Source organism: Centruroides sculpturatus, unplaced genomic scaffold (assembly GCF_000671375.1).
Source record: "Centruroides sculpturatus isolate CEXI.00-Female unplaced genomic scaffold, Cexi_2.0 scaffold169, whole genome shotgun sequence".
Classification (NCBI taxonomy): domain Eukaryota; kingdom Metazoa; phylum Arthropoda; class Arachnida; order Scorpiones; family Buthidae; genus Centruroides; species Centruroides sculpturatus.
This window is the reverse complement of record NW_019384492.1, coordinates 722,318-852,144: the sequence shown is the minus strand read 5'-3', so window position 1 is coordinate 852,144 and position 129,827 is coordinate 722,318. Positions and strand designations below refer to the sequence as shown.

General features: G+C 29.3%; 5 protein-coding genes across 5 annotated transcripts in view; 1 reads left to right on the top strand and 4 right to left on the bottom strand.

The window, feature by feature from the left end:
• Positions 1–9,721: 9,721 nt before the first annotated feature.
• LOC111621814 (adenylate cyclase type 3-like) lies at positions 9,722–78,191 on the bottom strand. The gene is given in 28 exon segments (XM_023364061.1): positions 9,722–10,191; positions 10,279–10,403; positions 21,403–21,526; positions 21,612–21,710; positions 21,780–21,926; positions 22,018–22,195; positions 24,544–24,671; positions 24,757–24,855; positions 24,925–25,071; positions 25,163–25,304; positions 33,599–33,726; positions 33,812–33,910; positions 33,980–34,126; positions 34,218–34,376; positions 36,023–36,104; positions 36,181–36,431; positions 36,503–36,619; positions 38,754–38,841; positions 39,005–39,166; positions 39,278–39,369; positions 46,200–46,368; positions 46,538–46,696; positions 46,770–46,897; positions 46,968–47,079; positions 68,995–69,113; positions 70,154–70,303; positions 75,775–76,476; positions 77,878–78,191. Coding segments are annotated over 27 exon segments (4,218 nt in total). The 5' UTR covers positions 76,441–76,476; positions 77,878–78,191; the 3' UTR covers positions 9,722–9,990.
• Positions 24,514–25,399, bottom strand: LOC111621829 (adenylate cyclase type 3-like). The gene is made up of 4 exons (XM_023364090.1): positions 25,163–25,399; positions 24,925–25,071; positions 24,757–24,855; positions 24,514–24,671 (listed from the first exon to the last, which is right to left on the bottom strand). The coding sequence occupies exons 1-4, from the start codon at positions 25,247–25,249 to the stop codon at positions 24,537–24,539; spliced, it is 468 nt and encodes a 155-aa protein (XP_023219858.1). The 5' UTR covers positions 25,250–25,399; the 3' UTR covers positions 24,514–24,536.
• Positions 55,462–63,772, bottom strand: LOC111621828 (adenylate cyclase type 3-like). The gene is made up of 3 exons (XM_023364089.1): positions 63,437–63,772; positions 61,334–62,035; positions 55,462–55,864 (listed from the first exon to the last, which is right to left on the bottom strand). Exons 2-3 carry the CDS (start codon positions 61,997–61,999, stop codon positions 55,673–55,675), a joined length of 858 nt encoding a protein of 285 aa, XP_023219857.1. The 5' UTR covers positions 62,000–62,035; positions 63,437–63,772; the 3' UTR covers positions 55,462–55,672.
• Positions 78,192–97,860: 19,669 nt separating the features above from the next.
• Positions 97,861–104,648, top strand: LOC111621827 (bone morphogenetic protein 7-like). The gene is made up of 6 exons (XM_023364088.1): positions 97,861–98,386; positions 102,666–102,852; positions 103,226–103,377; positions 103,452–103,652; positions 104,184–104,248; positions 104,316–104,648. The coding sequence occupies exons 1-6, from the start codon at positions 98,005–98,007 to the stop codon at positions 104,574–104,576; spliced, it is 1,248 nt and encodes a 415-aa protein (XP_023219856.1). The 5' UTR covers positions 97,861–98,004; the 3' UTR covers positions 104,577–104,648.
• A 3,177-nt stretch (positions 104,649–107,825) lies between these two features.
• Positions 107,826–129,827, bottom strand: part of LOC111621813 (bone morphogenetic protein 7-like) — a 24,474-nt gene continuing 2,472 nt past the window's right edge. Inside the window, exons 2-6 of the mRNA XM_023364060.1 lie at positions 109,718–109,934; positions 109,191–109,342; positions 108,916–109,116; positions 108,320–108,384; positions 107,826–108,252 (exon numbers count right to left, since the gene is read on the bottom strand). Of these exons, the coding sequence (XP_023219828.1) occupies positions 107,992–108,252; positions 108,320–108,384; positions 108,916–109,116; positions 109,191–109,342; positions 109,718–109,934 (896 nt within the window). The 3' untranslated portion in view covers positions 107,826–107,991. The remainder of the gene's footprint in view (positions 108,253–108,319; positions 108,385–108,915; positions 109,117–109,190; positions 109,343–109,717; positions 109,935–129,827) is intronic.

Sequence of the window (129,827 nt, the reverse complement as noted above, 5' to 3'; positions counted from 1 at the left end):
TGTAATTTGAATATAAATTATTTATAAATACGTATGTCAAGTTATATTTTTATTACTACGTAAAATATATTTAAGAGTTTACGGCCACTGTGCCTGGTGAGACGTTGTTGAAACAAAAAAAGTTATGCATTCCATCACGTACATAAACAGTATCGTAATTCGCCAAGTGCAAATCAGCAAATTCGTAAAATTTTTGTTTATTTTTAACAATCCGGATAATCGAAAATCCGGATAATGGAGGTCCGGATAATCGAGGTTTTACTGTACTTTTACTGAATTTTTTACTTTATAGTTATGATAATTGACGACTAACATTATCTTCCGTAACTTTTTGCCATTTTGATAATTTTTTCACTAAGTGGCCAGTAATTTAAAAAAAAATAGAAGACAAGAAGAAATAAATACAAGACAAAAAACAATAACTACTACATATCAGAAAAGAAAACCGATCGATTCAAGACAATTAACTGATAGAATAAACTCCAGACATTCCTTGTTTTGGTATGTTACAAAATGGCGAATACAGTCATGACCATTCGTAACTCTATATCAAGGCTGCCCAAACGCAGGCCCGCCAACGCATTTGAATTTGCCCTCCCACAGTAGCGGTCGTGCTATTAATACTGTAATGTCAACCGCCATGTGATTGGTCGATTGGTCGAACGCGGAATGAACTATTCTCAATCACTTTTAATGAAATAATGGAATATCCAGCCAATACCCAGTTGGAAATTACAGAAATTCAAAATCACATTTCCTTGAAACAGATATTTACTGAAACTGTTTCATCACAATCACAGCAGCAGTCTTCAGAAAATTTAATAAAATTTTGGAAATTAGTACCAAGGAAAGACTTCCCTGCAATGTGTGATCTTGTTTTGCAGGTTTTAAGCAAATTTGGCTCAACATGTATTTGCGAAAAGGTTTCTTCTACTCTACACTATGTAAAAAATAAATACCGCAGTTCTTTAACGCGTCTCATATTTCAAATTTGATATTATTAACGACGTCAGGTTTGTCACCAAATATTAAAAAATTATTAGCTAATAAGCCCTTTCATAGGTCTCATTGATGTATTTTTTATTAGGTATTATTAAAACATGTGCAACTTAAAGCTTTGTTTGATTCAAATACCTATCCATTTATAGAAGAATCGTGAGTGTAAGCAAGTATGATTCACTAGATGGTCCGCCGGCATCACATCAAAGTACACTTTCATTGGACAAAAGGGCATTCTGGGGAAATAGGTAACGACAAAGCAGACTTTCTGGCGAAGAAAGCTATAAGTCATTTAAATGGTCCAACCTTCTCGCTTGTTCCCTATAACTGGGTAAAGAACCAGCTCAAAGAATTCACAATCAACAGGTGGCAAGAGAGGTGGGCCACGGAGACGACAGGCAGAGTGACCTTTAACTTTTTCCCGGACGTCAAAGGGAGGGATAAATTGAGCCACTTCAATCCTGATTTTCATATTACCCAGTACATTACTGGTTATGGTGACTTCAAACAATATCTGAACAGGTTCTTAAACAAAGGGACCAGTATTTGTGAATGCCAGGAAGAAGATGAAACTCCAGAACACATTTTGTTTACCTGTGTCAAACACGTCACTCATCGCAAGCAGCTCAAGCATGTAATGTATTCACAAGGGTTCCACTGGCCCTGTCGAAGTCAGGACTTCCTTACTAACAACATAACAACAACTGCCTTCAAGACATTCATTCTCAAAACAGGGAACACTTTCCCAACTTTACCTCAGGGACCACCGCAAGCCAAGATGGTCTCCCTTCTCCAGTGACAACAGACTAGCCGGCAAATATTTTACCTTTGTGTTTGTGCTCATCGCAACCTGCCTCAGCAATGCAACCAGCCTGGATAGCCTGCCAAGGTTGTACAGTTAACTTTCTTTCTTTTATACGCGCTAGCCTAGTGGTTCAGGCCACTTGTCCCTCTTTTGTTCCCCTGGACCAGTATAACTAATACTAGGTCTTCAAGGTCCCCCCAAGCCGGGGGTCATGTTATGTTACATTATGTTTTGTTCATTCTAAATTGTCATGTACATTTGTATTCATTAAGTTCGGTTGTTCGGTTAACTTTCTTTCTTTTATACGCGCAAGCCTAGTGGTTCAGGCTACTTGTCCCTCTTTTTACCCCTGGACCAGTATAACTAATACTAGGTTTTCAGGGTCCCCCCAAGCTGGGGTTTATGCTATGTTATGTTTTGTTCGTTCTAAACTGTCATGTACATTTGTATTCGCTAAGTCGCGAGTTGTCTACTATGATCTTTGTTTAATCTGCGGTCTGTTGTACTCTACAAATTGGAGCAGTTTCATTGTTTTTCTTCATTTTGTATTACGTTTATTTGGGTTCCAATAAACGGAGCAGGGTGCTGGATGCTCACAACTCTCTTCTTCACACTTTCCTATCATACTTACCCCATCTTCCCCTCCCCCTCTCTTATCCTCTTTTCACTTCTCTTCTAAGGCTAAGCCTCTGGTATGGCCTTCTTAACTTTTACAGAGATGGTCCGCCGGCTGACATGTAATTGAAATTATAGCCCGCCTCCAAAATGAATTGGGCAGCCCTGCTCTATATTTTACCATGGAGTAGGCTAAGCCATGTACTGTACTTTACTCTGACTATAGTCTGTAGCCACTAACAACCAAACAACCAATTTGCGAACGTCTTGGATAATATTAGCGATTAGTGACATCCATCATCACGATCATGCAAAAATAATTTCTGACTTTTTTTCTGTAATTAGCCAATACAGAAACGAAGTTTATTTTAAACCATGGCTCAGAATCTTAGATCACTCTGTATGCTTCCCAGTGACGTGCCGTCCTTGGAAGCGGTGGAAGCTCTTTTTCCCTTGTACAGTATTTTCTAAAATATAAATACATATTGCGCGATTATTTTCATATTTGAACGTACTTTGAATTAATTAAAATTAATATTTTATTATAACCGCATTATGTATCTTATTACAAATTTCTATGCTACATGTGAAAAAAAAAAACGATAAGATTGCTATTGTATATTCGAATATCAGTAGCAGAATGGAAGCGCTGTATTGTCGAAATCAGGTCAACTTCCAAGCAGTCAGATTATACGCATTTGCATATGCGCTTTACAAAACACCAACCTCAGGCGGTTTAGCTGGTGGAAGCTACACTTATAACGCTTCCAATGATTCTATCCAGGGACTGGTTTTGGGCCGTTAGCCGCCTGCGTACTAAATATTTGCCCCATTATGTGAATCACGAGTACAGTACAGTACTGTACAGTACTGTACTGTACAGTTAAAATTTTCAACGAATACTACGAGTACTGTACAGTTAAAATTTTCAACGAATTCATTGAAAAGATAATGTAAGAATCAGTAGCGTATTGTAGTGGGGGCGGCAGGGGCGGCCCGCCCTTGGCACTTTTTAGGGCGCGGCAAAATTTCACAATAAATAATAATAATATCTTGTAAAAATTTGAAACATCCTAATCTATACTTGCATCGCGCCTACGATAGTGCTATCGTCCGGACAGTCCGAGAATCGGTAATTTTTTCATTAGAGGAAATCCTGCGAAACCTGTTGACCTTTTTTTTGTTTTGTTTGCTTGTACGATTCATTCGCGTTCAAATACACTACTAATATCCAATAGAACTATTTTAAACAGGTCGTTGCATTACCACCGAATTTTTAATTACTTGTTCTGTGACAAAACTGAATTTTGGTCTTTTAAATTGAAATACCTAAATAAGTGGGGCCGAAATTTTCCTCCGCCTCGGGCGGCTGACACCCACGGTACACGGCGTTATCGAGTACAGAAAGTACTCGGTATCGACAGTATCGGGACGTTCCTAGATACACTTTGTAGCGTACGATAGTGAGCTGGTCGCTTTACTCCTTTGTTTATGCAGAAAGTTACAGCGAACGGACCGGATTATAGGGTACAGTAAAACTTTATTTCGTGAACTAAAATGATATTTCTCCAAAAAGCTATAAGATTCGGATTGTATGTTTAGGATTTAAATGATCACAAAAGCAATCGATTTGGATGAACTCATTGCCGATTTGAGAGATATTTTGAACATAAGATTTATGGATGGGCCTTGAGCAGTGTCATATTTATACATACGTTTCCCTAACATTCGTTTGACGAAACGTATACATTTTTTATCTGTAAATTTCTTAGTCAAAACAGTTCGGGACTTATTTAAATAATATGAATTTCACAAAACAGAATGATCGATGAAAAATATGAAAAATGAATGTAAAAGTTTCAAAATAAAGTAAGTATTCTTTTCCCTCGTGTGTTACGATTTATTGTAAGGTGTAAGGACTTTTTCTCTCAAAATTATCGCAGAATTAATAAATTTGGAATTGGAACATTTTCGTTGCAAACGTTAATATTTAATCATTTAAAAATTTAATTTACATAAAAGTTCCTTCCTTCAAGTGTCGCCAAAGGAAAAAGTCCAGTGGCATGAGATCGGCGGCCATTCAATGGGACCACACCTTCCAATATAGTGTTCTGAAACGGACATTTGCGCTGTCCTGTTGAAAATAAACCGGAAATGTACCTACCTCGTTTAATATTGATAGGAACAGTGTCTTGCAATATTTGTAGATAACGGTCTGCAGTTAATGTACCGTCAATAGACACTAGTTCAACAACACGGCCATCTCATATCCCACATTATACAACAACCTTCTGATCGTCCACCTATTCGAGACAGAAAAACCAATAAAATTTTAATAAAATAGCTTAAATATTGGTTATAGAATTAAAATATATAGTATTTATTAGTTACTATATCAACTAATATTCAACTTTGTTTAATCCGCGGTCTGTTGTACTCTACAAATTGGAGCAGTTTCATTGTTTTTCTTCATTTTGTATTACGTTTATTTGGGTTCCAATAAACGGAGCAGGGTGCTGGATGCTCACAACTCTCTTCTTCACACTTTCCTATCATACTTACCCCATCTTCCCCTCCCCCTNTTCAACAACACGGCCGTCTCATATCCCACATTATACAACAACCTTCTGATCGTCCACCTATTCGAGACAGAAAAACCAATAAAATTTTAATAAAATAGCTTAAATATTGGTTATAGAATTAAAATATATAGTATTTATTAGTTACTATATCAACTAATATTCAAAATTAAAACAAAAATCAAAAGTAGGAGAGCAAGATTCAAATAAAAAATTTTGTATATACAGTATCTTAAACGTTATATAAAGACAGAATTGTATTATAATCATACTTGTTAAAAAATAATTTTTTTCGTTTCATTAAAACAAAACTTTAATTTATAATTTAAAAATAAATTGGCACCTTTTCTAATTAAATTAAAATGTAGTAATTACTTTTACATAAACGTCCGAATGATTAGTTATTTATATATCAGAAATATTCATAAATAAATAATATAAATATTAATATTAATTTAAATTAATAGTATAAATCGATTTAATAAATATTAATTTATACTAATGCAGAATATTATATAATTATATTGTCAACTTTATTAATATATACTTCGTATTTTATTCATTAATTATCTATTTAAGGCAAATGAAAATAAAAAAAATGATCTTTATGTTAAAATTTTAAATATTACCTTTCTATATAATAAACGAAATATACTGGTTAATAGGTATAAAGTTTTCATAGTAAAATCTGTATCATTGCAAAGTAGAATCCATTAATTTTATAGGAAAATTGCTTTTCAGTTTTGTCACATCTCATTAAAACCATTGAAGTATGAAGTAATGCAAGAATGAAAAATGAAAGAATTACGCATGAATGTTATACAATAATTCAATTAACGCGTTACTAGCGTGTAATATTCTTTCTTTAACAACCATTTTAGTTGAATATTTAAAATATATGAAAATATATAATTTTTTTTGTAAAGAAATTAAAAGAATCGATCGTGATTATTTCAAAATAAATATTTTGTTATTTTTATAAAGCATATTATCTAGACTTTTCGAAAATAAGAATGGAATCAAAGAAAAATTGTTCCGTTTTCATTACGAAGTAAAACATAATATATCAATATTATATATGTTACCGGCCAAACCCGATTTCAGGTCAAACTAGTTTGTCCTACGCGTGTCAGGATATACTAGTTTAGCCTAGGACAATCTAGTTTGGCCTAAATACTTTAGGCTTAACTAGTTTGTCCTAGGCCGAACTGATTTAGAATTATTATTTAAGTCAGGCCTGGCCAACCTAAATTTTCTCGCGGGCCATTTTGATCACGCGTAACGTTGCAATGGGCCACAATTTAGGCAAACATGCTTTTAAAAAAGTAAAACAAATACAAAATGAATAAGATTTCATTGTTATACCAAGAGTTCGTACTCGCACTTGCACATTATAACAATGACACATGCAAATTTTCATTTATTTAATTGTTTTGGTATACACAAAACGGAAAACGAAAGTTTTAATAGATGTATAATATCGCTTAGCGGACCACACAATTTAATGTAACGGGCCGCATGCGGCCCGCGGATTGGCCAGGCCTGATTTAAGTATATTAATGGTTAAGATAAAATTAAAAGGCAATCAATTAGATGAACAATATTTACTCAAACATAGTCTACTTAATTATAAAAAACGGTATTGATTAGAAGTGGCACAACACTTGTACAAAACTATAAAATAAAAATAAGCTAATCAGTACTTATCAGTTTGTACTTTTTTTTTTTTTATTAAACTATGCACTTTTAAAGGTAATTAACAATCGAAAATATTTTCAAAAATTCAAACGAAATAATAAAAATAACTTTTAAAGTCAAACTAAAATTTAAAATGAACTTGTGTTTCTTAGTGTAACATATAAAATATTTAATCTTTTATTTATTTTTACAGGGTGGGTTAAGTGTACTTAGGTAACCTCAATGGCGGCACTTCGGACTGTTCGTGCTCCCGGCGGACTTCTCCCGAAGGGGAGCCGCCGGCAGGCCGCCCATTGTTTAACGTCACTAGTTATTGATTCACGGTAGTTCTTGAACAAAAGAAAAAAACAAGGAAACGTCTACTAAAAATGTAGTTAACCTAACCAAACCAGCCTAACGAAGCACCGCCATTGGGGTTACCTAGGTACACTTTAACCACTGGGTGTACTGTGGTGGCATTTCGAATTACACAAAATAATATTTTACACCGGCACCTATTTGTAGTACATAAATCAGTTCGGCCTAGGACAAACTAGTTAAGCCTAAAGTGTTTAGGCCAAACTAGATTGTCCTAAGCTAAACTAGTATATCCTGACACGCGTAGGATAAACTAGTTTGGCCTGAAATCGCGTTTGGCCTGTAGCATATGTTATATATATATATTTTACTTCTTATTGTATTACATAAGTGAGTGTGAAAATCGCGAATAACTTTAAATTTACTGTGCTGTAATTTTCAGATAAATTCACGAATTATAATGAACAAGCTGCAGCTTGTTCATTATTTGTTTTGCCCATTACGGCGGATGTGACACATAATGGATTAGAGGAGTCGCAATAAGGACAAGAGACGAGGAACAAAATAAGAAACTTAATTATACTTGAAAGTTATAAGGGATGCTATTGCATACGTATCTGGTTCCTTCTCTTTAATAGGAAAATCTATACGGAGTAGTTAAGATTTTCTTATCGTAGAAATTGATCAAGGCCGTCTTTTTGAAAAATAATCATTCTATCAATAATATTGTATTTTTTATCATCATCTTGAGTTTTTAAAACTTCGAAATTGTTATTTTTGTACTTTATATTTATTGGACTTTAAATAAAAATGAAATGAAGGAGGAACCAAGGAAGGAAAGCTATTACTATTAAGCTTTTATCATCATCATCAATTAAATTTTTTGTTAAATTATAATCAAACAGGGAAAACAATTATATAATATGTATGTATGTATGTATATTTAAAATTATGTTAAAATTTTCTGTTTTATTTTGCGGATATTTTTATTTATGAACCATATAATATCAATATATTTAATTTTATTTTTCTATTTACATTTGATTACATCTTTGCTAATCAGATAGATGCCTCCACCAGAACAGGTTTCGCTGTGTACAAGGGCTCAGAATCGATTTCTATCATAACTTTCCGATTTTCTACAATTCGAATTGATTTGGTCAGCTTAAATATCCCAGTTTCATCCGCAATGAGCAAAATTAAGACCTACGACAATGCGTCATTTGTATTCTGTACTTCTCGCCTAAGAAATTCAATTTAACCCAGTTTCTCTTATTTTTTACTTTCGCTTTCAAAAATGAACTTCGCGAGTTGAATTTTTAAAGATTTCTGGAAAAGATTTTGTACGATTTTTTTACAATATCTACTTTAATTTAGTTCATTACCAACAAACCTGATCAGAAATGGAATGGGTTATCATGAGTAATAGCAACGATACTACAGCCCGAACTACCCACGGAAAATTTTGAGGATCCGGATTGGATTTCTAATCGTCCTTACGAGCCTTTTCGATTGCGATCTCGCATTAAATTGACGAATTTGATCTGTTTATAAGTCGATCCCATTACATGAACATTTCAAATATGATTTCTGTGCAGACTAAAATATCCGAAGACTAGAAAAATAATTTAATTTAAATTCAATGGGGTGATTTTATTACATAAAACAGTTTGAAATTTTGATTAGATCCAATTATCGCAAGTAAATTTTAGTGAATTTAATTTTTTGTTATATAGTTTTTAAAAGATAATATGAAGATGTTATGGTGTTTTGAGAAAATCATTTTCATTAGAAATAATATAATTTTGAAGCTGAAGTGTTTTAGTAACTTACAACGATTATTTTTCCTGCTAACTTCTATAGATAAAAAGCGTAAGCGGACAGAACAACTACCGCTATATTGATTTAATTAATGGATATTAATAAATTGTGTGTGTTTTATTGTAAAAATAGAAAGCAATTAAATCCGAATTTCTTAGAACATGTTTTTATTTACATCTATTTATTTAATGACAAAAATTACAATTTACAGTTATGCATAGGTTATGATTGGAACTTTACACAACAAACGGTGCTTAGTTTCAATCTGTGCAAAAATTTTTAACAAATTTTATCAAATCTAAGTGCTGAATTTTAAAATAAAATCCTTTTATTTGTTTTACCGCTTTAACACTTGCGGATTTGCATATTTAAATTGTTGAACATTATCTTTTGTTAAAGCAAAATGAAGAGGGTCTTAGATATATATACTGTATACTGTTTACATATATAATATATATATGTGATATGACATCTACTCATTGTAATGAGAGTAGAGGAATGTAATTTAATTATTACGTACTCAAATCGATTTTATGTATACATACAATGAAACTTCACTCACTTGCCCTTATCCAAATTATGTATAAAATTGCCAATCTTTTCTTAAATTTTGTACAAAATTTTTGCAAAGTTCCTCTGCATCATAATAATACGATTTCATTGTTAGTGCATTAGCACCTATCCATGTGTATATTTATATATATATATTAATATTTTAGACTGTACCTTGAATAACAGGATGTGAGACTAATCAGGGGGTAGGATGTTTATGAGGATGTTCCTCTCCTACCACTTACTCGACTCAAGACCTTGAGGTCCGGTCTCGCTTGTCTAAAGGATGGGGGAAAAGAGTTAGGAGAAAGGATTGTTAGATTCTTTCACCTGTCAGGATCTGACACCNTTTATAAATTTCTTTCACACAAGTAATCACAAATAGTCCTGTCATAGTTTTATGATGCGATATATACAATACTTTGCTGTATTTGTGCCCGTATTTATTATCTTTATAATAAAACCAATCAGAATCATTTTACAGAATACAAACCTGTAATTGATTTCATATGTGGTAAATATATTTACAACAAGAAAACGATTTACTAATCTACTAAAATTCACTTTTTTGCCTTTAAATTTAAGTCCCTGGCGTAATTCCTTTTATTTAAAAAAGTCTGGCAATCACTGGCAATGAGGATCCGCTGCAGAATTAGGTATTAAAGAAGGAGATCTGCGTAAATCTTCGTAAGTTACTCCATTTTCGTGTTTTTTGCCAACTAAGTAATAAGTCATTAATTTCCCTTTGCCTTTAACAGTGACGAGTCCACGTTGTTCGAAAACGTAGCCAAATTCTTCCAATATACGAGATGTTTCTTCAACAACCTGCATGTAAACATTGAAATTTAGTTCATTTTTGTTCGATTGATGCATTAGGTTCATAATTTTTGTGTATTTTCATAATATTCTTGCCTGAATACAACCGGCTTTCCCTGTGCTTTCCATACGACTAGCAACGTTAACTGTGTTTCCCCACATATCGTAATGTGGTTTTCTCGCTCCAATCACTCCAGCAGTTATTGGGCCCTGGTTAATACCTAAAAAAAAATATATATAAGTAAATGGAAAAAACATTAAAAATTAATAAAAAGTTGTTAAAAATAGCGAATTCGGAGTAATTTATATTGTCAATTCAACCGTAATATGCAATCTGTCACGCAGCTGTTGTAGGCCTACTGTACGTAATGACAGTAATATTAGAAAAATTTATTTTTCTTTTAGTTTGCATTGAAAAATTTAGGCTAAAAGTTAAATTTATATCTTGAAAACTTGGGCTTAAGGATAGAAAGTAAAATATAATAAATATCATTTTAAACGAATTATCTAAAATTCAGAATGGCGATATAAGTATATTCGTACAGAAATAAAGGCTTTAATTTATTATTTAATTTTAAATTTAACATGTAAGCCATTTACAAAATGAATACAAAAACATTGATCAATTTCTTTACTGTGGTCATTTTATATAATACATTAGTTTTGTTTGTGTGCACCTTACGTCAGTTTGACGTCATTTCTACATTATTGTAATGAGAAACTTTTAGAATGACGTCAAATTGACGTAAAACTGTATAGAAGCCAGATTAAAATGGGTTAATTAAATAATCAAATCGTCGTATTCAACTTTTTATTATTCGTCTGCCCTTTTGAAATATTGGAAATAATAATTAAAATTTTCTCCTCTAATTCTAATGTTAATTAAATGTTATTATAAAATTGAATTATGGAAAAGTAAAAGTTTGTTCTGTAAATATCTTAATTACAATGTATAAATATTTGATGTTATTCAGAAAAATTAAAAATGTTTTCGTGAAATTTCGTCCATAAACTCATTACTCCATTTTAAATCTGAACCGAATTTTTCTAACAAGAGAATATATCGATGTTGTTGTTGCTGTTGTGGTCAATTGAATATAAGCTCTACTTCTTCTTTATACCACAGTAATCGATAACGTTTAGAAATCGTCGCTTCGGGTATCGTTTCATAATGATAAAAATGGATAGATCTAATGCTTTAAATGTTAGATAAGCAATGACCTCAACTCTTATAAATTATATGTTTCTATATTCATCCGTTCATTGTTATTCGAATCGAATATCAATTCATTAAATTCGTCACTAAGAAGAAAGGAACGATCGGTCTTAATTGACTAGCTACAAACAATGTTTGATTGATTGCTTACAAACAAATCAGCTTTTACTCATACATCCTGTATTCACTTTCAAAACACACTTTTAGAATAGGCTTTTTTCTATTTCGTTTGAAGAACAAACCGACACCAAAATCGACATTTAATATAATCAAAATAGACGTAAACTTTATCTGAAATTTCATTTTTTTCCTCTTAATCAATCATCGCTTAATGTTATCATTCAATTAGTTATTATATTCTTTCTATATTCATGATAACCGAATTAATGTAATTTATTCTCGCCAAATTGATCGCATTTATATGAAAAGAACGGATCCTTTTATTGGCTCGAATTTAACATTTAAAAGAAAGTGATTTGATAAAACGAAAAGTACGAAAATATTTTTCTAGCGGCCATTTTTTTTTCACAAGAGCAATTCACTGTATTAGTGAAATTTGATATAAAGTTTGAATAACGTTAAATCTGCATTTTTAAAACATTAGGCTACGTAAAAGGCTATATAAAATAAGGAATTTTGCAATATTCTGAGAATCGATAAATAAGTAGAGAATATTAAAATTAAACTGATTTATTCTTTTTAATGACGACATAAGAATAACAGGATTATATATTTTTATGCTTATTTATTATTCAGTTGAAGACAATCAATAAGAATAATTAACTAAGATTTAATTTCTTATTTAATCTGGTTCTTTCCCGAATTAAATTAAAAAAGAAGCAGAAAAAAATTGCTAAAACTCTATTTAAATTATTCGTCTTTGTTTTATCGATTATAAAAACAAATTTGATTAACGTCACGCGGTGTGGACGGATAACCTTCTTTTTTTTGAAGTAAAACTGATAAAAATTGGCTTACAAATTCAATGCTCACATTTTTATATATGATAGATTTATAATCTTATAAGGTCATTGTACTGCAACGCTACACCAAACAAATATAATCCCATAACAAAAAGTAGTTTCCTCGTAAGGCAAACAGGTAATTTTATTAGAAAAATTCTAACTTTAACATAGTTTAAAATTGCAGTAACGGTTTAGTGGATTTTATATTATTTTATAACTTAAAATTAAACAAGGGAAAAAATAATAAAATAAAATAAAATAATGTATTTAAAACGTCGCCAGAGATTCGGGCGAATTTTTTTCGTGAAGCAATATGTAAAATGAATTTAAATACGTATTTCGGTATTCATAAGTGTTTGATATTTTTGTATGGAAACTATGCGTAAGGATAGTTTGTCTTTTTTGATTTACGTTCTCTGTTGTAAAACCTTAAAATATGTTCCGCACTCCAGTGATCAATGACTTGCAAAACCATTCCTTTATTTAACGATGATACAATTTGCAGCACTCTGCTTTCATGACTAGGTTCATCGTTAATAGAAAACTCAAATTTAAATATACAGATTTGTTTGTAAACAAAAAATTAGTAAATCAAATTAAAATAATCATGCCTAAATGAGATAATTATTCATATAAAATACAATTATAAACAAGCATGTCTAACGGAAGACTTTAGGAATACAAATTGCATGATATAACCTAAGAGGTGTGGGTTTTTTTTTCGTTGTTAGTAGCAGCTAAAGCGTAGATTGCAATTAAAGTATGTTCCTAGGGTAATGAGTTTTTACACAGATGTTTTTCTTCTATTGCATCTTATACTAGTGTATGTGGTGCACACGTTTGATGTTGACCTCTCCAATATTTCAAAAAATTCAGTAACAAGTTGCTTAACTTTCCCGGCAACATTTGGTGGCGTCTCTGTTATGATATTCTATTTAAAAAACTTTAGACATTTCAGACATTTTCGACAAAAAGAACAGGAGTTAATAAATACTGTCTACAATACGAGTTGATACGTGTAGTTTATAAACTAGGTTTATTCTTTGGTCATCTATTTGTGATAGTTGATGTTTCTTGTTATATATGGGTACATTCACCGATTTAGCTATTCGCTAGTCTCTATGTTCGAGTCACGACACACTGTAATGAGTTTTTTATTGGAGGAAATTCAATTAACTTTTAATTAGTAATTAGTAAGTAGTAGTGATCGAAAGAGAAACCTGAATTTAAATAAATAATAATAATAATTTGAAAGATTTCAATTATATGTTGATTTAGTGCGGTAAAAATATATATATTATGCTTGATACTCATTTTTCTTCTCAGTACTCAATGGAATTTATAGAGAAGCGATAGGAAAATACTCGAGACATATATGTTACATAAGATATTTTCGAATTAGTAGATTAGATAAGAAAACAAATACGAAGAGGAAAAAGATTTATCTTGTAAGAATTATTATTATTCTTTTGTCTATTACATATGTACTGAAGAGACTTAATACTTTGAACCACTTAAAATTATATACAAAGGAGTTTTTAGGGAAAAATCTTAGGGAAAAAACATTAAAATTCTTTAAAGATAAGTAAAATCTTTAAGTGTTCCACAGAGATGTGGAAAATTGAAAGTTTTTTATACCTGGTCCAAGATCTATATATTTTATTCTCGCAATAAAGGAAACTTATTAGATAATGCTGTAATAAAATAAATGTAGTTTTCTGTTAATAAAATTAAGTTAATTATATTGTTCGTGTATAAACGTAATTCCAAAAAATCTCGATAGATAAAATATCAATTTACAATTAGAATAACCCGAAACATTTCTATTTTACTAACATAACTGATTTTCACTAGTTAACTGATTTTCACTGAAAATCAGTTAACTAACCATCCATAATTTTTATTTGAATATTTAAATATAATAAATATACAAGAAGTAAAAATTATTTAAATACTTGCATTGTATTTATTATTCACTATTATATACAAAATCGATTTAAAGAATCGCTTGCTATATACAACCTGCAGGAAAATAATACGTTAAATAAATATCTGCTTTGAAACGAATCTAGATAAATTCTTTAAGGAATGATATTATCAAAACAAGTACAAACAATATACATTTGTCTAACTTTTAACAATACATGGACCTGTAAATATGCATCGAATATTTAAAATCTTATCATTGTTTCTTCGAGTTCTTAAAGCATTCCTCGCGCTTATCAGTCAGAATATTTGTTCTTTCATTTACAAGTCTTATATTTATAAAGAAACATCTAAACCGACTGGCAATCACCACAGTACAATTACTTGTATTGTTCACTATTCAACTGTCAATATGAAAGAAGTAAGACAGAACGATGCAACGTGTTTTCTTAAGATTAGGTTTACTTGTCACCTACAACAAAGCAAGCTGCTTTTTGTGAAAACTGAAAACGTACTAAACAGCAATTAATAACTAATTCAAATAGCAGAAAAATTGCTTTGTATAAATATAATTTTTTAAAATTTTAACAGCATTTATATTATTTTAGTTTAAATATCTGTTTAATACAGAAAACAATTCAGAGTCTTTTACACTGGCTTAATCCAGACTCTCCCTTCGTAAAGAGAAAGTTAAGAATACAGAATAAATAATTTAATTATGGAGTTAACTACTGACTTATATAATGGTAATTTATATATGTTCGTTATAATTAAGACTTAAAGTAGAAAATTTATTAAAATGTGTAGCATTCATATTAGATTTTAACTTGGATCCTCCCTTACGTCGGCTATGGCTACGCTTCAGGCCCTTTAGCTGTTGAATATTCTAAAATACATGTAGCCTAATTTGTATATTAATTTCTAGAAAATTGTAATTAATTTTCTGTTACGCAACAGTATTTGTCTTCATAATTTTCTAGAAAAATGAAATACAAGTTAAATATATCAAATCTTAACTATAGGCCAATTCTTTAAATAGAATTTACGCTTTTTATTATGAATAATTTATTTCTAAATTATATAAATGAAATCATATTACTAACAACTGTAGAAGCTATTTGAATAAGGAAAAAATTTTTGCAAGTTGGGTAATTTATCTTCTCTGCAAAATTACTTCTGGAAATAGCAAAAATTAATTATTCATGCTGCACATTAAAACTTGATAAATCTTTCTTAGCTCAAAAAATAATATGAAATTGCATATTTCATGTGTTTTTACGCATAATCTCATCATATTTTTGATAAAATTATTATAGCTGGGAACGACGCTCATTCATCCCAAATATCCAATAAAACTCTACAATAATACGACAAATAGATATATCTTCTCTCTGAGTAAACAATTAAAAGGAAATCTTTCTCCCTTTAATAAGATTATATCTTACACGTTTCTGTCTAAATATTAAATATGTATTGAATATTTTGTTATTTTAACAAGATAATATTGTAACAGTGTACAGTACATACAAAAATGCCTATTTCTATATTTGTATTACTAAGTAGACTCTTATTTAATTTCGCGTGTTTTGCAATCTATTATATTTCTAACTGAAATTACAATTTCTTCTAAATTTTATTAAGTTAGACATCCTATCTCATCCAGTCTGATTAGATTTCATACTAAACATACCTTGTGTTTCGACCTTTGTGTTCGTGATAAAAGGTCCTCTTGGTGCCTGTAAGGCAGAAAGAATAAATGAGAGGGAGGAGAAAAGACTATCGTGTCGATCTTTATAGTAATTCTCTTGCAATTTTCTTTAGATTGCGAGAAAAATGTTTAATTTGGATCATGGCAAATTCGAAAAGACCATGGCAAAGAGAATTTAATCTATATTCGGAAGCATGTAATAGGCCAGTTAGAGAAGGCTCCGTTAGCTGTTTATTTATTTATTGAACAAGTGAAATATGTAAAATGTTTATTAATTAAAAGAAGTCTTGAAGATTTTACTTTTTATCAGTAAAAGTAACATTAATGTTTTTAGGGAGTAAGAATCACTACGCCCATCGAGACTGGCCTAGTGATTCTGGGAAAAATCCCCAGCACCTTCTCGATGGGCCTGTTGTACAGTATTTTTAATTATTCAATTAAAAAATTATGTGATACAAATTTATAATTTGGCAGTAAATGATATTTTTTCATTTCTTTTCTAACTTAATATTTCTTTATCATAAGATAAATATGAAAAAACCAATATAATCACATTATAATTCGTATATGTTTTTAGTTATATATAGCTAGAACACGCAGTGATATAATATTGATTAATATCACTCACGTTGGCCTAAAATAATTTTAAATATAGATGAATTAGTTTCCATATTACGAAAACCGTTCGTTATCCGCCGAGACACAGTTCAATAATTCATAATTCCCGTGGGTTATACGTTAAAATAATGAAATATTCAAGGATCGTAGTTAATGAAAGTATACAAATTTTATTTATCTATTGTTAATTTAACACGCGTGTGTAAAAATAATAAAGTATAATAAATGGCAATTCAAGAATATACACAAGTATAATATAATTTTCTAGTATTCAGAAAATTATATCTTCAGCCAATTTTTGTGAAATTTTATAACGTCTTTTAATTAATTTTTTCATTAAATTTACCGAAAAATTATCCACTTTTATATTATTTTTTAAAATAATACTCAATATTAGCTTCTTTATATTCCCAAAGTTATCGTAGAGATGATTTATTCTCTAGGTAAAATGTTCAATTATTTCATTTTTAATTATATATTTGCAATTTTCATTAAAGAGAATTTCCTATATCCAATTATAAGTCAAATAAAATTTTATTCCTTTAAATTATTATTTCCTTAATTATTTCAGTAAGCGTCAAACATTCATTTTTTTCCCTATTTTTTGAGTTTAAAACGTATTATTTACGACATTTTTATTTAAATTTCGTGTACTGTATATTATTTTTACGTTTAATTCGAAGAAAATTAATAATAATTAATATTTAAAATCTTTTAAAACATTTTAAGCGAGATTTAATTATTATTTTTCACATANATTATTCCGAATTCTCCTTTAATCTTAAAATACTTGAATTTCATTATTCACTCCGATTACTTTTTTTTTAACATAATAAATTAGGTTCATATAAAAATTAAAATGGAGACGTTACAATAATGATTATTTAAATACCCTCGATTAAATTACGAAGGAGTTATATGCTGGAAACTATTCTTTAATATCAAAAGAGTAGAAAAGTCATAAAAGTTTCAGCGAATTCCGAAAAGGGAAAACAGCACGTACTCTGTTATTTCCTAATTTGTAATTCAAGGCACTGCATTTTTAATATTATGAAATACTATTTCTTTAGAAAAATTGGTTTTCTTTTAAATTCAATAGAAATAGAAAGCAATTCTTTTGTATATTATTCTTTCCTAAAAGTTAAAAGAACTTTCATATAAAGCCTTTAAAATAATTTAGAATTCTTTTTACCTATTGTAAAAATAGAATAAAAGTTATGGAGGTGGCCAAAAGTTTAGCAACAGGCGGACAAAACTTGAATTTATTAATTTCAAATGTAATTCTAATGTAACAGCCACGTTGGCACGAAGGATTGCAAACAAACAAATCTAAAGAAAATTTTGTAAAATAGTTTAATATAATTCCTTAACTATTTTGTGTATGAATTAACATTGACTGTATGCAGAAGTAAGAGAAAATAGATAAATCGAATCAAATTTAGTACAAATTTTTATTAGGCTTTGGATATAAATCAGAAATGGAAGTCCTTTCTATTTGGTCTTTAAAACTCAAGAAGTAGTATCCTTAATCTGTTCATACAGACAAAATAAACAAACTTAAAACTTATTAATTTCGTATACAACTTAAATTTAAAGTAGATATTAAGTAGATAGATCAAAATTCTATATATATTATATGGAAACTTATTTATTTGTCTACATTGTATATACAGTACAACATGCTTATTATAATTTATTGGACTGAATGTAATCTTGTAATTGAAACCGTTATAAATTACAATCTCCCAGAAGATAATTTCAAACGCTTTCGAGATTTTGATTTCATCGAAATGCTCATCGATATTCTCGTGTGAATTAAATTTGCATTAAGTTTATAATTTAAGTATTGATGGCGGTAAACACCCGCTTTACGTTTGATGTTTTATTTTGCATCGAAATTTTGAGTAAATTAAATGGAAACGAAATTTCCATTCTGGAAGAATTCGCAGAACTATTAAATTAATATACAAGTTACAAATTAATACAGTAATTTCAATTCTACGTAAGGAATTTAATTTATAAAATGCGGCAATAGATTCTGAATTAATCTGAGTAGATGTAATCTTAGCATGGTAAACGTTTCGTGATAGTTTTTGTTTGTTATGAAACATATAAATGATTGATTAATCGATTACGGTTAACATATTGTACGGTGTATGGTCTGTTACAACTACTCTCTTTATGGCCAGTTTAATCTTCAATGGGATCGATCAGCATAGATATATTGCCCATGTTTAATTAGAATATATTATAGTACGCTATAAATTATAGAAACTTTCACTGTGAATTTTAAAGTTTCTATAATTTACACTGCTCGCCTTTTGATAAATTTAACAGTTAACTTAAAACTTTCAAAATCAATGACCTCATTTAAGTTCCTACACTGTCCTTGACATATTTAGATTATACCTAATGGAGAACACGACACGAAAGACATAAAATATCAGTTTTAAATCTATTATAGCTTACTTTAAATATATATATATAAATCCAACTATAATTTACATAATTTGCTCATGACTAAAAAACCTGAGTTTCTCAACAATGCAATTTCGAATTTATTCTAAAATCAGAAATTAAAAGAAAAATCAGTATTGGAAATTCTAACAGAACTTCTAATACTGGACAAGATGAAATATTAGTTTATTAATGAGGCCATAACTTATGCTAAGACTTAAGAAAAGAATTGGATATGAATTTTAATCATAAAGAATGATGTATCATCGGAGGAAAAACAAGAATTTCGAAAAACAAATTCGTGGAAATTTGTACAGTAAAGTATTAAAATATTTAACAACACGTTATTATCATTTATAGAACAAAACTAAAACATCATTAGTGTCAATACTACAGAATACATTCTTTAAAAAGCTCTCCTAGCTTCTTTTATATTCAAGGCTAAATATATATAAAATTATACCATTAAAATGAAAGAAAATTATAAAGAATCGATTTCGAAATAAGTATTAATTTTTACACTAATAATAAATTAATATTATATATAAAATTAGCATTTTTATTAAAATACAGTATAATCTAAGCAGATTTGTATATCACTCAATAAATTTTAGGAGATTTACCTCACAATATGATATTAAATTTGCTAACACAGTGTATGCTCACCACTACGAAACTACCAGAGAAGATTTCATTAAACTAATGAATGTTTACATTTGATCACTTATATAAAAATTAATAATATTACTAATTATTAATAGCCCGTTAACAAAATAAACTTATAATAAATTAAATATTTTATTTAAAAATGAATAATTTAAAACAAACGGGATATCAATGTCATCAACGTATGTCTAGGTTATAAAAAAATGACCATAGGTCATAAAAAAAATGAATAAAAAATCTCCAATGATTCAGTAAAAATAATAATTTCTATATTTTTTTCCTCATACTAAAAAATCAATTGTGACAGTCAATAGGATGCTTAATTTAATAGGTGTAGCTTAAATGTACATGAAAAAATATATAAATACACTTTTATTAAATTTAGAGAACAGAATTTTGACAGTTGTGGAAAATTACATAAAGTCTAATAAAGAATTTGAGATATTTTTCGATGCTGAAAATGGCCACAAAATTTTAAAAAAAGAAACTAATTTGAATGAAAAAGACACGTAAACTTATGAATAAATTACTATTAATGTCTGTCAAAAATTGCAAAAAAAACAAAAAAAAAGAAATTTTTCTCTAAAAAAATCCGTAAAATGTTTAATTCTTTCAATATTAAATAATTAATTTATCTTTACAATATTTAGTTGTTTTGAAGCAAATTTATTGTAAATTTTAACAGCAATTTTTTTTTCTTTACTATAATAATTCTATAAATATTATTGCAATTTTTAAAAATTTAGTTAAAGGAAAAAAATCTATATTTTAAATTTACAAAATTTATGTAATTTTTTTCAACAAGTTTTAATTGAGTTGGGCATTTCGAACGTCGATAATATCGTAAATAATGTAACATATATATATATAATTAACGTCAGAACTCGCTCTTAAAATGATTAACGTCACAATGAACGAAAGAAAAGACAAAACATATGAAGCGTGACAGTAGAACGTTAAAGTAAACTTTAACTTATTTTTCGCAGTTTGTCATTAATTTTTAATTATTAAATTGACTTTTCGCAATTATTTATTCCCATGACCGAGAGCGTAAACTAAGCAACAACATAACCACGCAAGCTTTTTATTATTTCCAAATGGTTATCATTTTCCTTAATAATCCTATATGATATCATTACCACGTAGAAGATAACATAAATTTTCCAGAAAAATATTGATTTTAACCAAAAGGTCGGAATGTAAAAATATTTTTAGTCATTTAATCTATTTTATCTCTTTTGAAGTATTCGACCAATTTCCTAAATGATTTTTTCGTTCTTTTATTAATTTTTTTTCATGTAAGATGTTATTAAATCAAATGCGCATAACATTATTTTTAAATGGGTAGTTGTAAACTTAATAAAGGCATAATTAAAGAATGAAATAACTATAAAGAATTTTATTATAAAAGTTCTTTTTGTCAATTCACTATGAAGACAGGTGAAACATCAAGAACTAACAATTGTATAAGTGTCAAATATAAACATTTGCTGTTACAGTTTAAACTTGAATTGTTTTTTTACTTTTTGGCGTGTGGATTAAGAGCGAAATTCTTTAATTAAAAACTGCATTTTTTTAGCACAATTTTTAATTCAATATTTAAACTATAACAGCTATTAATTACTAATATGCATTATTTTATAAAATAACTTGTTAATACGGACCCATTCGAAGTACAAAATTGTTGAAACTTTCTTTATTGATGTTGTTTAGAGTTGCCTTTAATGTCAGCGCAAATTCGGTTAACCTAGACAGATGAGCCCACTTCTCTTTAATTGGAGCATCTTGCTAAATAATATATAAAATTAATTGTGTAATTATATTTTATCTCGATTATAACTTTTGAGTTTATAAATTAATTAATATTACTTACTTTAACAGTTTCTTCTTCACTCAATCCACTGGCAGCCATGTAAGTTGAACCGATTGTTTTTATTTTAATAATATCGCGAAATCTTGGCTGTTCTAAGAGCTGTAATACAAAAATTTATTGGATAATTCGAAATTATTTAAAATTAATTTATTTGTAACGTATCCTTACCGCATCGTAATCCGAGATAACTTCATTTAGAAACCTGAGGCATTCTAATCCTTGGTTGTTAACCGTCTCTTCTGTATAAAAGTCTGAAAAATTCGGCATGGCTGCAAATAATACTCCAACAGCTTCGTAACTTTTACTGTATAGTTCCTATTATTAAAAATTTTAAATTAAACGGGAATTTTTATCTTTTTCTTAATTAAAAAAAAGGCTTTAAAAATGAAATTTTTTTCCCACTAACTTCGTCTTTTTTATTTCTTCCTAAGAAATGTTTAGCGACGTGAGGTGGTAATATATTATAAACTAGTGCTTCGTTCTTCCTTCTCATATCTGCTACCTTCTCTCTTTGTTCTTCTACTTCTTTTTGCCATAGAAATAACTTCCTAGATGTTTTTTCAAACTAATAATTAAAGAAATAAAATCATTTTTTAAACACCTTATTCATTGGCATATTTTAATCAACTAGCAGATTTGTGATGAACAGTAGCAAATTTTTAATATACAACAATGAATAGAAACTTTATTAATTATTTCCGAAATATACTATTTATTAATTATACAATAGGTGGAAAAAATGAGATTTCTATATTTGAACCAATCTATTTTTTAATTTTTAAATGTTGAATTTATAGTTTAAATTGTAAATTAACACCTCTTATGTAAATAAATTTAAGAATTTAACTGTATTTTCTGTATAAATTAAATAGCAAAACAATACTATTTTACAAATTTTATAATTAAACTATTAGAAATTTATTATTTTATATAAAACATCCTTTTAAAAAGATGCCATTTTTATTATTTGAATAAAGTTGTTCAAAATACAACTTTATTCAAAAATAATAAATTTTAATTTTCTTAATTAAATAATGTTAATAAAGTTTGATTTTTATGAAAATTTCTTTTCATAAATAATATAATCATTATTATTTATTATTAAGGTTGACTTAAATTAATTAAAAATTAATATCTTATTATTTGCGTAAGGAGAAATGTGAGTTGTTGTTAAGGAAAATTGAAATCTTATCCATAAATAGACAATGTCGTATTTTCAAATTGTCAAAACACACGACAATCATAAAATGTTTTTAGGAAAATGTCTAGAACGTAAAATAAGATAGAGATGGTGCATTAAACATTTTTTTTTCTACGTTCAAATAAAGATAACTGGTTGAACAAAGATGCTACATTATATATCTATCATTCGACAAATTTCTCATTCGGATTGAATTCCATCAAAGTTTATATATAAACCAATAGCTACGGCGAAGTATCTTATTGCATTTTCCATTAATTTCTTGAGACTCTAATGTCCAACCGCTCGTTCTTTGATAAAATCTCGAGAGATGCAATCTCCTCAACGTATCCTTTCCATTCGTCTTACTCGGATATTTCATGAATTATAAGTATATATATGCACTTATAGAATATCCATGGAAATAATAAAGGAATTTATTGACAAACTCGTATGTCGGCATATTTTAGATTATTAGTTCTATTTTTATTTCTTGTCTTCAATAAAGTCTCTCAGCTAATCATTCTAACGGCCGTACTCACAACCAAGGTTCAAGAGTTAGCTTGAAATTAACCAAGTACTAGTGCTGGATAACCACCAGGCACGTGAGATACTGTACATGTACTGGTACCTCACGTGCCTAGTGAAAAAAACAAAAAAAAAAGAAATTTTTCTCTAAAAAAATCCGTAAAATGTTTAATTCTTTCAATATTAAATAATTAATTTATCTTTACAATATTTAGTTGTTTTGAAGCAAATTTATTGTAAATTTTAACAGCAATTTTTTTTCTTTACTATAATAATTCTATAAATATTATTGCAATTTTTAAAAATTTAGTTAAAGGAAAAAAATCTATATTTTAAATTTACAAAATTTATGTAATTTTTTTCAACAAGTTTTAATTGAGTTGGGCATTTCGAACGTCGATAATATCGTAAATAATGTAACATATATATATATAATTAACGTCAGAACTCGCTCTTAAAATGATTAACGTCACAATGAACGAAAGAAAAGACAAAACATATGAAGCGTGACAGTAGAACGTTAAAGTAAACTTTAACTTATTTTTCGCAGTTTGTCATTAATTTTTAATTATTAAATTGACTTTTCGCAATTATTTATTCCCATGACCGAGAGCGTAAACTAAGCAACAACATAACCACGCAAGCTTTTTATTATTTCCAAATGGTTATCATTTTCCTTAATAATCCTATATGATATCATTACCACGTAGAAGATAACATAAATTTTCCAGAAAAATATTGATTTTAACCAAAAGGTCGGAATGTAAAAATATTTTTAGTCATTTAATCTATTTTATCTCTTTTGAAGTATTCGACCAATTTCCTAAATGATTTTTTCGTTCTTTTATTAATTTTTTTTCATGTAAGATGTTATTAAATCAAATGCGCATAACATTATTTTTAAATGGGTAGTTGTAAACTTAATAAAGGCATAATTAAAGAATGAAATAACTATAAAGAATTTTATTATAAAAGTTCTTTTTGTCAATTCACTATGAAGACAGGTGAAACATCAAGAACTAACAATTGTATAAGTGTCAAATATAAACATTTGCTGTTACAGTTTAAACTTGAATTGTTTTTTTACTTTTTGGCGTGTGGATTAAGAGCGAAATTCTTTAATTAAAAACTGCATTTTTTCAGCACAATTTTTAATTCAATATTTAAACTATAACAGCTATTAATTACTAATATGCATTATTTTATAAAATAACTTGTTAATACGGACCCATTCGAAGTACAAAATTGTTGAAACTTTCTTTATTGATGTTGTTTAGAGTTGCCTTTAATGTCAGCGCAAATTCGGTTAACCTAGACAGATGAGCCCACTTCTCTTTAATTGGAGCATCTTGCTAAATAATATATAAAATTAATTGTGTAATTATATTTTATCTCGATTATAACTTTTGAGTTTATAAATTAATTAATATTACTTACTTTAACAGTTTCTTCTTCACTCAATCCACTGGCAGCCATGTAAGTTGAACCGATTGTTTTTATTTTAATAATATCGCGAAATCTTGGCTGTTCTAAGAGCTGTAATACAAAAATTTATTGGATAATTCGAAATTATTTAAAATTAATTTATTTGTAACGTATCCTTACCGCATCGTAATCCGAGATAACTTCATTTAGAAACCTGAGGCATTCTAATCCTTGGTTGTTAACCGTCTCTTCTGTATAAAAGTCTGAAAAATTCGGCATGGCTGCAAATAATACTCCAACAGCTTCGTAACTTTTACTGTATAGTTCCTATTATTAAAAATTTTAAATTAAACGGGAATTTTTATCTTTTTCTTAATTAAAAAAAAGGCTTTAAAAATGAAATTTTTTTCCCACTAACTTCGTCTTTTTTATTTCTTCCTAAGAAATGTTTAGCGACGTGAGGTGGTAATATATTATAAACTAGTGCTTCGTTCTTCCTTCTCATATCTGCTACCTTCTCTCTTTGTTCTTCTACTTCTTTTTGCCATAGAAATAACTTCCTAGATGTTTTTTCAAACTAATAATTAAAGAAATAAAATCATTTTTTAAACACCTTATTCATTGGCATATTTTAATCAACTAGCAGATTTGTGATGAACAGTAGCAAATTTTTAATATACAACAATGAATAGAAACTTTATTAATTATTTCCGAAATATACTGTTTATTAATTATACAATAGGTGGAAAAAATGAGATTTCTATATTTGAACCAATCTATTTTTTNCCTATTTTTATATAAATTAGATAAATTTCGTGTTGTGAAAACCACTCACGGATAAATAATCAAACCATTATCATTATCAATTTGAATGTCGATTTTTAAAAAAAATTAAGATTAAATTTCAATATTGAGAAGGGAAAAAAGATAAATAAATAAGTTAAATTGCTTTATTACTAAATAATATTTTTAAAATTTGAATTTTATTGCAAAACTTTTCTTATTTAAAAAAGAAACGAATCTGTTATAAACTCGTGATTGAACTGACAGATTGATGGAGAAAATGATTTGTAAATCGTGTACTAAATGGCTATTTTTTAAATTATTGAATGATTGAAACACATAAATTAGATTTCTATTTAAAAATAAAAAGAAATGACTTTTAAAGATAAACTGAAATTTTATGATATTTTAAATTTAAAATGTTTGTAGAAGCTGTAATGTATTATTCACAACGTGCCAAATACATTTACTTCAAATTCCCTTACGAACGGATGGGTTACAATGTATCATTCAAAATGTTCCAAGAAGCAAGCGCTTACATCAAAAAAAGAAAACTGAAAGGTCATTCGTACTGTACAATGTACATTTTAGAAAGTAAGCAATTTGTTAACCTGTCACAAGCTTATAATTATAATAATGCTCATAAGTTTACTCGATTTTTTTTAATGAATAAATTTTATCTGTTTAATCAGGTTAAAAAGCTCATTATTGCTAATTAAATTTGCGAATAAACTTGTTTAGAAATTCTTTCTTACAATTAAATTATGTGGCAACAACAAGAAAAACCTGGCAATTTCAATCCTAGATAATGAAAACTCCATTACAGATTGAACCTGTTGGTGAAAGGTGCAGAAAAAAATACATTAAATCGACATTTATTGATCGTATGATCTTAAAATCTTACAGAAAACAGTTCCAAAATTTAAAAAAAATCCGAATGTATATAATTATATGTAGGAAAAAATCCTAAGAATCGTTAATATGCTACATAGGAAAATATTCATTTTAACGTCGTGTAGACTAATAAAGATGGAGTATAATCGAATTAAAAATATTCCATTTTTAAGTAAACACTGCTTTATTTATTCCCTTGTTATTAGGTGAAAATTAGAATCATTACGAAATGAATTGTATAATTTACTACTTAAAACTAATCTGAATACTGATGAAATTATCTTAGAAACCGGGAAGAATCAATACAGTCGCTGATACTTTTAAGAAACAAATTCTCTAAAACTAAATGAATTTGGCTCTATGCAATAATTGAAGTGATGACGTGCTATTCTAATTTGCTTAGCAGAATTGAAAATCTTTCGAGTGAGTAATTACTAAAATTATCACTAAACATCTTTGGCTGCCTAGACACATTTATTTGATATACGCTAACATTTTTAGTCATCCTCAGATAACATATTTTTGGAATAAAAGCACAAGTATGTAAGCAAATAAATGTCTCAACTACAAAGGTGTTTAGTGATTAATCTCAAGAAAGAAAAACACGCGGAAGAAATATTTACCTTTTGCACGAATAATAAAAGCGAATAGTTATTTATCTAAGTAGAGAAGTTATTCGAGATTTCAAGACAAAGGACAGAATGGCGTGTTGAAATAATTTATAAACAATAAAGGTCTCGTTGAAGCCCCCTGTGGGATTTCATTGAAATAATATATTTTAGCAATTTCATTTGCGAAATGGCATAGTCACGTAAATTCATACGCGTGTTCGATATTTCTAAACAAACTTTATTGGTTATTACATAAATGACATTTTGAAATTGCAACTAATTAATCCGAAGAAAATACTTTGAAGAGTTTCAATCAAATTAAATGAAAATATTAATCTACAAAAGAACACGTCGACATCTGTTTAATTTCCGTTTATCAATTACATTTTAAGTATCATTTCGATAGTCAAAAAAGAATATATCTATAATTGGCTATTTTTCATACTTATTACATAATTTTTACAATGATTAGTTTTATGTAATTGCTGCATCTTATCTTTTTATCGCTGCGTGTTTACGTCGAGAGCACTTTTCTAGATGTAATTTTTAATTAAGCAGGAATTCAAAATTGAAAAATTGAAAAGTTTTGAGAATTTTCTTAATTTCGGAAATTTTCATTTTACAAAAACAAAATGAAGACTGTGAAGTGATTTATTAAGAGCAATAATAACAGAAATCTTATAGAATTTTAAAACAAATATTACTGTACTTTTATATTAGTTTTTACCAAAAATTTTACGGGACGAACTACGTGCAGCAGCAACAAAATACCAAAAAGGATTAAAGAAATACAAATATCCAGACGAAAAATAGGGCATAATAAATAAATTATAAGAAAGTAAAGATGCATGAAATTTTATATATAAAGGAGTTTGAAATCATTATACTTGTAAAAGAAACCTTTTATGGATTATGTTTTTCTTCTTTCTTGAAAAAATTGCCCAATATGAAAATGAGATGTAAAAATAAAATAGTAAATTATAAATTGTGTAATTTATTCTGTTTAAATGGAAGAAACCTTTGGAATTCTACAGAAAACAAAAAAATATATTTTATAGAAATCGAAATTAACTAAAAAGAATTTTAAGTTTTACCGAAAAATAACTTTCAGCTATGGACACTGAGCAATTTATTATTAAAATTCTCATTTATTCGAACAAATTTATGAAATTCTAAACTATCCAAGCTATGTGATGTAACCTACTTGTGTCAATAAAATGAAGTCGTAAATTAAGCAGAAGCCAGCAAAGTTTGCTGATTCACTTCTATGGATTATTGACCGTTTGCATATAACACGATATACATTAAAGTTGCCTGTATACTTATATCGTGTAATTATCTTTAATTCTACGATACATTCATAACAAAAATGATCTCGTATTAATTTTTAGGCACAAATTCCTTAATATATTTGATAAATATGTCTTTTTTAAATTGATATTTTGTCGAAAGCTTGTACTGGACTCGGAGTAGAGCGGGCCTTTTCAAGTCTATTTGTTTTTTGAAAAAATGCATAGAATGTTTGTTAGAATGGAGAGAAAATACCTCTTTAAAAGAACCTTTATAAGGAATGATTATTTCCAAAGATTACATTCACCAAAGAAACTTTATATAATGGAAAAATATTTACCAATAAATTCAACCAAAATAACAACCTACATCAGATATTTGAAGCGAAAAATTGTCTTTAAACCAGGAGATTCTCAATCTGGTCTCTAGCGATCCTTGAGGGATCAATCAATTTGTCTAGAGGGGTCAATAAATTGCTAAGGGTCTTTTGGGGTCGTCGAAGAAATATTTTTAAATGCAATAGAAATCTTTTAAAGTTTAATAAAATTATTATTAATTTCAGTCAAGTAAAATTCGAAATTAATTCCTATTTGATTATTTAAATATGAATTAATTGTAATTTCAAACAAGCAAGTAAAACCTTGTAAGGAAATTTTTGAACTACAGTAGTTAAAGACAATTTAATAATTTTAATTGAGGAAATAATTCTGTCAACTTGACGATTAAGAGTGGACGTAAATACAAATGTACAACATTTAATTCATACAATACCTTAAATTATTATTTTTATTTGATGGAAATTATAGATCTTTGTGTAAATCGTAAGGAAATAAATTCAAAAATAAGCATAAAATCTAAATTTGTATGCAATAAACGTGTTAATATATTTACATATAAATTGTTTACATTTTAAAATTATTCATAAAATCACATTTTATTTTAAATATTTTTTATCTTCGGGACACCGAAAGAAAAAGAGAAAAACATAATAAATCCGAGGCTCATAATCAAATTTTGTAACATGGCCAACACAATTCATTTTTAATGCATTTCTAATTAAATAAGAAAATTAAATACATTATAAAATGTAATTAACTCTGTGCTATCTTAAAACATTTACGTTGATTATGATATTCTCAGCTGAATTTGTCAAAGAGAATATTAATTAATTAAAGGATTTTGTAAGGACAACCGCTTGAATGAAAAGACTTGAATAAATATGCTATTGTCGAATATGCATAGTTTCTTATATTATTCCGAATTCTCCTTTAATCTTAAAATACTTGAATTTCATTATTCACTCCGATTACTTTTTTTTAACATAATAAATTAGGTTCATATAAAAATTAAAATGGAGACGTTACAATAATGATTATTTAAATACCCTCGATTAAATTACGAAGGAGTTATATGCTGGAAACTATTCTTTAATATCAAAAGAGTAGAAAAGTCATAAAAGTTTCAGCGAATTCCGAAAAGGGAAAACAGCACGTACTCTGTTATTTCCTAATTTGTAATTCAAGGCACTGCATTTTTAATATTATGAAATACTATTTCTTTAGAAAAATTGGTTTTCTTTTAAATTCAATAGAAATAGAAAGCAATTCTTTTGTATATTATTCTTTCCTAAAAGTTAAAAGAACTTTCATATAAAGCCTTTAAAATAATTTAGAATTCTTTTTACCTATTGTAAAAATAGAATAAAAGTTATGGAGGTGGCCAAAAGTTTAGCAACAGGCGGACAAAACTTGAATTTATTAATTTCAAATGTAATTCTAATGTAACAGCCACGTTGGCACGAAGGATTGCAAACAAACAAATCTAAAGAAAATTTTGTAAAATAGTTTAATATAATTCCTTAACTATTTTGTGTATGAATTAACATTGACTGTATGCAGAAGTAAGAGAAAATAGATAAATCGAATCAAATTTAGTACAAATTTTTATTAGGCTTTGGATATAAATCAGAAATGGAAGTCCTTTCTATTTGGTCTTTAAAACTCAAGAAGTAGTATCCTTAATCTGTTCATACAGACAAAATAAACAAACTTAAAACTTATTAATTTCGTATACAACTTAAATTTAAAGTAGATATTAAGTAGATAGATCAAAATTCTATATATATTATATGGAAACTTATTTATTTGTCTACATTGTATATACAGTACAACATGCTTATTATAATTTATTGGACTGAATGTAATCTTGTAATTGAAACCGTTATAAATTACAATCTCCCAGAAGATAATTTCAAACGCTTTCGAGATTTTGATTTCATCGAAATGCTCATCGATATTCTCGTGTGAATTAAATTTGCATTAAGTTTATAATTTAAGTATTGATGGCGGTAAACACCCGCTTTACGTTTGATGTTTTATTTTGCATCGAAATTTTGAGTAAATTAAATGGAAACGAAATTTCCATTCTGGAAGAATTCGCAGAACTATTAAATTAATATACAAGTTACAAATTAATACAGTAATTTCAATTCTACGTAAGGAATTTAATTTATAAAATGCGGCAATAGATTCTGAATTAATCTGAGTAGATGTAATCTTAGCATGGTAAACGTTTCGTGATAGTTTTTGTTTGTTATGAAACATATAAATGATTGATTAATCGATTACGGTTAACATATTGTACGGTGTATGGTCTGTTACAACTACTCTCTTTATGGCCAGTTTAATCTTCAATGGGATCGATCAGCATAGATATATTGCCCATGTTTAATTAGAATATATTATAGTACGCTATAAATTATAGAAACTTTCACTGTGAATTTTAAAGTTTCTATAATTTACACTGCTCGCCTTTTGATAAATTTAACAGTTAACTTAAAACTTTCAAAATCAATGACCTCATTTAAGTTCCTACACTGTCCTTGACATATTTAGATTATACCTAATGGAGAACACGACACGAAAGACATAAAATATCAGTTTTAAATCTATTATAGCTTACTTTAAATATATATATATAAATCCAACTATAATTTACATAATTTGCTCATGACTAAAAAACCTGAGTTTCTCAACAATGCAATTTCGAATTTATTCTAAAATCAGAAATTAAAAGAAAAATCAGTATTGGAAATTCTAACAGAACTTCTAATACTGGACAAGATGAAATATTAGTTTATTAATGAGGCCATAACTTATGCTAAGACTTAAGAAAAGAATTGGATATGAATTTTAATCATAAAGAATGATGTATCATCGGAGGAAAAACAAGAATTTCGAAAAACAAATTCGTGGAAATTTGTACAGTAAAGTATTAAAATATTTAACAACACGTTATTATCATTTATAGAACAAAACTAAAACATCATTAGTGTCAATACTACAGAATACATTCTTTAAAAAGCTCTCCTAGCTTCTTTTATATTCAAGGCTAAATATATATAAAATTATACCATTAAAATGAAAGAAAATTATAAAGAATCGATTTCGAAATAAGTATTAATTTTTACACTAATAATAAATTAATATTATATATAAAATTAGCATTTTTATTAAAATACAGTATAATCTAAGCAGATTTGTATATCACTCAATAAATTTTAGGAGATTTACCTCACAATATGATATTAAATTTGCTAACACAGTGTATGCTCACCACTACGAAACTACCAGAGAAGATTTCATTAAACTAATGAATGTTTACATTTGATCACTTATATAAAAATTAATAATATTACTAATTATTAATAGCCCGTTAACAAAATAAACTTATAATAAATTAAATATTTTATTTAAAAATGAATAATTTAAAACAAACGGGATATCAATGTCATCAACGTATGTCTAGGTTATAAAAAAATGACCATAGGTCATAAAAAAAATGAATAAAAAATCTCCAATGATTCAGTAAAAATAATAATTTCTATATTTTTTTCCTCATACTAAAAAATCAATTGTGACAGTCAATAGGATGCTTAATTTAATAGGTGTAGCTTAAATGTACATGAAAAAATATATAAATACACTTTTATTAAATTTAGAGAACAGAATTTTGACAGTTGTGGAAAATTACATAAAGTCTAATAAAGAATTTGAGATATTTTTCGATGCTGAAAATGGCCACAAAATTTTAAAAAAAGAAACTAATTTGAATGAAAAAGACACGTAAACTTATGAATAAATTACTATTAATGTCTGTCAAAAATGGCAAAAAAAACAAAAAAAAAAGAAATTTTTCTCTAAAAAAATCCGTAAAATGTTTAATTCTTTCAATATTAAATAATTAATTTATCTTTACAATATTTAGTTGTTTTGAAGCAAATTTATTGTAAATTTTAACAGCAATTTTTTTTCTTTACTATAATAATTCTATAAATATTATTGCAATTTTTAAAAATTTAGTTAAAGGAAAAAAATCTATATTTTAAATTTACAAAATTTATGTAATTTTTTTCAACAAGTTTTAATTGAGTTGGGCATTTCGAACGTCGATAATATCGTAAATAATGTAACATATATATATATAATTAACGTCAGAACTCGCTCTTAAAATGATTAACGTCACAATGAACGAAAGAAAAGACAAAACATATGAAGCGTGACAGTAGAACGTTAAAGTAAACTTTAACTTATTTTTCGCAGTTTGTCATTAATTTTTAATTATTAAATTGACTTTTCGCAATTATTTATTCCCACGACCGAAGAGCGTAAACTAAGCAACAACATAACCACGCAAGCTTTTTATTATTTCCAAATGGTTATCATTTTCCTTAATAATCCTATATGATATCATTACCACGTAGAAGATAACATAAATTTTCCAGAAAAATATTGATTTTAACCAAAAGGTCGGAATGTAAAAATATTTTTAGTCATTTAATCTATTTTATCTCTTTTGAAGTATTCGACCAATTTCCTAAATGATTTTTTCGTTCTTTTATTAATTTTTTTTCATGTAAGATGTTATTAAATCAAATGCGCATAACATTATTTTTAAATGGGTAGTTGTAAACTTAATAAAGGCATAATTAAAGAATGAAATAACTATAAAGAATTTTATTATAAAAGTTCTTTTTGTCAATTCACTATGAAGACAGGTGAAACTTCAAGAACTAACAATTGTATAAGTGTCAAATATAAACATTTGCTGTTACAGTTTAAACTTGAATTGTTTTTTTACTTTTTGGCGTGTGGATTAAGAGCGAAATTCTTTAATTAAAAACTGCATTTTTTTAGCACAATTTTTAATTCAATATTTAAACTATAACAGCTATTAATTACTAATATGCATTATTTTATAAAATAACTTGTTAATACGGACCCATTCGAAGTACAAAATTGTTGAAACTTTCTTTATTGATGTTGTTTAGAGTTGCTTTTAATGTCAGCGCAAATTCGGTTAACCTAGACAGATGAGCCCACTTCTCTTTAATTGGAGCATCTTGCTAAATAATATATAAAATTAATTGTGTAATTATATTTTATCTCGATTATAACTTTTGAGTTTATAAATTAATTAATATTACTTACTTTAACAGTTTCTTCTTCACTCAATCCACTGGCAGCCATGTAAGTTGAACCGATTGTTTTTATTTTAATAATATCGCGAAATCTTGGCTGTTCTAAGAGCTGTAATACAAAAATTTATTGGATAATTCGAAATTATTTAAAATTAATTTATTTGTAACGTATCCTTACCGCATCGTAATCCGAGATAACTTCATTTAGAAACCTGAGGCATTCTAATCCTTGGTTGTTAACCGTCTCTTCTGTATAAAAGTCTGAAAAATTCGGCATGGCTGCAAATAATACTCCAACAGCTTCGTAACTTTTACTGTATAGTTCCTATTATTAAAAATTTTAAATTAAACGGGAATTTTTATCTTTTTCTTAATTAAAAAAAAGGCTTTAAAAATGAAATTTTTTTCCCACTAACTTCGTCTTTTTTATTTCTTCCTAAGAAATGTTTAGCGACGTGAGGTGGTAATATATTATAAACTAGTGCTTCGTTCTTCCTTCTCATATCTGCTACCTTCTCTCTTTGTTCTTCTACTTCTTTTTGCCATAGAAATAACTTCCTAGATGTTTTTTCAAACTAATAATTAAAGAAATAAAATCATTTTTTAAACACCTTATTCATTGGCATATTTTAATCAACTAGCAGATTTGTGATGAACAGTAGCAAATTTTTAATATACAACAATGAATAGAAACTTTATTAATTATTTCCGAAATATACTATTTATTAATTATACAATAGGTGGAAAAAATGAGATTTCTATATTTGAACCAATCTATTTTTTAATTTTTAAATGTTGAATTTATAGTTTAAATTGTAAATTAACACCTCTTATGTAAATAAATTTAAGAATTTAACTGTATTTTCTGTATAAATTAAATAACAAAACAATACTATTTTACAAATTTTATAATTAAACTATTAGAAATTTATTATTTTATATAAAACATCCTTTTAAAAAGATGCCATTTTTATTATTTGAATAAAGTTGTTCAAAATACAACTTTATTCAAAAATAATAAATTTTAATTTTCTTAATTAAATAATGTTAATAAAGTTTGATTTTTATGAAAATTTCTTTTCATAAATAATATAATCATTATTATTTATTATTAAGGTTGACTTAAATTAATTAAAAATTAATATCTTATTATTTGCGTAAGGAGAAATGTGAGTTGTTGTTAAGGAAAATTGAAATCTTATCCATAAATAGACAATGTCGTATTTTCAAATTGTCAAAACACACGACAATCATAAAATGTTTTTAGGAAAATGTCTAGAACGTAAAATAAGATAGAGATGGTGCATTAAACATTTTTTTTTCTACGTTCAAATAAAGATAACTGGTTGAACAAAGATGCTACATTATATATCTATCATTCGACAAATTTCTCATTCGGATTGAATTCCATCAAAGTTTATATATAAACCAATAGCTACGGCGAAGTATCTTATTGCATTTTCCATTAATTTCTTGAGACTCTAATGTCCAACCGCTCGTTCTTTGATAAAATCTCGAGAGATGCAATCTCCTCAACGTATCCTTTCCATTCGTCTTACTCGGATATTTCATGAATTATAAGTATATATATGCACTTATAGAATATCCATGGAAATAATAAAGGAATTTATTGACAAACTCGTATGTCGGCATATTTTAGATTATTAGTTCTATTTTTATTTCTTGTCTTCAATAAAGTCTCTCAGCTAATCATTCTAACGGCCGTACTCACAACCAAGGTTCAAGAGTTAGCTTGAAATTAACCAAGTACTAGTGCTGGATAACCACCAAGGCACGTGAGATACTGTACATGTACTGGTGCCTCACGTGCCTAGTGGCCTGTGTTCCCAAAATAAAGAAAGAATATACAACTATAACGGTAAATTTCCTTACAGAATTATAAATTATGATAACTACAATTAGACGTTATCAATTTATGATGTAAAATTATGCAGAGAGGCCCCAATCATCTGTATCAAGGGCCTCGAAGGTTTTAATCCACCACTACCATTCACAATACTTTTAGTACGTGAAACTTTTTCTTCGTTAACTTTTAACTGTTTGTGAAGACAATAAAATAAATACAGTTTGAAATTATATAATAGATTTAGATTAAATTGAAGCGAAACACGAATATTGTTGTATTTAATATATAAAATTGCTACTGTTCATCTCCGAAGACTTATATTGAATTTCAAAAATGTAAATATTTTATGTTTACCTGCCAATTAATTATTATAAGACACAGCGAGACTCCAACAAGAATAATTGATAAACTCTCTTGATGATAAATATTCAGTTGTCTGAGAAATTTATCATTTTGTAACGTTAATTACAAATGGATGATTATAGTATATAAGTAAAATATGATTAACTTACTTTTGAGGATAGAACGTGGCGTCGTACCAATCGAGCCACGAAGACTGAAGCAAGATATTAAAACAACACTGAACGAGTATTATAATTACTGTAAATAAAATTTTGATCATGTGACTGATGTTAGCAACAACGGTAACACCGAGAACACCGAGTATGCTAAAATAACTAAAATAAGGAGGAAATGCTGCACTATTTTTGGAAATTATAAAAGTAGTATTTGGATTATTGGAAACGGGAACCGAAGAAAATATCTATAATAGGAAGAAAAAATATATGTATATAATCGAATTACATTTTTACATTTTAAATTATTGTTACTTACCATGCTAACCAAATGGACGGCAAACCACGTTGATATTAATGTTATTGCAATTCCTATTCTTAACCAAATACTTTCTTGAATTTTTTGTGAAAACGACGATAATAATTTTGGAGCCGACTGAAAAATATTTTTATAGAATTAAATTTGTTATTAATGTGTGCATTTTTATTATTTTTACATTTGTATTTAGATTAAATTTATATAATATATAATTAGAACTACGAAAATATTCAACTCTTCAATAATTCTAACGTAACTTGAATGAACATCCGAACATTTTTCTAATGTTGAATTGCTTTTAATGTATTTTTAATCAAGTGCTTTTTGATTATTAAATAATATTTTTCCTATCACTACTGAAATATTTCGCCCCATCTTTTACAAACAAATAAAAAATTCATTATTCTTATGATTATTATTTAATTTTGTTTAAAAAACAAATAATATATCAGTTATTTTATATATTTTTATTCATTTTCGTTATCGTTTAATAAATAAATAATACAAAAACACGTAAAGTACGTGTCAGCTTCAAATTAAAAACGTCACATTACCCAAAGTGAAATTTCCACGTGCATCCAAAAATCTTTGGCCACGTTTCACTTTATTACAAACATTTCACGTCGAATTAATGATATAAAGTTACGGAGCAATGTATAAGATATTTGTAGTGACAAGAACATTATTTAAAAGAATTAATACGTGAGATGAATTAACAATGAATGTGGTTGCATTACTTAATTAGAAACTGCTGGAGAACGGAGCAACAATTTTCTGAAACGATCTCCATACCTGACTTTCTTCGTGTTATTCGCTTATAACCGGTTTTATTTTCGATTTTGAAAATATGATTTAGAAGGAAAAAACATGTTCAGAGTTTAGTATTAAGACTTTTCTTTTGGCTGTAAACTCGTTAAGAATTCGTCATTCGGAAAACTTTTTAAAGTAGAAATAAACATTCATTTTTTCAAAACTGAGAAAAATGAAGTGCACGCTACGAATTTATAATATGAATGATATTTTTGCAATGTACCATTTGTTTTAAGAAGACTTTCACCATATCGTAAATATAACTATTCTAAATAACAGTACTGGAATTACGAAATAAAAACTACAGTAAATTATCATACGAAGTGAATTTAACAATGCATATATCACAGGTATTACGTGTAGTAGTAGTATTGAAGAACTAATCAGTGCTTTACAAGTGATAACTTCTTGACATAAATTCTATAATGGATGTGTATTGCAGAAGCCATTTCTTTACACAATGTATAATCTCTACTTTGTCCTTTATGTATCACCTATTCGATTTTCGATAAACTTCCTTAAAATCGTATTATTTTCGTAACGAACGTGTGACAGTTTGCTTTTTTTTCTTTTATTTTCTTATTATTGAATAAATGAACGTTTATTTCTGTGTAGGAATATTTTCTGAATGATAAACGGAAATATTTCATTAATAACGATATAACATGATTTCTATTTAATTTGCAAACTCAATTTTTTATATTGTTTTTACTTAATTCTTGTTTATATAATTTATAATTAAATTTTTAATTGCATATTATAACATTTAAAACAGCTTAATTTTAATATTTATAGTTCTTTGCTTCGTTTTGATATAGTTTTTTCCTCCTTTTTAGGTCTGCTATATCTTTGGCTGACTTGATCGTCACCAGAGTTGAAAAATCTGCTTGGGATTGCAGTTCTAACCATGTCAACGCTGTTTCTAAGACATCAAATTCTCCACCGAGCGTAGGCGCAGTGAAGAATTTGATGCCTTAGAAGCCCGCCACTCATTAATCATACTTTCCTATTTGTACCGTAATAAATAAAACCTAACACTAGTGTCGATAACGAGAGAGCTGAATAGGGGGCCTACAGAAGATCGCCTACAATCGTTATTACATAAAAACTTCCGTAATTTTTGAAATTAGAACGATGTTCTTTCAAGTAGATTTCGGTTATTCGATCTTCGGATAATCTACTCTCTATTGTACTAATTATATATACTGATTATAATTAAGCATCATGGTAATTCATGCATAAGATCACAGCATCTTATCAAACTTAAATCGATGCAAAGAAAAATCTTGTTTTCTATTTGTTTATATTGTATTTTATATTATATTATATTGAAAAAAATTCAAATATTTACACATTTATTGTGTTATTTACATAAAACATTTAATAATTTTGTCATATTTTTCGATCAAACAGATTGAAAATAAATTATAAAGACGTTTACCTTTGACAAAAGCGATGCAATTATAAGGAAGAAAATGCTACTGATGACAATCAATCCACACGGAAAAGTTACATAAACGACAAGGCTCCTAAAAGTTAACATCAGAAATTACATTATACATATTTACATATATTTTATAAAATTCTAAATACTTCGAAGCAATATGTTTTATTGTCCTATTACCTTTTAAGTAATAAAAAATAAAATTAGAATTATATTGAAATTTTTATACGTAAACAAACAAGACTTACCCATACATAACGAAAAAGTAAGCAGCCATATGGGAGATAAGAATGACCAATAAACCTCCCATCGAAATGCAGCTGGTGCTATCTGTGCTGTTTTGATATTGATCTTCCAATTTCGGATCAATAAACCAAAGAGTAAATAATCTGACATATTTGCCTAAGTCTCTAGATTTTAAAAATTTTAATAATTATTAAAATAACTTAACAATTTCTACGGTTTATTATAAATTAACTCTTTGATACACATAAGTACAATCATACAAAAATGATTCTCACTGTCTTTCTGTATTAATTAACTCTTTATGAAGTCTCAAATGATATTCGTTGACGTCTTTCCTAACATTTTCCTCTTCTGTATTATTTTCTACCTGTATCAAATGTAAATTTATTAGAATTTTATTTTTATTTATATGTTTTTAAATGATAAAGTTGCCAATTTAACATATTCCTAACACAATACTAGAATTGCTAAATTTCAAGATCCTTTCCTGGTTTATCAGATACAAAGATTAAAGTTCAGAAAAACAACATTGAATCATTCTATGATTAACTTGAAAAAATTTCCTGTATAGAATTGATTGTTTCACCAATTGAGTGCTAATGACAGAGAATAAATAGGATTTTCTTTGAAAGAGATTCTAAATAAACTTCAACATCTTTTCATTTTGCTAGAGAGTAATATTAACCGCACACAGTTCGTGTTTATCTATGAAATTTATAACGTTAATATGTTGTATCTTTAGTCATTTGTATAGTTTCTATGAGTACTCTTTACATAATACCCATAAGGGAGTAGTAGAAGTACCCAAAAGAGACTTATGTATTAAGACTCTTATGGGTACTTCTGTAATACTCCCTTGGCTATGTTCTAAATAACCACGATTCTTGATGGAGAGTTCTAGAGAATTAATTAATATCGAATTTAATTATGTTCAGAGTAATTTTTGGTTTTAATTTAAAAATATGAAAGTATAGAAAAGAACTTTAAATATATAATTAAAATAAGAATGTGAGATTTAATTTTTGACCTTTAAAATGATGGATTATTACTGTTTAAATACTTTTCTGAGATATAAGATGAATGGATTATTTATGAGTTCTATAATAATAATAATAATATTATTATTATTATTATATTTAAAAAAAATTCGGATTAGTGCCAAGTAAATACCTCTTTTATACGAGTTAGAAGGCATCAATCTTTGTAACATTGTGTAAAATATAAAGAAAATGATTTGGAAAGTTATAATTAATTGATTAAAAAAAACAGAGATTGAAGAGAGTTTGGAGGAGTGAGAAAATAGAATGAATTATTGAATGAAATCATAACAAATCCTAGCAAATTTTCCAATAGTTTTCTTAGGATTCAAACTGTTTTGTTTTTGTTTCTTTAGCAGATATCCTAGAAACGTTTGCAAACCATTAATCTTAATATTTTTAGAGACCACTAGCCTCCAAACGCACATGGGAACAGTGGAAGAAGAGCAGGTGACAGAATGCCCTGTCATTTGTTCTAGTTTTGTACAGGAAGATGTAACCGAGACAATTTCTAGTCGTACATCTGGGACAAGTTGTCTCGAGGCATACAAATCCTTACAGATCCTGAAGTGCGGAAGACAGATGTCTCAATATCATCCACAAGATGGCTACGGTCTATGTCTTTTCTTGACAGGTGTCATGAGGTATGTATGAGATCAAAGCAAGTTGTCTGGAAAATTTACAAAGAATTATCTAAAATCCTACACACGACAAACGAATATTAAATAATATAAATCCAACAGTGACGTACGGATATTGATATTAGAATAAAAGTAAAGTAAATCTCCTTTTTAATGTCTTTCAATTTATCATATTAGAAACTAAATTAATATCTTCCGCTTGTGGTTATTAAATTGCATTTTCATGCTTCTACATTATTAAAAAAAATACTAGATTAATAAAAAAAAACTTGGTTACAATATTGTTAAGACATTATAATAATGTATGTACTTGTAAGACGAAATCAATGGATGTTGACGATAAAAATTNCTTTCATTTATATGCACTATTTTTAAAGGAAATATTAGAAAATAAATAATATTTAGAGGAAAGTTATAATTAACTCTGAATAGAAATGCTTGCTGCACGGCACATTAAACTAATCTTATAGATTTACCATTAAAATTAAACACATTTTCACATAATAATAAACTTTAAAAGTAATTTAATTTAAAAAAGTAAAAAAAAAACACTCATCTCATTTAACTACACATTACTATAGAAATTGTATATTAAAAAAAGTGTATAGTGCCTTTAAATTAATTGACTGCAATGTTAAATCATTATTAAATATATGCTAAACACATCCCGCTACGATCTTTTGATAAATTATTCCTTGCTAAATACAATAAACAAATTTTCATTCTCTGAATAGCATCATCTGTAAAGAATAGTTTGAATATATTTACATAAGGTATTATTTCCTTGTTTAAAAAAAAAAGGAAGTTAAATCGAAAATTAAAAGTACAGACAGGGGATTTGTTAAATTTAAAATTATCATTAATAATTAAGAAAAATAAAAAAGTAAACATGTTTAACTATTCATTTAAAGAAAAGGAATTTTCCTATTATTTCTATTAGATTTTTACTCTTCGTGGATGGTAATGATCAAACCATCTGCTACACTAATAGAGACGAAAAGATAGATACGACCAGATTATGGCTTATAACTACATCCAGAATTTATTACGCTTTTCTTGCCTACATTTATCTAATACCTTTTACTTTACAAAATCAATTAACTGCCATTTTTCTCATCTATCTTCAAGTTAATCATTAAAAAATTCGAGAAAAATATAACTATTGTGTCTTAGCGGTTACTTAATCAACCTTATTTTGATTTAATGGCTTATGTTTTGTAATCATAGAGAGAAAAAAAATGGTATAATTAATTGTTACTCGTGTTGAAGAGGAAGCAACAATTTTATAAATCAGTTTTGCTTCTACTGTAACAATATTAATGCGTATACAGAATAATAATTCAAGCTCGGCTTCCATTTTTTCGAAGAACATTTTCGTTACATAATACATTACTCGTTGATGCGCTTAAAGCTTTTTTTACTTTATAATTTTCGAGGCAGATGATCTAGACAAAAACATAATTTTCTCATATATCATCATAGGCTAGACGTGGGAATATATGTATATATATCGTTTAAAATTTTCATAATAGAAATTTCAATAAGCTAACTCTGTACATTTATCAATAGGCATTATTTAAATGTAAATTTTTTGTAAGCTTATTCTATAGGGAAACTTCACAAGATGAATACAAATGGAAAAATATATCTTGATAATCAAGCACTTGTCTAATATAATTTGAATTCTTTTTGTAACAGAAAAAACCTCTCGATATTGAAATTTAAAAGTAAATAAACTGTAATATTTTAAGACTTAAATAGTAATTTTTTATAGGCATTTACACATGTATATCATATCTGATGAATATCTTAACCCTTCCTGACAACTCGTGTACATATAAAATTCATATACATATATATATATCGATTTTACAAATTTCTCTTGTAGAAAAGATTCATTTAAGCATTATAATACTTTAATTATTGTTATAAAGTGTAAACCTTATTAAACAGCAGTAATAATAATTGTTTAACATAGAAAAAATGTAATATTTTACGTTAAAAATTGTAATTTTTAATGTAAGATTGGTAGCAAATGTTATTTTGAACACGGCTCGCATTTACTTTTGCTACATTTGAAAAGAATAAGATATTCAATTTTTCATACAAGTCGAAAGTCATAAATATCAATTTTTGCTATTTTTACTCTTCGAATATTATCAAAGTACTTTAACAGGTACTTCAAATGCGAAACTTTTGCCAATAGCAACATACTGTTACTCGTTATTGAACGGGTCATTCTATTGAAATATAGAAACATTAGAGACGATCCATTCGCCTGTAATATGTTCTTTCCTGCATGACTCACGAGTTCTAAGGTGAAACCTGTGATCAAATATTTTACAAGAGTCGCTTCTAACAAGGGAAAGAGAATTCTCTCCGGTTTCTTATTATTTAATTTCATATTTCTCCTGACTAAAATATAATCCGTCTTTTCATTTATACATAAGAATATTTCAAGTTAAAATATTTAAATATTTTACTTAAAAAATGTAACTTAGATATTACCTAAAACAAGTGAAAGTAATTAATTAAAAACGCTCATTTTTATGTTTTGAATTAAAATAATTGCTAATTATTGATCTTATTTAATAGTTTTTTTTTACATTTTTAAAGCTACAATTAAGTTGCCCTCCCCCTTCTCCAACATTCATTTGTATTTCTTTTATATCTTAAAAATGCCATTTATAAATGAATTTTTGCGAATAATTATTTAAAATAGAATTTCCTTCTTAAATTAAAATTTTTCTTAACCGTCTTGGATGAAAGAAATATTCACAATATCCATTTTTACCTTAACAATATTTTAATTACGAAGAATTTCCATTAATTTTTTCAATTAATGCCATTCTATTTTTTTTTTTTTTTTTTTTTGTAATGTAAAGATACAAATTTTATAATGAAACTCAATACAGACTTCAGAAAGAGGTCAAAAATGTTTGTATTTTGTTAAAATGTCATGTTACTGAAACAACTTATGTTTTTTTTTTTTTTTTGTANAACTTTAGGTAATAAATTCATTTTGTTATTTACATTTGTCTTTTTTTATGGACCATCGGAGGTTAAAAAAACCACCTACGTATTATTCATTTGTTTTCTTTGAATATATAAAAATTATTTTTAAATGATAAAGTTGCCAATTTAACATATTCCTAACACAATACTAGAATTGCTAAATTTCAAGATCCTTTCCTGGTTTATCAGATACAAAGATTAAAGTTGAGAAAAACAACATTGAATCATTCTATGATTAACTTGAAAAAATTTCCTGTATAGAATTGATTGTTTCACCAATTGAGTGCTAATGACAGAGAATAAATAGGATTTTCTTTGAAAGAGATTCTAAATAAACTTCAACATCTTTTCATTATGCTAGAGAGTAATATTAACCGCACACAGTTCGTGTTTATCTATGAAATTTATAACGTTAATATGTTGTATCTTTAGTCATTTGTATAGTTTCTATGAGTACTCTTTACATAATACCCATAAGGGAGTAGTAGAAGTACCCAAAAGAGACTTATGTATTAAGACTCTTATGGGTACTTCTGTAATACTCCCTTGGCTATGTTCTAAATAACCATGATTCTTGATGGAGAGTTCTAGAGAATTAATTAATATCGAATTTAATTATGTTCAGAGTAATTTTTGGTTTTAATTTAAAAATATGAAAGTATAGAAAAGAACTTTAAATATATAATTAAAATAAGAATGTGAGATTTAATTTTTGACCTTTAAAATGATGGATTATTACTGTTTAAATACTTTTCTGAGATATAAGATGAATGGATTATTTATGAGTTCTATAATAATAATAATAATATTATTATTATTATTATATTTAAAAAAAATTCGGATTAGTGCCAAGTAAATACCTCTTTTATACGAGTTAGAAGGCATCAATCTTTGTAACATTGTGTAAAATATAAAGAAAATGATTTGGAAAGTTATAATTAATTGATTAAAAAAAACAGAGATTGAAGAGAGTTTGGAGGAGTGAGAAAATAGAATGAATTATTGAATGAAATCATAACAAATCCTAGCAAATTTTCCAATAGTTTTCTTAGGATTCAAACTGTTTTGTTTTTGTTTCTTTAGCAGATATCCTAGAAACGTTTGCAAACCATTAATCTTAATATTTTTAGAGACCACTAGCCTCCAAACGCACATGGGAACAGTGGAAGAAGAGCAGGTGACAGAATGCCCTGTCATTTGTTCTAGTTTTGNAAAAAGTAAAAAAAAAACACTCATCTCATTTAACTACACATTACTATAGAAATTGTATATTAAAAAAAGTGTATAGTGCCTTTAAATTAATTGACTGCAATGTTAAATCATTATTAAATATATGCTAAACACATCCCGCTACGATCTTTTGATAAATTATTCCTTGCTAAATACAATAAACAAATTTTCATTCTCTGAATAGCATCATCTGTAAAGAATAGTTTGAATATATTTACATAAGGTATTATTTCCTTGTTTAAAAAAAAAAGGAAGTTAAATCGAAAATTAAAAGTACAGACAGGGGATTTGTTAAATTTAAAATTATCATTAATAATTAAGAAAAATAAAAAAGTAAACATGTTTAACTATTCATTTAAAGAAAAGGAATTTTCCTATTATTTCTATTAGATTTTTACTCTTCGTGGATGGTAATGATCAAACCATCTGCTACACTAATAGAGACGAAAAGATAGATACGACCAGATTATGGCTTATAACTACATCCAGAATTTATTACGCTTTTCTTGCCTACATTTATCTAATACCTTTTACTTTACAAAATCAATTAACTGCCATTTTTCTCATCTATCTTCAAGTTAATCATTAAAAAATTCGAGAAAAATATAACTATTGTGTCTTAGCGGTTACTTAATCAACCTTATTTTGATTTAATGGCTTATGTTTTGTAATCATAGAGAGAAAAAAAATGGTATAATTAATTGTTACTCGTGTTGAAGAGGAAGCAACAATTTTATAAATCAGTTTTGCTTCTACTGTAACAATATTAATGCGTATACAGAATAATAATTCAAGCTCGGCTTCCATTTTTTCGAAGAACATTTTCGTTACATAATACATTACTCGTTGATGCGCTTAAAGCTTTTTTTACTTTATAATTTTCGAGGCAGATGATCTAGACAAAAACATAATTTTCTCATATATCATCATAGGCTAGACGTGGGAATATATGTATATATATATATTTTCCTTATCTTTATCATTGAAAAAGTACAAGTACCGAGAGAGAAATTATTTTCAGCTAAATGCCTTTAGAAATTTAATAACAAATTTAATTATTTTTCGTCATAAACGTAATGAATTATTTCTTTCTTTATTTTTATAATTACTTATTTCTGTACTGTAATCAGATTTATAAATTTTATATCTTAATGGATAATTTGGCATTGTTAAAATTACTTCTAAAAGATTATTAAATTTTTTAAAGAGTTTTTAAGCAAACAAGGCCAAATAATATTTTAAACTGTATTATATTTCATAAAAATAGAAAAAACTGTGGTATTTATCAAAAAAGTACGTCTTACTGGCTTCAGCACTTGAACTATAAAAAAAGTTTTTATTCCAGCAAGACGAATTGCTTCCTCTCTTGATGCACCATCGCCTGGCATAACTTCAAATTCACCATTTAAATAGCTGAGAGTTTTTTCAGATATATGTACACGACTTTAAAAAAAATTAACAGAAATCAGAGAAGTGGAAAACTAGACTAACAACATACAGATTTAAAAAATAATAATTATTATTATAGTTAATTGCTAAATATATTACAGGTGATAATTATAATTGTATAATTATTTTATTTTATAATTAAAATTTTAATGATAAAATTTACCCTGGTAATCCTCCACTCTCCATCTTGTTAGCCAACTCCACATCTCTGCTGTAAACGTCAAACTGCCATTGTCTCTGTCCCAAAACACCAGCCAGCACTCCTCCTGTATGCACTCCAACTCTCATGTCAACGGTAGATTTTGTTTGTTCTCTTACGGATCTAAATTAATTGACGATGTCAAATAAATTAATGACGTCAAATTAAAAAGATAAATACAATTTATAATAATTACCTGATAGCCTCGACCATGCTAAGTCCCATATGTACACAAAGCACTGCATGATCTGATCTATCAATGGGAGCACCACTGATGCAGTAGTAACAATCGCCTAAAATCTTTATTCTTAGCTGATGATACTTCTATATTTATAAAAATTACATTAATACATTGCCTTAAATCTATATTCATTTATTATTAAAAGATATTTACCTCGGCTAATTTGTCAAATCTTGCAAATAATTCATTTAATGTTCTTACAAGTTCGGCTGCAGGACAAGTGGAAGATATTGCTGTGAAACCAACAATATCAGCAAATAAAATACTGCAGAAGAGAGGAAGAGAGAGAGAGAAAGAAGAAAAAATACACCACTGTATTTTCTTTTATGTAGTTAAATGTTAAAATCGATTTTTATAAATAAATAAATATGAAAACTTTAAAATTAAAAATAAAAAAAAACAAATGTCCATTTAGATTTAATGAAAAAAAAACATTTAAAATTAAATTCGGTATATTAAAAACTGTTCTGTAATTAAGTGTCTTATTTAATTTNCATTCTCTGAATAGCATCATCTGTAAAGAATAGTTTGAATATATTTACATAAGGTATTATTTCCTTGTTTAAAAAAAAAAGGAAGTTAAATCGAAAATTAAAAGTACAGACAGGGGATTTGTTAAATTTAAAATTATCATTAATAATTAAGAAAAATAAAAAAGTAAACATGTTTAACTATTCATTTAAAGAAAAGGAATTTTCCTATTATTTCTATTAGATTTTTACTCTTCGTGGATGGTAATGATCAAACCATCTGCTACACTAATAGAGACGAAAAGATAGATACGACCAGATTATGGCTTATAACTACATCCAGAATTTATTACGCTTTTCTTGCCTACATTTATCTAATACCTTTTACTTTACAAAATCAATTAACTGCCATTTTTCTCATCTATCTTCAAGTTAATCATTAAAAAATTCGAGAAAAATATAACTATTGTGTCTTAGCGGTTACTTAATCAACCTTATTTTGATTTAATGGCTTATGTTTTGTAATCATAGAGAGAAAAAAAATGGTATAATTAATTGTTACTCGTGTTGAAGAGGAAGCAACAATTTTATAAATCAGTTTTGCTTCTACTGTAACAATATTAATGCGTATACAGAATAATAATTCAAGCTCGGCTTCCATTTTTTCGAAGAACATTTTCGTTACATAATACATTACTCGTTGATGCGCTTAAAGCTTTTTTTACTTTATAATTTTCGAGGCAGATGATCTAGACAAAAACATAATTTTCTCATATATCATCATAGGCTAGACGTGGGAATATATGTATATATATATATTTTCCTTATCTTTATCATTGAAAAAGTACAAGTACCGAGAGAGAAATTATTTTCAGCTAAATGCCTTTAGAAATTTAATAACAAATTTAATTATTTTTCGTCATAAACGTAATGAATTATTTCTTTCTTTATTTTTATAATTACTTATTTCTGTACTGTAATCAGATTTATAAATTTTATATCTTAATGGATAATTTGGCATTGTTAAAATTACTTCTAAAAGATTATTAAATTTTTTAAAGACAATTCTAAGCACGTTGACGTGAATTAAAATGAAGAGGGAATAAGCTTTTAAGGCTGTAATCCCTTTAAAAATAATAATAATAACGTCCCAATTTGCGTAAAAGCATTGTTTAAATATTATTATTTTTAGTTTAAATTTTTTTAAAATTTAAATTCCTCAAAATTTTAATTTAAAAATCATAAAAAATTAAGATGTTATTTGCTTCATTTAACCTCTATAAGAGAAGTGAAAGTGTTTTGTAAGGAAAGAAAAAAATGGGAATGAAGTTGAAGAGTTGACATTTAGCTAATGGATTTTGTTTGTTTTAGGCTTTCCTTGAGAGGGATCCCACAAAAAACACCACTAACACGAAATAGTATATATATATAAAGTAAAGCTATAAGTTACCTAAAGGAATGTAACAGAAAAAACCTCTCGATATTGAAATTTAAAAGTAAATAAACTGTAATATTTTAAGACTTAAATAGTAATTTTTTATAGGCATTTACACATGTATATCATATCTGATGAATATCTTAACCCTTCCTGACAACTCGTGTACATATAAAATTCATATACATATATATATATCGATTTTACAAATTTCTCTTGTAGAAAAGATTCATTTAAGCATTATAATACTTTAATTATTGTTATAAAGTGTAAACCTTATTAAANCCTATGATTTTATATAAATTTATTAATCGATATCTTAAGCATATAGAAATTTATCTACGAGAGATATTGGTTATAAATTTATAAATTATAATCATTTTTTGAGAAGGAAATCATACAAAATTATATCAAAATTACGTATCAATGAGTTTCATCTATAAGCAAATTGATGCATTATTCATAGTCTATTTATTATAAGTTCATCTCGGAGATTACATCAAGATCTCGTTATAACACAATAAATCTATTCATTAACGTTTGCCAAAGAATAAAAAAAAACTAAAAATATAGTTTATCTATTGCTGAACATCGAGCCACTTTTATAAATTTAATTACAAACCGCATTAACGATTACGGATAGCATAATAATTATGTTAGACAATGATGCCGTTATCATCTTAACTAGCATATTCTCCAAAGATATACGCTCGTAAAAGTGTAAATTGCATTAAAATATAGGTTTAAAAATGCAATTCCCGAGAAGATATCTTTTACACTTTATAAAATATACGTAAACTGGATGTTTTTCTTTACTACTGTCGCTATACCGAATACAATAAATACGGATAATCCGTTATCACTTTCAATATTACGAGTGTTCATGCCTGTATTATCGGTTTTTACGCCGTTATTATCAGTTTGTCAGCCAGTATGATAGCGATAACAGAGTAGAAACACGTTGGAATGAATATTCTATTGTTAACAGCAGTTTAACTTGCTAAAATACTCGTTATCCTCGACTGTAAAGAGCGAAAAAACGTACTAGACAACTTTTATCGCGCTTAAATAATCGATTTTTAGTGTTATAATAATTTATAATTGCTTATATATTTCGAATTAAGATCAGTATAACACTATTTTATCGTTTATAATATTAAATATTCCCGTTATAGAAGCCAACACGTCGCCATTATCTCTCTACTATTAATTCTAAATACAGTATTAACCGTCTCGACTTTATCTTGACTGTCGACACTTGAGCACAAATACAATTATTTACTAAAATTAATGATTAAGGTATAAATTTTTCCATTTCTAGCATGGAACTGTATGTATAATTCAGTCTGGAGGCTGGCTGAACGATCGCAAATGAGGATAAAGCTGCTCTACAGTATAATAAAGTAAAAATATTAAAGTATTTTCTAGCGGTAACGACGTAACACGGGTTTAAGTGTGGCATTTTGAAGAGTGAAATCGAATTATTTTCAGGTTTTGTTCACTACTTTGTATATGCAGATACAGCAAAAATAAAATGCTAACAAATTGCGATTGATGCTCAGAAACACTTTTGACGATTGCATTTGTTAGGGATATAAAGGATTTATATTTATCTGGAATCTAGTCGAGAATTAGCGACGTCAACAAATTGATTTTTGCACAGAGTCCAAACAACGTTAAAATCAATTTATTGTTATATTATGACGTTTTATACTTTAAAGAAATAATAAAATTTTTCTATTTTTATTTTCTTTAAAAAATAAATATGAAAATTAATTGAGATTCGAAGTTATTTAAGTTTTTTTTTTCCTTCCCTCCTTCAAATTACGTTAGGAAATTTTCAAAATGATTGGAATCGACTGACGTCATTGCATTAAGAAACAAAAAAAAACTATCAATTTCACGGTTCAAAAACGCCAAGATACAAAACATTTCGTTGAAAATTCGAAAATTCGAGCCGAAGAGAAAATATTTCGTTAAATTTTTCTTTCTTTTTTTTTAATAGAAAAATTTAATCGCATCCCCACATTAAAAAAACCGCAACCCACGCAGAAAACGTCGCCATTTTGTTTTTGGTCATTGCCAATTTAAATTTACCGAATAACGTGAAATTTAATTTAATTTATTATTATTTTTAATAAATGCGATTTATTAATGAATCCGAATTTTTATTTCTCTCGGACAATTTAAATGATAAAATGATTGATAGGAAAATTTCATATGGTACGACGGAAATTGTTAGATGATTACTTCCCTTTACAGGTAATGCACAATGTTGAAAATCATAAAACTAATACAAAATCTAAGTCTACATTAATCATACCATTTTTCGTTTTACCAAACAAAAAATAATATTAAAAAAATTGATATTTTACTGAAAATAGTCGATCGATCCGCTAAAGAATTAAAATATGAAGATCTTTGCAATAAAATTCCGTTTTTCTGCAATGATTAAAATGACAAATAGGAAAATTTGCATAATATTTTCGTGTAATTCTGAAAATTTAAAAAAAAAAATCTAATTATAGAAAAATTATAGCATGACAGAGTTTAATTCGACCTTGAAACAAAACAGAGGTAACTTCTATGACGTAAATAGGAGATACATTTATGGAAAGGGAAAAAAAAAGAATATGTATATTATCAAATTCGATTATTATGTATTCGATAACTCGCATTAAAAATATTACAATTTTCATCGGATACTACGAATAATTCGCTATTTTCGCGAATAATAAAGAACAGAAACATTAAAATTCCCGAGGAATGTTTGAAACTCGATTAAACGGCGCTCATTTCGATCGGAAAATTCCGAATTTGTTTCGTGTTTAAGCGAAAATTACACATTTTTCATCTAAATAATTCACCAAATAAGGACATGAAGTGATGCAAAACTTTCAAAATTTGTATAAAAAAGAAAAAAAAAGCTGTGGATTACAATAATCCTATCTGTATTAAGAATAATCTTTTATAAACTTACGTATAATTTTTTCTTTGAACTTTTGTACAAAATAAGAATCTATTTATTGATATTAAGCGTTTTAAAGAAAGATTTACATTTTTATATATTAAGAATCCGTTGCGCAATTTTTAATCTCGAGGTTAAACGTAATTTTATCTAGAACAGTTACGAGCAACTCGTGGTCTGCGGGGTCCTAATATGCTGCCCTAGTGGCTTTGGAAACGTAATTTTATTTTCCTGTTTNGCTAATAACGAGTAAAATCGTCATTAAGTCCGATCCTACTGGAGATACACGCGACCCCTTTATCTCCCCAACCCCTCGACCTTTAACCACTAAAATTTAATAGCATCAATCCCCATAATAGACAAACCGCCCTGCAAAATTTCAGAAATTTTTGACAAAAAGCACAGAAGTTATTAAGCTTCAAATAGGGTAAACAAAATCGTGCCCCCATACCCAAACTAATATACATGCATACAGGGGAAAAAACCCGATCTTTTTGCGAATTTTCCTGTTATATATAACAGCCAGAAAATATTCTGAATTGAAAATTTTATAATAATAATAATAAAACACAATAGAAATTATCTGCAGTAATTTTAGCACACATTATTATTAAGTTGAGGTAATGAATTAAATTTACAGAAAAATTATTTGTAGAGTAAGAAACATGAATAAATATAAACAAACAAACTGTTTTTCTACTAATATACGTTATGAAATATTTGAATTTTACTTGGAAAGGATTTGTATATGGCATAGATAAGACACATCCGCCGAAAGAAAAGTTTTGGAAGAGAAATACTGAGATCTCATTATAAATCCATTTGATTCTCTTTATTTATATTCCTGTCCCATCGATCATTCTCACATGAGGCGATTGCATGGTCTCCTATATCACGAACGAAGCATGAAGATGGAAACTATCCTTTAATAAAATATAAATATGGCTAACATAAAAATATCATCCCCCATACTTTTTACCTATTCGCCACCGTATCGGAATAAATATTTTATATTTTCGACAGAGAAAAACAAAGCCTAATAAAATTTTACACGTAAAATACCCATAATAAAATTGAAAATTGGTTACTTTTTTCCCTCGCCTCCTATCGAATTTTTATTCGTGTAAAAGGGAAAACGTGAAAACAGGGTTCGATTTGCATAATATCAATTTTTATGCCTCCCCCTTTATTCACTTTATTGAACAGAACAAGAGGTATTTTATATTTACCGAAACCGAGGAAAAATCAATCATATCTGACTACTTAGTCTCTCAACTATCGATTTTATGAAGGATTTTTAAGCAGAATTCCTTTTTACTCTTTGCCCTTTCGCATTGGAGGTGGAGAATGGAGGGGATCTCTCTTTGTTACTACCGACTTTTAACGTTTGGAAGGGCATCTTTAATGGTATCCAATTCGTTTATCCCGCAACTTACGACCTTAAAACATCTTAATTCATAATATAACCTTTTATTTATTGCTTGGTCTTTTTTTCCTGCACAGTTACACTTTTCCTTCTAAATCTCTCTTTTACTTTCTGATTATTTTAGAAATGTCAAAATTCCTAATCTAATTTTGATTTAAGTCGGTGATAAGATAATATCGCAGGAAACTTACATAAAACTCGAATAGACGGTTATCTTGAAATGGGGAAAAATTCAAAAGTTAGTTTAATGTCCGATGGGAATTTTTCAGTTTTACTTTTACATTTTTTCTGCTCGAAATCTCCGCATTTTGCATTAAATTTGAGTTTCTTTACAAATTCAATTTTCCAAAGAGGAATAAAACTATTCTATTTTTTTATACACAGTTTCAAATATATTTTTTTATTATTTTATTTTAAAAGTACTTCATATTAAATCATCTATTTTAAGTCTTATTATTACTTTAACGTACAGTACGTCGTATAAAGTACTTTCCAGTAAATTAATATCATAGAATCACTTTTAAAATTTCATTTTAATAAATCTAATACATTTCTATGCAAATTATGCAATTTTTCATGACTCAATATTTTTTAAATTTAAGCAAAAAACTGAGGTAAGATACACCAAAGTTAACCAATTAAATTAATTTATTACGGTTATATTTTTTAAATACAACTTTCCGATTGTCGTATATTTTAAAATATATATATAATTAATTTGAAGTTTTATCTCGGCTGCAGTACTTTATTCCTTGGTTTTAATGCAGGGTTTGACCTTCTACCGACAAATTTATTCTGTTTAGTAACGCACCGAGTTAAACATTATATATTTTGCTGGAAGAGGAAGGCTTTTTTTTAAAGTCACAGCACATTTAATTCAAAAAAACAAGAGAATTCGGTTCACGTTTAGAAGATTATTTTATCTAAACTTCGAGTCATGCCTCGTTGATGAGGCGTAAAGCATTTCTAAATAGGGAAACTGTAATAGGATAAGTTCCTTGAGAAAGAAAAAAAATTAATAGCCGTGCCGAATTTTATACACAACGTATTTAATAATGTAAAATTAAGTATTAAATACTCATTTAACGTGTATAATAATTGAACAAATTAGCTTAAATAACATATAACTGAATTATTTATACAAACGGAAGATGGAGATAAATGTTTAATTTTTAAGTATGGAAATCATTATCCGTGCATTTATTATGTTAGTGATTTAATAATAAATATGCTTTATTTAATTACATTTTTCTGATAACAGAATTCAATTTTCCCTTATTAATCACTCGATAGTTTTAATGTTTAAATGCTTCAATCATCATTACTTAAATCATTCTGTACATTTATTAGATGATTATTTTCTAAATTATCGTTTCCTCACTGGAGAAAATGAGCAAAAACTCTTGCATTTGTAATGCTAACGGGCAATAATCGTGCCAAAAATATCAATTATACACTAATATAATATTTAATCCCCAGTCAATGTTTATGTATATTTAATATTTATTTTTAATATTTACAATGGTGTGAGTAATATATATGTGGTGGGTAATCGAATCCCTTTCTCCACAATAAATTCTACTTAGGAGTTAAAATTAAATAAACGCTTGGAGTGCATGTACATTAAATCGTATGATTAAAGGAGTGTACACGCTTCCTAAATATATCTACAGATGGACTGAACTGCACCATCCTCAATCGATATTACGGGAATAATATATTAATTCTGGAGTATTATGGCTGAATTATTTGATCATCATCCCGGTTGCGTGAGGCTATCAACAATTAAATAGACTACGGGACCTTTCTTCCATTAAATACTACGTTTATTAACGAAATGTAATATACGAATAACGATTCCGGATCTTAAATACACTACTGTCTGTTACAAATAAAAAGTTTATAAATGATTTGACGAAGAAATGAATAAGTAAAGAGGAAATTCTTATATTAAATGAAAACTTTTGAATGAATGTAAGAACGAAAATTTTTCGTTTCTCTCTTAAGAAAATGATTAAGGATGTTTACAGTATTTTAGTTTCATTTCTCCATAAACAGCAGCGNCTGTATTGCTGCTCAGAGTAATGACATTTGCCTAAGTCATTTTAGAAACATTTTAAAAAGTAAGCAAAGCCAAACCTCTTTGGATAGATACTTTACCAAGTGACCTCTATCCAGTGAAAGTGCTGGTAGAAGTGAAGGAAAGAAAGCAAAAAGTAGTGAATAACTATTAAAAAAAAATATATATATATAATGACTTATGAACTTTTCGAAAACATTTTAATGATTATTTACATTTTTTTTAAATTGAATTTTTATATTAAAATCCAAGCAAACTTGAATTAATTATCGCAAATACCAGACTCGACTACGTCCTTTATCGCTCTTTCCTAACAGATGGCAGAATATTTATCAGTGGAATAAGGTTCAAAGGTGGAAGATGTTCGACTTCTGTCATTCTTTGCAGAGTCTAGAGATTAACGATGGTGGATTCCGGCAGAATGTATGAGGACAGACAATTGTTATACAGGCGGCAGTCTGACTTCAGTTTTACTTTAGTTAGCTCATAACTCGATAAATAAAAGAGAAAAGAAACATTACCTGTTCCTGAGATTCCTCTTCTAAGATTAATTTAGCTTCTAGACTCTGACGAGTTTCTAGAAAAGCTTTCCTCTGTTGCCGTTCCATGAAGAAGTAAGTCATAGCTCCGAGAAGATTAGTACACACGTAAAGACATACATTTGCACCGAACTGAAAAGTAAAAAAAAAAAATTTAATAAATATATAAAAAGTTACGCCATTCCCTTCTATCGCTTAATTTACTGATTTTAAAGGTCAGGAGTTCATCAAGAATTTTAAAATCTCCGATGCCTTTTAGTTTGATCAATAATTTGTAATTATCGTTCGAATTGCTTTGTTTGTAGAGGTTACTCTGTAAGCTATTATTGTTATATGAAAGATAATAGTTTATTATCGATTTTGCTCGAGAGAACTAGAAACCCTCTTAAGGTTCGAATTCAATTGGATTTTTCCCTCCCTCCCTTCATATTGAAAGTATAAAAGGTTTCAATCTAAAGAGGTTTTCTGTCAACTTCATCCAGGACTCGCATTTGAAGAGGATTTTCTGACAATTCCAGTCAAAATTTTAGGTTCTTCTGTAAATATCAGTTTAAAATCAAATTTTTGAAAATATTTTCTATTCAACGATGCGAATCTGGAGATTGATCCTGTCAAATTCTATCCGTAGGTTCGAATGTAATACCTGTTTCGTGCCATCCCAATTGAAAACAAAAATGATATTTTGTTTAGATTTTTAAAAAATGTAATTTTGAAAACAATTTATATGTATTATGCACGGTACAACTCAACATTCAAATGGACTTTGTACATCAATATATAATATCAAAAGGCATGGAATATATCAATATTTTTCTCAATTTAATAAGAAATTTATACTATTCTACACGTTTATGTTAAGAAAATCAACAAATACAATTGAATCAACCAATATAAATTACTTAATGTACAGTACATTATAATAATACATTAAAATAAGATTTTAATAAATCCTATACATTATAAATTTAAAATACACTCGATTTAATGAACTTTCGTCAATAGCATTCCCCTTCCCAATTACTCCGTTAAATCGAGGGCCTGCTGTATATTGAGATTTTAATCTCACTGAATTCAAATAATTATATTTACAGTTTTTATAATTATTTAATTGACTTTGATTCAAATAAACGTTGAATCATTCACCATCTTTGATCGAAGCTTTCAATTTATATATTTATTGGATGACGAACAATAGGATGTATATAATTCTAAATATTAATTTTAAAATAAGAGTTTAATCTAGATAAATTAATATTGTAAAGAGGAGTAATGGTTTCACTGTTTCACGATCGTTATATGAAATTTCAACTCGATATAACGTTCAAACTCGGGTCATAAAAAGGCATTTGTTATAGTCTAAGCTGGTAAATCCTTCCAGCTGTTGAGATAATATAATCTATATTGTACCATCTCTCGAAAAGTATTAAAGATTCCTCAAATATCTTGTTTAAAAAATAAATAAGCAATTCAAAAAAAATACTTTTATTAAATTTTTCCATCGCGACGAATTTTTTTCGGATCGAAAATAGAGAAACCAAATTTAAATTTTTTCCTTAATTTATTAAATATTTCGCAAATATTAATTTAAAGTATGTTCTTAATTGATGTGTTAGTAATTAAGCATGGAATTTAAATATATACGAAGGAAATAAATAAGGAAAAATTACATTTTCACACGATTACATAAAATATAAAATGATAAGTTACATCGTTAATTTAAAATGATCAGTACGTTGAGAAGTATCCTAATGCAGAATTTCACATTCTGCTGCTTAAATTTAAGTGTTTTGTCATATTAATTAGCATTCTTTTTTTTATTTTATCGTCGTTTTTCGGGGATTTAATTGATGTATAAAGGAAGAAATTGGAAAGAATTATAAGAGATTATCGATTAAAAACTCCGTAATTAAGTAATATAAATTTGTATCCCAAGTAAAATTTTCATATATTTTATAATGCTTTTTTTTTCTTTTCCAAACTGCATCTTTCAAAACTACTTTACAGGCGAAAACAAAATAAAGAGAGCGTGAAGAAACATTAAATCCTCATAAATCCACTGAAGTAGGATTCCGGCAAACACGTCTTCAATAATTCTTTAAAAATAAAAATGGAGTAGAAAACTTCATAAATTTAGTAAATATCATTGTTTTAATTTTTAAAATATTTTAAAAAAGAAATATGTTTTAATATTGACGTAATTTGGGGGAAAACAAAATTGTCGTAACACGGCCTTGAATAATTCATTCTTAATCCATTTTACTGGAAAAAATAAGTTTCATTGCAGTGGAAATAAATAGAAGAATCAGAGGATAAAACTGGTCAAACTTTTATCTGGTAGAACATAAGATGAGACCAGAATGCATTAAATATTCAATAGAAATGTTTTCTCGGAAGAACTGTGATCTATTTTAAAATAAGAAATTTTTATAGCTATATGATTTCGGTGAATTTTCTTATTTTAGAAAATACTAGAAGAAAACGCTAAGCGAAAAATAATAAGGACAAATATCAAGTTTAAAATTACATTAAAAGTTTTCGGCGGAGGTTCCAATTAAGAAGACCCCGTACCTTTGAAATCATCGATAAGAACATGAATCATGGACCACGTGAGGCGCCTTCATTAATTTTATGCAATGCTTATTTATATAATAATGTACTAAATTTACATTATTATAAATTAGGCCTAACCCTTTGACACTTTGGAGAGTGTCAAGGAGTTAAACCCGGCACCATGAAAAAGAAGTGGAGTATCCAGGATTCATGGTAGTCTTTCCGCGGGATCCTAGACAGGAACTCTAAAAAATTTGGTTAGAATCGATCAAAGGTTTTAGGAGGTAATAGGAAAGATAAAATCAGGAGATGAAGTATTCAAGTTTCTTAATAACCTATATTTCCGCAGGATACTAAAGAGTAATCCTGAAAAAATTTGGTTTAGTTCGGTCAAAGGATTAAGATTATAGAATATTTTCTATGAATATTCTTGTTGCACTATTTAACAATTACGTATCATAATAAATACTTTTAAATGAAAGACACAAATGAATATTATCTTTTACTTCCGAATTATCAAAACTACCAAGAATAAAAATTTGCATTTTAAATTTCAAATCGATGCCGAAATTTATAAATGTATAAAAAGTACGAAAGACGAACGAAATTGGTGGCCACGTCAGTTCTTATTGGCGGAAAATTCGTGTAAACCTCTCTCTTCTCTTACTTGGGCGTTGTTACGATGAAATGACAACCCAATAAATAAAACTGACATAACTCGTGTCGTGTTGGCAAGCAAGAATTCTATAGAATTTATTGAATTTAGTTACAACGAAGCGAGTTGACGTTAAAGCAAAGTATGATTCAGAAATACTCTTGGGAGTGAAGAGCTTTGTCTGTTTAATCCTAGCATTATAGGTTTATCCAAAGATTTATTAAATTGTCCAATGTTATTGTAACTATTGTCGATCGTCAATATTGTGCCCAAGGTTACTTTATCTCTATGAGCTACATTCTAGTCCAAAACAGCTTTAATATTTAACGAATTTCATTTACGAAGAAGAATAAATGTGATAAATGTCTTACACCTTCGATATTAGCAATAAACTCTTAACAGTTTCATCACTCTGAAGCTCTCGGCAAATTATTTTCGTCCAGAGAATTTCGGAATTTTTCAACTTAAATCTTATGAAAATAAATCAAGAAAGGTCTACTGAAAGAATTACTCTGTTTACATTTAATTATTCCGTAACTATATTTAAATTTCCAAATAAATTTAGCATTTAGAGGGACAACTTTTAAACATTGAGCGTGTCCCGGGAGTCTTAATCTTGTGCAATTTTTAAGAAAATCTGTAAACAAGTCATCATAAATATTCATATATATTAAATGAAATTCGTAGAATAAGTTTTATAATTAAATTTAACAAAATGATTTTAGAAATTTTACATGCGAATTTTCATTTAATTTTCTGATTTATCTTTAAGTTATTTAATTATATTTTAAAATTTTTTAAAATGCGTTTTTATTATTTAAGAATGGAGAAAAGTTCAAGCTGAATATTAAGATTTTAAGTGTTTTTTTTTTTATATATTTAAATGAAATTTTGGTTTAATAAAAATTAAATATTTATTAGATGCTTAAATGCATGTTTTTTATGTTTAATACAGAATTAATTTCCATAAAATTCCGGGACGAAAATAATTCCGTGATTTTATTTCGAGTTACAAAGTAGTTACATAATGGAGGCTGCTTGCATGCAGTTATACATCACCGTGATTTTGTAATTTACCACTCGAACGTCGATGTAAACTTCAAATTTTAGACATTTTATATAAGAAATAAGTTTTACTCCCTCAAAATATATATATACAGACGGAAATAGTATCTATATTCAACTTTTTGATATTTTAATATCGGACATTTTTCGATTTTCGTGAAAGTCGATGATCTGAAAATAAGATTTGAGTGCTGCAATACTTCGGTAACTTTTCTTATTTAACAGAAAAGCTTTCGTCTTGATAAAAAATTGATATTTTGGTGTAATATTACAGGCTATCGTCGTCCTAGCGATAATCGCTTTCCAGCAAAGAACAGGAGGAAGGAGGAAGGAAAAAAAAAAACAGGTTATAGAATTCTGATTCCGTTTTAATCGATCTTTATAAGAATCGGTCGATCGAATAAAAGGAAATATGTCAGTTTTAATTAATGGCGATTCGACACGATAAACTTAGTTTACTTCTTTACAAAATCTCGATTGTGTAAACTAAGTATGAACGTGGTGGAAATTAGTTAAAAAATTTAGAGGGGATGGCAAGATAGAAATGATTTCGAGTGTTTCTCTATTGGTATTTTTAGAGCGTGAAATCGATAGATACACAAAGTAATCTTAAAGGTCTACTAGAACCGATTAAACATTCATGTAAGTTAATTCACTCATTTACATAACTGAGCGAAATCGTATCATTAGTCGAATAGTACACAATCACACGATCAAACAGTTGACTAAAAATCGTTTCCTTGCCATTTTATTCGTTAAAAACACGCTTCGAAAGAGTTCTAAATTAATTTAAGTACATTTTAAATTCGTTTTAAAATAATTATGAATAAAAAGCGTTTCAAATTAGAAATTTCTCAAAAGTATTCTTGGTATCGACAGTGTCTTTACTACTTAAATTAATTTTGCATTGGTCAGTCATTAATATTGATTAAAGATCGATTTAAAGGTCAAAAATCTATAAATGAAACTTTCATTAGATGACATTTTTCATTAATATTTAGTGTATTTTTGGTGGAAATTTATTAAATAAATACTTTACAGAATTAAACGGACTTGGGAATTAAAAAGATGCGTATGAATAATCAGGATTAAGACCTCATAGCGATAAGAATACATTACGACATTGTCTTTTTCTTAAGTGTTTTTAGTAATGTCTGGATGGAAGTCGACAAAATTGCTAGTTGCTAATGACCCCCATTGAGACCTTTTCATTCAGTACAATACTGCAATTCTCAGTGAGGATGACGTTCTCTATTGCGTTTTTCTTTTCTTTTTGTAGGATGGCAAAAAGTAAACGAGATAATAAAATAAAGGAACTAAAAATATCTCACCTGATATCCTAGATGATTGTGATCTTCCGGTAATATGGCGATGAGTAGCGAATGAAGAAAGGCCATTAATACTCCCAACGTGACACACAGACTAATTTGCATGGGTAGAAGTATATAGAGAGAATAAGTATATAAAACAATCCAACTAACGGCATCGACTGGGAGACGAGGTAACGGATAAAGCCAAACGTCGCAGAAAACGTGGCCGACTTGAACTAGCCACATTAAATACGGTATAAAAGTCCAAAGAAGTCGAGGTATGCTCCATTTCCACGTTAATATCAACAAGATCACTAGCGAGACGAAGAGGACAAGTAAAACTATCAACTGAGGAAGTTTCTGCTGTTGGTAAGAAAGGCCGTATAAAGTTAATAAAGTCAAGTCGACGACAATAACAATTATTAGGAATGACTTGAGTTCGCTGCATTTCTCGTTCTGACAGAACTGACGATAGAGCTGTTCCACTTCCTGATCTGCAAAAGCAAACTGTATACAGGAGGGCAAATAACGTTGAAAGCCAGTGGTGTCGATGCTGAGAGTGGTATCGCCTCGCCTGAGCAACGAAGAAGAACGTTTAGGTAAATTACGTTTACAATCCTCATCACATTCTACTTTTCCGTCTTCTAAAGCTATGATCACTTCCTTAGTAGTCTCCTTGTCCACCATATTTCACTCGTTTCTGTTTGTCATCTTCCGGTACAACTGCAAATGCAGAAAATACACATAAAAAAGTCATTCTTAGTAGCAAATTTAGACTGCCAATACAATAAAAATTTCCTCAAAAATATGCTAATGATTCCTCCTTCTTCCCCTGCAAAGAAACAAGCTCGCGAGGAAAAAAAGCACGTTTATCTATCGAAGTTATTGACACTCCTCTTTATTCAAACATTATTCTCCGCATCATTCTTATCCAAATATCACATTCCTCACTTTATAAATATATTCAGACAAAAGTTGTTACCGAGGAAACGTGACGTCAGACTCCCGGAAGAAATCGTGTGACGTCAGTTGTCACGAACAACCCTGGCATTGTGACCTCCACCGGCTATTAACAAATCAATAAATAATAATATCGAATTTTGAGCAACTATTTCGGATCTTCTCCGTTGACATTTACCTGTTTATCTAAATTTGTGACCGACGATATTCCAATTGATAACATCATCAAGTCGAGAGAACTGGCAACTATCCAAACTATTTGAACCTAAATTACTCTTGGGAGAAAGGCGTGGTTCAATTTGTTAAGCTAGGAATGACCAATTTTATCTCGATAATTTGAAAATTTCGTAACTATAATACGGAACTTAACGTTTATTAATTCCTTTCCATATGGTTGATCCTCCGCTTAATCTATCAAATGTATGCACACTTTTAAAACGCGTATGCTCTATCTTAATTATTTATAGAAAAATTTTAATTATATTTTGCAACTTTAAATTAAAATCTGTGTAGTAAGCAAAGAAAGAATAATCCCCCCTCTTTTTCTTAAATGTAATGCCAAGTTTGTTAGTGTGAAAGGCATTAGATGTTGTGTAGCTTTTAAGCTTTTTCTTCAAATTTAAGTACCTTTTGACAAAAAGACTAATTTGCCAAGTCTGATCGATAAATGCAGCTAATGCGTTCATGATTAACAGAGTAAATGGGAATAAAACCTGTTCGTCGACCATCCCAGTCACAGTAATCGAAAGTAACCGAAGAGACGTCGAAGGTCCGATATCCATACAGTGCAGTTATGCGTAAATTACATCTTGTCACACGTTTCACGCTTTGTTTCGTAACATAAAATCACCGTTCTATCGTCCCAGACATATAAATTATTACAGGAAAAATATATTAAAAGATAAAATACTCGCCGGCGAAAAGGAAAAAGTAACTTGGAGATGGTAGCAATATTTGCAGAATAATAATTAAACGAATATCGTTAGTAATTTTTCGCTATCGTTTATTTAACGGAGATGTATTTACGTAATTTTTTTTCCCCTGTTAGTTTAAAAACTGGAGGGTTGAATAAGAGAAAGATCGCCTGTCAAACAATCGTCGTCTGTAACAAAACATGGCAGAGAATGGGAATGGTCCGTTACACAATATATATTAAAGGCTTACCTGTTATTTGAGATTCTTATTAAAAGTTATCCTCGTGTATTTGGAAAATTTTCTCCACTTCTTTCACACATCATCGTCTGTTTCTCATCGACCGACTTCTGTGGCTTGGGGATCGACATTTACGCTATGGAACGAATCCACTTCTCAGTGGGGGGGAAACCTTAGCAGATGAGACGAAAGACAGAGGGAGCAATGCTCAACCAAAGACGATTCTGATGGAAAATCTATTGATTCACTCACTGCCATTTTATTATATTTATCAATAATTAAAAAATTTATATCGATCCTCCAAGGATACCAGACAGACGTTTGGGTTTGTGCGCGGCGCTTCATCGATTAAAGGAACAGAAAGATACATATATATATATATATGTGTGTATATAAAAAAGAAGAAACTATTTTTGGTTAATAACGTACCTCTCTGATTATAATTTAGGTGTTACCACTTTAAAAAAGAAAGTTACGTTTATCTTTGGATTTCTCTTCTTTAACTAAATGATAGAATGCCAACTCTAAANATAAAACTATCTTATTTTTTTATACACAGTTTCAAATATATTTTTTTATTATTTTATTTTAAAAGTACTTCATATTAAATCATCTATTTTAAGTCTTATTATTACTTTAACGTACAGTACGTCGTATAAAGTACTTTCCAGTAAATTAATATCATAGAATCACTTTTAAAATTTCATTTTAATAAATCTAATACATTTCTATGCAAATTATGCAATTTTTCATGACTCAATATTTTTTAAATTTAAGCAAAAAACTGAGGTAAGATACACCAAAGTTAACCAATTAAATTAATTTATTACGGTTATATTTTTTAAATACAACTTTCCGATTGTCGTATATTTTAAAATATATATATAATTAATTTGAAGTTTTATCTCGGCTGCAGTACTTTATTCCTTGGTTTTAATGCAGGGTTTGACCTTCTACCGACAAATTTATTCTGTTTAGTAACGCACCGAGTTAAACATTATATATTTTGCTGGAAGAGGAAGGCTTTTTTTTAAAGTCACAGCACATTTAATTCAAAAAAACAAGAGAATTCGGTTCACGTTTAGAAGATTATTTTATCTAAACTTCGAGTCATGCCTCGTTGATGAGGCGTAAAGCATTTCTAAATAGGGAAACTGTAATAGGATAAGTTCCTTGAGAAAGAAAAAAAATTAATAGCCGTGCCGAATTTTATACACAACGTATTTAATAATGTAAAATTAAGTATTAAATACTCATTTAACGTGTATAATAATTGAACAAATTAGCTTAAATAACATATAACTGAATTATTTATACAAACGGAAGATGGAGATAAATGTTTAATTTTTAAGTATGGAAATCATTATCCGTGCATTTATTATGTTAGTGATTTAATAATAAATATGCTTTATTTAATTACATTTTTCTGATAACAGAATTCAATTTTCCCTTATTAATCACTCGATAGTTTTAATGTTTAAATGCTTCAATCATCATTACTTAAATCATTCTGTACATTTATTAGATGATTATTTTCTAAATTATCGTTTCCTCACTGGAGAAAATGAGCAAAAACTCTTGCATTTGTAATGCTAACGGGCAATAATCGTGCCAAAAATATCAATTATACACTAATATAATATTTAATCCCCAGTCAATGTTTATGTATATTTAATATTTATTTTTAATATTTACAATGGTGTGAGTAATATATATGTGGTGGGTAATCGAATCCCTTTCTCCACAATAAATTCTACTTAGGAGTTAAAATTAAATAAACGCTTGGAGTGGATGTACATTAAATCGTATGATTAAAGGAGTGTACACGCTTCCTAAATATATCTACAGATGGACTGAACTGCACCATCCTCAATCGATATTACGGGAATAATATATTAATTCTGGAGTATTATGGCTGAATTATTTGATCATCATCCCGGTTGCGTGAGGCTATCAACAATTAAATAGACTACGGGACCTTTCTTCCATTAAATACTACGTTTATTAACGAAATGTAATATACGAATAACGATTCCGGATCTTAAATACACTACTGTCTGTTACAAATAAAAAGTTTATAAATGATTTGACGAAGAAATGAATAAGTAAAGAGGAAATTCTTATATTAAATGAAAACTTTTGAATGAATGTAAGAACGAAAATTTTTCGTTTCTCTCTTAAGAAAATGATTAAGGATGTTTACAGTATTTTAGTTTCATTTCTCCATAAACAGCAGCGTAACTAGAACTGATTTAAGAGGGGAGCCCCGAATTAAAGCGTGCAAACTTACACCCGTGTATAACTGTGGATAAAATAAACTCTTAAATATTGTACTGTACATACGTGTTTGTCACATTCAAATCATCTTCCTATACTTATTTGATTTTATAAAGCTAAAGTGGCCCGGGTCCCCTCCTTAGTATTGTCTCCTCCTTATCTCCCGGGCCCTCACTATTGTTTATAATTTCCTCCAGAAAACTGTCGTCCATTAATTACATGTATAGTTTAAAGGGAAGGAGGATTGAGAAGAGTATATCATTGTACACAATGGGGAGCGAGGGGTCGAGGCATCGTCTACGTACATTTTAATGGTTTTAGTGGCATACGAATTTGTTCTTACAAGCCTACATACCAGTCATGTGAATTTATATATATATATATAAAACTGAGGATGTGTGTTTGTTTGTTTGTTCGCTATACACTCCTAGGCCGTTCTACCAATTGCTACGAAACTTTGCAGTACATGTACGTTCATACACTTCTAATTTAGATAATGTCGTACACCCAATCCCAAAATATCGATTCGATTTTTTTAAATCAATTAATATTATCTACATTCGATTTGCTGATTTACCCGTAGCGCCATCTATTGGCAAAAATGAAAAAAATCATAAACTAAATATAATTCTTACAAAAAAGAATATAATCATTACTGCGATAAGTAGCATATAGCACTTGCCTGCGTGAAATTGAAAGTGTTATCCTGTGAAAAGTCTAGAGTAAGTCTACAAGTATTTAATTTTCCACTTCTAACAACTCGGATTTTTTTCATTTCTGAATGGTACACTCTTAATTCTAATAAGTGCATAAAACCACCTCCCACCCTCCAGTAGCCGAGTGCGTAAAACCACCGAACTCTGGTAGTTAGTTAATCGTTTGTTCGGGCATGATCAACGGGTTGAACATTTGCAGTTTTCCGGGTTTTCTTTACGTTAGTAACATCTAAATAGGGTCCAGCTTCCCATAAAAGTCTTCGTGGAATGTATCCCCTCGGCAGACCGCTCACGTATCGCGTTGCCGTAACTAAATAAACCGAACTAATTCTAACGAGTGATAATTTATTGTGACATCGTCACAATGCCGGAATGCAACTTTTCGTCACAATGATCTCAATTCTTTTAGTGGTGGTCTTGCCCCTGAATATCATACTTTTACTGTTAGCGATCGAGTCATTAATTTATGCTCGTTATTTTAACATGGATAGATCTACAGCATTATAAAGATATTTACTATACGAATCCATCTCCCATCTCACTATTCAATATTTAAATATTTATTAAGTCTATGTTGTAGAATCAATAATAATAAATTTATCCAGAACTGCTTGATAATTCGAATAAATTTATTAATTTATTAATGAATATTGCAAAAATTATCATCGGATATTAATTTAATCGGTTCTACGATGAAGAATATAACGTTTCCGATTATCAAGACAGGATACGATTTTATAAGTAGAGCTTCGTCATGAAAATTTATAACCCGAGGTACGTCATTGTTCGATTAAACCGATTAAATTAATATCTGATCATTTTCACCACATTCTTCAAAAATGAATTTATTCGTTTCCGCAATTTCTTTGTTAATAATAAATGTCAAACAGCTTCAATTAATAGTAAAACTCAATCTCCATTTCGCATTAATGTTTGTGCCTATTTCCTAAATTAGTTATTACAATGCTAAACGTTAATCTTATCTCCAACGTTAAGGTATGTTACGCTTACGTGCGTTACGTTATCTTAAATGTGACGGCGAAGATTCGGCCTAATAATATAATGAAGTTTATTTTAAAAAAATAAATAAATAAACTCGAAAAATCGAATCATTCTGATCCGTAATGTCGAAAATTTTAGAATATTTAATAGAATATATCGTACAGTCGAATCTCCAATAAAGGCCACCTCCAAAAATGCATACAAAACCTCCGAACAGCGGCCACTTCCGAATGACGGCCATCTTTTTTTTTTTTGCTTTTATTCTCCGAGTAGTGACCATTGTTCAGAGGTTTGACTGTATTTATAAGTCTTCTAACAAAATATTATAAATGTCAAATTTTTTTAAATGTATTTTTCTAACTTTTTAGAAGCTCAGAAAATAGATATAATTCCATTATCGGCGGACAACTTTTTATATGGCGTCGTTTCACAGCAGACAATAGAATGACTTTCTATAATTCTTATCAAATATATCACTTCGCACGATCATCCCTTAGGCCTATCTCTTTAAAAATGATACGTAGACGTTGAAAAAAAAAGTATATATATATAATATAAAAAAACTACATTTCATAAATGTAAAAAGATTATAGAGATTTTGGGTTTAAGTATTTTTGAATTACAGAATGAAAGGGAGAAAAAAGAGAAAATGGGATTCTGAAAGTGTAAAAAGAGAGTTTTTTTTTATATGACGCGTAAGGTAATTTATTGACGTTTAAATATTAAAATTTTAAATATATAATAGTTTAGATAAGCTGATTAATGTATTTCCGCTTTATGTAAGTAAAAGAGATGATTAGAAAGATCCATTTATTATTTAACACCGAAGATAATGAATTTAACCAACGACTCCTCGTTATCTGGATACTCGGAAGAGGCGGAAAAAATATAAATAAAATGCATTTACAGATGAATTTTATTTATTCCGTGGAAAATATGTTAAACATTAAAATATTCTCGGTAAGTAAACCTGCAATGGCCACGATAAATGATACTTAAACTAAAAAAAAAACAGATCCTCCAGGGAATTTTCCATGGTGAAAAATAGTTAAAACGTCACCTTAGGTGAAAAAAAATCACGGAAAAAAAAACATGCCGTTGCCAGTTGATAGAGTACGACATTAAAAATCTTTATTCATACAATAAAAATGCATTTTTATAAATAAAGATTTAAACGAAAATCGATAAAAATTTGCATATTATTCCGTTTATCTCCTCCGAAATCGAACCTCGAGTTAACGAAATCAAGCTGATTTCTTGCAATCTTTCGAATGCAAAGGGAAGAAAAATTAACTGGAATAAAGACTTTTTCATCTTATTTAACGGAAAGATAATACTCTATAAACTAATATTAATAAAACGAACGGACTGTAACTAGATAACAAAAGTAGTTGTAAAATTACAGCGCAAGATAATAAGTCTGAAGGAATCGATAAACCGTAATTGGTTGCAAGAAAAATGATTTTAGAAAAATAAAAGAAATGCATTTTTCTTCTTCGACTAATCTTTAATAAAAACTGGGAACGTGCGGGATGTTTTATAATTAAGAAAAGCATGGAATTAAATCACACTAACCTGACATTTTCGTGTCTGCACATGTAAATTTTTTTAAACTGTCCCGTTACCACGGCTCCCAAGTCTTGTCTGATTTCTGCAGCCACGTGTTTCGGTAGAACCGATAACAGCAGTCTTTCCTATAAAGAAACCTTACGTATAACTAAAATAAAGAAAAATACTTCTTTATTTTTTTTTACAAGGAAAAATAAAAATAAATAGCAATTAATTATCTATCCGTCCGTAACCGCACACGCTAATTATCCATTGTGGAAAATTTCTTTCGGATGTAACCTACTTTCGGTGGACAAAAATATAAAATAAAATTTTTAAAATATTATTGATGTCATTCGGATAATAACGATTCGACGTCTTTTCTGGGCATTTCTATGAATTTTGATAATAAATCAAAGCGTGCATTTATAAGAAAATAGAAAATGGCAAACGATAAGAAAATCCCCATTTTCGAAACGTAAGCAGAAGGAATGCTTCTTGTGTTTAAAGGTTAAGATGTCTTCACCACTGTTAATGAGAAAATTTTATTTCTTCGAATCTATCTTACACGCGCATTTAATCTCGTTTTATTAAATCCTTAAAAAAGATTATTTTAAAATAATTTTTACCATTAAAAATACAGTATTTATTACGACCATTAAATTTCTGTAAATAATACTTAAAATTTTTTGGCTCAATCCGATATCAGTTTCCTTCAAAAGAATATTAAAAAAAAAATCCCCTAAAATTTGGCACAGTTTTGATAAAAATTGCATTAAAATTTATTTAAGAAGCTAACCTATTTTTTTAACTATTAAAAAAAATATATATATATATAATGACTTATGAACTTTTCGAAAACATTTTAATGATTATTTACATTTTTTTTAAATTGAATTTTTATATTAAAATCCAAGCAAACTTGAATTAATTATCGCAAATACCAGACTCGACTACGTCCTTTATCGCTCTTTCCTAACAGATGGCAGAATATTTATCAGTGGAATAAGGTTCAAAGGTGGAAGATGTTCGACTTCTGTCATTCTTTGCAGAGTCTAGAGATTAACGATGGTGGATTCCGGCAGAATGTATGAGGACAGACAATTGTTATACAGGCGGCAGTCTGACTTCAGTTTTACTTTAGTTAGCTCATAACTCGATAAATAAAAGAGAAAAGAAACATTACCTGTTCCTGAGATTCCTCTTCTAAGATTAATTTAGCTTCTAGACTCTGACGAGTTTCTAGAAAAGCTTTCCTCTGTTGCCGTTCCATGAAGAAGTAAGTCATAGCTCCGAGAAGATTAGTACACACGTAAAGACATACATTTGCACCGAACTGAATAGTAAAAAAAAAAAATTTAATAAATATATAAAAAGTTACGCCATTCCCTTCTATCGCTTAATTTACTGATTTTAAAGGTCAGGAGTTCATCAAGAATTTTAAAATCTCCGATGCCTTTTAGTTTGATCAATAATTTGTAATTATCGTTCGAATTGCTTTGTTTGTAGAGGTTACTCTGTAAGCTATTATTGTTATATGAAAGATAATAGTTTATTATCGATTTTGCTCGAGAGAACTAGAAACCCTCTTAAGGTTCGAATTCAATTGGATTTTTCCCTCCCTCCCTTCATATTGAAAGTATAAAAGGTTTCAATCTAAAGAGGTTTTCTGTCAACTTCATCCAGGACTCGCATTTGAAGAGGATTTTCTGACAATTCCAGTCAAAATTTTAGGTTCTTCTGTAAATATCAGTTTAAAATCAAATTTTTGAAAATATTTTCTATTCAACGATGCGAATCTGGAGATTGATCCTGTCAAATTCTATCCGTAGGTTCGAATGTAATACCTGTTTCGTGCCATCCCAATTGAAAACAAAAATGATATTTTGTTTAGATTTTTAAAAAATGTAATTTTGAAAACAATTTATATGTATTATGCACGGTACAACTCAACATTCAAATGGACTTTGTACATCAATATATAATATCAAAAGGCATGGGATATATCAATATTTTCCTCAATTTAATAAGAAATTTATACTATTCTACACGTTTATGTTAAGAAAATCAACAAATACAATTGAATCAACCAATATAAATTACTTAATGTACAGTACATTATAATAATACATTAAAATAAGATTTTAATAAATCCTATACATTATAAATTTAAAATACACTCGATTTAATGAACTTTCGTCAATAGCATTCCCCTTCCCAATTACTCCGTTAAATCGAGGGCCTGCTGTATATTGAGATTTTAATCTCACTGAATTCAAATAATTATATTTACAGTTTTTATAATTATTTAATTGACTTTGATTCAAATAAACGTTGAATCATTCACCATCTTTGATCGAAGCTTTCAATTTATATATTTATTGGATGACGAACAATAGGATGTATATAATTCTAAATATTAATTTTAAAATAAGAGTTTAATCTAGATAAATTAATATTGTAAAGAGGAGTAATGGTTTCACTGTTTCACGATCGTTATATGAAATTTCAACTCGATATAACGTTCAAACTCGGGTCATAAAAAGGCATTTGTTATAGTCTAAGCTGGTAAATCCTTCCAGCTGTTGAGATAATATAATCTATATTGTACCATCTCTCGAAAAGTATTAAAGATTCCTCAAATATCTTGTTTAAAAAATAAATAAGCAATTCAAAAAAAATACTTTTATTAAATTTTTCCATCGCGACGAATTTTTTTCGGATCGAAAATAGAGAAACCAAATTTAAATTTTTTCCTTAATTTATTAAATATTTCGCAAATATTAATTTAAAGTATGTTCTTAATTGATGTGTTAGTAATTAAGCATGGAATTTAAATATATACGAAGGAAATAAATAAGGAAAAATTACATTTTCACACGATTACATAAAATATAAAATGATAAGTTACATCGTTAATTTAAAATGATCAGTACGTTGAGAAGTATCCTAATGCAGAATTTCACATTCTGCTGCTTAAATTTAAGTGTTTTGTCATATTAAATAGCATTCTTTTTTTTTATTTTATCGTCGTTTTTCGGGGATTTAATTGATGTATAAAGGAAGAAATTGGAAAGAATTATAAGAGATTATCGATTAAAAACTCCGTAATTAAGTAATATAAATTTGTATCCCAAGTAAAATTTTCATATATTTTATAATGCTTTTTTTTTCTTTTCCAAACTGCATCTTTCAAAACTACTTTACAGGCGAAAACAAAATAAAGAGAGCGTGAAAAAACATTAAATCCTCATAAATCCACTGAAGTAGGATTCCGGCAAACACGTCTTCAATAATTCTTTAAAAATAAAAATGGAGTAGAAAACTTCATAAATTTAGTAAATATCATTGTTTTAATTTTTAAAATATTTTAAAAAAGAAATATGTTTTAATATTGACGTAATTTGGGGGAAAACAAAATTGTCGTAACACGGCCTTGAATAATTCATTCTTAATCCATTTTACTGGAAAAAATAAGTTTCATTGCAGTGGAAATAAATAGAAGAATCAGAGGATAAAACTGGTCAAACTTTTATCTGGTAGAACATAAGATGAGACCAGAATGCATTAAATATTCAATAGAAATGTTTTCTCGGAAGAACTGTGATCTATTTTAAAATAAGAAATTTTTATAGCTATATGATTTCGGTGAATTTTCTTATTTTAGAAAATACTAGAAGAAAACGCTAAGCGAAAAATAATAAGGACAAATATCAAGTTTAAAATTACATTAAAAGTTTTCGGCGGAGGTTCCAATTAAGAAGACCCCGTACCTTTGAAATCATCGATAAGAACATGAATCATGGACCACGTGAGGCGCCTTCATTAATTTTATGCAATGCTTATTTATATAATAATGTACTAAATTTACATTATTATAAATTAGGCCTAACCCTTTGACACTTTGGAGAGTGTCAAGGAGTTAAACCCGGCACCATGAAAAAGAAGTGGAGTATCCAGGATTCATGGTAGTCTTTCCGCGGGATCCTAGACAGGAACTCTAAAAAATTTGGTTAGAATCGATCAAAGGTTTTAGGAGGTAATAGGAAAGATAAAATCAGGAGATGAAGTATTCAAGTTTCTTAATAACCTATATTTCCGCAGGATACTAAAGAGTAATCCTGAAAAAATTTGGTTTAGTTCGGTCAAAGGATTAAGATTATAGAATATTTTCTATGAATATTCTTGTTGCACTATTTAACAATTACGTATCATAATAAATACTTTTAAATGAAAGACACAAATGAATATTATCTTTTACTTCCGAATTATCAAAACTACCAAGAATAAAAATTTGCATTTTAAATTTCAAATCGATGCCGAAATTTATAAATGTATAAAAAGTACGAAAGACGAACGAAATTGGTGGCCACGTCAGTTCTTATTGGCGGAAAATTCGTGTAAACCTCTCTCTTCTCTTACTTGGGCGTTGTTACGATGAAATGACAACCCAATAAATAAAACTGACATAACTCGTGTCGTGTTGGCAAGCAAGAATTCTATAGAATTTATTGAATTTAGTTACAACGAAGCGAGTTGACGTTAAAGCAAAGTATGATTCAGAAATACTCTTGGGAGTGAAGAGCTTTGTCTGTTTAATCCTAGCATTATAGGTTTATCCAAAGATTTATTAAATTGTCCAATGTTATTGTAACTATTGTCGATCGTCAATATTGTGCCCAAGGTTACTTTATCTCTATGAGCTACATTCTAGTCCAAAACAGCTTTAATATTTAACGAATTTCATTTACGAAGAAGAATAAATGTGATAAATGTCTTACACCTTCGATATTAGCAATAAACTCTTAACAGTTTCATCACTCTGAAGCTCTCGGCAAATTATTTTCGTCCAGAGAATTTCGGAATTTTTCAACTTAAATCTTATGAAAATAAATCAAGAAAGGTCTACTGAAAGAATTACTCTGTTTACATTTAATTATTCCGTAACTATATTTAAATTTCCAAATAAATTTAGCATTTAGAGGGACAACTTTTAAACATTGAGCGTGTCCCGGGAGTCTTAATCTTGTGCAATTTTTAAGAAAATCTGTAAACAAGTCATCATAAATATTCATATATATTAAATGAAATTCGTAGAATAAGTTTTATAATTAAATTTAACAAAATGATTTTAGAAATTTTACATGCGAATTTTCATTTAATTTTCTGATTTATCTTTAAGTTATTTAATTATATTTTAAAATTTTTTAAAATGCGTTTTTATTATTTAAGAATGGAGAAAAGTTCAAGCTGAATATTAAGATTTTAAGTGTTTTTTTTTTTTATATATTTAAATGAAATTTTGGTTTAATAAAAATTAAATATTTATTAGATGCTTAAATGCATGTTTTTTATGTTTAATACAGAATTAATTTCCATAAAATTCCGGGACGAAAATAATTCCGTGATTTTATTTCGAGTTACAAAGTAGTTACATAATGGAGGCTGCTTGCATGCAGTTATACATCACCGTGATTTTGTAATTTACCACTCGAACGTCGATGTAAACTTCAAATTTTAGACATTTTATATAAGAAATAAGTTTTACTCCCTCAAAATATATATATACAGACGGAAATAGTATCTATATTCAACTTTTTGATATTTTAATATCGGACATTTTTCGATTTTCGTGAAAGTCGATGATCTGAAAATAAGATTTGAGTGCTGCAATACTTCGGTAACTTTTCTTATTTAACAGAAAAGCTTTCGTCTTGATAAAAAATTGATATTTTGGTGTAATATTACAGGCTATCGTCGTCCTAGCGATAATCGCTTTCCAGCAAAGAACAGGAGGAAGGAGGAAGGAAAAAAAAAAACAGGTTATAGAATTCTGATTCCGTTTTAATCGATCTTTATAAGAATCGGTCGATCGAATAAAAGGAAATATGTCAGTTTTAATTAATGGCGATTCGACACGATAAACTTAGTTTACTTCTTTACAAAATCTCGATTGTGTAAACTAAGTATGAACGTGGTGGAAATTAGTTAAAAAATTTAGAGGGGATGGCAAGATAGAAATGATTTCGAGTGTTTCTCTATTGGTATTTTTAGAGCGTGAAATCGATAGATACACAAAGTAATCTTAAAAGTCTACTAGAACCGATTAAACATTCATGTAAGTTAATTCACTCATTTACATAACTGAGCGAAATCGTATCATTAGTCGAATAGTACACAATCACACGATCAAACAGTTGACTAAAAATCGTTTCCTTGCCATTTTATTCGTTAAAAACACGCTTCGAAAGAGTTCTAAATTAATTTAAGTACATTTTAAATTCGTTTTAAAATAATTATGAATAAAAAGCGTTTCAAATTAGAAATTTCTCAAAAGTATTCTTGGTATCGACAGTGTCTTTACTACTTAAATTAATTTTGCATTGGTCAGTCATTAATATTGATTAAAGATCGATTTAAAGGTCAAAAATCTATAAATGAAACTTTCATTAGATGACATTTTTCATTAATATTTAGTGTATTTTTGGTGGAAATTTATTAAATAAATACTTTACAGAATTAAACGGACTTGGGAATTAAAAAGATGCGTATGAATAATCAGGATTAAGACCTCATAGCGATAAGAATACATTACGACATTGTCTTTTTCTTAAGTGTTTTTAGTAATGTCTGGATGGAAGTCGACAAAATTGCTAGTTGCTAATGACCCCCATTGAGACCTTTTCATTCAGTACAATACTGCAATTCTCAGTGAGGATGACGTTCTCTATTGCGTTTTTCTTTTCTTTTTGTAGGATGGCAAAAAGTAAACGAGATAATAAAATAAAGGAACTAAAAATATCTCACCTGATATCCTAGATGATTGTGATCTTCCGGTAATATGGCGATGAGTAGCGAATGAAGAAAGGCCATTAATACTCCCAACGTGACACACAGACTAATTTGCATGGGTAGAAGTATATAGAGAGAATAAGTATATAAAACAATCCAACTAACGGCATCGACTGGGAGACGAGGTAACGGATAAAGCCAAACGTCGCAGAAAACGTGGCCGACTTGAACTAGCCACATTAAATACGGTATAAAAGTCCAAAGAAGTCGAGGTATGCTCCATTTCCACGTTAATATCAACAAGATCACTAGCGAGACGAAGAGGACAAGTAAAACTATCAACTGAGGAAGTTTCTGCTGTTGGTAAGAAAGGCCGTATAAAGTTAATAAAGTCAAGTCGACGACAATAACAATTATTAGGAATGACTTGAGTTCGCTGCATTTCTCGTTCTGACAGAACTGACGATAGAGCTGTTCCACTTCCTGATCTGCAAAAGCAAACTGTATACAGGAGGGCAAATAACGTTGAAAGCCAGTGGTGTCGATGCTGAGAGTGGTATCGCCTCGCCTGAGCAACGAAGAAGAACGTTTAGGTAAATTACGTTTACAATCCTCATCACATTCTACTTTTCCGTCTTCTAAAGCTATGATCACTTCCTTAGTAGTCTCCTTGTCCACCATATTTCACTCGTTTCTGTTTGTCATCTTCCGGTACAACTGCAAATGCAGAAAATACACATAAAAAAGTCATTCTTAGTAGCAAATTTAGACTGCCAATACAATAAAAATTTCCTCAAAAATATGCTAATGATTCCTCCTTCTTCCCCTGCAAAGAAACAAGCTCGCGAGGAAAAAAAGCACGTTTATCTATCGAAGTTATTGACACTCCTCTTTATTCAAACATTATTCTCCGCATCATTCTTATCCAAATATCACATTCCTCACTTTATAAATATATTCAGACAAAAGTTGTTACCGAGGAAACGTGACGTCAGACTCCCGGAAGAAATCGTGTGACGTCAGTTGTCACGAACAACCCTGGCATTGTGACCTCCACCGGCTATTAACAAATCAATAAATAATAATATCGAATTTTGAGCAACTATTTCGGATCTTCTCCGTTGACATTTACCTGTTTATCTAAATTTGTGACCGACGATATTCCAATTGATAACATCATCAAGTCGAGAGAACTGGCAACTATCCAAACTATTTGAACCTAAATTACTCTTGGGAGAAAGGCGTGGTTCAATTTGTTAAGCTAGGAATGACCAATTTTATCTCGATAATTTGAAAATTTCGTAACTATAATACGGAACTTAACGTTTATTAATTCCTTTCCATATGGTTGATCCTCCGCTTAATCTATCAAATGTATGCACACTTTTAAAACGCGTATGCTCTATCTTAATTATTTATAGAAAAATTTTAATTATATTTTGCAACTTTAAATTAAAATCTGTGTAGTAAGCAAAGAAAGAATAATCCCCCCTCTTTTTCTTAAATGTAATGCCAAGTTTGTTAGTGTGAAAGGCATTAGATGTTGTGTAGCTTTTAAGCTTTTTCTTCAAATTTAAGTACCTTTTGACAAAAAGACTAATTTGCCAAGTCTGATCGATAAATGCAGCTAATGCGTTCATGATTAACAGAGTAAATGGGAATAAAACCTGTTCGTCGACCATCCCAGTCACAGTAATCGAAAGTAACCGAAGAGACGTCGAAGGTCCGATATCCATACAGTGCAGTTATGCGTAAATTACATCTTGTCACACGTTTCACGCTTTGTTTCGTAACATAAAATCACCGTTCTATCGTCCCAGACATATAAATTATTACAGGAAAAATATATTAAAAGATAAAATACTCGCCGGCGAAAAGGAAAAAGTAACTTGGAGATGGTAGCAATATTTGCAGAATAATAATTAAACGAATATCGTTAGTAATTTTTCGCTATCGTTTATTTAACGGAGATGTATTTACGTAATTTTTTTTCCCCTGTTAGTTTAAAAACTGGAGGGTTGAATAAGAGAAAGATCGCCTGTCAAACAATCGTCGTCTGTAACAAAACATGGCAGAGAATGGGAATGGTCCGTTACACAATATATATTAAAGGCTTACCTGTTATTTGAGATTCTTATTAAAAGTTATCCTCGTGTATTTGGAAAATTTTCTCCACTTCTTTCACACATCATCGTCTGTTTCTCATCGACCGACTTCTGTGGCTTGGGGATCGACATTTACGCTATGGAACGAATCCACTTCTCAGTGGGGGGGAAACCTTAGCAGATGAGACGAAAGACAGAGGGAGCAATGCTCAACCAAAGACGATTCTGATGGAAAATCTATTGATTCACTCACTGCCATTTTATTATATTTATCAATAATTAAAAAATTTATATCGATCCTCCAAGGATACCAGACAGACGTTTGGGTTTGTGCGCGGCGCTTCATCGATTAAAGGAACAGAAAGATACATATATATATATATGTGTGTGTATATAAAAAAGAAGAAACTATTTTTGGTTAATAACGTACCTCTCTGATTATAATTTAGGTGTTACCACTTTAAAAAAGAAAGTTACGTTTATCTTTGGATTTCTCTTCTTTAACTAAATGATAGAATGCCAACTCTAAATAGAGAGTTTGAAAGGAATGAATGTTACGATGAGTGTTTAAGGTGAATTACAGAGTCGGATTGAGTTGTTGCCAAAAATAAGGTGTTTTCAGTTTAGAAATTCTATTTTTGTTGATAGCAAAAGTGATATTTAATTATAAAATATAAAAATTATCGGCCGGCGATTACATCACAATGGCACTTTTGATCTTTGTGAATTTTATTTATAAAATTCTTCATTGATATTTTATTTAATAGATATAATAATAAATAATTAAAATTATTATTTTTTTAAGATTTTCTTTGGGAATTAATCTTACCGTATTTAATTTTATTTGAAGTATGTTTTCTTATTATTATTAACTGTGGAAGTCGCTTAAGTGTTGTTAGGTAGAGTGTTTTTGTTCGTGTGCCAAAACACATTGGCACATCTGGTTGTCTGTTCTATTGATGAATGAGTTTGGTGATTGAGTGGAAAAAATGAATCTTTATTGGAAAACAGAAGCGAACGTCCCCTTCTATTGTTCGGCTGTTAAAGACATAAACATTAATTGTTCCTTAAGAAATTCTATTAAAAGAAAACATTATTCACGTCGAATGTATTGAGGTTCGGTCTCAATATTTGAAAAAATTTTTAACGTTATAATAATATTAGAAATATTAAATTTAATCATGCTTCCTTCTGTTATAATATATTATCATAATAATATAATATAACGTGTGTATATCGATAACTGTGACAGAAACAAAAACATAACTGTTATTTATGATTGTAAATGACATTCCAGATAAAAAATCTTTTTTCATTTTGTCCCTTTTTTTCGCCTGATGTTTTATATTCTGTTTCATAAATATGTTGTAAACAGTTCGATTCTCAAAATAACACTAGAAAAATTCCACAATAAAATATATTTTCGGTGAATTTTTACAATTTAAAAAAAATATATATATATAATTTATTTTATTTTATTTCATTACAGAATAATTATAAATTTTTGCAAAATATTACTCCGAGTTTGTAGAATTAATTACATTACATACTTCATAACAATTACTGTAAGGTTTCTGTATTGTATAATTTTCTGAGATTATAAATTTGCATATTCGTTTAAACAAAATCGTGTAACTTAATGAATTTCTTGTTAAGAAATGATTAATTAAATAAAATTACTGATACATAGATTTGCATATATGCGTAAGGGTGGTTTCAATCAATGAAATTTCACTTGTGGTTGCATGAATACACTTTTATGCTAAAATGTTCAATATTATGAAATTAAACCTTATTAATTTTAGATAATTAATTAATTTCGGGTGAAAGTTTGTAAAATAATTAACAAATATCAGAAAGTTATTAATTTTACATGATTAATTTTCAAGAAATATGTTAAAAATAAATTGAAGTTTGCTTATTTCGAAACGTTTTTTTTTTTAAGCTATCCGACTTGAAAATTAATCATATAAAATTAAATTTTCTTGATGCTTATTAAATATTAAATGCTAATTAAATGTGTAATAGTAATAATAGGTTTGTTAATTAAGGTTAAAATTAATTTTTTCCCCTTGCCATGTTTTGCGGCAATCAAATGAAATCCGTGAAATGAAAGGAGACATAACAAACATCTTTTGATCGATTGATCCCTGAGAGAATTGACATTAATTGATTGATTGATTTATTTCGAAATAATAGAAATGAAATTTAGTTATTCCGAAAATTTCGTAAGAATTTATTTTATTTTAAAAATTCCTTGCAAATGAGAATCTTCGTGTATATTACTTTGGCAATTCAGTAAAAAAAAAAAGCCAAGGTTCATTTCTTTATTCAGTAAGAAAATGTCAGAAAGAAAATAAAAGAGTAGAGAAGGGAGGAGGAAGAACACCATTCCAATTTGTTATTTCATTAATGAGGAATAAAACAAATTTTCTTGTTAATCTGACGAATTTGTTACAGATTTTTTTAATTAATTTTCTTTTTTTTTCACTTACTACTTCTATATTTTAGAATAAAATTAGAAATTATTAAAAATTTATATAAACTTCTCGACACAAATAATTAAACACCTGTAAGGGACACGAAAAGGTAACAAATATTTAACAGAAACATTTGCATAATTTCAATTTTTTTTAAATAAATTTACCCGAAATTTCGGCTAAAAATTATGTAAATTTTTACATAGGAAACTTTTACACAGAGAGAGAAGAATGGAGAATTAAAAATTATCGATAGTCAAACAAGTAACGAGGTGTAAAGAATAAATTATAAAGCTTTTATAAAGTTGATTTCGGGATAATTTTTTTTTAATATCTATCCATAATAAGCATTATATAAATATTTGTTGACTGAATACATCGCGTTTGATTTATTTATGGAAATCTTAAGCAGAATTGCAAATAAAGATTAAGAAGGAAAACGTCCATCATTCAAGTAAATACGCGCATCTAAATGGATAAAGCAAATACATTCCATTTACTCATTTAAAAAGCGAACATGTCCATAAATGATGAATCATAAAAACTCACTTTTTATATTTATTTGCTTTGTTTTTTTTTCCCAGATAAATTAATGTAAGTATTAATTGTTCATTTGTACGTATTAATCACTTATTAAAATAATAAATTTATTATTAAATATTAAATTCTAACCACGTTTAAATTAAAGTTACTCGGCTTAAACGTTCATAATCTTCTTTTTTAGCTTTGTTATTAATAATTATTAGTTTAAAATAATGCAAACGTTTTAAAAAATTACGTATTAACTTAATATAGCCTAATTAGTTAATTTGTCATTTTTTTCAAGTGTATACAGCGTGCAAATGAATTATAAAATTTGACATTTTTTTAATAATAATGACTTTCGATCATTTTGAAAATAATTGGAAAGTCGAAAACTTTCTCGAAGTCGATTCTTTCATTAAGAAAGCCAATCGATATTGAATTGAATCATCCTATAAAATGACTTTTAAAATCGTCGCCATTTTTTTTCTTTATCGTCTCTTTCAATTAAACAACTTTCTTGTCCCTAATTATTATTATTATTTTTTTTTAAATGGAATTTAATAAAAAAATAAATTCATTCTTCGTGTTAAAGAATTAATAAAAATTCAAAGGTTTTGCTGATAAAGTAACTCGATAAGTATAAAAATACGCAGATTATACATTTAAATCATGTTTCGTGATATAGAAAACAGTTTGATTCTTATCTGGATCTTTGTTTGCTCGTATATCTACAAGTTAAAAACAATAACGTGGATTTTATCTTATATTTCCTCCCTATTTTTTTAATGTACAAAAGACATTTATTGTAAAGCGTACATCGATTTTACAAATTTACAATTACAGCTCTGTATGTAGATAAGAATATTTTCATCAGTTACAAAGAAAAATACAGGATGCACGTATGTATGTGATGTATTCTCCTTTTGGAATCTAATATAATGTTGTTTTTATGGATTTACATGATTTATAGATCTGTTCTTTCTTTTTTTTTACTAGTTTTATTTTTTATTTTTTATTGATTGAAATAACATGAAAAGTTACCATTTTGTCAGCTCAAAAAATCGCTGTTGAAATTTCTTATTTTCTTATAAGTAATAAAATTTTATAGGATTTTTTTCTTTTTTAAATATAATTTTTAACTGTTTAGTTTATTAATACTGGTAGAATTTTTAACGGGTTTATACTGACTTTTACCGGAGTATTCCTGCAATTTAACCGTTAATTTAAGTGAATTTTAAATCGATTTTTTTCACAAAGTTCAATTTTTTTTTCCATTCAAAATGCATCTTAAAATTTTTTTCCTATCCTCAACGGCTTAAAAAAAAGATGGAGGCAAAAAATAAAATGTTATTTAAAGTTGTTGAAAGGAAAATTCATATTAAGAATTTGGGATTTATAATCGAATTTAAGAATTATTTTTAAACAGAAAACTTCTTTAATGTACTTCGATCCATTTTACTTTTTATAGTGGGATTATGAGAATAAGTAGGCCTATATTAATTCTTAAATTTTTAAGTAGTGATACTCCGGAGAATTAAATATAGATAAATAATGAGCAATTCTTTCTGATCCTCACTTGTTTGTTTGAGTAATAAATTAATAAATAAATATATTTATTAAATGATACAGTTTAACAGCTTTAAACAATGCATAATTCTAGATCCTTATTATTATTAAATATTTTGAAATTGTTCTAAAGTAATCTGGAACTCGCAAATTATTAAAAATGATGCGTAATTTTCTATAATGGTGAATGGAAAATGCCTAGTCGAAGTTAATGGTATTCTTGTGAAAATCATTAATTCGAAGATGTAGCTACAGGAGACAATTTATTGTCATTTCCGGCGGACAGGGGGAGCCACGTCAGTAGTCGGGCCGAATAAAATAGTAGTTTTTGTTCCCGTAGTAGCATCTAATGGAGACTTTGGGAGAGGAAATCAATTAGTGACTTTACATCTCCTGCCGTACTTCATTGTACTCACTCGATTCTTTTGTTTTAATTGTCGAAAGGAAAATCGGTATTAAAGTCTCTTTCTTTCGTTTAGTTTCCTTCTTTAAAGTATATTTAATTCTACAGACTTTGCATATTGATGAGGAAAGCGACACGACTTTAATTAACGCTTTTAATGAGAATAGAAATTTAGTAAAATGTAAAATGTTACAGAAGCAACATACGTGAGCGATGCGAATTAATTCAAGAGGAAAAAAAATTAAAGCAAACCAATGCTTTCAATATACTGTATTATAATGGCATGGATAACTTGGATAACATGAAACTTACATTTCACATTTTGTATAATGCAAATCAGCGTTATCCTACGAGCAAAATGGACAAAAAAAGGACTCAACGGAAGGCTCTTTAAGTCTTGTGCATTATTGTATATAATTTATTACATATATATACTTGAATATATAAGTGATATAGACTGATACGGATATCTATATATGTTGTAGGACATAACCTACCTCTCTCTTTCTCAAGAGAAATCTACATGCATACTTCTATAAGATTTCAACTATTAGCTTTATTAGAAAAGAGGTTTACAATATATATAGCCTATATATATGGGCTTTATTATAAAATCTAAAATTCTTTTGGAATAAAACAGTTTAGAAAGATAGAATTGTGGGAAGTTAGACTTTACAAAATTCAATGTACATTAAGTTGATCCACGTGTATTACTTTGTAAGCGTTTATCACGTTATTACTTATTAAACTATCTATTTAATAAGTTCAACAGATTATTTGAGAATGACACGAATAAATATTTTTTAATGAATTTAAATTCTTTATTTCTAAATAGGATTTTTTTTTCAGAGTAGTGGTAGCTTTGTCTTCCTCTTCTTACGTTTCACACTTTCCGTCTATTGCGAGGAGCAGGAATTCGTCTTCTTTTAAAGGTGTTTTTATAACATTTTCTAGGTCGTCCAGAAAGTTCTATTTGTTGGTTTCTAGATAAATATTCTTTGAATGATTTTGTCATCTGATATTTTCTGAAAACGTCTTACCCATTCGAGTCTTCTTTGTGATATCCATTTGTTGATGTCTCTGATTTTTTTTGCCATTCTTTAATATCAGTGTTTATTATTTTATCTAATTTTCTCGGAAGGATATTTACTTTATCTTCAAATCAAATTATTCATAAATAATTATTTAAGACAATATTTGCAATATTTATCATTTTAAAAAAAAACAGCAAAGAGTTGCGTAACTTTCCCGGCAACATTTAAAACTACGTGTGGCCTCATCTGTTAAAAATATTTTACCAAAAAACTTTTTATATTTTTAATTATTATAAAATGGCAAAAAGCTTAATTTTGAAGGTAATGATGAGTTTTACAGAAAATTTTAAATGTTAATAATGAGTAAAATCGTCATTAAGTTCGATCCAACTCCAGATATGGCACACGACCCTCCCCCTCTATCTCCCCACTCTCTCTACCTTTAACCACAGAAATTTACAGAAAAACTCCCCGAATTTTTTTGCATTTCTTGACGTTTCAAGGTTCCTCGAGTCCAAAAATGTAAAAATCTTGGGGGTTATTTTTTAACCGATAGCCATGCTTTTCTTCTGTTATATATAACAAAGCCGGAAAGTAAAAATGACGAACTCGTATACTAGAATGTATATAGTAAGTGTAGACCAAGTTATATAACCAATATTTCTAATAATTTGGTTTAATAGCAGTTCATATTACTGGTATTCCGTTAAACGAGTAAAATACGCAGATTTAAATCATATTTACATAAACTGACCTTCATTGTTTAAGTTTTAAATTTCCTCCAGGCATATTTGAATAATTGGAATGATTAGAGAAATTTTCAACGTAATATTTATTCTTAGCTAATTGTAAGAAACTTCGAAAATTAAAATTTGTGAATTTAAATATTTAATTAGAATAAGTTTTTGATAAATTATAATTTTCGAACTTGCATTTAAAATGATATTTTCGGATTTTAAACATGTTTATAATCAAATTTATCGAATAAGATAATTCTCAGATCATATAAGAAATCGTTATAACAGTTCGTTTACTCGTTTATTCGCTTTTAAAAGTTAAATGTTGTAGATAATAAAGTTTATATGAAAACATAGCAACAGGTTTGAATGAGAAATTTGATCCACAGTCAACATTTTCATCGCATTGCTCTCGTATATCTCATTCAACGATTTCTATCTGTGGCAGAAAAGAAACTTTTAATCGGCATCATCCTAACGATAACACGTTCCTTTCTTCCTAAATAATTGATATCTAGAAAAATTACAGTAAGCCATTCTTTTATTTCTTGCACCTCTTTACCTTCGATATGAATAATGCAGTATTCGAAACATTAGCTATTCTTCGTGAATACGATTAAAAAAGAAAATACATTTAATTACCTTTGTATAGAAAATAAAATCAAGATTTCTTTTCCGGTTTAAAAAACCAAAACACAAAGTATTGTAAGCTTTGAATATGTTAATTAGCCTATCACGAAATAAAAATACTGTATCACATAGTAATAATTAATCTGATAGTATCAGGGCTTGTTGTGGTCTTAAGCTGTAACATAACAAGCTCTTCTCCTCTACCAAATAATGGGACTATAAAAATATGAGGTGCTAAGCTGTAGATTCAACGCAAGGCTCTAAATTGCAGCTTGTTTAGCTTATGGGCACATCCGGCCCTGGTTGGTATTACACATTAAATTGTTATAACGTACTCGATACTACTCTAGTATAAATCTAAAGCTTATATTTAATACATCTGGAAAATTTAATCATAATATTAATATCCTATAATCTTAATGTTAGTAATTAAATATTATTAAAAGTGATATTATATAAAGTCATACTACGTAGGCCTGTATGTAAGGACTCATTTCTAATACTGTACTATGCTAACAAAAATTAGCAGAGTTGAATACTAAGAACACACTTTTAGGGAAATCAGTAGCAAACGTATTGAATAATAAGATATTCTATACATTAAAAAGAGTTTGTATTCGAAGATATCATTTGTGGATGTTATCAAATCGAATTTGAAATAGCCATAAACCGTGTTTTTTTTTTTCAAGCATTTTGTGTCTTGCATATTTTCGAAGAGATTGTAAATAGGTTAATCATATTTTAGGTTTATTACTAAGTTTTCCGGATTACGGGATTAATTCATGCGATTAAACGTTTTTATTTTCTCTATAAAACTATTAGCAAATTCCATTAAAAATGGTCGCATTTTTTTATAGATTAAGTGGAGAAATTTATATTTAATCGCACAAATTGGATTATAACATACATTTAAGCTCTTTTTTTCTATATAAAATCCATAACTTTTTGGTGAAACTTTTTCCTAGAAATAAGTCTAGCTACTGCCTATTTTGTCGGCAATAATGCCTTGTTGTCTTAGGCAACGATTTCTTATTTGAACAATGCTTTTTCTTCATTATTAGTACTTACAAATTTAACTACTTTTTTTTAAATAAAATTCGTCATTATGTTCAAAATCCAGCCTTTTTGTCGTTTGATAATAATTAATAACATAAAAACATTTTATAACAAATTCTCATAACAGATGGCGCTATATACAATTTTATTTATTATGTTTAATAATATAAAAGTTATTTTTCAAAATAAAATCTCATAACAGCCGGTAAAGTTACGCAACTCGTTGTTTGATTTTTTTAATTTAACAATTATAAAATTCACTAACTTATCGTATTTTCTGGCGTATAAGACGCACTTTTCTCTTAATAGTCTGTCTCAAAACCAAAGTTCGTCTTATATACCGAAGCTTGTTTTCAACTTTACAACTTTGATTAGACAGAATTGGTTATTTTATGTTTTCACCATTGCACGTAATTTCGTGTGAAATAGATAATAAATTTGGAATATAGATGACCGTAACTAATTATAAAAAAAGACTGATATTTTCCGTATAGTGAAATGGAACCTTTATTACGCCGGTTTCATTTAAAGCATCTCAGGCACAGAGTCCTTCCAGAGAATTGAACTACAGTCGACCCCCTATAACACTGTTGATTATTCCGTTTTATATGAATTCCGTGTTGTACGAGTCACTTAGATTTTACAAATACGTGTGCCGGGCTGTGAACAGTTCATGTATTTGTAAAATCTAAGTAACTCGTACAACATGGAATTCATATAAAACGGAATAATCAACAGTGTTATAGGGGACGACTGTATTTGTATACGGCAACGCAACAGATGGAGAGCGATCTGCCGAGACGGAAAACTTTATAAAAGAAACTACCTTCTATTTAGGTGTTACAAACGTGAAGAAAACTCCACGTAGCCGGCCCGAGCCACGTTGGCGAGGCTCAAACCTATGACCAACTACTAATGTTTCATGGTTTTATCCACTCAAATTGGTGGGCACACCAGTCCTTCCAAAAAGTCCACAATAGAAACTGTCCTCCTCAATTGAACAGAACTACCAATGCATAAAATAACAAAATTTTTTCGATAATTTTTATAAAAAATGGCAATATGGCAATCTATAATAGTAGGCCTATTGCATAATTCTATATGTGTCAACATATAGAATTAGGAGATCATTTGATTTGGAATATTTATTTAATCCTTTTTAAATTAAAAATACGTTTAATTAAAACGTAACATTTTCAAAGTTTGTTCAAAACTAATCATTGCCAAAGTGTAGCGTATGAAAATTTTATTTTATTTAACGAAATTACGCAAGAATATTCGTCTGAGAAAGTTATAATTATATAATTTACTTTCCATTTCAGCAAGTTAATTATTGAATTAATGATAGGTTGCTATTTTAGATCATAATGTGAATTATTAGTAAATAATTAATACTGTTAAGCCGTTAACTTGATGTTCTATATAATAAACGGTCTTTAATGGTTTTCTTTAATAAACTGTTTGAATGCTATCCATAATTTATGCATTTTAATTTTTAAAAGTTACATTTAAATTTCTTTTTATTCTTTAATTGATGGGTTTATTAAAATATGTAAAATTTATAATGAAAACATACTTTGGAAACCAAATTTGGGTCCCATTTAAGTAAGTTGTTTCTAAAGAAATCTTAAAATTTTTATTCAGTAATAGATAATATAAAACTTAATACAATAATAATTGTGTAATAAGAGTTTCTGGTATAACGAAAATACATTAAGAAATATATAATTATAGTCATTAATCAACCATTAAAACTTATCGAAATTACGGGTCTTATTTGTCTATTGGTTAATCCGGCATTGATTATAGTTAATTTAATCTATATACATATATTTAAGTAATTAAAAATTATTTTACGTGTGTTTTTAAAAGAAAACACAACACATTTGAAGACGTATTTTGTTACAATCATTCAAGACCCGATGCTTTTTATGCAGAATGATTTTCTACCTAAAAAAATGAATGAAAACAATTATTTAAAATGATTTATAAATAATGAAGGTTTTTTTTAAATAAGAATATTTATGAGAAATTTTATTTAAATAATATTTATGTGATAAGAATGAAAAATTATTACGTATTAAAATAATTGATATTTGAAATTACTCTTATAATGAGTCTAAAAGGCTGGATAGCTGAGACTGTCAAGATGTCAAACTACCGCTCTGAGGAATCCGAGATAGAATCCAGACCAACAACTTCTCAGGAATTTTTCATGGGCGGTCTGCCCGGATATGTCGGACACCGTCTCACTGTTCTGTCGCACCATTATGGGCATGCCCGAACCTAAGATGGAAAAAGACTCTTTCAACACCCATACAGCGGATAAACGAAAAAAAATCTGGCTTTTTAGAGTATAGCCATTTCCATTAACATACAAAATTTCTATGAATCGTAACATTTATATATATATAAAAAAAATGTATTCGACTTCAATAGACAATACTGTTTTTTAAAGGAAAAACAATTGAAAATGTAATAAAATCTTAATAGGAATGGAAACTGAAAAAATTAAAGTATGTATCCTGTTGAGAGCTTATTCAATGTCAAGTGAAGTAAATAATGTAATAGCTATCCAATTAGGTTAACTCTGTACCAACAAAAGTTTAAAAATGAATAGATTTTAACACATAGACACTACATTTAAACGTTGATACTCTTATAAATAACAAGTTTAATTACTGAGTCATTTCCTTTAGGAGCATCAGCTAAAAAGCTACATACAAAACACAACCTTTGTATCAAGAGAATTAACAAAATTATATATGTATATATTTTTTTAACAATAACTTTAAATCAAGGTTTATCAAAAATCCGGTTAAGTATACTTTAATATTATAATAAAGTTAAATTATTATACTCTCTTATTAAACAAAAAACAATTTAGTTTTTGTTTAATAAGAGAGTATAATAATAGAATTAAAAGTTATTGCCAATAAAGAATGAACTATAAAACAAGTATAAATTAACAATAGGCCTAAAGGTCTACTTTAAACGATTAAAATCTTGAAATGTTACTTCAGAATTATCAATAAACAAAAATAGACTTAAATGCATTAAATGATCACAGATAGAATGAGTTATTATTTAAATAACGAACTAGGTCAATGGAGACAGATTGTTTTTTTTTAATTTTTAATTTATTTATATTAATTATCAATTCTGAATATTTAATNTATATATATATATTACATTAACTTAATTATTGCGACAGATGGTATATAGCACTTGCCACTTTTTTACTTTTGGACGATACTTAATAAGTGCCCTCCAGTAGTCGAATAGATAAAGTCACCGAATTCCGGTAGTTAGTTTGTCGTGGGTTCGGGCATGGCCAACGGGCTAGCCACGCACAATTTTCCGGATTTTCTTTACGTTAGTAATACCTAAATAGGGGCTAGATTTACATAAAAGTCTTCCCAGGATGCATTCCCCTGGGCAGATCGCTCACGTGTCGTGTTACCCTAACCAAATAATCCAAACTAATTCTAACGAGCGATTACAGCAGACCCGCGGTAATCCGACAAACGTTTTGCAAGGCGGTGTCGGATAATCGAATTTGTCGGACTATAGAGTACTGCCACCGACCCCTTGTAATCTGGAACTTTTTGAAAAGTAGTACCTGACAAATTACATACTTATAAAAATAATGAGATCAAATCTATATGTACTACATAATATACAATATGGGACTTAATGAATTAAACAACACAATAGATAGTATAGGGTTTATTATAAAATTAACGTCATTAACGCTATAGCACTTGCAAAAAAATAATAACTAAACATATTGATGTCAATCAATTATATACAACATATGTAAGTATTTCCAAGGTACAGTACATACTATGTATGATCTTAATTTGAAAATGGATAAACAAATAAATTTATGTGCATGCAAATATTCATCAATTTTCTTTTGTTTTACATTGGCTAAACGCGAGAATAAGGCCTTGTCTCTCAGTTTCCTCAGAAGTAAAAGTTCGTTTCACGATACACCATTCTCTTCAGACCATTGCATATCGAGCTGCATATAGGCATGTCGGATTATAGGGGGTGCCGAATTAGACAGGGGCCGGATTACCGCGGGTCTACTGATTTATTGTGATATCGTCACAATTCCGGGCTGCAACATTTTGTCACAATGTTCTCAATTCTCTTAGTGGTGGTCTTGCCCCTGTACATCATACTTATACTGTTAGCGATAGAGTCGTGCCGGTCATCAATCTAACCCGTTTGAGGGAAAGGCAAATTTTGAATCTAAGTAACATGACTTCTGGTGCAAACCGGAAGTTCATATATAGTTAATCTGGACTTTCTGACCTAAGCTTTCCATATTTGGTTTCGATTTTCATCTATCTAACTCCTTTCTCGAAATTAAGGAAAGAGAGACAGTCAGAGGACAGCGGAAATTTATAGATTTAGTTTTTTAAAATTTCAGCCCAATAATCTATATATATATATATAATCGTGATGGGTTGATAATAATAAGCACAGAGCCCAAACGATTAGGAGTTGAAAGTTGAAATTTGGTACACAGTTAGGGTACGTCATGAGAACGCACACTAAGAAGGAATTTTTGGAAATTCCCCCGCGGGGGGGAAGAGAGATGGTTAAGGATTACCCCGAAGAACTCGGCTTCTACTGTACTACAGTATTTTAGATGCGGTATTTTGCGCTTTTGCGGAAAATCGAACATATTTTTGACCCATCTAAAATTTCTGTAATTAGTCTTGGAAGAGGGGGAACCAAATTCTTACATCCGGTGAAAACGGGCAAGATCAGCTATAATTTAATGATCTTAATCTTCGCTATCGTTACTTTTTGCTCGAGCAGTGCTGGGCTCATCCGCTAGTTTTCCATAAACGCGATATTTACTAGAACATACTTCCCACATAGTTTGTAAAATCTGCTGCCAAAATTTAAACACTTTATTATCACATAAAAGCAATTATTCTCACATTTTCACAAGATTTTTTTTATTTAAACAATTCTTATATGAACGTTAAGGTTAGCAACTTCGATCATATGCGGGACTATCACAATCTGTCTAACACGGATCACTTTACAAATATTAATAGTAGTCCAGTATTAATTAGTAGTCGTTGAGCATCCTTTCTTTTGGGAGGAGGTCAACGACTACTTTTGGTCGAATTACTTCAATCCCTTCCGCAACAGTCCTTCCTTCTATCGGACCAAGCGGTGTGGTGGCATTCGAAGGTTACCAGCGAGCACAAAATATGATTTAAGTGCTTTCCAGGAAAATTCCTTGTTGAAAAAATTTTCCTGGAAAGCTGGAAGAGAGCAAAAATAGCACCAATTTCCAAGGCAGACAAGCCAGAAGAATACAGATCTATATCATTACTCCCAGTGATGGGAAAAGTTCTGGAAAGACTTTTACTGGACAGGATTTATTGGCATCTTGAATCTAAACAACTTCTTAGTGACCGACAATTCGGATTTAGAAAACGAAAATCTACAGTGGAGGCCATAGCTACGGCAATTTCCAAATCAAAAACAGCTTTAAATATGAAGCTTGTATATTTAAAGCTGTTAAAAGTGAAAAAAGCTTTCGATTCAGCGTGGTGCCCGTTAATTCTACATAGACTTAGAAAGTTTCCATGCCTGGAAAATCTCTTTTACATAACCAAAGACTATTTATCAAACCGAAAAGTGACTCTTAAATCGGGAAGCCTGAACTTTGACAACAAATACAGCAGAGGTTATCCACAGGACTCTTCATGTTAACCTCTGCATTGGATTCTCACACAATAATAACTGTACCATCTGTGAACTTACAGTTGAAAGTGAACATTATCAGAGGCGAACTTAACAGTGGGCGCACTGTTAACTTTGCTTCTGATTAGACTTTCGATGCAAAGTAGCGTCCTCTAATCAAACACAAACTTGTTTATTAGCAATCTTTATTCTTTTCTTATACGTTTGTAAATCAGATCTTTGTATTGTTATTACTCAGTTGTGCAATATGAGTGTGTACAGTTTGTACCGTAAATAAAAGATTGATGATTAATTGTCTCGGAACCATTGTCTTTCCCATCCCCATCGCGAACAAGTCCCCATTACTTATTGCCAGGAACGCAGTTCGAGTTGCGGGATGCTGACCACCCCCTTTTTCCCGGATGCGGACCCGCTGTCTCCGAAGGATTAGGTTACCTTCCTTCGAATGTAAATTATAGAAAATGGTGTTTTTCTTCCCTTTCAGTCGCAATCCTCTCCCAAGGCTTTTTCTTTATACTTTTTAGATTTAGACTCGGGATTAGGAGATCGTAAAACCTCTTCACTCACTCTCCTTTCCACGCATCTACGATCGGAAATGTCATAATTAAATTTTACAGCACCTAATTTCTCCACTTCCCCGACATCGCACAATGAATATATTACCCATCTATTGGCGTACGTTCGGTGGTCCATCCCCACTATCGATGAGTGTGGTCCCGGTCTAATCGGACACTCTTCTTTTTCTAAAAACGTCGCTTATTCGTGAAGCGTCATTTTAGCTGGCGGCTCGAAGCTGTCAGTCCAATCAAACTGACGACAACTGCCGGACTTCTACCCACTACTTCCGGTTCGAAAGTGAGATTTCTTACCGACTCACATTTCGGAAGGTCAATGCTGCGGACAGCACTTGACCTTCCGAAATGTTTTACTCCCTTTTCCACTTATCGCAAACATATACGTCGTTATCCATGCACGAAGACAATTACAGTCGACCAGTAGCGTAGCGTAGTGGGAGCGGCAGGGCCCCCACTACGCTACCGTAATTTTGCCGCCCCGGGCGGCACTTTTTAGGGGGCGGCAAAATTTCACAATAAATAATAATAATATCTTGTAAGAATTTGAACCATTTTATTTCATATTTTCGCCCACCTACGAACTCGGACCGATTGAAATGAGCACGGAATAGTGTTACCATCCATCCGGATAGTCTGGGAATCGACTCGCCATCCGGGGATATCGTGCGCGACCTGTTGACCTTTTCTTATTTTTATTTTTTTTTTATTTTTTCTTTTTTGCTTGTACGATTTATTCGTATGTGTATATACACCTCCAATATCCAATACAGCTAGGTCACTTGCGTTACTCCTATCCAAGTCTCCCTAGTCGCTAACTGTAACTGATTTAGAACCAGCATGCACTGCACATTATTATTCCCATTGCAAAATGACATACACATGAGTCAGGAACTTCTATTCGAACAAACTTCACTTGCCGTCCGGGTCGGCGATTTTAATAAGGTGGCAACACTAGCACGGAATTTTCCATTACTTATTCTGTGACGAAACTGAATTTTAGTCTTTTAAATTGAGATACCTAAATAAGAGGGGGCGAAATTTTCCTCCGCCCCTGGCGGCTGATACCCACGCTAAGCCACTGCAGTCGACCCCCCTATAACACGGTAGATACGTTCCGTTCTTTAGGAAATTGATGTATTACGAGTCCTTGAATACGTGAACCAATCACAGCCCAGCACGTATGCAGTTTACGGACTACGGCTAATTGAACGGTTTTCTTCCATAAAATTAATCAATTCTAGACTAAATCGACTCAACATTTCCAAAATACGTATAATTTTTTGGGAATAATCCATATAAAGTATGCTATAAACAAAAAATTGTAGGATTACTTACCGAGTGTGCACCGTTCGACCACGCCATTGCTTAAACTTGTTTTCGTCGTGGAGCTCTTTGTCAAGCTTGTTATCATCGAATGGCGCTCGCGTGCTTCCTGATAACTTATTTTTTTTTGCGAAAAATTCGCTAAACTTTGGAGACATCATTAATATAAATATAATTTTTATGGACGTTAAATAATAAATGGTTCTTAGTAGGTCTGCTGCTCGTTTAAACTGAACGGTTTGTACAATATCCACTATTGGTCTAGATTCGACCAATCCTGTCGCGACACGAGTCGGCGATGACGTTTTACTGAATTATACGAGTTTTTTTAGCATGTTTGTACGAATACTGTCGCAATTTTTTTGCCGTGATATAGGAATCCGAACTATATAAACCTGTATTACAGGAAAGTCTTTTCAGCATCTTTTCATATTGAATATATGGGATTTTTCGATGTCGGCAGACGAATAATGAGCTATAAGTATTTTTCTTCCTTTGATTTTTATTCTGGCAAAACTTGCTTGGGTGTTGTCGGTGAAATAAGATTCGATGAATTTTATCTTCGTCGTCTCTTAAGAAGCATAACGGGAATACGCGCTGGTTTAATTGCCAAAAATCTAATGTTAGGAAGAAACGATTTCATAATCTTTCGAATCCATTCGCCTGACACTTTTTATTCATGTCTTTAGTTATTCAGAAATGAAATTTTGAGTTTTGCCCAAATAACTAAGCATCAAAAAATTGTATTTGTGATAAATCTTCATATATTGGACACGAAACAATTCTGCCAAGTGTTTCTTCATCACAGAATATGATAATGTTCTTAACTATCTTTAATATAGTGGAAGAAAATGTTTTCCAACAGCATTTTAACAAGAATTGCCCTGTTTACGGCCAGATTTGTATGCTTTAACGACAGAATAAACGTTCATTTAAGTTGAATTTTCATGTCAAAGCTATGGAACCTTTCTGCATCTTGGCATTGATACAACCATCATTTAATTTGCTTTATAAATTTCAAAATTGTAATAACAAAGTTAAATGCCTAAGAAATTATAATATTGATTATTTTTAATTATTATCACGTTTTCTTTCTGTTATTATTCCATATAACTTTTCAATTTGAAGTTTAGATGCCTGACAATAGTTTTAAGCTTTGATCCAAATTATTATAGATATTAAATACATATAATATTTAATTAATTTATAGTAAATAATCCTACCCGTAAAAATTTTTCGATCGAAAATTTCTCCTTTGACAAACATATTTCTAATTTTAGAAGGAGTAAAAAGTGTATTCATTATAATAATAATAATAAAATTTGATACTTAGAAAGCTGACAAAAGATGGCAGCACTATTCGGGCTTCTTATTAACATTTATATTACGGTTCAGACACAAATTTCAATTGCTTAATACTGTACTTTGTACGCGGCCATTGTTAGGTCGCCCACTACGCTTTCATTTTCTTGCTTCATCCCGTTGAGTGAACTCTTTCACTCTCAAGAACTACCCGCTATCAAATGATCAAACCGATGACAGAAATTGCTGAAGACTGACCGGTTTAGATGTTGGCTCGATGATTGAGATAAAGACTCCGAAAGCTCGCAAATTCCGATCGATTTCCGATTCCAAAGCGACTAGAGTGAGACAAAGAAAGAAGGACCAACGCTTCACGGCAAAAGAGGAACAGGTGGAACAGAATGCCGAAAGAAAAATCGGCGCAACGGTCCTGTTAATCAGAGGACGATCGCGAGAGTCCCGTTTTGCGACCAATTTGCTTGAGGTCGCCTGTCGAAAGCGAGGAAGGAGTGCAAAGTCCCGGAAAACCAGGAGGAGCACATGGACAATGAATTGCCTGAAAGAACAGTCCCGGATGGCCGTTAAGCCGCTGCAGCCAGAAGCTCGCAGAACGACAGGGCACGGGAAGTGTAGAGACAGGGAAATATGCAATCCGAACTACACGAGAAATTAAAGACAAATCAATACCCGAGGCCTGAAGAAATAAACTGAAATTGGAATAAACTGAATTTCTATAGGGATAACATCCCTATAGAATTTATTAAGAATATGAGTGAAAAGAAAATTGATAGACTTTGCAACGTGATCTATGATACACCCCATCCCATCCATGTGGCCCGACGACTTTCTGAGGAATATTTTAATTCCCATTCCAAACAAAGATAAAACAACTAAATGTGAAGATTATAGAACAATTACTCTGATCTTCCATACCTCAAAAATCCTTTTAAGAATATTAGAGAAACGCCTGTATGGAAAAGTGAACCCATTCATAAGGGAAGAACAGTTTGGGTTCAGATAGGGTAGCGTGCTGAGAACCACAGATGAACGAACGATACATTAAAAAAGGAAAGGGAATGTTGGGGTGTTTTATAAATCTTGAGAAGGCATTTGACAAATTTGACTAGGAAAGATTGATGGATATTTTGAGAAAGAAAGGAGTAGATTGGAAGGACAGGAGATTAACACTAAATTTGTACAAATATCAGAGAGAAGTAGATGGTCAATACAGTGAGAAAATCAAGATTGAATAGGGTGTTAAGTAGGGGTGTTGCCTATCACCAATTCTTTTCAACATATACTTGTATCATTATGGAATATCTAGAGGAAGAGGAAGGCATTAAAATTGGGGGACGGTAGATTCAGTGCCTAAGATATGCTGATGATATGGCAAGTCTGGTGGAGATCGAGGGTAAAATGACAAGATCCTGAAAAGACTAAAGAAGGGATGTGAGGCCTTCAAAATGAAAATTAATGTTAACAAAACCAAAGTGCTATGAATCGGAGAAAAAGAAAGGTCAACATCCATATAAAGGTCAATATCCATATAAAGTGGAACAAGTGAACTGATTTAGATATTTAGATATCTGGGTGCTTGGCTTCACTCTGAGTGCAGAAGTGGGAAAGAAAGAAATCAAGAGGAGAATTGGAATGGCGAAAGGCATTTAGCAAAATGAAAACAATTTTGTGTGGACCTTTGAAATTAGAATTCCGAAAAGGGCTGATCAAATGCTACATCTAGAGAATTTTCCTCTATAGTGCTGAAACTTGGACCTTGAAAGAATGAGACATTGGGAGAATAGAGGACCTAGAGATTTGGCTATGGAGAAAACAGAAAGTTATATGGACCAATAAGGTGAGAAATGAGGAAGTCCTAAGAAGGGGTGAAAAAGGTACATATTAGAGACAATAAAGAGGCGAAAAATTGGATGGGACACATGATTCGAGAGGAAGGCTTATGGGATGGCGTTATGGAAGGAATGGCTGTAGGCAAAAAGAAACGAGGGAGAAGAATTAAACTGACGGATAACTTAAAAGAGGGTAGTTATAAGGAGCTAACGACAAGAGCATAGAATAGACTAGCACGGAAAAAGAGATGATGCTCATCGAACCTGCTATAACTAGCAAAAAAGTAAAGAAGAAGAGAGGAAAAAATAAGATCCGTATTTTTTCTTTTATCTCTCAGGTCAGCCGTTCTAGAGAAACGAGTATCGTCGTGTTCTATTATTTTTTTCGACCTGCATATCAAATATCATCAAATTCCGTCCATTCGTTCCCTAAATATCCATCATTTTTATCCATATTTTTCATTTCACTTAAAATTTTTTTTTCCTTCAGCCAAAAAACTAAAGTTTTGCGATATGTTCGTTAGGAATGAATTCAATGTTCGTACGTCAAAAACGGCTTCGCTTATAAATACTGTATATTAGTTTTCCAGTTAATCGTTAAATTTTCTATGAGTAATTTGCATTAGTCATCATCTACGTTCAACGATTTTGCTTACACCTAAAGTATTTTTGCAGAAAAAATAATATTTATAATTTCTATTATTATAAAAATTAATAAAGCGACGATTAGCCTACGCCCAACGAAAGTTTCGCTTTCGTAAATTCGAATATTTCGACGGACGTCGGGACGAGAGGAGACAGTCGACACGCGACTCCATTTAAATACGGAGAAAACATGCGAATAATGCCAGTTTGTTTACAAAAGCCACGCCGCCATGTTACGAGTGTTGCGGCGAAAGTAAGCCCCGGAGGCAGAGGTCGGAATGCGGGTCAAGTCAGTGCCAAACAAGATGGCGTCGCGACTAGTGAAGTGGACAGTTATCGTCCAGTGCTTGTGCGTGGTGGCTAGCCAAATATATATCGATAACGGCATCGATCAGACCGTCGTTTTTAGGCAGTTGCGGGTTAAAGAAGAAGACGAAATGCAACAGGAGCTGTTACATTTACTAGGACTGGATCATCCTCCCCAACCCAAAGATCACACGATACAAAGATCTGCGCCTCAGTATCTACTCGATCTGTACAGAACGTTTGTCGATTTCGAAACGGGTGACATCAAGATGGACCCGAACAATTCTACTCTGGGACGCGACAGCATACGTGCCATTAACATGTCGGACGTCATCATGAGTTTCGTTAATAGAAGTAAGTGCGGTCTTTCGTTTATTTATACGCTAAGCGCAATTTTAATTCTTCGCTTGTGGCCGGAATGCGACGAAAAAGCTTCTCGGAAGAGGTTGGCGGATCGAACACACGCTTTCCACAGGGGTGTTCGTTTCTCCACGCCGTCCGCGAAATCCTTTGCTTGCACCAAAGACGAGCGATGTCGTGTACATTTAGCCTATTTAGCGCAACGAACCGGGGAAAAAACATTCGTTTATAAAAGAAAAGGTAATAACAGCTCGTTGCCAGGCGACAGTGGCGTTACTAACCGAAATAAACTACTTTTTTACCGAGACAGAATATTTATTTCTGTTTGTTTTGCTAATGTTACGGCATATTTTGAATATTTAATATTTGTTAAAAGAAATGTGTCGATGCTTTGTCGTCGTATTCTCGGTTTAGTTGTATTTAAAGCGTGTAAACTACTGGTCGAGATCGCACGTTGCAGCTATAAAAATAATTGAAACCTTAAGGATCCGATAATTAATCGTAAATAAACGGGAGAAGCGTGCAGTTTATTAAATTGTCATTTGTATGGAAACGTATTCGAATATATCTTTCTTTCTTTTCCTTATATCAAAAAAATAGGAAAATTTCGAATTTCGTCGGAATTTTTGCAATACGTTCCTTTGATAAAATTGCTGAAGCCTACAGTTGCTACATTTGAATAATTAGTATAATTATGTGAGGGAAACATGATGACTGGACTATTATCTTTTCTTAAAATAGTCTGGAGAAAGAATATTTATTCGGAATTAGTAAAGATATTTATCAGAATACAAGTTACTTGTTAGATAGGTTCTCGTTACAGTGAATACCTAGAAATTGATGCTTTTTATAAACTAATTTCCTATGTCTGTATATTGTTTATATTAGTGATTATTTAAATGATTCGTTGGTATGATTGATGAGATGATGATATATATACAGGTATTTGGGCTGAGTTATTTCAGATTTATAATAATGTGCTACTTTTTTTTATAAAAAGAAAATTAGCAGGAAGTTAAAACCATAAGTAAATTTCTTTCTACCTAATGAGTATAAGTTTGACTACACTACGATGTTGTGTAATAAAAACCATATAATACGTTGCTTCTTGTTATATAGATAGAAATATTACACCTGGAGCTTTTGCTTCTGTTACGTGTTAGTTAAACAAGTGCACGAGAGTATTGAATTATAGGTAATCGGTAGTGGGCTAATTGATAGCGTAGTTGCACTCCCAACCGACTTTATAGTGGAAATTTAATCTCGGATTTGTACCACCTATCTTGTCCTACGAAATGAAACAGCACGGTTTAAAACAGCCGAAATATCATATCCTACTGCAGGGATGGCCAACACGTAGACCGCGGTCGACCGGTTTTGAAAGTAGCCCGCGAAGCTAAAGTTGAACAATTTGCTTTCATGTTTCTTCTAATTCTATGTCACGACTTGGTGCATTTATCGACACTTGGCACAATACATACATTTTAATTCATGTATGAATTTCTGTATGAATTAAAATGTATGTATTGTGCCAAGTGTCGATAAATGCACCAAGTCGTGACATAGAATTAGAAGAAACAAGAAAAAGAAGACACGGTTTCGACAAATAACTAAAACAATTTGCTTTCACTTAAATTAATATTTAAAAATCTTAATTCGATAATTTATTCTTACAATAATAGACTNCCGGGGAAAAAACATTCGTTTATAAAAGAAAAGGTAATAACAGCTCGTTGCCAGGCGACAGTGGCGTTACTAACCGAAATAAACTACTTTTTTACCGAGACAGAATATTTATTTCTGTTTGTTTTGCTAATGTTACGGCATATTTTGAATATTTAATATTTGTTAAAAGAAATGTGTCGATGCTTTGTCGTCGTATTCTCGGTTTAGTTGTATTTAAAGCGTGTAAACTACTGGTCGAGATCGCACGTTGCAGCTATAAAAATAATTGAAACCTTAAGGATCCGATAATTAATCGTAAATAAACGGGAGAAGCGTGCAGTTTATTAAATTGTCATTTGTATGGAAACGTATTCGAATATATCTTTCTTTCTTTTCCTTATATCAAAAAAATAGGAAAATTTCGAATTTCGTCGGAATTTTTGCAATACGTTCCTTTGATGAAATTGCCGAAGCCTACAGTTGCTACATTTGAATAATTAGTATAATTATGTGAGGGGAACATGATGACTGGACTATTATCTTTTCTTAAAATAGTCTGGAGAAAGAATATTTATTCGGAATTACTAAAGATATTTCTCGTTAAGTAGATTTGTTATCAGAATAGGCTTCCGAAAAGCTGAATAATAATGCTTTTGCTATGGAGAAAATTGGGCAACTTTCTCCATAGCATCCCGCTCACTTAGATAGGCCTATCTCGAAACAGAATGGAATTGTGAATGTCTGATTGATGCGGCCAGGTACAAATGTCATCTAAGTCTATAGTCAACGTTATTTGACGAAGTATTTTCCTTTCATTTGTATGTTGTTTTTGAGGTGACTCAGAAAATTGTAAAGGACACTTTATACTTATCAAAACTTTATTAGTAAAATATGTTTTTATAAATTTCAGTGTGTTATTTATTTTTCTCTTGGGAGAACGGTATTACCCTACAGTAGGGGAAATAAGCTCAAAACGATTTGCATGAGTAAGTCGACTTAACTTGGTTTCCATAATAATTGGAAGAGGATGCAATAGAGCAGTGATTTTTCAACCGGTGTGCCATGATAATTTTTTGTGACATAACCTTCAAAAATTATCATGGCACACTTTAACCAAAAAGAATTAGGTTAAGTGGTGAGTAATGTGACGATAGAATGTTTACAAATACAACTTTAAATCACGTGATTTATTCCGAAGTAATTTTTGCCGCGGAAATTTAATTATAGTTTCAAGTATTCTATGAGATAAAAAAAAGGTTGAAAAACACTGCAATAGAGTGTAGACGGCATGAAGTCACTTGGTGTGCAAGCTTTCCTTACACGTATCTCTGACAGATCTATATATTTTCGAGAGGGAGTTAAACATTGTTTTTATGAAAAGTAAATATAGTATAATTCTTTTAGAGTATTATACTGTAATTATACTATAATACGGTATAATAAAGGGATTTAAAATCAAAATACAAAGTGCAAGAAATGAAGTTACATGGAATGTGCTGGACTTGCTCATCACATCAAAAACAAATTTATTTGTTATCTGTGCAATGAATGGAGAATTTTCGTGTTCGCAAATACGCCACAAAATGATCTTCAATAATAATAACTGTGTCGCGCACTAAATACTTTTTACTTTATTCTAAAATCGCCAGACGTAGATGTAGAATGGAGTCTCAAACCACTTAACTTGCTCCAAGTAACAATGGAAAAGTAAGGAGTAAATGTTATCTAAACAGAAAAGACACTGAGAAGGTGGCGTGGAAAGAGATAAATTAAAAAAAATTATTCGTTTATATTTTTTATGAATAATAAGATATAATTATATAAATAATAAGAACAATTATCGGGCTTTCAAATTCACTGTTAATAACTCATTCTTGAATTGCCCCTTGTCGGGCGTGCACCCCTTGGAAATACGGATTTAAAACCTTTGTTTTTTTAAGCTTTCTTCAAGTTAGCTGATTATATACAGACTGGTATTAAATAAATTGACTTGTTTAATTTTACGTCTTAGCCAAGAAAGTTCTTTTTATATTGTTGTTCACACTTGCTTTATACTACATATCCAGTAAAGCTGGAATGTTTATTCCATAAATTAGCGTTATGGACAGTAATAAATTGTGACTGTAATAATTTCAAAAATAAATAAAACTCACTTAAAACTTCATGTTACGCGCAATGTTTATAACAATAAGAGGAAAAGAATTGCTTATCTCTCGTAAAAATTCCATGAAACATTAATACAGTATTTTATAAATTCAATATAATATTAATTAAAATCCTCTTGGAGTTTGTTTTTTTGGATTTTATTTTAAAATATTGAAAAATTTTTTCATTTATACCATTTTTCTTGTGTTTTATTTACTGCAACCGTTCTTATTATATATTTCTCTAAAAGAATGTATTAAGATCATAAATGATGAAAAATATACACTGATTTTATCAATCGATTCATTAAAATAGCTGACAGTTTACAATTACTTACTGTATTTCAAATTTAAATTTCGGAATTATGTATCAATACTTTTATATGTTTGATAAATCTTTTTTGCTTGTTGATTAAAATAATTAATTAAGACTTAACATGTTAACAAAATATTTATTTCCTTAGTCGATCACCACGCTCCTCATCTACGACACGATCGAGATCGCAGGTTTTGGTTCGACGTGACCGACGTTAAAGCCGACGAAGAAATCATGGCTGCAGAATTTAGATTATACAGAGATTTAACATCTTCCGAATTACCATTAAATAGTACTTACACGTTAACGTTATATCTGCTGACAGACGAGCCAGAGTAAGTGCATGTTTGGACTGCCCGAAAGAAAAATATGATTCATTTCAGTTAAAAGTTTCTGAGAGTTTGCAGGGAGGTTTGTACATTAGGGGGATTAATGCTGTTAAATTTTGGTGGTTAAAGGTCGAGGGGGTGAGGAGATAATTAGGGTCGTGTGTATCTCCAGTAGGATCGGACTTAATGACGATTTTACTGGTTATTAGCATTTACAACTTTTTAATAAAACTCATCCCAACCCTCAAAATTACAGCTTTTTTCCATTTTATAATAGTTAAAAGTATAAAAGTATTTTAAAATTAAATATCATAACAGACGGTTCATCAAATATTGCCGGGAAAGTTAAGCAACTCGTTGCTGGATTTTTCTTTTTCAGAAATAAAGGCTTAAAATATATCGAAACAATTACAGTGCAGGCGAATCAGGAAGGATGGATGAGTTTTAATGTGACCGAAGCTATCGTCACGTGGATCGCATTTCCGGCCAAAAATCTAGGACTTTATTTGCAGATACGGATGGAAGGATTGTGTAGGTACCACACTCGTGTTTCTTTCTAATCTGCTTGTACTATGTATTTAGTTAATGGACGATTTTTATAACAGCTAGAAATGTCGATCCGGGAGAAATTGGAATCGTCGGCAGAAAAGGAGCCAACGAAAGGCAACCGTTTATGGTGGCATTTCTTCAGTCGCCCAGAGATTTGCACGTTCGTCACACGAGGTCTACTTCGAAGAAGAAAGCTAATTTCGACCGAACTTCTTACGATTACGATAAAAACTGGTTAACCATAAAGAACAGACGAGGTTGGCACTAAGTTATCACTTTATATAAATGCTGCTTATTAGTAAATTTGATTGCCGATTGACTAGGAGAACTTCGTCCCTGACGTAGCGACGGCTTGCGAATGCACGTTAGATAATTAGAGGGCGACTTATCACTGAATTAATGCGATTTCTTATTACCTTTGTTCTAAAACTAACTTAATTTAGACTACATAATGAACGTTATTTAAGGTATAATGTTTTAACGTATTGATGTTCAAGCGTTCTAAGAAATGCAAAAAGATCGGTGTTAAAAAATATTTTGGCAAAAGCTTCGCCATATTTCGAATGTCGGGTAGCGCTTGCTTTTTTATTTACGATTCTACAATGCAAAATTTTCCCACTGAAGGTTTCAGTGATTTATCAATTTGAGTCGCTGTCAAGGAACGTTGCTCGCTTCTTGCCGAGCATCTATAATTTAACAAAGAAATATTAAGTGCAAATTATCTGCGATAAGCTTATTAATGTGTTCATTCACACGAGGTATATCAAAAATTTTTCTAATTTTTACAGATATTATCAAAAAAAGTTGTCAACGCTTAGCATTTTATGTTAGTTTCCAACAGCTGAAGTGGCAGGTGAGTTGTGTAATTTTCGTTATTTCGATACTGTAGGAGGATTTCGTAATTGTTGTTTTACCTTCAGGAATGGATTATAGCGCCAGACGGATACGCCGCCTTTTATTGCTACGGAGAATGCTCCTTTCCTCTCAATGCTCACATGAATGCTACCAATCACGCCATAGTGCAGACTCTAGTGCATTTGATGGATCCCAACGACGTTCCTAAGCCTTCTTGTGCTCCGACTCACTTATCGGCCGTCCAAGTCTTGTATTTTGACGATAATTCCAACGTTGTCCTCAAAAAATATCGAAATATGGTGGTGCAATCTTGTGGATGTCACTGAATATCAAATATTTAATGAATTTTTTGCCAACTTCAGAACATGCATTTGATATTTTTAATGTCGTGAATGATATTTTCGATATTTTTTAACATCTTATGAAAATATTGAAATAAAAATTTATTATTTTTTTCAACTTAATTTTTTGTATACAGTATTTAGTATTTACTATGTATATATTATACAGAAATAAATATTTATTTAAAACAAAATACTTTTTTTAATGGCTTAAATATGAATACAATATTGGCATTATACATACATATATATATAATTATTAGTAGAATTAATATATAATTTATTGAAAACAGATGAAAGTAAATTGCAAAAAATCGATATTAATTACAATCAAAACTAAAATAACTCTATTAATCTGTTATTGAAGCAAACTTTTATTAGCCTATAACTTAATTGTTCAGATAATGAGTTTTTACGTGCAATTCATTAACCTGTGAGGTAGATTTATTCTTTGCAAGTTGGAGATTGAGCCACGTATTCTAATGAAAATCTACAATCACGTAATCTACTATCGATACATTTTGTATTTGATTTTAATTTTATATGATTGAAATGATTCCGGACTTTCTTTTGTCCGAAATAATGAACTGTAAAATATATTGCGGAATTCTTTTTAGTGTGAGATGATGTATAAGGAACGATTTGTAAGCAATGTTCACTTTCGTCAAGATTTATGGGAAAAAGTTTGTAAGTTAAGACAGAAATGAAGAAAAGAATTAGCCTATATATCATGTACTCCGAGTTTCAACTAAAAAATGAAATAAATTGATAGGTAAATATTGTATTGAAAAATTCTGATTGCATAAATTAAAAAAAGAAAAATTGTGATGCCAATTTTGTTAATCATAAAATTAAAATGTTACGTTATATACAGTCGCGGATCTAAGGAGAGTGCTACGGAGACTTAAACCCATTCCATCGACATTTTCTTGTATTATTAATACATATACATACAGTATATACTTCATTTTTAATCTTTTCGTTCTGTGCAGTAACTGGGCCCTTTTTCCGTGCCAATTGTGGGAGTTGGTCGTTTGGAGAGGAACAAATCACACCCGAAAAATCAGAAGAAACATCTGAATCCTTCTGATGTTCTGAGGCTTCCGGCTGAAGCTCTATCTTCTTAGGAAGCAACTACTGTATACTAACATTTATTGTTTAATGAGTTCGATTGGATTGATTAAAATGATTCACTCTATAATGTAGTTCATTTAAAACCGCCGAATAGATTTTTTTTTATAGTTTAGAAGGGCTATTTTGGATTATCTGTATTTTCTTGTTACTGCTAATCCCCACATCCTCGACTTTTAATCGCCAAAATTTAATTGCTAATAATGTTGCTAATTAGCGTGTTCTTGTCTCTAGTTATTCAAATTAGCACGAATAATCGGGAGTTCCGTGTATTAACAGTTTAAAAAGTGAGATTTTATTTTAAAAAATAACAACATTATTAGCAATTAAATTTTGGCGATTAAAAGTCGAGGATGTGGGGATTAGCATTAACAATTCCTTTTAATAAAACTCATCCCTTCCCTTAAAATGAAGCTTTTTGCCATTTTATAATAATTTTAAAAAATTCAAAAATTTTTTAATAATAAAATGTTATAACAGATGGCGCCACATACACGCAATTTTAAATTTTACTGGGAAACTTAAGCAACTCATTGCTGGATTTTTTAAGTTGTAGACATTTAAAGTTATATTCAATAGTTTTAGTAATATGAAAAAATAAAGAAGAAAAATTAAATATCGAAACAAAGATTATATTGAATTTAACACACACAAAAAAAAAATAACCTGTAAAAAAAGTAATTGTGAGTAGAAATAATTACTTACAGTTTGGGTAAAGAAATTGTATTTGTAATTTTAGTGTGAAGAGGGTCTGAAGAAGGAGAAAGGTACCAGAAATACATTTCCAAAAGAAGGATATAATTTAGTTTGTGTGTGGCTTCCTTCAAAGAAAATCGCAGAAGTTTTAAAAACAAAGAAAACTTTTTAAACCGGAACAAAATTTATAAGATATTATACACATAAAAAGTCTATAGAAGAGAAAAATTCAAAATTGTCTATACTGTAGTTCACTTTTTATGCAGCACGAGTTGACCTGTATTAAAACTTCTTTTATAATTGAATAACTAGAGACAAGAACACGCTAACTTTTTTTCTTGTTGGACATTGTTAAATTTCTACAAACATGGGCCAAATACGGTATAATTTTCAAACTTATGACCCATAACTTCTTATAGACTAGCCTATTAGCCTCTAATATCATTAATTACCTATGACCTGTCCTAGAATTCAGATCGAATTCGGAACTTTAGGATGATTTTTCCTTGAGGCAGAACATGTTATCTTAAGTTTTATGTCGTAATTAATATTCAAAATAGTTTTATATCAATAACAAAGGAATTTAAAGCTGAAATTAGCCTCGTGAATGAAAAGGAAAGATTATCTTGCACATATTTATCGAACGGAAATCTAATTACGAAATTTGGCGTCAAAATGTCGACAGTTTGAATTTCATACGGGTTACTAAATACTTTAATCTCTAGTAAATTAAGCATGCTTTTACGTTCTAAAGTGAGTTTTAAATGTGCCTATCGTTTTAAAATAAATATTAAAGAATAAACTTATTTCGAATTTCTCAGTAGAGGTGGGTAGTTACGGTAGGAACCGTTTCCAAGGAACAGTTTCATACTTGGAACAGTTCTATTAATTAATTAATTAAAGCGTACTTTTACGAATAGGGTTTCGTCCATCCATCTGTCTTTCCTTAATCTCGAGGACGGTGTTAGATAATGAAATTCAATAGTAGATATGAAATGATTAGGGGCAGGAGGCCTCGATTAACTGTATACGAACTTACGATACAAATCGGAAGTCGTGTTATTTCAATTCAAAACGTTTTCCTCCCCCCGGCACAGACTCTATTCTTAAAGGAAAAGTATGCTGTACAGAGTTAAGCAATTACTAATTTGAGATGAAGAGCATATATTTTAAATTAAATAAATTAAAAACTACAGCCCGGCATTATGAAGATGTCACAATAAGTAATTGCTTGTTAAATTTGATTATTTTAGGTTACAATTGTTACGTTTATCGCGAAGTATCGAGGAGATCAAATCAGTGAAAGAGTTGGATGGCCGGAGTCTCAAAGAATAAGCATGAAAAATGCCATAAAAAATAATACAACTATTTAGTTTTAAATAAATATATATTTCTGTATATATTATATACATCGTATATACTAAATATACAAAGTTTAAGTTGAAAGAATATTTATTATTTCAATACGTTTATAATTTACGATGCTAAAAAGTATCAAAAACGTCGTTCACAATATTAAAAATATCAAATGCATGTTCTGAAATTGGCAAAAAATTCATTAAATATTTGATATTCAGTGACATCCACAAGATTGCACCACCATATTTCGATATTTTTTGAGGACAACGTTGGAATTATCGTCAAAATACAAGACTTGGACGGCCGATAAGTGAGTCGGAGCACAAGAAGGCTTAGGAACGTCGTTGGGATCCATCAAATGCACTAGAGTCTGCACTATGGCGTGATTGGTAGCATTCATGTGAGCATTGAGAGGAAAGGAGCATTCTCCGTAGCAATAAAAGGCGGCGTATCCGTCTGGCGCTATAATCCATTCCTGAAGGTAAAACAACAATTACGAAATCCTCCTACAGTATCGAAATAACGAAAATTACACAACTCACCTGCCACTTCAGCTGTTGGAAACTAACATAAAATGCTAAGCGTTGACAACTTTTTTTGATAATATCTGTAAAAATTAGAAAAATTTTTGATATACCTCGTGTGAATGAACACATTAATAAGCTTATCGCAGATAATTTGCACTTAATATTTCTTTGTTAAATTATAGATGCTCGGCAAGAAGCGAGCAACGTTCCTTGACAGCGACTCAAATTGATAAATCACTGAAACCTTCAGTGGGAAAATTTTGCATTGTAGAATCGTAAATAAAAAAGCAAGCGCTACCCGACATTCGAAATATGGCGAAGCTTTTGCCAAAATATTTTTTAACACCGATCTTTTTGCATTTCTTAGAACGCTTGAACATCAATACGTTAAAACATTATACCTTAAATAACGTTCATTATGTAGTCTAAATTAAGTTAGTTTTAGAACAAAGGTAATAAGAAATCGCATTAATTCAGTGATAAGTCGCCCTCTAATTATCTAACGTGCATTCGCAAGCCGTCGCTACGTCAGGGACGAAGTTCTCCTAGTCAATCGGCAATCAAATTTACTAATAAGCAGCATTTATATAAAGTGATAACTTAGTGCCAACCTCGTCTGTTCTTTATGGTTAACCAGTTTTTATCGTAATCGTAAGAAGTTCGGTCGAAATTAGCTTTCTTCTTCGAAGTAGACCTCGTGTGACGAACGTGCAAATCTCTGGGCGACTGAAGAAATGCCACCATAAACGGTTGCCTTTCGTTGGCTCCTTTTCTGCCGACGATTCCAATTTCTCCCGGATCGACGTTTCTAGCTGTTATAAAAATCGTCCATTAACTAAATACATAGTACAAGCAGATTAGAAAGAAACACGAGTGTGGTACCTACACAATCCTTCCATCCGTATCTGCAAATAAAGTCCTAGATTTTTGGCCGGAAATGCGATCCACGTGACGATAGCTTCGGTCACATTAAAACTCATCCATCCTTCCTGATTCGCCTGCACTGTAATTGTTTCGATATATTTTAAGCCTTTATTTCTGAAAAAGAAAAATCCAGCAACGAGTTGCTTAACTTTCCCGGCAATATTTGATGAACCGTCTGTTATGATATTTAATTTTAAAATACTTTTATACTTTTAACTATTATAAAATGGCAAAAAGCTTAAATTTTGAGAGTTGGGATGAGTTTTATTAAAAAAAATTGTAAATGCTAATAACCAGTAAAATCGTCATTAAGTCCGATCCTACTGAAGATACACACGACCCTAATTATCTCCTCACCCCCTCGACCTTTAATCACCAAAATTTAACAGCATTAATCCCCCTAATGTACAAACCTCCCTGCAAACTCTCAGAAACTTTTAACTGAAATGAATCATATTTTTCTTTCGGGCAGTCCAAACATGCACTTACTCTGGCTCGTCTGTCAGCAGATATAACGTTAACGTGTAAGTACTATTTAATGGTAATTCGGAAGATGTTAAATCTCTGTATAATCTAAATTCTGCAGCCATGATTTCTTCGTCGGCTTTAACGTCGGTCACGTCGAACCAAAACCTGCGATCTCGATCGTGTCGTAGATGAGGAGCGTGGTGATCGACTAAAGAAATGAAATAAGTTCTGGTATTAACAAAATATTAACACGTTAGAAATATATAAAATCTTATGTTTCAATTATTTTAATCAATAAACAAAACAGATTTATCGACGATATGAAAGTACTAAATTCCAAAATTTAAATTTGAAATTTGTAACTATGTGAACCAGAACAAAAGAACGGTGCAAGACAAATTAACATTGTACAGCTGAATTTATTCGTGTAACTCTTAAGAATACGGTACTATACGTATAATACTGTATACTGAAACTTGAGCAACGTATAAAAGGAAAAATAAAACAATGAGAAATGAAGTCATGTACAGTATTTTTAAAACTTTAATAATCGCTTAAAATTATTCCATTTCAAAGAAAATAGTTTGTAAGTGAACAAAAAGTGCGGTAAGGCACCGAAAAAATATGACTTATATGTGCCAAATCTTATAAATAAAAACGTATAACTGAAGCATTTTATAATAAACAAAGTTCCATACTGTATATTTAACGCGTAATTGAGAAAAACGTACAACTGAGAAACGTATAAACGAGATTCTGTTGTGTATCTTTTAATGATTTCATTAAAGGAGAGAAACTCTCTCTGGGTTGAACGTTTCATAAATTGTTTTTCATCTCAAAACTTAGTACATTTTTGGAGATGAAAAACAAGTCTTTGTGTTTAATATATTCATTTCTTCTTTCAATATGGAAAAGAAAATATTCGAAATTGCATAGAAAAGGTAATTTCTACTCTAGTTTCTAATTTAATTCATGAACCCTATGTCCAAACCAAAGTGTTTCAAAGTAAAACTCAAGATTTGAATTAGATAGCTTGAAAACCTTTACATTAGCCAGTTTCAAAGATCCGACCATCATACTTTTCATGCTAGTGAGTTAATGTCCATTAACAACGTTTTTCATGAAATTTAACGACTTCGGTTTTTTTCGATTCCGGTCTAAACTTTTTCAAATCAATTTAATGGACATGTTGAACCGGCACGAAAAGGAACTTCTATCGATTTCGTCTGAACAATTAAGCTTTGAGGCAAAAAATTTATTTCTTACTAGCTTATCCGTCGCGCATTGCTGCGATCTCAGAAGAAACGAAATTCAAGCAAACTCGTTATGATAAAATTCAATTTACATTTTATCATTTTTATTGAAACTTATTATTATTATTCATTTTCATCGGGAAAACATTTCAAAGTGTCGTTTCAATTCTATTTATTTATCGGAGTGCTTGTCGATACACTATATTTTTTGTTTTTCCGTCTGGTGCGTACACGAATAAATCAGAAGTTTTTCTGACGCGTGAGCTGGTCACATACAATTGTACATGTGAGAAGCACGGATTCTCCAAATCTAGCCCACACACTCGCAGCGATTGTCAGAAGTGCGATATTCCCCATTTTTATATATGTTTTAATCCTTTGTAATTTTAACTATTTAATTGCTCCTTCCTCTCTTCCTTGGCAAGTTGTGAAATTTCTGATAGTTGGATAATAAACCGTTTTATTGTAATTTGTGTTTTTAAATTATTTTGAGTCGATATTAAAATTTGGAAAAGGGGGATACCTAGATCGATAAAATAGGCGAATTTCCTCCTACAACTTCGGTCGTTATTCGGAATACAGTTAAGGTTTTAACCAAGTTCGAGCGAATACATAATTAGCAAAAAATAGTTGAAATAAAGTCATTAAACAAAAATTATTACAAATATCGTAAATAACAGTTCACAAATGCATATATAGAGATATTTTTTGAAGGGGGAAAATGGTCTCCACAATTTGAAATCGATCGAACACACAGTAAAATGCTCGTATACACTCGCACCATCTATCGTAGGATAAATGTACTATGCCAGAAACCTTCGCGGGTGTATATTAATTAAACAACTTCCCAAAGTTTCACGGCAATCGGATAAACGGTGTGGTAATGCATGAAGGACAGACATACAGACATACATTCATTTATATATATATAGATTATAATTTTACACAAATCTCCAATAAAAAGACTTCCAAAATCATGCTTCTAAAAATCATGCTTCAATATTTGACAGACTAATTATAAAACTCGAGGCAGCCAACTGTGTAAATGAAACTTACTCAGTAGGGCAGGTGTGGCCAAACTTTTATCCATTAGGAGCAACTTTTTTGGTAAAATATAGTCTGCGGGCGACTATGAATATGGGCAAACAATTTTAGGATTTTTATATGCGCATGCGTTAACATTCATTTTATAAATTGAAAAAAAAATTCTATAGATTTTTATTTCGTTGATTTTATTCGTTTACATTCTTGATATAGTACTTTATGTTATCATTATTTTTTATTTTATTTGTAAATGAATTTGATAAGATTCTCGGCAGTTTTGTAAATGCAACGAAGATCGACTAACTGCAAAATTAAAATGCTATTTATCAAGCCGATAATTTCTTTAACAAGCAGTTCACGATTTGTATTGGAAGGATGAAACATAAATGATGCATTATGTTCCTTTTATCTGCAATTCATTCACGTGTTTAGTACTGTATCCGTTTTCGTTTCTACATCGAACACAAAATGTAAAGGAATAACTTTATATAGAAAAGTACAGTTTTATAATAACAGACAAATTTATAATTGAAAATGTGGGAAAAAATGATATGTATTAAAATTTTATTTAGTGTTGTTTTCTATTGCATGAAAATAATTGAAATCTAGGAATTAAATGTTGAACTGTATAACATATATTTTTTAATTATTATCAGTAATTATTCATTTAACTCAAAATGAAATTGATGGCAATCTTTTAGGACTTTTTAATGCTTTAATAGATGTTGCACGGATAAATAGTTTCGAAATATTTTACTTTAAGTTACTGAATATAGAGTATAAGTGGCTTCTACATTTCTTTTAAAACAGTCTTCCTTTGCAATTGCATGTTTTACTATAAACACTCTGAAAATAATACTGAAATCTTTCTTTCAAGATTTCTAATATCTCCAAGGCACATGTGACGATACAAGAAACTAATCCAATATCTTTTTAATCACAAAGAAGAATAAAAATTACAGTTTCGTTTACAAAAGTAACATTTCCGATGTTATTTTTGTAATCTTTATTCTTCTTTGTGATTCTAAAAATTCTAAAAATACAAAATTGAGAAAATGTAATCTTTTAATCTTAATTACTTTTGTTGGTTTAAGCTAGGCTTTTAACGCCATTCGTGATAATTATTTTCTAAGAACTCTTCGTATTATTTTTGGACAGACAAAATTTCTAGAATAGATTTCTTTTAGGAAGCAAATTTGGTGCTTTTTTTTTTTTTGGATTCTAATTTAATTCCCTAAATACTATATTTTATCAAGTATTGCCAAATATTTCCGACAGTTTGAATTTTAAACATTTAACACCATTAAACACCGATATTTAATCTTGAATTTGCTGCTGACCAACGGGCTAGTCACGTGAAGTTTCCTGGGTTTTCTTCACATGTCTAAATACTGGCTAGTTTTCTATAGAAGTCCTTACTGAAGGTACATCGTCCATGAGTTAGGTCATCTTATTCTATCGATTTAATTTAATCCATTCCGATTTTCTTGTTAGATAAAATAAATCGCAACTTATTATCAAAATGTTTAAATATATTTGTAATTACGGTAAGAGACACATTACAAATTTAACTGACATTTTGTGCAAAAATATCTTTCCAAAAATAATCTAAATAAATAATCGGATGATTCATGACGTTTAACTTCCTCAATACATAATTATACTAGTTTTAGTTTTATGTCAAGTTAATTTGTTTTAAGTCCATCAAAATGCTAATTAATCTTAATAACTTATAGATTCCAATGCCCAAAACGCTTTATTTGGATTTTTTATATAAAATCAAAATAATAGCAGTTTTTTTTGTTTTTTTTTTAATTTAAGAAAACGAAATACCCAAATTTTCATTAATTTTAAATTCATTTTATAGGCTATTTGTTTTTAGTGAATTTGCGTAGGCTTGAAAACTGAATTCTGTTAAAACTTTGTCATAAATAATTAATTAAATCGATGAAAACATGGCTTTAAAAAGTAGAAAGTAAGAGATTTTAATTAGCAAGTAGAACCTGAAAGATATGCGAGTAAGCCTTATCTGCTGGAAAACAGTAATTTATTTAGCCTATACAATGATATATAAATTTTGTAGATTTTATTTAAACCATGTGTATAAATATTATAAAACCAACAATAAGTTAAGCAACTCGTTGCTGGATTTTTTAATCCAGCAACGAGTGATTTATAAAATCCATCACTCGTTAACAACGGATAGTGATGGGTTTTATAAAAAAAAATTATAAATGCTAATAATGAGTAAAATCGTCATTAGGTCCGACCGTCCTAGAGATATAACCACTGAGCGGTAGGCTTCCACCTTGACTGCTCGGCCATCCGGTCACCCACACACACTAACAAACATACATACAGAAAAAAAAGCCAAAGTTTTTTGAATTTCTTGAAGTTTCAAGGTTCCCTGAATCCAAAAATGTAAAAATCTTGAGGGTCACTTTTTTTAGATATTACTAAATATTAGATATTAAAAAAAGAAAATTTTAGATATTACCAGTAATTTACCGGTGGACCGGTAAATTACTGGTAATATCTAAATTATAAATGCGAAAATTGGCGGTACTAGTATTGTTGTTTAGTTGCCCACTCATCCGTGAGTGGAAAATTAAACAATTATTAATATGCTATGTATACAGTACTGTACAATTGAACGCCATTTTCTCTATTTTGAAAAGTAAGTTTCCATGAAAAAAGCGCATGCTGTGATTTTAGTTGCCGTGATTAACATTTAAATAAATATGTTACATTTTGTTAGAGGGCTATGAGATGACTAAGCCCCTTCAGCTTTGTCAGTAGTACCCATATACATATTGATCCATATATATATATATATATGCTTTCTCTTTTATTCCATAAAATTTCGGCTACCGTTATTTATTTTTATACTTAAACTGTAGCTGATAGGCTACAGTTTAAGTATTAAAAGAATAATATCAGTCAATTTTTTTCAGCTTGTTTCTCTATCTCCCAATGATTTATTCCTTGCTATGAGACTGCATTTTGTCAATTAAAAACTTGCTCAACTAAACTCGCCAGTGCGCTCTAGGCTTCAGGGCGTTACGGTAAATAAACAAATTCTAAACTGTACATCTTAAAGTAGCAATTTCATACTTTATACATTGTAAAGAATTGTAAAATAATAGATAAATAACGCAAATTACTGTATTACAGTCAGTGGTGCATACATAGCCCCAAAACCTCCAAAAAAAAAAGAGGAAAAACACTAGAAAATGCCCAAAAATCTTTTCCAAATTAATATTCATTTTTTATTTATATTGTGATGCATTTTCTATTCCTATACTACTTATGAATTAGCGGTCATATAAAGTGAAAATTTTATTGAATTTGCAATAAAAATGTTTTAAACTCTTCAACCCAATGCCCAAAAATCTTTTCCAAATTAATATTCATTTTTTATTTATATTGTGATGCATTTTCTATTCCTATACTACTTATGAATTAGTGGTCATATAAAGTGAAAATTTTATTGAATTTGCAATAAAAATGTTTTAAACTCTTCAACCCAAATTCATCAAGATTAAATTCTGAGTGCACCACTAATTACAATACAGTAATTATGAAGCGGAAACAAATTCGATGTCGAAATTATATACTGTACAGTAAATTTGCTCCGTCGTAAAATTTTAAACTTATCTTTTGTAATATCATATTCAATGGAAACAATATGTCTTGAACATATTGTAGTGGTCTGTTAATTAAATAAAAGGTAAATTTAACAGTATAAAATTTGTACAAGAAACACTAAATTGAAATTTATACTGTCGAAACATTTTCATTTTAATCAATAAAAAGCAATTATTATCAGATTGTTTTTAAAAATAAGTAAATATCTAGTTACAGTGCACATATTTATCTACACAAAATAACACTCCATAGAAATTCCTTCCGGGAGGCATCCCTTTTGGTAGATCGTTCACGCTGCGTTTACGTTGATTTGCCGTATTCCATCAAACCAAACCAAGTCATATTCCACCTTTACTGTCTCAAATTATATATATAAACATGAAAAAAGAAATGTCGAGTCTGATAGAACAAATATTATAAAGACATACAATGTAAATACTTAATATCGCGTCAATACAATGTAGAGGTCATTCAGATCCTCACTTCTAATTGGCCATTGCTACTGTGCCTATCGTAAGAGTAGGCAATATAACAGTGGCCAATCAAAAACGTGGATTTGAATGACATTACAACTAGCAGTAAGAATGTAGAAGTGGCTAATCGGAAGCAAAGTCGTGTTCACTAACACAGAATGCTAAATAAGAACTGTAATAGGAGGGAGGAGTTAAGACATATTCTGAATATCCTTGAACGTGAGCTGAGTCGTTTTTAGACTGACCGCGTGTAAAAATTGCAGAAGACATTAAAAATGGTTATTGCAATTATTATCTGCAATGAGATTTGCTTTGTGAAATATAATGATGATAGAAAATAAAACACCTTAATTTGTTGCTGAGAAAAATATAATTGAAAAACAAATGTTTTCAGCCTGATTAACAGGCCATCATCAGGTCCAAAAAACGAAAATGGAACAGATACGTTCCATGTACTTGAAAACGTTTGTTTTTCAATTATATTTTTCTCAGCAACAAATTAAGGTGTTTTATTTTCTGTGTTTATTTGCTGAGCACTTTTTATGTTATAATGATCATACCGAAATACAAACATACAAACAAGGCATTATCAATATAGAGCTATCTAATTAACAAGTAGGTTACATAAAAGTTCTTACATACTTACTTCATACATTCTTAATGCAAAAGGTTTTTTCCGTAATAAGTTTATATAAAAATTATTATAAGAAAAACTGAATTATACACAAGTCAAATACACGTTGATATAGGTCTACCAGTGGATTTTACAAATATTGAGTTATCTTTAACATATTTTTTCAATTTCGACCAGTTTCTAATTATAAACAGTATTGTGTACTTTAATGTATAATAAAACAAATATCACAAAGATGTGTAATGAAGATTGTGAATGATAGAACAATGAAATATTAATTAATTCTTTTTTTTAATACATGAAATACTTTTTTTGCCAGAAAAATTTCTTACAATTTCATATTTTTCAAATATTAAACTTATAGACTATTAATCTAATAATAAAACATAAACTTTTCATCAAATGGTTATGGGTGAAAAACAGTTAATTTCTGCAGCTTCATAACATTTTCCGTTTATTAATTAATATGTTTGATACCTCAAAAAAAAGAAAAAAAAGAAAAGAAAGACATGGTTCCTTGATTTAATTATTATAAATGTCAGCATCCTCGTGTTTTGATGTATTAATATTTCTTTTTTTTACTGAATGCAACTATTTCTATCGATTCTATCGAAATAACAGACCCTGTAAGTTCTGTTATTTTTCAGTTTTATTAAACATTAATGTCATGTCTATAAAAATATGCTTCTAACTTTCAAGAAATACGAGTAGGCTATAATATTTAATAATTAATTCGAAAAATCTAAATCCTATATCTTAAACTTAGAATAAGGGTGTTATTATTTTCTAGTTTGAGAAAGTTTCTGTTGTGTGAATTGTAAAATTTCTCAACTTTTCTGAAGAGAATATAAGTCGTGGGAAACGATCAATGAAACACTGATTTTTCAGTGTTTTTAAATATTAAAACAAGAAATGTTTGATATCACAACGTATTGATTTTGAATTGTTTCAAAATAGAAACATAATTTGACAGAATTTTGAATATATTTTATACCTGTAATGTAATCTTATTAATTGCATAAACGCTTTTTTTTATTTTATCTGCATATAATTTGCATTTAAAAAATGACAGTTGAACAGTTAACTAGTTTGGATAAAGCAGAGTTTAGTTACGATATTTAACAAGTTAGAAACTTTGTCTAAACATTTCTTCTAAATAACTGTTTAACAAAGAATTATTTAACTTCTGAAAAATGAACATTATAGATTTCGAGTAATTATAATAAAAAAACAGTAATTTCTTTTAATTTTTTTTATTACGGCATTTATTACCAGGGCTTTTTCGGATATAAGTGATTTTTTATAACTATATAATTATAAAAAAATCACNTTAAATGCTTTTATTCTGCTGTGGAAACTAGTTTAAAAAACATTTAAAATTGTTCTTTATAACAAAATTGCAATAAATCTTTTCTTACATACTAAAAATGTTACCCTATTTAAATTATATTTAATGAAAACAATATAGTATAAAAAACTAGTTCATAAACTTGTATTCAGGCAAGCAACATACTATAAGTTGTATACTATATGAGTCAATTTATGCATTTACTCACATGGTATACAACTGTGCAAAGCAAGTTTTAAAAAATCTGTAACATGAAAATATTAGATATCAAAATAAGATTTGAAACATTTAAATTAACTATTTGTCTGTCCAAAAGTAGTATGAGAAAATTCTACAATTTGTAAAATTATATTAAATAATAAGAGGCCTATCTGCTGTGACAACTCCTTGGAAGCAACCATTTTTTTAAAAGCATTTTCAAGTTACTAGATGTTGTGTAATATATTTTAAAATTTTAAAATTAGTTCAAATTAACTGGTTTTATAAAATTATCCCACCCAAAAAAAAATAATAAACTAGAAAATGTAATATTGCATAATAAAACTTTTACAGAGTTGTGTATGCAGTAAATGAGAGAGTTAATAGATGAAAAGAAATGAAAAGTCTTTTTTATATACAGCTGAAGAGATTAAAAGAAGTAACAAGATATATATTTTAGACTACTTTTCAAATGAACCAGTTAAAACTGAATTTATAGTTTATATATTTAGTTTCTAAATAATCTACAAATGTATGTCAACAAACATAAAAAATTGTAGATCTGTTTGATTGTTATACTAATTGAAAATGTCACTGTCTTATCATGTATTGTTTTCTGAAATTATAGAGTAAAAAATAATTTAGTGAAGTAATTGAATGAAAGATTTATTTAACTAGAAAGAAAATATAAACACATTGTGATAAAGAATGTATTGTGTTAAGACATGTGAATATGCATGGATGCCTAAAGAATGAACATATAAATTGAAAGCAAAATATAAAATTTATTTACAGACAAAAAACCAATAAACCCGACCTTTCACCTTTTCGCGTGGTAATACAGTATTCATTTCGGATCCCAACTCTTGACCTCACATGAGTATAATGAGAAAACAAAAGCACAAGACGTGGCGTCATACAATAGCGACATGTTTCGTGACAATAGATTACAATGGGATACTTCCCAAAATTCTATAACTAAGACTTAAAACTAACTTACAAACTATAAGAAAAAAAAGGAGGAGGATAGAATAATATAAATATTTAGAGTATAGAGAGGAAAGAATAGGGGTACCCAGGATATCATATTTCTTTGATGCCTTCCAGTGGGGAGAACTGCGTTCTGGTCCATTGCTATATTGTTCTTTTGATTCTGATCAATAATCCGGAATAATCAATAGATATGTTATTTCTTGATCTTAATACACTGAGTCCTTCCTTCAATCATATAGACACTTCATCGTATTTTTGTTTCTTGTAACGTCAATTTAGATCCCTTCACTTGCTGTCTGCTCACTCTGGAGTCCTCGCCAAGAATGATCATTATCTTCTCACCCCACATGCCTCGGAGTGCTCGCTCTTTATTGTCTTCTCATCTTGTTCTTGGAACAGTGTTGCCCCCCACCTGATAAGGAAGTGAAGAATTGAAAGATCGAGAAATAGGGAAAGAACACAAGATTGAATAATTAATATTAGGCTTACAACTAGTGCATATATACAAAATTATGGTGTACTTCCACAATTGTACATTTTTTAGTCCAAATATAAATAAATTTGAATGGAATAAATTCAATTAGTCAAACAGATCATCATTATATCCTTTGATATAATTATATATCACTTTATGTTCAAAGCAATAATTATAAAAATGACTTTAATATTTTAAAAGTGTTAATATATTTAATTAAAATGCCTCAGTGTCCTTTTTTTTTTTTCTTATTAAAATATAAATTTTCGTCTATAATAACGTATCTTCTATTACCAGGACTTTGTAATATTTCTGTAGTGCCAGTATAATAAGTCCTGGTAATAGAAGATACATTATTATAGACGAAAATTTATATGTTAATATATTGTTCTGAATTTTTTCCTCAAGTTGGAAAAAGAAGCACTTAAAGTTTGAATCATGCAGAAGATTTATAACAACATTGATTTATTTGATTTTGAATAATTACTTTTTAATTATTTGTTTATATGCCATTTTATAAGATTGTTTTATGATTTTGTGTTTAAAACTTACCTAATCCAATTATATTACTATAAATTAGTGTTTAAAGCATCGATCCAGGCAATTGCTTATGGTGATGCAGCACCTCATTGATACCAAAACTCAATCAATTATATTATTGTAGAAGAAATATAGGAATATAATTCTTCAAATTCAAACAGGATGAACTTAATAATAACTAAATCTCGATACGTTACAAGATGTGCTCATGGCAGCCAATTTAAATTGTATTCAATATAAAATTAATTACTTCTGTTTGAAGATTCAACAACCATTCTATTATGTTCTAATTTCTTGATGAAGACCTTCATAATAGGTAAAAAATGTTAGAATTGATATAATAAATTTTAACAATGGATGGTCTAATACATATTGCATGACTTCAATTAGTTAAGGTTACTTAATTAAACTAATTCTAAGATATTTGAGTAACATTCTCCAAAAACAGATGATGCGTGTCTTGGTACCCTAATCTTGAGAAGCACTCATATTCTCAAAATTCTGGATATATCTGCTGTGAATTAGTGTCTGTAATAAGAAAATTTATTTCTTTCTCCTTAATATTATGTTACCTTGACTGTTTATCTTATGGCAATATCAGATCTGGAATGTTCTAAAAGTCATTTTAAATATTATTTGTGACATACTGCATCATAAAAATATCCAACACTTTCAAAGGCGAGGGATATAAATGAAGAAGCCAGTTTTATTGTTTGAAGTAACTCCTCCTGCAGATTAATTCATTTAGCTCTTATGTTTGCATAATTCATATTATTGTATTCGCTTCATGAAAATGTATAGTTTGATAATTAAAACAAAAGAAATATTAAGAAAAAAAAAGCAGTTTAAAAGAAGTAATTGAGAGAAAGAAGGAAAAGACTCCTACAGAAAAGTCAATAGAATTAAAAGAAAATATCTTTTTAAATTTTTATATCATAAAATATAATTAAAAGTGTAGTTAAAATAATTTTAAATATAACAAATGCTCAATTAACATCATTGATAGGTTCTTAGAAACTGGACATTAAATAAAACAACATATAACAAAATCAATTTTACCATTAGCTAATTGATGTATAAGCAAGATATAAATCAATTAACAATAATCTAATTGGATTGTGTTTGCAACCTCCAGCCTTCTCACCTCATAGAATCAGTTTGTTGAATTTTCTTTATAAACAATAAAAGATAATTGTAAATGATTACAGATGTACTTGGATCTTTTGTCAATGACATTTATAATGAAATGACATTAAATGAGGACTTGTATAATACTAGAAGGAATTAAATAACTAAATATAAGCCAAATAATTCTAGGTTCTTTAATTTAAGAAATTCATACATTATTGGGCTGCAATTTAAAAAATTGTACACATGTGTCTGTCTTTCCTTAACCATGAGAACAGCATTAGGTACATGAAATTCAAGACCAGATATGGAAAGCGTAGGGGCAGGAAGCTCTGATTAACTATAAATAAACTTCTGATAGAAACTGGAAGTCAAATTATTTCAATTCAAAAATTTTTCCCTAAAAGGAGTTAATGATTGGCACAACTCTATTGCTAACAGAAAAGTATGTTGTACAGGGGCAAGACATCACAGTACTAATTTGAAATGGAGAGCATATATTTTAAATTAAATTAAAAATTGCAGCATGGCATTGTGACAATGTCACAATAAATAATTGCTAATTTGGCTAATATTTAAATAGGCATTGGGTGGTTGTATGAAAAATCATGCATTATAACAAAGAAAAAAAATATAAATTATGTACAGAATATTTTGTCATTGAAATAGGAGAGATAGAAAATACTATTGTGAAAATGATTAAAATGAGATCATGTGATTTGCTAAAATAATTTCAAAATTAAACTTAGAAACTAAAGATAAAAGATAGGGACTGATAGGGCACATAGTATATGTAACAAATGTTGACTTTTATTGTAAAACTATAGACTTTCATCTGTGATTAAATATAACATCTGAAATTTTACTTTTCAGTTTTAAGATTGTAATTGAGATAAATATACAATAAGTTGATTAAAATATCAAAATTATAAACACATGATGATGTAAATCCAATTACAGATAAGCATAATCTATTAATATACAGATTTTTCTGTATGTAAATAGTAAAGCAAAGTATTTGTAAAATAATATTTTAATTAAATAANCAAAGAATTATTTAACTTCTGAAAAATGAACATTATAGATTTCGAGTAATTATAATAAAAAACAGTAATTTCTTTTAATTTTTTTTATTACGGCATTTATTACCAGGGCTTTTTCGGATATAAGTGATTTTTTATAACTATATAACTATAAAAAAATCACTTATATCCGGAAAAGCCTTGGTAATAAATGCAGTGATATAGAAAATAAATAGAAGAAATTGATAGTCCTTTATAGGGATCGCCAATAAATTATGTAACTCTATACTTTTCAGCTATCATCCAACCCTCCTGTAACACCCCATTACCCTGTCGCACAAACGTCCCTAAAATTATATAATGCATATCATCGATCAACCCTCTTAATTAATTAATTTAATTGTACTAAGAAATAATACACAGAACGTTACATTATTTTATTAATTATATGTATAACGTACCAAGTAGTGACATAAACAGTACGGTTCTCTATGCAACACTTCAGAAACAAACATTCTGTTACCCAAAGGTTTTAGACATGTTTTTTTTAGATTAATATACTTCATTGATTATTTCTCCATTATCAAATAGATGCATTAAGCTATTTAAATTCTGAACTAAGTAATGCATTATAAATTGTTAGCCGATAAATTTATATCTAATTTATTCTGTCATTACACCTAATATTATAATAACAGCATTAACGGCATCTTAGACCAAATTAAGTAAAATTATGTAAACTAATTTAAATTTAAAGATTTTTAGATTTTAATTCAGATAAATTATTGTTTATAGGTTATAACGTAAAAAATAAAAAATAAAAATACAAAACTTTTAAGTAATGAAAACAGTACAGAAAAATATAGATTATTATTTGTAAAGTCACGATCATATTTATTATTCTTGTAATATAATAATAATAATTATTGTTATTTTAAAACCGGAACAATTCTTCCAATACTAGATTGAGTTTTATTTTACAACGAAAACACATTGCGACACTAATACACATTAGGCTACATAATAATAGACTTACTTCACATGTATCGATTTTCAAACGCACTTTTTCTCATTAACATTTGATATATTAATACATAAACATCATTAATATTTTCAAGGATATCGTACACCAAATTGCAAATAAGCGAATTATCCTTGAAGTGCCTTAATGATTATTTATTTATTTTTATTATTATTTTTTTAAATTCAATACAGTAGAATGACGAAATTCGTTTTTATTAATTTAAGAAAAATCACGATAAAGAAATGAAGATTTTCCTCGTATATCGGAAATACTTCCTTATATTTTATAGTAATAAAATTTATGTAGGCTTACTTATGTTCTTTTTACTTATATTCGTGTCAATAGACTATAAACTCGTCTTTTCATTACTAGAAATCGTATGAAAAAGAATTGAATCATTAAGAAAACTCGACTACATTTCTTCCGCATCGTTTATAATATTGTACTACGTCGAGGCCTACTTTCGCGGGAGCAGTCGTTTTCCCGCGACGCATGCTCACTCGTCGCATTAATGACCTGCGTGTTTCTTCGAATGTCACTCCCTGTACAAGCGCCACTCTACCAGTCCTTTAAATGTCCTGGAGGTGTGAGTTAACGCCTTCTAAGCCACAATGTTATTAGTCGATTCCAGAACAAACCTAATTTTTCCGTCTTAGAAATATATAGTCTTACGTTGTGTTGATTTCGTTATAGTATAAGTATTTATCATGGCTTCTACCAGTCTCTCTCACGATGTCTCTCAACGTAGCATCGTGCAACCACTTCTAACAGGTAAATCATTTATTTTCGTTAATTTTAATGGTTTTTAATCGTTTCGGTTATGATCTTAAAGTTTCTTTATTCCTTAGGAAAACAGTCCACAACGTAATAAAGTCTTGCTTAGTTGCTATAGCAATTTTTTGTTTGTGTGTGTGTGTGTGTGTGTGGCCTACTGATATTTTACCTTGGGTTATATATTTTGATAAACAAATGCTTAACATATAATCATTAAGTTACGTGATACTTTAAAAAAAATCCATATTTAATTCACATATGTGACTTAAATATGGATTTTTTCCTATTCTATAATGTAATAACATATAATTCTATATTCTAAAATATACAGGCAAAATTATATTAGTCAATATTTGTATGTGCTTTCCAATTAAATTAATACATCTTACACAATTTTTTTCCATATTGTATAACCTATAATTTTATGAGAAATTATAATATTTTTCCTTATTTTTGTTTATTTATTAATATAAAATGTCTCGAAAGGAATTGGAAGTCTTATTGCGTATCTAATTGATGAAAAGAAAGTAGCTAAAATATTATTCGATGTTAATTACCGAATGAAATAATGTACGGCAAATATTTTATTGCCTGTCGAATATATAAATATTTTCTTTCTTCGTTCCAAAATTTAGGGAAAATATGTGATTTTTTTTCAATTCATATTTAAATATTAAAGAATGATTCGCAAGTAGCAACAACAAAATTGTGTGTGTTATCAGTGCTTAGATACATTGTTGTGTTATGAACAAATACCTATCGGACTACATACATCTTTGACCTTTTATTTAGAATTTACAATTGTTTAGAAAATGAAATTTCTTAATTTGTAGGAAGTTGACACAATTTTATAGAATTACATTACTTTACTTATATAATGAGATATGTAAATATTATGAAATTTATTTGTTGCAATAAACAATTATAATTAATATTACATGATAATTTTTAGATTCATTACTATTGTATTTTTGTTTAATTTTAATTAAATAAGAAAGTCACAAATTATTGTTTATTGTTTAATATAATATGAACTTAGAACTTGAAATATTTCAATTGTTATGGACATTTCTAATTATATGTGTACTAGTAAAACCAAAATTTTTAATAACTGTCCACAAAAACCTTTATCAGTGTTGTGTTTGTTACAATATCCACTAACATTTTTGACCTCCACTGAGGTCTTCTCTAGGTGCTGACTAAGCGTTGTCTCCCCTTGACCATTAGAACGATCTTGTTCGAGTTGTAAATATTGCATGTATCATGTTTCACCCCTTCGCTTGTCCCTGTTCGAATTCCCCGAATAGGTATCTCCACACCTGTGTGATTATCTCTCCGTCTTTAAAGTTGATACAGGTGCCCCAATGTTGGCTTTATAGATCTCCCAGACCTCCAGATGACGGATGTGATCAATCTGAAACACCTGTCTGATTAATTTGGTATTCGGGAAGTTGTTACAGTGTTACAGTTAGAAGACGTTTTGTGTTACCAAAATTTTTGCACTTCTAAAAATTTATAATCCTTATAAAATTTTAAAAATTTTATAAGGATTATAAATTTTTAAATAATTGCAATATGATGAATATAGTGAATATGTTCTTGATTTCTTCATTGCTATTTTTGATAAACCATAAAATTTAAAAAATTAAATAATATAATACTTATTTGATCATAAAATAATAAAAGTTGGTGTGTAGCAAACAGAGAGAGAGAATGGAGTAAAGCAATGCAACAGTATAGAAAGATACTGTAATGGGAGAGATATTAGCTGGTCTACATAGCAATAAACTTTGAATGTTGTTGTTATGGTGTTGGAATGTATCCTACATGGCATATATTAATATATTAGTGTCTAATGCTATGCTGGATTAAAGTCAAGGCATAACTACAGAAAACAAATGCTTTGTTTATGTACTATTTATGTCTATATCTGTGTTTAAGGATTTCCTGATTATGTGGCATATGCTTAGTATGATTGCCTTTTGTAGAGTGGTGTATGTGCTGTTGTGAAGCTCTAATATTATGAGACTTCTGTTTAATGTCTGTGATATAATGCCTGTGCAAGAAAGGACTGCTAGCACAATAAGTATCTTATCTACATCATTCTCCACAGACAATTTATTTCATGGGCAAATTCTGAGCATTTACTCATTTTTTCAGTATATGTATGTTGTATGTCATGAGTATTTGGTACAACTTTATTAACAAAATTATATATTATGTATATGATTAAGGCAATGCCATAGTATATTTTGTGTGTGGTTTTTTGACCATCTAATGCATATATTTGTAGTATGGTTCCTGAGCATACAAAAATTTTTGTTTGTGGGCAAACTTTGATTCACAGAGGATGTTTACCTTTATTTGGCTCATTTTTAAAATTTGTGCCTGGCATAATTATGTGCAGACAGTCAAAGAATCAATGCTTTTATGATAGATTGTCATATGTTCTTTTAGTTGATGTAGAGTGCATTTGTTTGTATAGTGCAAAATGCCACAGACAATGATGAATTTACAAGGATTGTTAAAGGGTTGGATTATTAGCCTTTTCAAAGAAGGATGTTTATCCAGAGATGTGATAAAAGCACTGAAAAACCAGAAATCTGTGGTTTAATAATCTATGGTTTGTAAAGCCATCAACAAGGTAAACTTTGCAAGACAAGTGGTAACTAATGAAGAAGTATGCATGATCAAGTGGTCCCATCCAGTTCATTACAAGGAGGCAATCAAGAAAGTCAAAGCCTCAGTAACAAAAGAAAACCAATGTTGCCCAAAAAGTAGCTGGAAAGTGTAATCTATCCGTAATACTGTAAATGATGAACTGAAGTTGGTAACCTATAAAAAATCCAAAATTCCCAAACTAACAACAAAACACAAGAAAAACCACAAGACCAATTCAAGAAAATTTTATCTGAAACCAATTGTTGAGGTCTGCGTTCCCAAACTATACCCTGTGAACTGAACAAAATGTTTTTCCATTATGACAAAGCCTCCTCCCATATCTTAATATTAACACAGAAGTATTTCTAATAAATTCATAAGAAATTTGGGATTACATTTATTACCAACAAAGAAATTTCAGTCAAGTCCCCTAGAACAAGTCCCTTGGCTTTTTCTGGGTTTGGCTACTTGAAGAAGCAACTGTTAGAGTAAAGACCTTAATGGAGGGTGTATGGAAAGCTGCAAAGCACATATGGAATAGAATTTCCCCTGATAAGTACAAGTAGGTTTTCCAAGCATGGAAAACTAGACTACATATTGTAGGTGCATGGGGAACATATAGAGCAACCACACATAATCCACAACCAAAAAGAACATATGTAGTGCCTATCACCAAAATGAGTCAAATAATGGAGTGTTTTCTCCTTATTATGTTTGCTAAAAATTGTAAAAACATTGTATGTTTTTACAGTTTTTGTTTTTAATTCTCAACTGCCCTTTTTATATATATGTTCTAATTTTAATAGATTGTTATACACCTAATGTTTAAATTACCAAAAATGTCTAACTGAAGAGAGGCCATTACAAAATCTGAAATGCATTTTAGATTGGTAATATAGTGTACAGTACACGTATATAGGTGTATATGATTAAGTAATAAACTCCTCTTGTCACATGAGTCAGTGTGAAAAGCACTAAAAATTTAATTGTGTATTAACACAAAAAATTGTAATAAGAACAAGGAAGCTATAGTGGTATAAGTGATGTTTCTTGTTTTCTATTTTAAAAAAATAATCACAGTATCTGTACACCAAACTCACAATTATTTGTGTATAATCAAATTATTTTATCCATCTTATCCAAGGACAGCATAACGAATGAAAAGTTGTACACACATCATCAATGTACAAGTATCTTTAAGATCATCTGACTTTTCAAGAAATGACTAAAATATCCTTGGGAGTTAACCTCAATTTAAAAATGAAACTTTAGATATTTATTGATAGAATATACATGAAAAAAATCATACTTACTAGATATACTATAAACAGCAGATTTGAAAAAATATCCTACTAATCCTAAAATTAAAATACAGGTATCCTTTGTAAAAAACACAACTTGTACAACACAGTTTGAAAATTGGGAATATTCCCCCTGTACAACACGACTTCTGGTTTCACTCTAACACAGTTTTGGAAATCCTCCATACAAAATTTCACAATTTTTAAGTGTAAACATTGTTATTTGATATTTTCTAAAATTTAAGTAAGTATGCATGTTACCTGAAATTTGCCCATGGATTTTAGAATGTCGAAATTTCCAATTTGCTTTATACTTTTTGTCAGGTTTACTTTAATGAAAACTGATAGAATTTTTTCTTCGTTGCCCTAGCTTTCCTATCAACCATGTGTTGTTGCTTTCAGGCTTTAGTTCTTAAGACTGTCACTGTGTTTTCTTTTTATAGATTAATCTTTGCATTTAGTAAAGTTTATTTAATTAAACATGTTTAGGTAAGTGTTGTTAAACTGTTTTTAAACCATAGTTAAGTAACTGTTTGTAAAAATGATGAATGAAATACAGTGGTATCTCGTTACTTGAACTGTTCCAACTGGAATGATTTGGTATACGAGTATAAAGTCTGGAAAAAAATTGCTCAGTACATGAACAAACTGAACAAACACGACCCACTAGAACAAATTATCAATTAATAACATAGTTTTATTTTGTCATCCATAGAAAATTATGATAAAAATAAAAGATAAAGACACATTATTTTAGATATAATTATTGAGTGAAACTATGAAATACTACATTGTTGTGTATGACACAGTGACGTACCATCCATGGAAGCTGTGGAAGTGCCACTTCCCTTGTATTTTCTAAAATATAAATATGTATTGTACAATTGTTTTCATATTTTAACATACTATGAATTACTTAAAATTAATATTTTGTTATAACCTCATTATGTATCTTATTACAAATTTCTATACTACATGTAAAAAAATGATAAGATTGCTATTGTATATTTGAATATAAATTTGTACAGTATATGCATATTCCCAATGGAAGCAGTGTATTGTCGAATATGGGACAGCTTTCATGGTGAAAATATTTGAATGGTATAAAGCAGCCAGATTATACACATTATACCAGATTATATTTGCACAAGTGCTTTACAGAGTACCAACCTCACGCAGTTTAGCTCATGGATGCTACACACCAAAATATCATATAACGTTTCCAATGATTCTATCTAGGGCCGGCACAGCTTTCCTGTCACCAAATTTCACCACACTGGTATGGCATGAGTCAAGTATTTCATATATAATACTAATCAAATATAATATTAATCAAATACTTAAAATATTTGTTTGTCATGTTGATTTCATCAAATTTAAATGTGAATAATAAATTCACAAATGTGGTGCTAGTTTTTGTATCTCATCAAAACCATATATTTTTTTTTCAATAAAAATTTAACATTTTTTGCAAATACAATAGCAATCATTTATTTAGTGTACATGGAAATCTTTAAAATAGTTTTGATCATTGCTCAAATACAGTTGAACATTATATCTTTTATGTTTTCTACAATTCTTTTACTGCATCTTTTCATGGTACATCTAGATGTAA

Coding starts and splice junctions, on each gene's coding strand:
- LOC111621829 (XM_023364090.1), bottom strand. CDS start 25,249: ATGAGAAGGAAGAACGAAGCACTAGTTTATAATATATTACCACCTCAC. Junction 25,072..25,162: donor GAAGAAATAAAAAAGACGAA/GTTAGTGGGAAA, acceptor TTTTAATAATAG/GAACTATACAGTAAAAGTTA. Junction 24,672..24,756: donor GTGAAGAAGAAACTGTTAAA/GTAAGTAATATT, acceptor TATATTATTTAG/CAAGATGCTCCAATTAAAGA.
- LOC111621828 (XM_023364089.1), bottom strand. CDS start 61,999: ATGGTGGACAAGGAGACTACTAAGGAAGTGATCATAGCTTTAGAAGAC. Junction 55,865..61,333: donor ACAATCATCTAGGATATCAG/GTGAGATATTTT, acceptor TTTACTTTTCAG/TTCGGTGCAAATGTATGTCT.
- LOC111621827 (XM_023364088.1), top strand. CDS start 98,005: ATGCGGGTCAAGTCAGTGCCAAACAAGATGGCGTCGCGACTAGTGAAG. Junction 102,853..103,225: donor CTGCTGACAGACGAGCCAGA/GTAAGTGCATGT, acceptor TTTCTTTTTCAG/AAATAAAGGCTTAAAATATA. Junction 103,653..104,183: donor AACCATAAAGAACAGACGAG/GTTGGCACTAAG, acceptor TAATTTTTACAG/ATATTATCAAAAAAAGTTGT.